This window comes from Odocoileus virginianus, chromosome X, assembly GCF_023699985.2.
Source record: "Odocoileus virginianus isolate 20LAN1187 ecotype Illinois chromosome X, Ovbor_1.2, whole genome shotgun sequence".
Taxonomy (NCBI): Eukaryota; Metazoa; Chordata; class Mammalia; order Artiodactyla; family Cervidae; genus Odocoileus; species Odocoileus virginianus.
The window spans coordinates 34,481,349-34,625,527 of record NC_069708.1 but is presented as its reverse complement, the minus strand read 5'-3'; the positions used below and the strand labels follow the sequence as shown (position 1 = coordinate 34,625,527).

Sequence of the window (144,179 nt, the reverse complement as noted above, 5' to 3'; positions counted from 1 at the left end):
TTTCAGTATTTTATCTTGCTTCCAATTTAGAGTAGTTCCTCTGTCTTTTCATTTTGCTTAATTTCTCTTTCTCTGTGAATTTAGGTCAAATGGTTACATATTGTATTCTTTAAGTCTGTTTTTACGTTGGAGTGCCTCAATAATTTTATACCATTAAAAGTTGTTCCTTTTCTATAGCATAATGGACAGGGAGAGTAAAACATTGAGATCAGTTTATCTCTTTCTTTCTATATCTTTGTCTATCTAGATGAAGCAGAAACAGGAGGAAGTGACCAGAATTTTATATACTTACAAAATAAAGTATGTATTAGTAGACATTTCTGTCAGTTTGAAAGTACTTCAAAAAATGAGGATGAAGATTTCCACCCTTAAGGCTCTACCAACTCAGATATTCAATGACCGAGAACATTGTGGAGTAAGAATAAATGTCCATGTTTGTTTTATTTTGGCTTCATATTTTAAGGTCATTTACATGAGGAAATAAAATATTCATGGGGTAAGAAGTGCAGGTATATCCATTTTTGGAATGACTTAATTATGTCCCTGGAGATAATGAAACCTGTATTTTATTATGAAAACATCATAAGAGGAAATTTTGTCATGCAGCATGTTTTGGGATACTTATCTGGTATTTTTCATCATACATTACAGTATGAAATGACTGACCCTCTGAGGATTTTTTTTCTCTAACTTAGCTGGCAGAAGTTTGTAAAGGCCTAGGTAAGATAATTAGCAAACTTACCTAGATACTTGTTTAACAACTTCATAATGGAAATTATCAGTATTGATATAATAAGTTAATTTTTTTTTTTAGGATTTTGAAATGATTCACAAGGCAAAGGAGAGCAAAGCAATTCTGAAATTTTTGAAGATAGAATGAATGGTCAGCAATAACACAAAATATATTTAGCAAGGTGGATCTACATATACTCCCATATACATCAGTTGCTTTTAATTTTAATGGAGTTAAACTTTCATTAAAGTTAATCACTACCTAGACTAAGTTGTAATCACTAACATATGGGACATTTTATTTCCATTATGCATTTAAATCTCTTTATTACACTGTAAACATTTTATTAATACAGAACTGTATAAAAATAAGAATATTGTTTAATATCACCAGACTCTTCTTTTAAATCATTAGTAGCTGTCAATTCATAGTCATGAAATAGACTTTTAGTGCAATTTTTAATTTACTTTTAGTAAACATTTCTCAATGCATTTAACAAAGGCCTACATACTGTACTGGGGCTGTTCAAGAGAATAAAAGTGAAAAAATCACTGGGCTCCATTTCAAATCCTCCCAGATGAAAATAGGGAGGAAATAAGAATTTGTATTTTTAACAAACCCCCCAGGTGACTTTTTTTTTTTTTTTTTTTTGGTATACTAAACTCTGGTAACCAATACCAAAGAATAACAAAAATGTTAGGTCATCCCTCCACCTCTGCTATAAAATGGAAGTCTTCCTCAAAATCTGTTTCTTCTCCTGTGGTTTCTATCTTGTTGAATGACACCTCCCTTCACTCAAACCATAACTCTAAATCCTGAGAGTCACTGTTAATATCACCCACTCCCTCACTTCTGTATGCAATCAATTACCAAACTCTAGATGTGCTAGTCTTAATATCTCAGCTACTCCTCCAGCTCTTCAGCTATTGCCCTTGTTCCTGTCCTCATCATTCTTGCAAATATTTTAACTGCTTGCTTCCAGTTTTACTATTCTAGATATCTAGTTTTTTCTTGTTGTTTTTTTTGTTTTGTTTTGTTTTGTTTTTTTTACAATATTGTAGTGGTTTTTGCCATACATTGACATGAATCAGCCATGGATTTACATGAGTTCCCCATCCCGATCCCCCCTCCCAGTTTTACTATTCTAATATTTGCCCTTTGCATTGCTGCTAAATCAAGACTCTTCAACCTTGACTGAATCTTGGAATAACCTGAGTAATTTTAAAAACTGGATACCATTTTTAATGACTTTAATATGCACCTCGAGTTGTGAACAATAGAATTAGATCTTTCAAAACATAAGTTTAATCAAGCATATGTAGCTGCAGCAAAATGTCTCTCACAGTGTAGTATAAGAAAACCACAGTCCTCAGAATCATCTGCATAATTTATTAAATATGTGGATTCCTGGACCTTTCCCCAGACCTCTAAAACTGAGCAAAGATATTTGAATTTTACATGAGCAGCTTCAGGTTATGTACTAATTTTTGAGAAGTGTTTATCTATTGGTTAAAATCTAAACCCCATATTCATTCTGTGAAGCAAACGTCTGTAGATCATTCTTTTCACACTTTTTAGTTACATCCAATAATCTTCCCCATTAACCCTCCTTACCTATTTGTAGTTTCCTAGATGTATCAGTTTATCAGGCATTATCTTGCCTTTTTTTACACACTTGCAAGCCCATATTGTCTCACCATCTGCTTGACAAATAATTACTGAAATTTTAAGGAAAATTCCTCTAAAAGCCTTTTGTGACCTCTTTCATCCTAACAGGATGAAACACCATTTTTCCTTAAACTTACATGGTACCTAATACCTATTTTTATCACAGCACTAGTAACAGTTTAGAACTATTGTCTCCTTTGAAAGAAAATTGTAAGTACTTCTTCAGTGTTCACTATGTTCCAGACACCGTTTTACAGTGCTGTATATGAGTTTACCTATATACAGTGTTTACAACCCTGTGAGATAGGTGCTATAATCATACTTATTTTATGAATAAGGAAAATGAATTGCCAAGTAGAAATTTTCAAAAAGCTACAGAGTTAATAAATGATAAATCTAGATTTTTGACCCATTACATAGGTGAGGTAAAAGGCCCTGTTTTAATGGAGAAGAAAAGGATCTAAAAGGAGAGAAAACAGCAAAAAGTGAGTCTGTGGTGTGTGTCCCTATAAAAGAAGTCTCACATATTGGCCCTCCTTATAGTCAAAATGCACAGAGAGATGGGAAATAGAGTCCTTAAAAATACCACCTAGGTTTAGGGGATCCAGAAAACAGAAAAGAGTGGTACCTCTTGTTTCTAAAGTCAAGCCAGAGCCTCTCATTGCATCACAACTGAGAAACTGAAATTCTTAAGCAAGGGTCTAGGATAATGGGGCTGAGAGCAGCCTGATAAAGCCTTAATCCTCTATTACAGTGAGTGAAATAACATCCCAAACTTTCCCATGCCTCTTATGGGAATAAACAAAGACCAACCAAGTGAAAACAATTAAAGCTTATTTAATCAAATATTGCTATAATAAGTAGTCACCATCACTTACATTTTTCAAAACCTCAAAGGCAGGCAAAGGAGTAGGAAATCTTTATAATGGAAAAAATGAAGGCTTCACATATGACCTGATTGGAAACTATTGGCAAGGGGAAGCTGAAAGCAGACTAACTAGAAGCAGGGCATATTAAGTTTAATCTGTTAGGGAAGCATATTTTGTTTCCGTCACTTAGTTCAAACTTGTAAGCAGAACCAAAAATTAGGGAAGCTGGCAGCTGTTGATCGTGTTCTGGCTGTTTTGAACTTATTGCTACAGGAGGTTGTTTGGTTTCCTGCGCAGTTTACTACAAAGGTTGTGGTTTGGCTTCCTGAGTTAGCTGTTGCAGGTTATTGGTTTGAGTTCTGTTTTCATATAAGAACTGGCCTTTGTCTATTTGTATATTCAGTCTCACATTCCACTCTAAGAGAGGATCAAAGGTGGTTGAGGGTGAGCCAGCATATTATAGAAACCTTCAAGTTCATGAAATGGATGATGGGAGACTTTTATGAACCTGGTGATCAGAGAATAGAGGAAGATAGATATATCATCGACAATTTAAAATCAGTTTTTCCTTTAAAACAGAGAAAATGCCTATCATATGCAAACATTTTGCCCCCTTTAACCCCTTATTCCCCCATCTTTCAGGCAGAGAATAAGAAAACTCAGGAGGATTGACATTCAGCATAACAATATTAACTTGAGCTGCCCAAATGACTATTAATCTGGGGAGTGTAAAAAGTTTACTGACTTTGCAGATGCAACACCCTGACAGTCAGCCACTGAGAAGGCATTTTTCTCATCTCCCCTTCAAAATTCCCTGTAATAGATTGAATGGTAGCCTCTGTAAAGATATGTATGCCTCCTAATCCTTAGAATTTATTAATACTAGCTTATTTGGAAAAGGGGTCTTTGCAAATGTAGGAATCTTAAGATGAGGAAATCACCCTGAATTATCCATTTGGGTCCTAAATGTAATGACAATAATCCTTATTAGAGTGATATTATAGAAAGAAGAGAAGGCACCATGACCTCTGAGATAGAGACTGGAGTGATATGACCTCTTGCCAAAGAATGTCTGGAAACAATTGAAGCTGAAGAGGCAAATAATGGTTTCTCCCCAAGAGACTCCAGAGGGAATGCAGACCTACTAACATGTTTATTTCAAACTTTTGACCTCAGGGTTGTGAGAACTTAAACATCTGCTATTTTAAGCCACTCATTTTGTGGTAATTTGTTATGGAAGTCAAAGGAAACTCATATTGTGCCCCATGTGCAATTTCCCAAAATTAAGACAAAAGAGAATAAAAACTTCTAGGGACATGAGTAAAGTCAAAAGAGGAAGAGGTTTCCCATTATACTATTAGAGGGTGAACACAGGGATGCCCCTAAATTCACAGTGTAAATGAGAAAGCTAGTAGAATAAAGCAAGAGTCACTCCAAAGTCCCAAATAACTTTTATAAATTCTGCAATGCTGATAGTTTGAAAAGGCAAGTGGCTACACAATGAAATTGTCATAGTCGTATGATACCAGCATTTCTGAAAAATGAAATAAAACACAAGAAAATGTGATAGCATATGGCATATATTTTTTAAAAGTTTTAAACTCAGAACTCACTCAGGATAGAAAAGCAGTGAGCACTGCTTCAAAACTTTGCAAGGTGAATTAACCAACAGTCACCTGGGGCAAAAATTATAATTAAGACATAGAATACATTGCCTAAAGCTTGGGAGGAATACCTGAAGAATGAGTTTCTTTGGGGAATTAGGGCATTCAAATGTACCCATGTATACTAGTGTATTTAGAAAGTCAAACAATGTCAAGGACAAACATAAAAAAATTATACTGTTCAGTGCTTGCTTCGGCAGCACATATACTAAAATTGGAATGATACAGAGAAGATTAGCATGGCCCCCGCACAAGGATGACACGCAAATTCATGAAGCGTTCCATGTTTTAAAAAAAGAAAAAAGAAAAAGAAAGATTATACTGTTCAGTGATTGGAAGAATTAATATTGTTAAAATTATCATACTACTAAAGGCAATCTACTGATTCAATGCAATCCCTAGCAAAATATGACAGGCAATTTTCATAGAACTAGAATAAAAAAATTCTAAAACATCTATTTGGGGAAAAGGCCCCAAATAGCTGAAACAATTTTGAGAAAGAGAAACAGCTGGAGGAATCACACTCTCTGACTTCAGACTAAAAATATAAAGCTTTAGTAATCAAAACATTATAGTACTGGCACAAAAAAAGACACATGCATCAACAGAACAGACAGCCCAAAATAAGCCCATACACTTATAGTCAATTGATCTACAACAAAGGAAGCAAATTATACAATGAAGAAAAAAAAGACAGACTCTTCAATAAGGGGTATTGTGAAAACTGGACAGCTACATGTAAAAGAATGAAATTAGAACATTTCTCATACTATATACAAAAATAAACTCAAATGCATTAAAGACATAAACATCATATCAGAAACCATAAAACTCCTAGAAGCAAACATATACAGAACACTCTTTGACATAAAACATAGTAATTTTTTTGGATCTACCTATCTAAAACTAAAGAAATGAAACCAGAAATAAACAAAGGAGACTTAATTAAACTTAAAATCTTTTGCCCAGCAAAGGAAGCCATTGATAAAATGAAAAGAAAATTTACTGAATAGGAGAAAATATTTATTAATGATACGACCAATAATGTATTAATGTCCAAAATATGTAAACAGCTCATACAAGTCAACTTAAAAAAAATAGCAATAACAAACAACTCAATCAAAACCCAGGCAGAAGATCTAAATAGACATTTTCCAAAGAAGCCATACAGATGGACAACAAGCACATGAAAAGAGGCTCAACATCATGAATTATAAGAGAAATGGAAGTAAAACCAAAATGAGATACTACCTCACATTGTCAGACTGGCTGTCACCAAAAAGACCACAAAATTTTTGGTGAGGATGTGGGGACAGGGAACTCTCATACATTGTTAATTTTTAACTGGTGCTGCCGCTATGGAAAATAGCATGGAGCTTCCTACAGAAACTAAAAAGGGAACTAACATATAACCCTTTGACTGTGTAGATCACGATGAACTACACCTTACCTGTCTCCTGAGAAACCTATATAAGGATCAACAAACAACAGTTAGAATTGGACATGGAAAACTGAGTGATTCAAAATTGGAAAAAGTACAAGGCTGTATATTGTCACCCTGCTTATTTAACTTATAAGTAGTGTGTGTGTGTGCTCGGTCGCTCAGTCATGTCCGACTTTTTGCAACTCCCTGGACTGTAGCCCACCAGGCTCCTCTCTCCATGGAATTTTCCAGTTAAGAATACTAGAGTGGACCCAGAGGGATCGGGTAGAGAGGGAGGGGGGAGGGGGGATCGGGATGGGGAATACATGTAAATACATAGCTGATTCATGTCAATGTATGACAAAAATCACTACAATATTGTAAAGTAATTAGCCTTCAACTAAAAAAAAAAAAAAAAAAAAAAAAAAAGAATACTAGAGTGGGCTGCCATTGTCTACTAAAAGGAATCTTTCCGACCCAGGGATTGTATCCATGTCTCTTGCATCTCCTGCATTGGCAGCTAGATTCTTTACCACTGTGCCACCTAGGGAAGCCCTATATGCAGAATATATCGTGCAAAATGCTGGGCTGGATGAATCACAAGCTGGAATCAAAATTGCCAAAGAAATACCAACAACCTCAGATATACAGATGATACCACTCTAATGGCAGAAAGTGAAGAGGAACTAAAGAGCCTCTTGATGAGGGTGAAAGTGGAGACTGAAAAAGTTGACTTGAAACTCCACAATAAAAATTAAGATTATGGCATCCGGTCCCACCACTTCATGGCAAACGGAAGAGGAAAAAGTGTAAGCAGGGACAGATTTTATTTTCTTGGGCTCCAAAATCACTGTGGATGGTGACTCCAGCCATGCAATTCAAAGACACTTGCTCTTTGGAAGGAAAGCTATTACAAACCTAGACAGTATATTGAAAAGCAGAGACATCACTTTGCCAACAAACGTCCATATAGTCAAAGCTATGTTTTTTCCAGTATTCACGTATGGATGTGAGAGCTGAACCCCAAAGAAGTCTGACTGCTGGAGAACTGACACTTTTAAATCATGGTGCAAGAGAAGACTCTTGAGAGTCCCTTGGGCTGCAATGAGTTCAAATCAGTCAATCCTAAATCAAATCAGTCCTGAATATACATTTGAAGGACTATTTGCTGAAGTTGAAGCCTCAATAGATTGGTTACCTGATGTGAAGAGCCAACTCATTGGAAAAGACCCTGATGCTGGGAAAGATTGAAGGCAAAAGGAGAAGGGGGTGGCAGAGGATGAGATGGTTATATATATATATAACTATTACTCAGTCACAGACTTTCTCCATAGCTCAGCTGGTAAAGAATCCACCTGCAGTGAAGGAATGCAGGAGACCCCAGTTCGATTCTAGGGTCAAGGTTCCTGGGTTGGGAAGGTGCACTGGAGAAGAGATAGGCTACCCACTCCAGTATTCTTGGGCTTCCCTAGTGGTTCAGATGATAAAAGATCCTCATGCAATGTGGTAGACCTGGGTTTGTTCCCTGGATTGGGAATATCCCCTGGAGAAGGGAAAGGCTACCCACTCCAGTATTCTGGCCTGGAGAATTCCGTGCACTGTATAGTCCATGGGGTTGCAAAGTGTTGGACATGGCTGAGCAACTTTCACTTTCACTTTTCATTACTCAGCCATAAAAATAATGGAATTTTTCCATTTGCAACAAACACCATGGGTGGATTTAGAGCACATTATGCTAAATGAAATGTCAGACAAAGAAAGACAGATACTGTATGACATCACTTATATATGGAGTATCACAAAAACAAAACAAACCAATGAACATAACAAAACAGAAACAGACTTATGGATAGAGAACAAATTAGTGGTTACCAGTGGGGATAGGGAAAATGAGAGGGGAATTTTTGGAGTAGGGGATTAAAAAGTACAGACTGTTATGTATAAAATAAAGTACAAAGATAAATTGTATAATGAGAAATATAACCAATATTTCATAATACCTATAAATGCAGTATAACCTTTAAAATTGGGAATCACTATATTCTACACCTGTAGCTTATACAGTTTTTGTTCATTAACTATATCTCAATTAAAAAAAAATTAAAAGAAGCCAGAAAATTATAAAAATGAAAACACCTTTGCCAGATAAACAAATGCTGAGGGCATTTGTTACCACTAGACCAAGTAGAGCTACCACACAAGAAATTTTAAAGAAGTGCATTTAAGATAAAATGAAAGGACACTAAACAATAATTCAAAGACATAAAAAGATGCATAGAATTAAAGAATTGGTAACTACACAAATAAATATAAATGCCAGTTTTAATTTTGTTTGTAACTCTTTTTTTAATTCCTATATGAATGAAAAGATAATGCATAAAAATAATAAATCTGCATTATTGGTTACATAATGTATAAAGATGGATTTGTGATAAAAAGAAAAGTTTTTTTGGAAAAATATGTATAAGTAAAATTTTTACATATTGTTTTAGACAAGGTTGTATCAATTAGAAATACAATATTATAATTTATAATATTAATTGCAATTTCTATGATAACCACAAAGAAAATATCTTTAAAATATACACAAAGAGAAATAAGAAGGGAATCGAAACTCCCTACAATAAGCTACAGAAAAAAAAAAAAAACTAAATACAAATGATTGCAGTAATGGGAGAGATGAAGGACAGAAACGGTACATCATATCAAAACAAATACCAAATAACGCTCCTACTTATTAGTAATTGCCTCAAATGTAACTTCAACTAAAAGGCATATTTTGAAAAATGGATTTAATAGGATGGTCTAGCTACATGCTGTCTATAAGAAACTCTAGATCCCAAAACACAAACAGGTTAAAACTGAAATGATGGGGGGGAGGTCCTAAGATGGTAGAGGAATAGGATGGGGAGACCACTTTCTCCCCCACAAATTCATTGAAAGAATATTTGAACGCTGAGCAAATTCCACAAAATGACTTCTGAATGCTGGCAGAGGACACCAGGCACCCAGAAAAGCAGCCCATTGTCTTTGAAAGGAGGTAGGACGAAATATAAAAGATTAAAAGAAAGACAAACGAGATAGGGGTGGGGATCCGTCCAGGGAATGGAGTCTTAAAAGAGGAGAAGTTTTACTGATGAAAGAAATCAAAAAGAACACAAACAGATGGAGAAATATACCGTGTTCATGGATTGGAAGAATCAATATGGTCAAAATGGTTATACTACCCAAAGCAATCTATAGATTCAATGCAATCCATATCAAACTACCAACAGTATTTTTCACAGAACTAGAACAAATAATTTCACAATTTGTATGGAAATACAAAAAACCTTGAATAGCCAAAGTAACCTTGAGAAAGAAGAATGGAACTGGAGGAATCAACTTGGCTGACTTCAGACTATACTACAAAGCCACAGTCATCAAGACAGTATGGTACTGGCACAAAGACAGAAATATAGATCAATGGAACAGAATAGAAAGCCCAGAGATAAATCCACGAACCTATGGTCACCGTATCTTCAACAAAGGAGGCAAGGATATACAATGGAAAAAAGACAACCTCTTTAAGAAGTGGTGTTGGGAAAACTGGTCAACCACCTGTAAAAGAATGAAACTAGAACACTTTCTAACACCATATACAAAAATAAGCTCAAAATGGATTAAAGATCTAAATGTAAGACCAGAAACTATAAAACTCCTAGAGGAGAACATAGGCAAAACACTCTCCGACATAAATCACAGCAGGATCCTCTATGACCCACATCCCAGAATATTAGAAACAAAAGCAAAAATAAACAAATGGGACCTAATGAAACTTAAAAGCTTTTGCACAACAAAGGAAACCATAAGCAAGGTGAAAAGACAGCCCTCAGATTGGGAGGAAATAATAGCAAATGAAGCAACAGACAAAGGATTAATCTCAAAAATATACAAGCAATCCTCCAGCTCAACTCCAGAAAAATAAATGACCCAATCAAAAAATGGGCCAAAGAACTAAACAGACATTTCTCCAAGGAAGACATACAGATGGCAAAAAAACACATGAAAAGATGCTCAACATCACTCATTATCAGAGAATTGCAAATCAAAACCACAATGAGGTACCATTACACGCCAGTCAGGATGGCTGCTATCCAAAAGTCTACAAGCAGTCAATGCTGGAGAGGGTGTGGAGAAAAGGTAACCCTCTTACACTGTTGGTGGGAATGCAAATTAGTACAGCCACTATGGAAAACAGTGTGGAGATTCCTTAAAAAGCTGGAAATAGAACTGCCATATGACCCAGCAATACCACTTCTAGGCATACACACTGAGGAAACCAGATCTGAAAGAGACACGTGCACCCCAATGTTCATCACAGCACAGTTTCTAATAGCCAGGTCATGGAAGCAACGTAGATGCCCATCAGGAGACGAATAGATGAGGAAGCTGTGGTACATATACACCATGGAGTATTACTCAGCCATTAAAAAGAATTCATTTGAATCACTTCTAATGAGATGGATGAAACTGGAGCCCATTATACAGAGCGAAGTAAGCCAGAAAGATAAAGACCATTACAGTATACTAACACATATATATGGAATTTAGAAAGATGGTAACGATAACCCTATATGCAAAATAGAAAAAGAGACTCAGATGTATAGAACAGACTTGTGGATTCTGTGGGAGAAGGCGAGGGTGGGATGTTTCAAGAGAACAGCATTGAAACATGTATATCTAGGGTGAAACAGATCACCAGCCCAGGTTGGATGCGTGAGACAAGTGCTTGGGCCTGGTGCACTGGGAAGACCCAGAGGGATCGGGTGGAGAGGGAGGTGGGAGGGGGGACCGGGATGGTGAATACATGTAAATCCATGGCTAATTCATGTCAATGTATGACAAAAACCACTGCAATGTTGTAAAGTAATTAGCCTCCAACTAATAAAAATAAATGGGAAAAAAAATAAAGAAAAAAAATAAAAATTTAAAAAATTTAAAAAAGAGAAGTTTCCAAACACCAGGAAACACTCTCACTGGCGGGTCTGTGGGGAGTTTTGGAATCTCAGAGGGCAACATAACCAGGAGGAAAAATAAATAAATAAATAAAACTCACAGGTTACATGCCTAACCGCAACTCCTAGCTCTCACATCTCCCACCAGTAACCGGGGGCTGAACAGGGAGGCACAGGCTGCATTGCTTAGGGTAAGGACCAGGCCTGAATGCCCTGAGGACAATCTGAGGGAACTAATGTGAGATAGCAACCCAAACTGTGGGATAGCCAGAGAGAGAGAGAGAGAGAAATAAGAGAGAGAGAGAGAAAAAACTATCCTGTAAAAAGCCCTAAACTAAGGCATTGTCAGACACGCTCACAGAACAAAGAACTGAGTGAATACCAGAGGAAAGCTAGCTGGCTGTGGACCGGCCCATCCCCTGACAGAGACAGGGAGGCAGGCGGGGGGCAACCAGAGCTAGAAAGGGACAATCTTGGCCCCAAAGAGGCATCCTCTATCAAACTGTAAGCAGACTCCCAGTCGCTAACCAAGACTTCTTGGGATTCTGGACAGTTGACATCCGCCGGGAGGGTCACAGAGATCAGCTCCCCAGAAGAGACACAAGGCACAGCTGAGATGGGCACGCCTGCTGCCACCCAGGAAACTGAGCCCCTGGGACCACGGAGGTGATAAGATGCACTCCCAACCTGGGGAGGCTGTGCTCACCAAAGCACCTGGTCGAATGAGATGCTCAGACCTGGAAAGGGCACAAAACTCAAGCCTTTGTGGAGTACCCAAGAACCTAAACCTGAGCAGCTTAGACCTAGGAAGTGCATGCAACCCAGGGCCCGCCTCAGACAGTTCCCCCGCAGACCAACCTAGATCCTGAGAAGTGTAGACTGGGACAGCGCACATGCCATGAGTGGGGGCAAACCCAGTGCAGCTGACACACTGCAAGCACTCCTCACACACTCCAGTGATATATGTTTGCAGTGTTCCTCTCTACCCACAGCATGACTGAACAAGTGAGCCTAAATAAAGGACTGCCTTCACCCACATGTGTCAGGGGGGGAATTAGACACTGAAGAACCAGCTAACAGAAGACGCTAAAATAAACAAAGGGAACCTCTTTAGAAGTGACAGGAGCAACAGATTAAAATCCTGTAGCTAACACTGACTACATTGGAAGGGGCATATATATCTTGAAAATTATAGGCCAGATCAAAAACTATCTGAAATTGAACTGACCCCACACTGCCCACAACAGCTCCAGAAAAATTACTCAGTTCAGTTCAGTCGCTCAGTCGTGTCCGACTTTTTGCGATCCCAGGAATCACAGCACACCAGGCCTACCTGTCCATCACAAACACCGGGAGTCCACTCAAACTCACACCCATCAAGTCGGTAATGCCAAAGAGCCATCTCATCCTCTGTCGTCCCCTTCTCCTCCTGGCCCCAGTCCCTCCCAGCATCAGGGTTGTTTCCAACGAGTCAACTCTTCGCATGAAGTGGCCAAAGTATTGGAGTTTCAACTTCAGCATCAATCCTTCCAATGAACACCCAGGACTTATCTCCTTCAGGATGGACTGGTTGGATCTCCTTGCAGTCCAAGGGACTCTCAAGGATCTTCTCCAACACCATAGTTCAAAAGCATCAATTTTTCGGTGCTCAGCTTTCTTCACAGTCCAACTCTCACATCCATACATGACCACTGGAAAAACCATAGCCTTGACCAGATGGATCTTTGTTGGCAAAGTAATGTCTCTGCTTTTTAATATAATATCTAGGTTGGTCATAACTTTCCTTCCAAGGAGTAAGTGTCTTTTAATTTCATGGCTGCAGTCAACATCTGCATTGATTTTGGAGCCCCAAAAAATAAAGTCTGACACTGCTTCCACTGTCTCCCCATCTATTTCCCATGAGGTGATGGGACCAGATGCCATGATCTTAGTTTTCTGACTGTTACACTTTAAGCAAACTTTTTCACTCTCCTCTTTCACTTTCATCAAGAGGCTTTTTAGTTCCTCTTCACTTTCTGCCATAAGGGTGGTGTCATCTGCATATCTCAGGTTATAGATATTTCTCTCGACAATCTTGATTCCAGCATGTGCTTCTTCCAGCCCAGCGTTTCTCATGATGTACTCTGCATATAAGTTAAATAAGCAGGGTGACAAGATACAGCCTTGACTACTCCTTTTCCTATTTGGAACCAGTCTGTTGTTCCATGTCCGGTTCTAACTGTTGAGAGGGTAACAGGCAGGAAGGCCAAGGGTCTCCAACTGGAGGAAAGAGGCTGCAAGTGCCAGACATTTTTATCTCTTTTAAGCGGCAGGAGGAAAAACCAGCGATATGTTTCTCCTTCTCTATACAAATTTAAAAGGAGGTTTCTCTTAACATGCTGTGTGGCCATGACACCTGGTCTCACCTAAAGCTAACTACTCTCAAACCTTGAGTTAACCAATATATTTCTTTTTCGTATGTAAATGTTGTCTTAAGCTATGTTAATGAACCCCAGACTCTATCTTCAAGTTGGTTCTGCCAAACGGCTGAGGCCGAACTTACTTACTCAGTTATTGTTCCCCTAATCTATGTTAACGGAACTATTTGTTGGTATTCTGCCCTTCTACAAGATTCAAGTAAATCGTTTTATGGCCAGTGATGAATTATCTGGTGCCATTCTAAATTTTATGACATTCCTTTCATTTTATTAACAGACTGTGAGTGATTATATAACATACAGCTAAAGACTAGCAGGGGGGTACTCTTTTGCCCCCTTCCGATGCCTATGTCAGAAACTTTCTCTATCTCCTTTATACTTTAATAAAACTTTATTACACAAAAGCTCTGAGTGATCCAGCCTCGTCTCTGGCCCCAGATTGAATTCGTCTCCTCCGGAGGCCAAGAATCCCGCATCTTATCGTTCAGCAACAACTTTTCACTGTTGCTCCAGACCGGCATATAGGTTTCTCAAGAGGCAGGTTAGGTGGTCTGGTATTCCCATCTCCTTCAGAATTTTCCACAGTTTATTGTGATCCACACAGTGGAAGGCTTTGGTGTAGTCAATAAAGCAGAAATAGATGTTTTTTATGGAACTCTCTTGCTTTTTCAATGATCCAGCGAACACTGGCAATTTGATCTCTGGCTCCTCTGCCTTTGCTAGAACCAGCTTGAACATCTGGAAGTTCTCGGTTCACATATTGCTGAAGCCTGGCTTGGAGAATTTTGGGCATTACCTTACTCACACTACCTCACTAGTGTGAGATGAGTGCAATTGTGCAGTAGTTTGAGCATTCTTTGGGATTGCCTTTCTTAGGGATTGGAATGAAAACTGACCTTTTCCAGTCCTGTGGCCACTGCTGAATTTTCCAAATTTGCTGACCTATTGAGTGCAGCACTTTCACAGCATCATCTTTCAGGATTTGAAATAGCTCAACTGGAATTCCATCACCTCCACTAGCTTTGTTGATAGTGATGCTTCCGAAGGCCCACTTGAATTCACATTCCAGGATGTCTGGCTCTAGGTGAGTGATCACACCTTTGTGATTATCTGGCTCATGAAGATCTTTTTTGTACAGTTCTTCTGTATATTCTTGCCACCTCATCTTAATATCTTCTGCTTCTGTTAGGTTCATACCACTTCTGTCCTTTATTGAGCCCATTTTTGCATGAAATGTTCCCTTGGTATCTCTAATTTTCTTGAAGAGATCTCTAGTCTTTCCCATTCTGTTGTTTTCCTCTATTTCTTTGCATTGATCACCGAGGAAAGGTTTCTTATCTCTCCTGGCTATTCTCTGGAACTATGCATTCAAATGGGAATATCTTTCATTTTCTCCTTTGCTTTTCGCTTCTCTTCATTTCACAGCTGTTTGTAAGGCCTCCTCAGACAACCATTTTGCCTTTTGCATTTCTTTTCTATGGGGATGGTCTTGATCCTTGTCTCCTGTACAATGTCAGGAACCTCTGTCCATAGTTCATCAGGCTCTCTGTCTATCAGATCTAGTCCCTTAAATCTACTTCTCACTTCCACTGTATAGCCATAAGGGATTTGATTTAGGTCATACCTGAATGGTCTAGTGGTTTTCCCTACTTTCTTCAATTTAAGTCTGAATTTGGCAATAAGGAGTTCATGATCTGAGCCACAATCAGCTCCCAGTCTTGTTTTTGCTGACTGTATAGAGCTTCTCCTTCTTTGGCTGCAAAGAATATAATCAATCTGATTTCAGTGTTGACCATCTGGTGATGTCCATGTGTAGAGTCTTCTCTTGTGTTGTTGGAAGAGGGTGTTTGCTATGACCAGTGCGTTCCTTTGGCAAAACTCTATTAGTCTTTGCCCTGTTTCATTCCATACTCCAAGGCCAAATTTGCCTGTTACTCCAGGTGTTTCTTGACTTCCTACTTATGCATTCCAGTCCCCTATAATGAAAAGGACATCTTTTTTTGCGTGTTAGTTCTAAAAGGTCTTGTAGGTATTCATAGAATTGTTCAACTTCATCTTCTTCAGTGTTACTGGTTGGAGCATAGGCCTGCATTACCGTGATATTGAATCATTTGCCTTGGAAATGAAGAGAGATCATTCTGTCATTTTTTAGATTGTATCCAAGTACTGCATTTTGGACTCTTTAAGATATATATTAACTATTATCAATTTTAAAATACTTTAAAAATGTTTTAAATTTTTACTTCCTCTACTACTCCTTCAATTTTCATTTTTTAAATTTATTTTTTAAATTTTTTCCATTTATTTTTATTAGTTGGAGGCTAATTACTTTACAATTTTCATTTTTATAACCTACTACTACCTTGCAAAAAAAAAAGACCCTATTTTTAAGCAAACTTCATATATATATATATATATATATATATATATAATTTTTTTACTTTGTTTTGTTTTATTAATATTGTATTTTTGATAGTTTAACCTCTACTCTAGATTTTTAATCTTTGCTTCTTGGTATTTGTTATCAATTTTGTACCTTTTAAAGCCCAGTCTTCAGTACTTATTTTTACTTGGGAGTGTGATTGCTGGCTTGATTGCTCTCTCCCCCTTTTGACTCTTTTCTCCACCAGGTCACTTCTATCTCCTCCCTCCCCAACTCTGTGAATCTCTTTGTGTGTTCCAGGCTGTGGAGAACACTTAGGGAATGGATTACTGGCTGGATTTATCTCTCTCCTTTTGATTCCCCACTTTCCTCTCATGGTCACCTCTGTCTCCTTCCTCCCTCTTCTCTTTTTCTGTGTAAATCTTTGAACATCTCTGAGAGTCCCAGACTGTGGAGAGCACATAGGGAAGTGATTACTGGCTAGCTTGTTCTCTCCCTTTTTGATTCCCCCTCTTTTCCTCCTGGTCACCTGTATATCCCTCCTTCCTCTTCTCTTCTCCATGTAGCTCTGTGAACCTCTCCGAGTGTCCCTCATTGTGGAGAATCTTTTCATCATTAACCTAGATATTTTATCATCTGTTCTGTATAGATGGAGAAGTCTTGAGGCTAATGTAAGAATAAGACTGAAAACCAAAGGAAGAATCTTAAGCCCAAAACCTGAGAACAGCAGAGAACTCCTGTCTTCAGGGAACATTAATCAATAAGAGCTCATCCAAAAGCCTCCATACCTACACTGAAACCAAGCTCCACCCAAATGCCAACAAGTTCCAGAGAAAGACACACCACAAAAATTCTCCATCAACACAGGAATATAGCCCTGAGCTTCAATACACAGGCTGCCCAAAGTCACACCAAACCCATAGACATCTCAAGACTCACTACTGGACACTTTATTGCACTCCAGAGAGAAGAAATACAGCTCCACCCACTAGAGCACTGACACAAGCTTCCCTAACCAGGAAACCTTGACAAGCCACCCATCCAACCCTACCAACAGTGAGGAACCTCTACAATAAAGAGGAACCACAAACTGCCAGAATACAGAAAGGCCACCACAAAGACAGCAATATAAACAAAATGAAAAAGCAGAGAAATACTCAGCACATAAAGGAGCATGATAAAGGCTACCAAAACAAACAAAAGAGGAGGAGATAAGGAGTCTACCTGAAAAAGAATTCAGAATAATGATAGTAAAAATGATCCAAAATCTGGAAAACAAAATGGAGTTACAGATAAATAGCCTAGAGACAAGGATTAAGAAGATGCAAGGCATGTTTAAGAAGAACCTAGAAGAAATAAATGAGTCAATCAATAATGAAAAATGCAATAAATGAGATCAAAAACACTCTGGAGGGAACCAAGAGTAGAATAATGGAGGCAGAAGATAGGATGAGTGAGGCTGAAGATAGAGTGATAGAAATAAATGAAGCAGAGAGGAAAAAAGAATTAAGAAAACAAAATGAAGACAACCTCAGAGACCTCTGGGACGATGTTAAATGCCCCAACATTCGAATCATAGGAGTCCCAGAGGAAGAAGACAAAAAGAAAGGCCATGAGAAAATACTTGAGGAGATAATAGTTGAAAACTTCCCTAAAATGGGGAAGGAAATAGTCACCCAATATCAAGAAATGCAGAGAGTCCCAAACAGGATGAATCCAAGGTGAAACACCCCAAGACACATATTAATCAAATTAACAAAGATCAAACACAAAGAACAAATATTAAGAGCAGCAAGGGAAAAACAACAAATAAAACACAAGGGAATTCTCATAAGACTAACAGCTGATCTTTCATTAGAAACTCTCAGGCCAGAAGTGAATGGCAAGACATATTTAAAGTGATGAAAGAGAAAAACCTACAACCCAGATTACTGTACCAAACAAGGATCTCATTCAAATATGAAGGAGACCTCAAAAGCTTTACAGACAAGCAAAAGCTGAGAGAATTCAGCACCACCAAACCAGCCCTCCAACAAATGCTAAAGGATCTTCTCTAGACAGAAACACAGAAAAGGTGTATGAACTCTAGCCCAAAATAATGAACTAAATGGCAACGGGGTCATACTTGTCAATATTTACCTTAAATGTAAATGGGTTGAATGTCCCAACCAAAAGAGAAAAACTGGCTGAATGGATACAAAAACAAGATCCCTATATATGCTGTGTACAAGAGACCCACCTCAAAACAAGGGACACATACAGACTGAAAGTGAAGGGCTGGAAAAAGATATTTCACACAAATGGAGACCAAAATAAAGCAGGAGCATCAATATTCATATCAGATAAAACAGACTTTAAAATAAAGGCTGTGAAAAGAGACAAATAAGGACATTACATAATGATCAAAGGATCAATACAAGAAGAAGATATAACAATTATATGCACCCAACATAGCACCACAATATGTAAGGCAAATGCTAATAAGTATGAAAAGGGGACATTAACAATAACACAATAATAGTGGGAGATTTAATACTGCACTCACACCTATGGATAGATCCACTAAAGAGAAAATTAACAAGGAAATACAAACAGAATCCAAAAACATATTAAAAAGATCATACATCATGACCAAGTGGGCTTTATCCCAGGGATACAAGATTCTTCAATATCCACAAATCAATCAACGTAGTATACCACATTAACAAATTGAAATATAAAAACCATATGATTATCTCAATAGATGCAGAGAAACCCTTTGACAAAATTCAACATTCATTTATTAAAAAAAAAAACCCTCCAGAAAGCAGGCACAGAAGGAACATACCTCAACATAATAAAAACTATATATGACAATCCCTTATAACACATTATCTTGAATGGTGAAAAATTGAAAGCATTTCCCCTAAAGTCAGGAACAAGACAAGAGTGCCCACTCTCACCACTACTATTCAACATAGCTTTGGAAGTTTTGGCCACAGTGATCAGAGCAGAAAAACAAATAAAAGGAATTCAGATTGAAAAGAAGAAGCAAAACTCTCACTGTTAGCACATGACATGATCCTCTACAGAGAAAACCCTAAAGACTCCACTGGAAAATTACTAGAGCTAATCAATGAATATAGTAAAATTGCAGGATATAAAATTAACACACATAAATTCCTTCCATTCCTATACACTCACAATGAGAAAACAGAAAGAGAAATTAAGGAAACAATTCCGTTCACCATTGCAATGAAAAGAATAACATAGTTAGGAATATATCTACCTAAAGAAACAAAAGAACTATATAAAGAAAACTATAAAACACTGGTGAAAGAAATCAAGGAGGACACAAATAGATGGAGAAATATACCATGTTCATGAATTGGAAAAATCAATATAGTGAAAACGAGTATACTACCCAAAGCAATCTACATATTCAATGCAATCCCTATCAAGCTACCAACGGTATTTTTCACAGAACTAGAACAAATAATTTCACAATTTGTATGGAAATACAGAAAACCTCGAATAGCCAAAGAAATCTTGAGAAAGAAGGATTGACCTGTTGGAATCAACAACCTGACTTCAGGATCTACTACAAAGTCACAGTCATCAAGACAGCGTGGTATTGGCACAAAGACAGAAATATAGATCAATGGAACAAAAGAGAAAGCCTAGAGATAAATTCATACACCTATGGACACCTTATCTTCGACAAAGGAGGCAAGAATATACAATCTAGAAAAGATAACCTCTTTAAGAAGTGGTGCTGGGAAAACTGGTCAACCACTTGTAAAAGAATAAAACTAGGACACTTTCTAACCCCATATACAAAAATAAACTCAAAATGGATTAAAGATCTAAACATAAGACCATAAATTGTAAAACTCCTTGAGGAAAACATAGGCAAAACACTCTCTCACATAAATCACAGCAGGATCCTCTATAACCCACCTCCCAGAGTAACAGAAATAAAAGCAAAAATAAACAAAGGTGATGTAATTAAACTTAAAAGCTTTTGCACAACAAAGGAAACTATAAGCAAGGTGAAAAGACAGCCTTCAGAATGGGAGAAAATAATAGCAAATGAAGCAACTGACAAAGAATTAATCTCAAAAGTATACAAGCAACTCCTGCAGCTCAATTCCAGAAAAATAAGCGACCCAGTCAAAAAGTGGGCCAAAGAACTAAATAGACATTTCTCCGAAAAGACTTACAGATGGCTAACAAGCACATGAAGAGATGCTCAACATCACTCATTATCAGATAAATGTAAATCAAAACCACAATGAGGTACCATCTCACGCCAGTCAGAATGGCTGCTATCCAAAAGTCTACAAATAATAAATGCTGGAGAGGGTGTGGAGAAAAGGGATCCTTCTTACATTGTTGGTGGAAATGCAAACTAGGACAGCCACTATAGAGAACAGTGTGGAGATTCCTTTAAAAACTAAAAACAGAACTGCCATATGACTCAGCAATCCCACTGCTGAGCATACACACTGAGGAAACCAGAATTGAAAGAGCCATGTGTACCCCAATGTTCATCGCAGCATTGATTATAATAGCCAGAACATGGAAGCAACCTAGATGTCCATCAGCAGACGAATAGATAAGTAAGCTGTGGTACATATACCCAATGAAATATTCAGTTCAGTTCAGTAGCTCAGTCATGTCTGACTCTTTGCAATTCCATGAATCACAGCATGCCAGGCCTTCCTGTCCTTCACCAACTTCCGGAGTTTACTCAAACTCATGTCCATCAAGTCAGTGATGCCATCCAGCCATCTCATCCTTTGTCGTCCCCTTCTCCTCCTGCCCCCAGTCCCTCCCAAGATCAGGGTCTTTTCCAATGAGTCAACTATTCACATGAAGTGGCCAAAGTATTGGAGTTTCAGCTTCAGCATCAGTCCTTCCAATGAACACCCAGGATGATCTCCTTTAGGATGGACTGGTTGGATCTCCTTGCATTTCAAAGGAATCTCAAGAGTCTTCTCCAACACCACAGTTCAAAAGCATCAATTTTTCGGTGCTCAGCTTTCTTCACAGTCCAACTCTCACATCCATACATGACCACTGGAAAAGCCATAGCCTTGACTAGATGGACCTTTGTTGGCAAAGTAATGTCTCTGCTTCTTAATATGCTATCTAGGTTGGTCATAAATTTCCTTCCAAGGAGTAAGCGTCTTTTAATTTCATGGCTGTAGTCACAGTCTGCAGTGATTTTGGAGCCCCCAAAAATAAAGTCTGACACTGTTTCCACTGTCTCCCCATCTATTTGCCATGAAGTGATGGGACCAGATGCCATGATCTTAGTTTTCTGAATGTTGAACTTTAAGCCAACTATTTAACTCTCCTCTTTCACTTTCATCAAGAGGCTTTTTAGTTTATCTTCACTTTCTGCCATAGGGTGGTATCATCTTCATATCTGAGGTTACTGATATTTCTCCTGGAAATCTTGATTTTAGCTTGTGCTTCTTCCAGCCCAGCGTTTCTCATGATGCACTCTGCCTAAAAGTTAAATAAGCAGGGTGACAATATACAGCCTTGACGTACTCCTTTTCCTATTTGGAACCAGTTTGTTGGTCCATGTCCCATTCTAACTGTTGCCTCCTGACCTGCATATAGGTTTCTCAAAAAGTGGGTCAGGTGGTCTGGTATTCCCATCTCTTTCAGAATTTCCAGTTAATTTTGATCCACACAGTCAAAGGCTTTGGCATAGTCAATAAAGCAGAAATAGATGTTTTTCTGGAACTCTCTTGCTTTTTCAATGATCCAGCGGATATTGGCAATTTGATCTCTGGTTCCTTTGCCTTTTCTAAAACCACCTTGAGCATCTGGAAGTTTACAGTTCATGTATTGCTGAAGCCTGGCTTGGAGAATTTTGAGCATTACTTTACTAGCGTATGAGATGAAATATTACTTAGCCATTAAAAAGAATACATTTGAATCAGTTCTAATGAGGTGGATGAAACTGGAGCCTATTATACAGTGTGAAATAAGCCAAAAAGAGAAACACCAATACAGTATACTAACGTATGTATGTGGAATTTAGAAAGATGGTAATGATAACACTATATGTGAGACAGCAGAAGAGACACAGATGTATTTAACAGTCTTTTGAACTCTGTGGGAGAAGGCAAGGGTGGGATAATTTGAGAGCATAGCATTGAAACATGTGTATTATCATATGTGAAACAGATAGTCAGCCCAGGTTCGATGCATGAGACAGGGTGTTCAGGGCTGGTGCACTGGGATGACCCAGAGGGATGGGATGGGGAAGGAAGTGGGAGTAGGATTCAGGATGGGGAACACATGTACACCCATGGCTGATTCATGTCAATATATGGCAAAACCACTTCAATATTGTAAAGTAATTAGCCTCCAATTAAAATAAATAAATTTATATTAAAAGAAATAAAAAACTTTTAATGGATACAATGGAATATTATCTAACCTTAAAGAGGAAGGAAGGACATTCTGACACATGCTGCAAGAATAACAAAACAAAGCAAAAAACTGAAATGATGTAAATAGTATCCCATGCAAATAATAATAAAATTAGAGCTGGATTATCTATAATAACATCAAATAAAATAAACTTTAAATCAAGTACTATTATAAGAAGCAAAAAAAGACATTAAACACGGGTAAAAGGGTGAATGTATCAAAAAGATTTGACCATATGCATACACAAGAAACAATGGAGCCTTAAAATACATAAAATAAATGTTGACACTGTAGGGAGATAGTTCTATGATAAGAGTTGGAGATATTAATGCTCCAGTTTCAAAACAGATGTAACATGTATTCAGAAAATCAATAATGAAATAGGGAACTTGAAAAACAATATAACCTAAGCATATAAATTATAGGACTCCACCCAACAGCAGCAGAATACACCTTCTTCTTGAGAGTGCATGGCCTATTCTCTTGGCCAGACCAGATAGGAAAAATGTAAAAGCAATAAAGGGCACCAGTGGAACTAAAGGTTGGTTCTTTGAAAAAACCAACAAAATTTATAAAACTGTAGCTATGCTGACAAAAAAGAAAAGAAAAAAAGTAGAAGGCTCAAAATATTAAAATAAGGAATGCAGACATTACTATTAATCTCAGAGAAGTTGAAAAAATGAGAATACTATCAACGATTTTAGATCAACAAATTAGGTAATCTAAATGAAGTGAAAAAAAATCTGAGAAACATACAAACAACTAAAACTGACTCAAGAAGAAATAGAAAATCTGGAAAGAACTAAGAGATTAAACCTGTCATCAAAATCCTCCAAGCAAAGAAAAGTCCAACACCAGACAATTTTAATGGTAAATTTTTACAAACATTTGGGGGAAAAAAAAAAAAAAAACCTTAACAGCAATCTTTCCCAAACTCCTCTGAAAAATAGAGAAAGATGAAATGTTTGCTAGCTCATTCTATGAAGCCAGCATACCCTCATACCAAAGCCAGATTATAATATTGCAAGAAAGGACAATTACTATTATCTTTTATGAATATCCATGTAAAAATATTCACGAAATTGTTTGTAAACTGAATGCAACAGCATATTAAAATGATTATATACCACAAACAAGCAAGACTTATCCTACAAATATGAGTGGTTCAATATAAAATCAATTATTTCAATATACTACATTAATGGAAGTAAAAGCACATAATCATCTCAATTGAATTTTTAAAAAATTACAAAATCAAATACTGTTTCATGGTAAAAAAAAAAATTCAGAAAACTAGGATTAGAAGGAAACTTATCCAACATGATAAAGGGAATTTATATAAACAACAACACAGCTAACATCAGTATAAATTGGTAGAGGACTGAGACCTTTCCCCCTAAGATCAGGAACAAGACAAAGATGGCTGCTTTCCCTACTGCTATTCAACACTTTTACTGGAAGTTCCAGTCATAAAAATTAGATAAGTTAAAGAAATAAAAGACATCCAATGTGTAAGGATGAAGCAAAACTATGTGAATGAAGCTAAACTATCACTATCCACAGATAATGTGATTTCATATATAGAAAATTTCAAAGAATCCATAAAGAAGCAACTAGAGCTTAAATTAATTCAGCAAAGTTTCAGGGTAAAAGATTAACCCAAAAAAGCAGTTTATCCCTCTACAAGAGTGATGAAAAATCTGAAAATAAAATTTAAGAAATCAATTCCATTTGAATTGAACCGGGGTCTCCTGCATTGCAGATGGATTCATTACCAGGTGAGCTACCAGAGAAGACAACCCAGAGATCAAACCCATGTCTCCATATTGCAGGTGGATTCTTTACCAGCTGAGCCACCAGGGAGGCCTAAGAATACTGGACTGGGTAGCCTATCCCTTCACGAGGGGATCTTCCCGACCCAAGAATCCCGACCCTAGAATTGAACCAGGATTTCCTGCATTACAGGTGGATTCTTTACCTAACATCCAAAAGAATAAAATAACTAAGCATAAGTGTTACCAAGGAGGTGAAATACTTACACACTGAAAACTGCCAATTATTCATGAAGGAAATTAAAGACCTAAATAAATGGAAAGACATCCTGTGTTCATGGGATGGAAGACTTGATAATGTTAAAATGACAATACTATACTCAGACAAATCTACAGATTCAATCTACAGATTCAATTTATCTACAGATAAATCTTCAAACTCAATTCTGTAGTAATCTATATCACTATTCCAACAGCCTTTTCTTGGAGAAATGGGCAAATAGATCCTCAAATTCATATGGAACCACAAGGAGTCCCACAAAGCCAAAACAATCTTGAAAAATAGCAAAATTGGAAACTCAAGGTCCTCAATTTCAAAACTTACTACAAAGTTACATTAATCAAAATGGTGTGATACTGGCTGAAAGGTAGACATACAGACCAATGTAATTAAATTGAAATCCAAGAAATAAACTTATATATCTATGATCAATTAATTTTTGATGATGGTACCATGACTATTCAATGGGGAAATAATAGTATCTCCAAGAAACTGTGAAGATACACTTGACTATCTACATGGAAAAATATTAATATGGACCCTTACTTAAAACCATACACAGAAAATAACTGAAAATTAATTAAATACATAAATGCAAGAGTAGACATTATGAACTTCTCAGAAATAAGCGTAGAGGTAAATCTTTGTATCTTGTGGATTAGGTAGTGGTTTCTTGCACTAAAAGTGCAAGCAATGAAAGATTAAAAATAGATAACTGGACTTCATCAAAATTAAAAATATTTCTGCCTCAAAGGTAACTAGCAAGAAAGTGAAGAGACAGCATACAGAATGGGAGAAAGTATCTGTAAATCATGTATCTGACAAGGGTGGAGTATCCAGAAAATATAAATAACTCACAACTCAAAAACAAAGAGACAGACAATCCATTTAAAATGGACAAGGACTTGACTAGACATTTCTCCGAAGAAAATAAACAAATGAACAACACACACACAAAGATGTGCAACATCATTAGTCATTTGGGAAATGGAAATCAAAACCATAATGAGATACCAGCCCACACCTCTTAGGATGGCTATTTTCAAAACAAAAAATCCAAACAGATATTAACAAGTGTTGAAGAGGATGTAGAAAAATTGGAACCAGGTGCACCACTGGTGGAAATGCAAAATTGTGTAGCCATGTTGGAAAATGGTTGAATAGTTCCTCAAAAAATTAAAGACAAAATTACCATATGACTCTACACATATACTCCTAGATATATATACATGTATGCAGGTGTTCATTGCAGCACTAATCATAATAGCCTAAGGTGACCACAGCCCAAATGTCCATTAACAGATGAGTAGTTGAATTGGTATATAATACATAATCATATTCAGCATAAATGATTAAAGTACTGATATCTGCTACATAATGAATAAACCTCCAAAATATTATGCTAAGTGAAAGAAGTCAGACACAAAATGTCATGAATAGGATGATTCCATTTATATGAAATATCAAGAATAGATAAATCCATAAAGACAGAATGCAGATTGTTGGTTGCCTAGTGCTTGAGGGAGTGGGAATGGGGAGAAATTGCCTAATGGACAAAGGGATTTCATTCAGTCACAAAAACAAATGAACAAAAAAATGCAGTGTTAACTCCTGTCTGAGCTTCTAGACACCAATCTGCTCTACAGATTCCAGACTTTCCAGTCATCATTACTGTGTGGATTAATTCTTTATAATAATTCGTGTACATTTATAATTCACATATAAAATATTTCCTATATATATATAGGAATTTGTAAAATTTGTCTTCTAGTTATAAAGATTTATGGAAAAATTGATTATATGTATATAAATGTGTATATAGACAGATAGGTGTAGACAGAGATGCATACACAAACAGATGCATATTCATTTATTTACTATCATAATGATGCATCTGTCACTGGAGATCATAACCAACAAAATTGGAAAGACATTATTATAATGGATTGAAATAGATGACTCAAACCTATATTATTGCTTTTTTATATTCTTATTTAAAAATTACATTCATTAAAAAAAATTCATTCATTCAGGCTCCAAGTGTGAAAGAGACTGGATTTTTCTGGGTCTCTTCCTTCTATAACAGAGTTGTAATATTGAGATTAGGATGTATTTCAAGTCAGTTTTTTAAAAAAACTGAACTACTGTGCACAATGTACTATAAGTAACCAAAATATATTTCAATAATTTTACCTTACTTATATAGAGATAGTCTTCTGTAGAAACACTGATATGATTTAATCATCTAATATGAAGTCTATTTATTAAGTCAAGTACATTATAAAGGTTAGTAATTAATAATCTGTTCTATACATTTAGTTCATGTGCATAATTTGTGAGATATTTGATGCATCAGTCTATGAGACTTTGTGTTAAAAGATGTATGATATCTGTGATGTGGAAATATATTTAAAGTATGAATACATAAAATTAATAATCCCTTGTTCCTCTAGTGCAATGGCTTTCAAAGTACTCTTGGTAGAGCCTGAGAAATTCCTTAGAATTATTTGATGTTTGGCAGAGTGCAGGGGTAGAAAACAGAGCCAGCCAGACTCATGCTCCCTCAAATACACATAATAAAAACACACACTCATTTTAATCAGAAAATCTCCATTTACATGTCTTCCATTTAGGTTATCTACTTCATGTTTTCCTTGAAGAAAAAGATGTACAGATCAGGTTTAAAAAGCCTTAAGTAGTGATTGCTTTGTAACCAGCAGAACTAATCAGCATTGGAAACTGAAATGCATGTTTTTGAAAAAATCTTGAAGTATGCACTTTATAATGGTATTTTTTTCATGTCACTTTTTTAAAGATGGCTCTAAGAGATGCATAGTAAAAACATAACTGGGTTGAGTAAGAAGTCCCAGACTCAACTTATTCGTGACTTGCAAGTTACCAGCTTTGCATCCTAGGGTAAATCAACTGATTTTTCTGGATTTCAGTTTCCTTTTCGGTAAATAAGGTTGACTTAGATTAAAGTATCAAACAGGTTTTAATCTTGTTGAAAATCTGGTGACTGTTGTTGCCTTTCTAAAGTAATGTGTTTAGAAGCATTCTGAGGCACAATAGGAAAGATCTCTGTAATCCTTTAACAGTACCTTCCATGGACAAGCAAATGGGTCAGGAAAGCTTTTGGGCAATTGAACACTCCTGGGCTAGGCGATCTCTTAAAATCTTTTCTAATCTTATGGAGTGTAACATCTAAAAAAACAAGTAAGAAGCACATCAACTAAAATGCAAAGCACATGAATAAATAACAAAATGCAAAAAAATTTCTATATATATAACTCTGCTGTACACATGAGACTAATGTGACATTGTAAATCAATTATAGTCCAATTTTTTTAAAAAAATAAATTTAAAATGGAATAAATTTCTGAGCAGATTGACAATCAAATGACATGAATGGGATAAAGAGGGAAGGATGAATATGTGGAACACAGGACTTTTAAGGCAGTGAAACTATTATGTTACTGTAATGTACTGTTATATTATAATGCTGTAATGGATATATTATGCATTTGTCAAAATCCATAGAACTGTAAAACACAAAGAATGAAGCCTAATGTAAACTATGAGCTTTAGTAGATAATAATTTATCAATATTGCTTCATCAATTATAACAAAATATATTCCATTAATGCACGATGTTAATAATACTGGAAATTGGGGGGTGAGGAAAAGTATATGAGAACTTTCCGTGCTATGTTCAATTTTTCTTGAAACTTCCTAAATAAAACTGCTCTAAAAGGTAATCTAATTAGTTAATTTTTAAAGTGAGAAAGATTACATTGAGCACTTATTATAAAAGCAGACTCCCAAATAATGACAATAGGGGAAGTTTCAAAGAAGAATAAAAATAAAGACTTGCCTACTTCTCCAGCTGCTTCTTCCCTAGCTTCTTTCCAAATCCTAGCTGGATTTAGAAAAGACAGAGGAACTAGAGATCAAATTGCCAAAATCTGTTGGATCATCCAAAAAGCAAGAGAGTTCCAGAAAAAAAACATCTACCTTTGCTTTACTGACTACGCCAAAGCCTTTGACTGGGTGGATCACAACAGACTGTGGAAAATTCTTAAAGAGATGGGAATGCCAGGCCACCATATCTGCCTCCTTAGAAATCTGTTTGCAGGTAAGAAGCAAAAGTTAAAACTGGACATGGAACAACAGACTGATTCAAGTCATGAAAGGAGTATGTCAAGGCTGTATATTGTCACCCTACTTATTTAACTTGTATGCAGAGTACATCATGCAAAATGCTGGGCTGGATGAAGCACAAGCTGGAATCAAAATTACTGGGAGAAATATCAATAACCTCAGATACACAGATGATACCACCCTTATGGCAGAAAGAGAAGAACTAAAGAGCCTCTTGATGAAAGTGAAAGAGAAGAGTGGGAAAGTTGACTTAAAACTTAACAGTCACAAATCTAAGATCATGGCATCCAATCCCATCACGTCATGGCAAATAGATGGGGAAACAATGGAAGCAATGACAGACTATTTTGAGGGGCTCCAAAATCACTGCAGATAGTGGTTGCGGCCATGAAATTAAAAGACGCTTGCTCCTTGGAAGAAAAGCTATGACCAACGTCGATGGCATATCAAAAAGCAGAGACATTACTTTGCCAACAAAGGTCCATCTAATCAAAGCTATGCTTTTTTTTCGAGTAATCATGTATGGATGTGAAAGTTGGACCATAAAGAAACCCGAGTGCCAAAGAATTGATGCTTTTGAACTGCGGTGTTGGAGAAGACTCTTGAGAGTCCCTTGGACTGCAAAGAGATCCAACCAGTTCATCCTAAAGGAAATCAGTCTGAATATTCATTGGAAGGACTGGTGCTGAAGCTTCAGACTCCAATACTTTGGCCAACTGATGTGAAGAACTGACTCATTGGAAAAGACTCTGAAGCTGGGAAGGATTGAAGGCAGGAGGAGAAGAGGATGACAGAGGATGAGACGGTTGGATGGCATCACCTACTCGATGGACATGAGTTTGAGTAAGCACCAGGAGTTGGTGTTGGACGGGGAAGACTGGTGTGCTGCAGTTCATTGGGTCGCAAAGAGTTGAACACAACTGAGTGACTGAACTGAACTAGCTTCTTATCACAAGAACTCTCACATAAGTAAAATGTGTGCTGACCACAGACAATCTCTACTCTAGCCATGCTGAAGTATTTGTAGTTTCTTTAATGTTCCATGATGGCAAGAGCCTCTAAGCCAGGGGCCATGCTGCTGCACTCTCCTTGCTTCTTCACCTGGCTAACTCCTTCTTAGCCTTTAAGTCATAGTTTATATATCACTTCCTATAGGAAAGTATGGACTTCTCTGGTGGCTCAGTGACAGAGAATTCATCTGCCAATGCAGGAAGCATGGGTCTGATCCCTGGGTTGGGAAGATTCTTTTAGAATGAAAGGGCAACCCACGCCAGTATTCTTGTTTGGGAAATTCCATGGATAGAGGAATCTGGCAGACTATAGTCCAGGGCGTCACAAAAGAGTTGGACATGACTTAGCGACTAAACAAGAAATCGGAAAGTATGCCTGATCACTTCTTATATTCATCAACACATAATAAGATGTCTCTCCTAAATTGTCTCTTAGCACCACTTACTTATCTTTCTATATTAGAAATGCCTAGTAATCTGTACATCATTCTACAGTAAATAATTAGTTTCTTAAAAGTAGAGATAATGTCGTATCCACGTTAGTATTTTTTCCCTTAAAATAAGTGCCTGAAAGTGAAAGACTCTTTGTAACCCCATGGACTACAAAGTCCATGGAATTCTCCAGGCGAGAATACTGGAATGGGTAGCCTATCCCTTCTCCAGCGGATTTTCCTGACCCAGGAATCAAACCGGGGTCTCCTGCATTGGAGGTGGATTCTTTACCAACTGAGCTATCAGGAAAGGCCCCCTCCCCCCCCCAAAAAAAATGCCTACTGTATATTAACTGCAAGAGTTGAACAGAGCTTATCGACTAAATAAAATAGTTTGTGATTAAAAATATGTGTTAAATGATTAATTATAACTATCACTCATAGCAGCACTTTAAAACTTAAATATTATAAAATATAGTAAGTAAGATTTTTAAAGAGTTTTTTGACTACTGAGAATGCTTTCTTCCTTTATTTTCTCAGAGAATATCAAATCCATTGTAGGAAACAACAAAAAATGTAGAACGGAGTTGAAAAGGCTACGTACCACTTGCTGAAGGGTCAGTCACTACAACAGATGCTTAATTTGTTGTTTTTCCCCCACCTTTACTTCAAGCTAGTTATTATAAATTTAATATACAGTCTTCTCCAATGCCTCCATTTGATATTTTACTAATGTTTAGAAATAGTTAAAACCATATGTGATTTGCATGTATTTCCTCTATTTATTATGAGAGAAAGTGAAAAGAAATGGAACTATCCATAATTTTTCCCAAGCTCCATCTATATGAACAAACCTGTTTGTTTGTTTTTACTGACTTAACTTGTTTGTTTTGACTGACTTAACCATTTCATAACTCAATGAAGCTATGAGCCAAGCATGCAAGGTCACCCAAAAATTTATGGGTCATAGTGAAGAGTTCTGACAAAAAGTGGTCCACTGGAGGAGGAAAGGGCAAACTACTCCAATATTCTTGACCTGAGAACACCATCAACACTATTAAAAGACAAAAAGATATGACACCAGATGGGCCAACCAGGTTGGGATGTGACCAATATGCTACTGGGGAAGAGCAGAGGGCAATTACTAATAGCTCCAGAAAGAATGAACAGGCCAGGCAAAGGGGGAAACAACACTCAATTGATGATGTTTCTGGTGGTGAGAGTAAAGTCTGGTGACTTTTCCCATTGCATAGGAAACTGAGATGTTAGGTCCATAAATCAAGGTAAATTGGACATGGTCAAGCAGGAGATGGCTAGAGTGAAATTCAACATCTTAGGAATAAGAGAATTAAAATGGATGGTAATGAGCAAATTTAATTCATTTAAGTTCAGTTCAGTTGCTCAGTCTTGTCTGACTCTTTGTGACCCCATGAATCACAGCAAACCAGGCCTCCCTGTCCAACACCAACTTCTGGAGCCTACACAAACTCATGTCCATTGAGTCGGTGATGCCATCGAACCATCTCATCCTCTGTCATCCTCTCTCCTCCTTCCTTCATTCTTTCTCAGCATCAGTGTCTTTTTAAATGAGTCAGCTCTTCACATCAGGTGACCAAAGTATTGGAGTTTCAGCTTCAACATCAGTCCTACCAATGAACACCCAGGACTGATCTCCTTTAGGATGGACTGGTTGGATCTCCTTGCAGTCCAAGGGACTTTCAAGAGTCTTCTCCAACACCACAGGTCAAAACCATCAATTCTTCGGTGCTCAGTTTTCTTCATAGTCCAGCTCTCACACTCATACATGACTACTGGAAAAACCATAGCCTTGACTAGATGGACCTTTGTTGGCAAAGTAATGTCTCTGCTTTTTAATATGCTGTCTAGTTTGGTCTTAACTTTCCTTCCAAGGAGTAAGCGTCTTTTAATTTCATGGCTGCAATCACCATCTGCAGTGATTTTGGAGCCCCCAAAATGAAGTCTCCCACTATTTCCCCACCTATTTGTCATGAAGTGATGGTATCGGATGCCATGATCTTAGTTTTCTGAATGTTGAGCTTTAAGCCAACTTTTTCACTCTCTTCTTTCATGTTCATGAAGAAGCTGTTTAGCTCTTCTTCACTTTCATCCATAAGGGTGGTATCATCTGCATATCTGAGGTTATTGAGATTTCTCCCAGCAATCTTGATTCCAGCTTATGCTTCTTCCAGCTCAGCATTTTTCATGATGTACTCTACATATACGTTAAATAAGCAGGGTGACAATATACAGCCTTGATGTACTCCTTTTCCTATTTGGAACCAGTCTGCTTTTCCATGTCCAGTTCTAACTGTTGCTTCCTGACCTGCATACAGGTTTCTCAAGAGGCAAGTCAGGTGGTCTGGTATGCCCATCTCTTTCAGAATTTTCCACAGTTTATTGTTATCCACACAGTCAAAGGCTTTGGCATAGTCAATAAAGCAGAAATAGATGTTTTTCTGGAACTCTCTTGCTTTTTTGATGATCCAGTGGATGTTGGCAACTTGATTTCTGGTTCCTCTGCCTTTTCTAGAACCAGCTTGAACATCTGGAAGTTCACAGTTCATGTAATGCTGAAGCCTGGCTTGAAGACGTTTGAGCATTACTTTGCTAGCATGTGAGATGAGTGCAATTGTGTGGTAGTTTGAGCATTCTTTGGCATTGCCTTTCTTTGGGATTGGAATGAAAAGTGATCTTTTCTAATGAGATGGATGAAACTGGAGCCCATTATACAGAGCGAAGTAAGCCAGAAAGATAAAGACCATTACAGTATACTAACACATATATATGGAATTTAGAAAGATGGTAACGATAACCCTATATGCAAAACAGAAAAAGAGACCCAGATGTATAGAACAGACTTGTGGACTCTGTGGGAGAAGGCGAGGGTGGGATGTTTCAAGAGAACAGCATCGAAACATGTATATTATCTAGGGTGAAACAGATCACCAGCCCAGGTTGGATGTATGAGACAAGTGCTCGGGCCTGGTGCACTGGGAAGACCCAGAGGGATGGGGTGGAGAGGGAGGTGGGAGGGGGGACCGGGATGGGGAATACATGTAAATCCATGGCTAATTCATTTCAATGTATGACAAAAACTACTGCAATGTTGTAAAGTAATTAGCCTCCAACTAATAAAAATAAATGGAAAAACAATTAAAAAATTTAAAAAAAAAAAGTGATCTTTTCCAGTCCTGTGGCCACTGCCGAGTTTTCCAAGTTTGCTGACATACTGAGTGCAGCACTTTCACAGCATCATCTTTTCGGATTTGAAATAGCCCAACTGGAATTCCATTACCTCCAGTAGCTTTGTTTGTAGTGATGCTTCCTAAGGCCCACTTGACTTCACACTCCAGGATGTCTGGCTCTATGTGAATGATCACAGCATCATAATTAACTGGGCTGTGAAGATCTTTTTTGTACAGTTCTTCTATGTATTCTTGCCACCACTTAATATCTTCTGCTTCTGTCAGATCCACACCATTTCTGTCCTTTACTGAGCCCATCTTTGCATGAAATCTTCCCTTGGTATCTCTAATTTTCTTGAAGAGATCTCTATCCTTTCCCATTCTATTGTTTTCCTCTATTTCTTTGCATTTATCATTGAGAAAGCCTTTCTTATCTCTCCTTGCTATTCTTAATTCAGATGACTGTATTTACTACTGTGTGTGAGCATCCCTTAGAAGAAATGGAATAGTCCTCATAGTCAATAAAAGAGTCTGCAATGCAGTATTTAAGTGCAATCTCAAAAACAAAATATTCTCAGTTCATTTCAAAGGCAAACCATTCCACATGACAACAATCCAAGACTATGCCCCAACCACTAATGCTGAAGAAGTTGAAGTTGATTGGTTCTGTGAAGATCTACAAGATATTCTAGAATTCACACACACACACACACACACACACACACACACACACAAACCCAATGATGTCCTTTTTATCATAGGGATTGGAATGCAAAAGTAAGAAGTCAAGAGATACCTGGAGAAATAAGCAAGTTTAGCCTTGGAGTACAAAATGAGGCAAGGCAAAGGCTAAGAATTTTGCCAAGAGAACACATTGGTTATAGGAAATACCCTCTTCCAACAACATAAGATATGGCTCCATACATGGACATTGCCAGATGGCCAATAGCGAAATCAGACTGATTGTATTCTTTGCAGCCAAAGAAGGAGAAGCTCTATACAGTTGGCAAAAACAAGACCTGGAACTGACTGTGGTTCAGATTATGAGCTCCTTATTGCAAAATTCTAACTTAAATTGAATAAAGTAGGGAAAAACCACTAGGCCATTCAGGTATGACCCAAATCAAAGCCCTTATACAGTGGAGGTGACAAATAGATTCAAGGGATTAGATCTGGTAGGCAGAGTGTCTGAGGAACTATGGACAAAGGTTCATAACATTGTACAGGGGGCAGTGACCAAAATCAGCATGGCCTTGAAGGCACTTCCTAATATTCAGAATTTCACTTGCTTTTTTTATATCTAAAGGACATATAGTACTCAGCTGACAAAAACAAAGATTTCAATTTGTGAAGACTCAGTTCAACATTTTACTTTACATATACATATATGTTAATTTTAAGGTGTAGTCTAGTAGATATAAACATCTCAAAACTGTCATCTATTTTTAAAGAATGTCTGTTTTTGACAGTATTGAGTATTTGAAAGTAAAGGAAAAGCAAAAATGCCCACAAAATACTGCAAGTATCATCATCTGCATTTAATAAAGCTCAGGGGAAAATATTGATGAAAAAATGTTTTAGCATTTTCCAGAATTTATTACAAAATACTCTGTTTACTCTAGAGCTCTCCATAGCATATTTTTATACACAAAACAATGCTTTGTTTGACTCCAGTGTATACTGCACAATTCAGAATCCTAAATAAGAAATTTAGAAAGTTTATTCAAAGTGTTTTCTTTCTGTTATTTTCTCTTTTCTCCTTTCCCACTACCTAAAAGGTGTATTACCCATCTAAAATTACTATGACCCTATTTAGAAACTATATGAACACAAAAATTATGTTTTTGAAAGTACTGAGTTTATTTTAAAACATTGCAGCAAGTTTGAATTTCAGTAAACAAAGTCATGTCTTCATTATATGCTGATTTTGGCAAAGAGCATAGACTTGCATACATCAAATGATATGATAACGTAATTTAAAGTAAAATGTGTTTGCTTTCAGTAATGTGGAACCAAAGTACAATAGTAGTGTGGAACTAAAGTACAATATACATGTCTTCTGGCTGATGTAGGCCATGATGCTTCTTGTCTCCTAAGAAGTTTTCAAAATTAATATTTAAAAAATTGATCCTTTTGTCTGATACTTATGGTATTCACGGGAATAGAGGCAGAGAAAAAATTCTCTCTGCTTAGATTAATGCACTCATACAATAAGCTGAAACAAAAATGTCAAATACATCAGAGATAGTGGCATTCATGATCATAAGTTGTTTTAAAAGGGGAAACATTTCCAATCTATTTTAAAAGTTAATTAAAAGTCTGAGTTCTTTGTAAAAGGATGCCATTTTAAACTTATTTGCCATCCCACTTCCATAACATACATATACATATTTCTCCAGGGCAAGCAGCTTAGCAACATGATTGCATGAAAGGTGTTTAGTTATGCAAGAAATTTTCAACTGAATACATCATTTTTTTGTGGGAGGTCATCTGTTCCGGTCACTGAAATATGCAATGAAAGGCTACACTTAGAAGCCTAGAAGACCTGTGATTCAGTACATATAATTCTTTTTTAAATTTTTAACTACAAAGGAATGGGAATGTTATAAATACCACAGGAAATTACAATGTATGACATATCATAAACATTATCTGCAACTACTTTTTAGTCACAATAATTCACACTAAAACGGTACAGACTTTTGCTCACTAAAATTAATGAGGCAATTTGGGAACAAGAGACAAATTCTCACTAGCCTTTTAAAATTACTCAATGTAGAGATACAGATATAATTAAACTGCAATAATAATACCGAAAAAGGGAATAGGCGCTTGCTTTTTAAAATCACTGAAGTACACAAAATGCCTTAGCAGACAATAGTATTCCATGGCAACTACTTAAAATTTTATGTTCATTTCCTATATTCCTCATCACGATGTTAACATTTTAATTATGAATTCATTTTGACTGTTTGCATGTGAAAGTACCAACTAATCTAGTATTTCAACATTAAGCCTATTTCTTTCGAAGCCATGATAATTTTGCTATTTTATAAAAAGCAATGGAGACTCCTTTTTCAGGATGCTTAAGGCACAATATTTAAGATTCATGCTTGCTGCTTTGCCTGAGCTTCTGCTTCCTGAAATGAAAAAAAAAAAAAAAAAAAAAGAACAGATTAAAATATCATAAAACATACATACATGTGTATTTTGAGTAAACTATATTATCTCAAATTACTAAGAATATTCAATATCAGAAAAATAGCCCCCAGAAAAAGATGGCTTAAAAATTCTTAATAGAAAAACTATAATATAGAAACTTCTGTCTAGAAACAGATGTAATAGAGAACTGTCTACAATTCCATAAAAGCGAGTGATTTACACTTGTGTCAATTATAGCTGACATTTTATTTAAAAGTAGCTAATTTACTTTTTGAGTGATTTTTCACAAAAATTGAGTGTTCAAAAACATTGTCATCTACAGTTTCCAGTCTGCTGAGTTTTGTTTAATTAAGGTTAAGTTACTTAGAAAATGTGTTATTTGCTAAAATGTTGTTTTTAAATTTCTTAGCAGTTCCTGTGAACAGTGAGTACTTCTACCATAGGAATTCTGACCTATAGGTGTGCTATGGCACTTAAGATAGTACTCAACACAAAATATAATTCAAGGAAAAATATATGGAAATAAAGATGGGTGGCATGAGTGAATTTGGTGAAAGAAACTTCAGATATGAGTTGTAGAAATCATATATACTAAAAAATCAGCACCTAAACACCTCTCTTGACAATATAAGGAGGAGTGAAGGCAACTGAATATTCCAAAATAAGCCTCTGATGCTAACACTGGAAGAAAGGAAAAGTAAAAGGTGCTACATTTTTACCTCCCCCCCCAAAAAAAGAAGCAAAACTCATAGAAGGAAACCAGAAGACAGTGTAATTCATTCTTAATACATCCTTAACAAAACAGATGTAATACACTATTGACTCACCTTCCAAAACCCTTAGTAAAAAAAAAATATATACATATATATATATATATACACACACATATACATATATATACACACACACATACATACATACAAATATATAGTCCCTAAACTCTTTTGAAATTTCTAAAGTAGTGTTTGGCTGTCAAAATGAGTCTGTCTTAGACCCACGGTGTGCATTTTGTTTCATTTTATTGTAGAAGATTCTAAATATTTCCTCACACAGCACAATGAATTTTATACCAAAGCCCTTCAATGGCCCAGCATATATAGATGGGGAAGCAGTGGTATAAAAATGTGAATATGTGGCTAATGTAACGTCTTTCTTCTTACGAGCATCTAATACCTGAGTAACTAGTATTTTGGAGACAGCCTAGTTCCCTAAAGTCACATTTATCAATCTTTACTGATCTGTCACAAACTGTGTAGCTTTCAGTTATCCTTTTTAGTGGAATAAGTTACTAGCACAAAAATCCAAAACAAAAGGCAATTAAAAATTCTTTGTAATTTGTCTTTAAGAACACATACTATTTAATATACTACATTTAAATATACTGTACTTATATTTACTCATAAGTATATTATATACACTTAAATATATACCTGTAAGTATAGTATATTAAATATACTATACTTATATTTAAATATAAAACATACTATATATTTAAATTATTTCCTTTTAAAAATATATTTTATTCATACAATATGTAAATTGTGCTGAAAGCTTTATTATTATGTAAAAGTAAGTGGCTAGTATTTATAAAATCACTAGTTATTTAATCAACCAGAGAGCTTTAGAAATAGGAATATGATGTGTTCTTTATCTCTACTCCCACTATAAACATCATTCTATAAATGCATTGGTTTTGAGTCATATAATCCTGGGTTCAAATTCCATATCTGCTACTGAATTATTATGTAGTCTTGGTCAAATTACTTAAATTATCTGAGTATCAGTTTCCTCCTCTGTACAATGGCATTGAGGATACCTGTCTCTTAAGGGTGGAATAAAGATAAAATGAGATAAATATGAAATGTGTAGCTCAGTACTTGGTTCATTGCAGGTATCCGTATTTTTTTTCCTACCTTTCTTCTTTCCACTTCCTGGATTAAGTAGAAAGTAACTAAGACCAACACCACAACTAAGTGTTGTTAACACACAGTTTCCCTTGGAGATGTAGTAAAATGGAATGGATTTAGTAGAAACGGGAATGCTTCAAATCCCACAGTAGAGGCAGATTTTCATGGCCTTTCCCTAGAGCCAGGTGGTTCAAAGTCAATGAGAATACTTCTTTAACCAGCGTGCTTTGTTCCTTCAACGTGTTGGTGAATATGGCTTTTCCACATCACTGGATTTTTATATTTTAGTAAAAATATATCAATTATTTTATTCCATATCAAAACTATCAACTCTACTGAAATGTAAGAAATGCTAATGATAAGAAATTATTTTTTGTATTAATAAAACAGTAAATAGCAAAAAAAGTAAATAGTAAATATCTTTATATACTATGTTTAAATGCATCCAATATTGAAAAGAATAAAAAAAAATTTTATTAAATAAGATTCCTTGCTTTATGGAACTATTTGCTATTGGGTACTTTTATTTATTTTTTTTTTTTTTGTAGCCCCCACCCACTGCAATTAGAGAAAAGCCTATGTGGCAATGAAGACCCAGCACAGGCAAATAATAAAAAATAAGGGGGCGGGAGGACCTCTCTCTTCGTCCCTGATCCCTGGTGGCTGATTGCTCCCCTCATCACCCCCCACCCCAGCTCCATCATCCTGCTTCCTTCTCCACTGAACCATTCTCATCAGCTGATGAGCAGACGTCTCTCCCACCAAGAAGGGGGTACTTTTAAATCACAAGTTTTCCAGTGCACTGGCTTTCAATAATTTTTAAATATAAAGAGAATGTATTTTAATTATTTGGAAAATAAAGGGAAAAATAGGTATATTATTAGTTATGATTCTAGTCTCTTTTGCCCTATAAATAGATTTTAAATGTAATTAGAATGTTCATTATGCAATAAAAGCGATTCTGTAGCTCATTATAATGTATCTTTTCACAAACTATCATTTTTTAATGAGAACATGAGTTCATTAAGTGGATAAACCATTTTTGTTGATCCTATTTTTAGACATTTAACTTGTTTACAAATTTCTTAAGATACAAATAGCATTTTTATTTTTTTATTCCTAAAGCCTTTTCTGTGTATAAAATTATTTCAATAGACTTTAATACCCAGTAAAATTACTGGATGAAGAATTGTAAACATTTTTTAGGTCCCTAATATATATTTGCCATTTTGGTTTTCAAACAGTAGTACTAATTTATACCATCATCAGTAATATATGAGAGAATATGTTCCAATGCACCCTTCTCAGCATTGAGCATTATCACTGTTTTATATTTGTTAACTTCACAGATGAATACTGTATCTACTTTTATCACGTTTCTTTTATTATGACTGCATTTTTCCAATGCGGGTTACTTAGCTGTATCTCTTTATTTTGTATACTTTCTTTTCAGCCAGTTCTTTCTGGAAGACTTATTGTCTTGTTAAATTAAAGGGGGAAACTCTTCTGATATAAAATTTATCACTTTTAATCTTGAGAAAAACCTATTAAATACTAACATTCAAAATCTTCCTATTACCAATCTACCCTCAACTCCACTGTCAATTCTGGATGTCTTTTTGTTATCCCAATTTATCAGCTCCCTCTAGTTCAGTCCTTGATAATATACGCTGTTCATTTACTCTATTCCTACTTCTAGGCTTAAACAAGGATGAAAAAAACACTATAAATAAGTTGACTGGCTTCATAATGGGCTCATCAACTCTAACTTCAACTGGGCCTTTCATCTTGCTAAGCCATCATTCCATCCATGATCTTAGCCTATTCTTTAGCTTATTATTATTATTTTCAACAAGTGAATACTTTCAATTCTCATTGAATTTCCCATCCTTTCTAGCAGATGATTTTTGTTCCTACCTCATACTAAAGATAAAACATTTTCAAATATGAACTTTCCTAAACTCCCATGCACATTAAAATTTCTATTTTCATCTTTCTCCCCTCATTCTTTCCAGTCTCAAAAAAAACTGCATACCCTCTCCTTTCCAAGGCTAACCCCTCCCTTGGATCACTCATTTTTCTGTTTCCTCCATGACTTTTGCTTTATTTCCCAATCACCCAGGTTAGAAGCCTTAGAGATTGCTTCAATCCTTTCCAAATCTTTTCATACACAAGAATCTAGTAAACTGCTAAATTCTATCACAAGTGATTTTTCTGTGCCTCTTAAATCCATCTTTTCCTTTCTATAGCTGCTGTCCCACTTTAGGTCATCTCTTCAGGACTTTTAAGGTACCCTCTAATGGGTCAGCCCAACTCTAATATTTCATTTATTCAATGTTTCACAATCCACAGATAAATCTGCTAAATTTATTTTCTTAACAAAAAGATCAAATCACATCTTAAAATACGGATATAATCACCTCATTGCCTTCCCTCATTCCACACCATGGCTTTTACTAGAAGATGAAGTTGAAAGTACAGTATTCATGTACACATACATTTATAGCACAGCATTCATAATCTGGCCCCAACCTACCGAGCCAATCTCACTTCCTAATGCATCTTCTTTTGTTTAATATGTCCTATTCTAGGTTCATGCTACACTGCACTACTGCTTCCCAGATATACCATCAGGTGCAGCTATCTCCAAATGTAGTGGTTCCCGTTGCAACCTCTGTGAAAGATGCTTAGTGTTACTTCAGTAGTTTGGAATCCCTAGTAGCCCAAATGTCAATTCCTCTCTGAAATCTTCCCCAAAGTCCTTAGTAGCAATTTATGATTATTTCTTCTGGATGCCTACTAAACTTTATTTATAGCAATCATATAGAATTTACCACTGTATATCATAATTATTTGTAGACATATTCATTGTATAATTACCTGCATACATGTCCCTCACTAGGTTATAAACACTTTGAAGATAGAGATTATGCCATATTCTCTGTATTTGCCCTACCATCAATATTAAGTCAATATTTGACACTCAGTAAATATTTACTGAATGAATAAATGAATGAATAACTTCCACTTCACTGAAAATCATCAGTCATAAAAAATAGATGATCTTTCCTTTCATACTTTCTCTAATACATGCCCTGAAATTAGTGACAATTTGGGTTTTACTAACTTCTTTAAGGGCTTCCCAAGGTGGCCCTAGTAGTAAAGAGCCCTCCCGCCAAGGCAGGAGATGTAAGAGATGCAGGTTTGATCCCTGGATTGAGAAGATCCCTTGGAGGACAGCATGGCAACCCACTCCAGTATTCCTGCCTGGAGAATCCCATGAACAGAGGAGTCTGGCAGCCTACAGTCCATAGGGTCACAAAAGAGCTGGACGTGACTGAAGAAACTTATGCACACAACTTGTTTAAAGGAAAATTCCTTACCTAAGATTTCCTACAATTTGAATTATATAAAGCCTAAAATAATACATCTTATCCATGGTAAAAGAAAGTTTGGCAAGAAAACAGAATTTCATAGTGACTCAAAAATTCCTGTAAATGGTCTCTAGTGAAAACATAGACAATAATACAGACTCAAAATTGGAGAAGGAGCTGGAGTTTGAAGAATCTGTTTAACATAAAATTAACTTCTAAGAGCAAAATGTAAAATGCCAGCAGGGCCACACACTTTGATTAAACTAGCCTTTGTCAAGAAGAAATGTGGTAAAAGGCAAAGGCATATTTAAAGTCCATAGCTTGAGACTTTTCTTCAAATTTGCAATTTAATTATTGATGTTTTTCTTTATATGGTCTCTTCTGGGAACTCTGCCACTCAAAAAATTTTGTCATTGGCAGGGGAAAATTTCCAAATTCAGCCAGCAATTTAGTGACCAGTTTTGAGACTCAGATGCTCTTAGTTAATTTGAATAGGTGACTATGGCAGTTGCTTCCAGACAAAAACAATAGATACTACCAAGAAGATTACTATGAACTAAAATGATTTCTGTCCATGTAGACCCATACATGACAACTGGAATAATGGATCCTTTAAAGTTGCTAACCACTTATTTGTGAATGGGTCAGTGAGAAATCTGCTGTCTTGGGCAGTTTGACAGGGATGTCACTCTGCCTACCTCTTATCCACATACATAATGTATTTGATTATACACATCTGTTTACCACACTAGGGATTAAGTGCATGCAGAGCAGGGACCTTTCCTTTTACCTATGCTGTACTGCCTCTAGCTTAATCTGTATACTTAATAAAGGAAATTTTACTGTGGAGAGGGAGGTGGGAGGGGTGATCGGGATGGGGAATACATGTAACTCCATGGCTGATTCATGTCAATGTATGACAAAACCCACTGAAATGCTGTGAAGTAATTAGCCTCCAACAAATAAAAATAAATGAAAAAATAAAATAAAATAAAATAAAATGCTGTAAAAAAAAAAAAAAAGAAGAAGCAATAAAGTGGCCTACAAAGAAAAGGAAAAATGAATCATACCTTTGAACCAGGTGGGGCTGTCAAACCTAAAAAGGCATACACTGCATTATTTTCTCTGGCTTCAAAGAAGGCATCATAATCCTTGATAAAAAGAAGGCAAGAAGAATTAGCAATATGCAACCTTTGTTGGTTGGAAAGAAAAGGGGAAATTAATTCAAAATGATTTGACTGCTCAACATCTTTGGGGGCAGACAGGTCAGTTAACTTCAATAATGCTAGAATTCTGTAAAGAGCAGTAAAGAGGCAAGGCTCTTTGGACCCCAGTTAATGTGGGTTAAAAGATATACTGTTCTTTGAGATACAGGAATTGGTCTCTTACTTCATGCTGTATAGAACTTAAATCTGCCTCAGGGGAAATAGCTTTCTTCACAGCCCAAAGTAGCCAACTCTAAGCCAGTAAGAGGTTGCTTAATTTTGGTTTGAAACTGTTGTGCCAGTTCACCATTATTTCTCCTGAATTATTAATGCAGATAAAAATAAAAATAAATAATTATAAAATAAATAAAATAATAAAAAATTAAAATAATTTAAAAGGTAGAGATGTCTTCAGAACCAATGGAAGACCAGATGTTAGCTAGGCATGCCCATGGCCATAAGAATAATAACTCTGTGTTGTGTTTGGAGGAAGGGTATGAGATTTTCATGAAAAAAGACTGAAAGGGCAGTTCAGTCCAGTTCAGCCACTCAGTTGTATCCAACTCTTTGCGACCCCATGAACCACAGCACTCCAGGCCTCCCTGTCCATCACCAACTACCGGAGTTCACCCAAACCCATGTCCATCGAGTCAGTGATGCCATCCAACTAACTCATCCTCTGTCGTCCCCTTCTCCTCGTGCCCTCAATCTTTCCCAGCATCAGGGTCTTTTCAAATGAGTTAGCTCTTCACATCAAGTGGCTAAAGTATTGGAGTTTCAACTTCAACATCAGTCCTACAAATGAACACCCAGGACTGATCTTCTTTAGGATGGACTGGTTGGATTCTCCTTGCAGGCCAAGGGACTCTCAAGAGTCTTCTCTAACACCACAGGTCAAAACCATCAATTCTTTGGCACTCAGCTTTCCTTATAGTCCAAATCTCACATCCATACATGACTACTGGAAAAACTATAGCCTTAACTAGAAGGACCTTTGTTGACAAAATAATGTCTCTGCTTTTTAATATGCTGTCTAGGTTGGTCATAGCTTTCCTTGTTGACTTCCCATCAAGAACCAAGATGGCATACTTGAAAACACCAGTCACAAAGTAAAAATTACTTTTGTTTCCCTAATCCATACATAAGTCAACAATTTAAAGAAAATTCACTAATGATACCAAAATAAAAGCTTTACTACTTTTAAGCAGAAAATAAGGTATTCCTCTTTTTAAACTAATTTCAAACTAAATAAGTAAAACAGCTCACCTCTTTTCAGCAGCTTCTTCATGAACATACTAAAACAATAAAATGCTCTGGTCTGTATTTATATATTCACCAATAACTTTTTGGTGAATGACTCATCCATTTGCCTCCCAGTAGAAGACAAAATAGGGAAAGGAGTACGTCAAGGCTATATATTGTCACCCTGTTTATTTAACTTACATGCAGAGTACATCATGAGAAACGCTGAGCTGGATGAAGCACAAGCTGGAATCAAGATTGCCGGGAGAAATATCAATAACCTCAGCTATACAGACGACACCACACTTATGGCAGAAAGCAAAGAATAACTAAAGAGCCTCTTGATGAAAGTGAAAGAGGAGAGTGAAAGTGTTGGCTTAAAACTCAACATTTCACAAAACTAAGATCATAGCACCCAGTCCCATCACTTCATGGCAAATAGATGGGGAAACAGTGGAAACAGTGACAGACTTTATTTCTTTTTTGGGGAGCGGGCTCCAAAATCACTGCAGATGGTTACTGCAGCCATGAAATTAAAAGACGCTTGCTCCTTGGAAGAAAAGCTACAAGCAACCTAGACAGCATATTAAAAAGCAGAGACATTACTTTGCCAACAAAGGTCCGTCTAGTCAAAGCAATAGTTTTTCCAGTAGTTATGTATGGATGTGAAAGGTGGACTATAAGGAAAGGTGAGCACTGAAGAATTGATGCTTTTGAACTGTGGTACTGGAGAAGACTCTTAAGAGTCCCTTGGACAGCAAGGAGAGCCAACCAGTCCATCCTAAAGGAAATCAGTCCTGAACATTCATTGGAAGGATGGATGGTAAAGCTGAAACTCCAACAATTTAGCCACCTGATGTGAAGAACTGATTCATTTGAAAAGATCCTGATGCTGGGAAAGATTGAAGGCAGGAAGAGAGGGGGCCGACAGAGGATGAGATGGCCAGATGGCATCACTGACTCAAGGGACATGAGTTTGAGTAAACTCCGGGAGTTGGCAATGGACAGGGAGGCCTGGCATGCTGCAGTTCTTGGGGTTGCAAAGAGTTGGACATTACTGAGTGACTGAACTGAACTGGAACTGAGAAGATAAAACACCCCAGATGTCTAGGATGGATGCAAAGGATAAGCAGGATGAATGACTGTATGGAGATTTGGAGTGGGAGTAAAAGAAAGAGAATGGGTTTGAGGCAATCCATTTGAAAAAAAAAAAAATAAGAATTTTAATTGGTTCCTTACCCCACGGTACTGGCTTTCATTGAAAATCTGAGGTGGCAGGGGATATCCTGTGGCTGGTCGATTGTTTTCAGGTACATTTTCTCTCATCCACTTCCGATTCTCTTCATTGGCTGCAATATCTTTTTCTTCAAATCCTATTTTGTTAGCTTCTAAGAAACCAAGCACATCTTGCTGTTTTTTCTTAATCTAGGACCCAAAGGACAAGAAATTATGTTGTTGAACAAACAGCTTTTGTTGTTTTTATTTTTCAAATTCAATAAGAGTGTTAACGAACTAGTAGAAATGAATTCATACATGGATCAATATTTGTGGCTTTCCAGAACATATGTGGTTTTTCCCTCTTTATTAGTGTGTTCTCAGTGATGTCTCATAAGAGGACTGAAGAGCTTTCAGTTAACAGATCCTTTTATCAACCTGACTTTTATTTTTCCTCTGAAATTACATCTAATCATGTAGAAGAAAAGCTAGCTGATGCATATCAATAATAAAAGGGGCAATTAACTGAAAAGTATCTACAAACCTCTCTTAATTTTAGCCCTTGTTGAAAGTCATCCCAAATGACCTGAGTCTAATTCCTGTCTTAATAAGCACCACACAGCTAACAGAAATGAATCTTACCTTGAGAATGTTTTAAGCCTCTATGCCTCAATTTTCATCATTTAGAATAGAAACTGAGGAAGATGTAAGAAGAGCTAAGCCTGCTTTTATAATAAGTTTGAAATATACCTGTACCATTCATTAGCCCTTAACATGTAATACTAAGGAATCTTGGAGATAATACACTTATTTTGTCTCCTAATAGTTCCTACAAGGCTTCAAAACAATAAAATTAATATTTTTGGGTTTCTTCCCTGATATGGATTTCTTTTAGAACCTTAATTCACACATCTATAGTAATTGACCCAAATTTAAAACTTAGTAAACATTTCTGAGCTGCAGAGCACAATCAATAAATATTTCTTCATGGAACTACACTAAAAAGACTCACGGAGCAGAAGCATCAAAAATACAAAATCTAAAGAAAAAGTCTTTTTAATGGAAATCAAAATGCAAAATAAAAAAAAATTCATATAGTCAAATCTTTATATTTATATCCCCACACACATATACACACATGCATAAACAGAGGTCATATTTTTGTTCTAACTTGTTTGTGACTAAAGGTAATTTTATCTCTCATCACACAACTCCAGAAAAAAAAAATTCTCAACTTCTCCCAAAAGGAACTGAAATCGCTACAAGATATTTAGATCAGAGCACAGAATGTCCTCCTTTTAAAGATCACTTGCAATCAACAAAATTTGAAGCCAGTTTTTCTAATAGGAATCATATTTCCTTATTAACTTATAAAATCAAACTTTAATTTATAAATGTAACAATACCACACCCTGGATCAGGAAGATACCCTGGAGAAGGGAATGGTTACCCACTCCAGTAGTCTTGTCTGGAGAATCCAATGGACAGAGGAGCCTGGTGGGCTACAATCCTCGGGATTGAAAAGAGTCAGACATGACTCAGCAACTAAACACATCACCTTTTGAATTTTGAGGATTGTTCTCGTTCAGTCACTCAGTTGTGTCTGACTCTTTGCGACCCCATGGACTTCAGCACTCCAGGCTTCCCCATCCCTCCCCATCTCCTGGAGCCTGCTGAAACTCATGTCCATTGAGTTGGTTATACCATCCAATCATCTTGTTCTCTGTTATCCCCTTCTTCTCCTGCCTTCAATCTTTCCCAGCATCAGGGTCTTTTTCAATGAGTCAGCTCTTCACAATAGGTGGCCGAAGTACTGGAGCTTCAGCATCAGTCCTTCAAATGAATATTCGGAACTGATTCCCTTTAGGATTGACTGCTTTGATCTCCTTGCAGTCCAAAGGAATCTCAAGAGTCTTCTCCAACACCACAGTTCAAAAGCATCAATTCTTCTGTGTTCAGCCTTCTTTATGGTCTATTTCTCACATCCATACATGACTAATGGGAAAACCATAACTTTGACTATATGGACCTTTGTCGGCAAAGTGATGTCTGCTTTTTAATACACTGTCTACGTTTGTCATAGCTTTCCTTTAAAGGAGCAAACATATTTTAATTTAATGGCTGTAGTCACTGTCTGCAGTGATTTTGGAGCCCAAGAAAATAAAGTCTGTCACTGTTTCCATTGAATTTTGAGGATAATCCATGTAAGAATCAGTAACAGGAGTGATAGAAGGCTCAATTAAATTAGTGGGTTTTAATCTCCATGATGCTAAAGGGGGTGTTCAGATTGCATGGAGTGTGTAAAATAATTTGTTCATCATTGCATATTTACAAATTTAAGTAGATATACAGATATCCCATAAATATGGTATACTTCGAGGCATTTGGCATTCCAACAGATATTTTTAGTGAATTAAGAGTTATTGTTATAGCTAACATGCTAAGAATTATACATGACTCTGGACGACTGTCATCTGTCATGCTTATGTGAGACAAAAAGCAGAGAACCCTTAAGATAAATGACTCTCTGAGGCCTTTCTCACATTATTGAATGCTTAATATGTTGGGAGAACTGTTCTCTATGTCCTGAGCTAAGGTGGTAGCCAGGCCTGGTATCAGTGGTAATTATAGTATATCTTCAGTGATGTCCTTACTCCCTAACCATTAGCTCTGGACCACAAGTATTTCTTCCATCTTCTGGAACTGCCTGACAAGCAAATACACATGCCTCCTAGAGTATTCTACATCTTTATAGGGCCAAAGAGAATGGGCTATAATACTTTTTAAAGTAGATTCTGCCCTAGCAAATATGAACATTTGTCCAGCTTTGAATCTTCAGGAAATGTAAAAAAATTGTTTCTTATCTTGATATATCTGTAAGTCCATTTTCAAATATCAATTTTACTTCCTACAAGGGATGATTAATATCTAAAGAATTAGTACCTATAGGTGCATGCTTGATACAATATATCCCCAAAAAGTGGATTTGGACAGATGTGACTGAAAACCATGCATTGCGAGAACAATTAGGAACAATTGTTCAGAACAATTAGGAATGGGTATCACAAAGTTTCCCTAAGGAATAAAATTTAAATTTTCTACAGGAAAAAAATACTTTGGAGTTAAAAGGTTACTGATATCCTTTTCAACACACAAATGTATTTGCAAGTAGACAGTGGCACTGTTCAGGAAGTTAAATCAATTTTTACAAAGAGCAAACCACACCCCCCACTTCCACCCAAAGAATTCCCACCTGTTAGGGTTTGAGATTCAGGGTATCCACCCCACCAAAGACACAGAGCAGGGCTGCTAAAAAACTGCTGCCTACACAAAAAATGTGTCTCCAGTTAGCCTCAGTAAGTTTCCTGTCTGTCAGCCAAAGGTCAAGTTTTTTTTTTTTTTTTTTAAGAGGTTAATTGATAAGGTTTCTACTTTAGAAGGTGTCAGAGTGAATGTTCAAATTCCAAAGGAAGGTGCTTACTTCAGCAGCACATATACTAAAATCGGAATGATACAGCGAAGATTAGCATGGCCCCTGTTCAAGGATGACATGCAAATTCGTGAAGTGTTCCATATTTTTAAGACAGCCTTCAGAATGGGAGAAAATAGTAGCAAATGAAGAAATAGACAAAGGATTAATCTCAAAAATATACAAGCAACTCCTGCAGCTCAATTCCAGAAAAATAAATGACCCAATCAAAAAATGGGCCAAAGATCTAAACAGACATTTCTCCAAAGAAGACATACAGATGGCTAACAAACACATGAAAAGATGCTCAACATCACTCATTATCAGAGAAATGCAAATCAAAACCTCAATGAGGTACCATGACATGCCAGTCAGAATGGCTGCTATCCAAAAGTCTACAAGCAATAAATGCTGGAGAGGGTGTGGAGAAAAGGGAACCCTCTTACACTGTTGGTGGGAATGCAAACTAGTACAGCCACTATGGAAAACAATGTGGAGATTTCTTAAAAAGCTGGAAATAGAACTGCCATATGACCCAGCAATCCCACTCCTGGGCATACACACCGAGGAAACCAGATCTGAAAGAGACACATGTACCCCAATGTTCATCGCAACACTGTTTATTATAGCCAGGACATGGAAGCAACCTAGATGCCCATCAGCAGACGAATGGATAAGGAAGCTGTGGTACATATACACCATGGAATATTACTCAGCCATTAAAAAGAATTCATTTGAATCAGTTCTGATGAGATAGATGAAACTGGAGCCCATTATACAGAGTGAAGTAAGCCAGAGAGATAAAGACCAATACAGTATACTAACACATATATATGGAATTTAGAAAGATGGTAACGATAACCCTATATGCAAAACAGAAAAAGGGACACAGATGTAAAGAACAGACTTTTAGACTCTGTGGGAGAAGGCGAAGGTGGGATGTTCACAGAGAACAGCATTGAAACAAGTATACTATCAAGGGTGAAACAGATCACCAGCCCAGGTTGGATGCATGAGACGGGTGCTCAGGTCTGGTGCACTGGGAAGACCCAGAGGGATGGGATAGAGAGGGAGGCGGGAGAGGGGATCGGGATGGGGAACACATATAAATCCATGGCTGATTCATGTCAATGTATGGTAAAAACCACTACAATATTGTAATTAGCCTCCAACAAATAAAAATAAATTGGAAAAAAATTTAAAAAATAAAATTAAATGAATCTATTTTTTTTTAAAAAAAAGAGTCATGAAGGAACTTTTAATTAATGGAGATGTTTTTATGCCATGATTATTATGGTCATTGCATAAATGGATTTGGATTTGTCAAAATTCATCTAGTTGTATATATAAAATTGTTGACTTCTTAAATGTAAAAAAAAAAAAAAAGAAAGAAAGAAAAAAATTCCAAAGGAAGAACAAAGCTTCAATAATCATGCTTCTAATGGGAAAACAAGAGTATTTTTTCATGACAGTGCTGACCTGCAACAAAGTATTTAATCAAGAAGAGATTTTGTCTTGTTTTATAAATAACCTGACATTTTCTCAGCTAACACTTTAAAATGAAGATCGACAGAGGTTCCAACTGTGATGCACCAAAATTTAAAATGATTGTCTGACACTGTATTTCATAGCTGTTCAATAATATTTCTTGGGTGCCTTTTAAGTGTGTAAGAAATTTATGAGTTTCCTCAAATGTCTAAAGAAAAATAGAAGATTTCCTCCTAAAACTACAATCTAATGGGAAGGATTACACATAAATATGTTAAAAAATTTTAATTACTACAATGGTATTTAAGTATGAAACTTAAACAACCATACAAGGTGTTTAGGTGAGAGGAGTCAAATGAATCACAAAGCAAATGAGTGGACGGAACTTAGAAGAGAAAGCAAGTGTTTATTGCTATGAATGATGCCATTTAGATTAAGCTTAATAATGACTTCACAAATGCTACATACATATCCATCTATACTGAATGCAGACTCATGCTTACTGAAAGCATGGTGTATTTCAGTTCAGTTCAGTTCAGTCGCTCAGTCGTGTCCGACTCTTTGCGACCCTATGAATCGCAGCATTTAGTAAAGCTTAATATAAACAACCAACTGTGAAAAATGAGCTCACAACTATTATAGCATATTGCACTAGAACAATGAAGGTACAGTATTATAAAATAAACCTGTAAACTTTCTAAATGGATGCTCACAATTTCTATGACTAAATTCTTAATGAATAAACACTTGTGTAGGTATGCATTTTGACTTTTTATACAAGTTAAAATTTTTGACCCAGTCAACTTATGCAAAAACAAATTCAGATATATAGGCTTTTCCCAATTGGTTCTATTTGTTTTGAATCTGCCATGAGAGAAGCTGCTTTAATTTGTAGAGAAATAACAAGCTTATCTTTGCTTGCTACTGCTAAGTCACTTCAGTCGTGTCTGACTCTGTGCGACCCCATCCCTGGGATTCTCCAGGGAAGAACACTGGAGTGGGTTGCCGTTTCCTTCTCCAATGCACAAAAGTGAAAAGTGAAAGTGAAGTCGCTCAGTGATGTCTGACTCTTCGAGACCCCATGGACTGCAGCCTACCAGGATCCTCCGTCCACGGGATTTTCCAGGCAAGAGTACTGGAGTGGGGTGCCATTGCCTTCTCCGCTTAGCCAGTGCCTAATAAGCATTTAGGTGTGGGGTGAAGGAAGCATGAACAAATAGAATTTAAAGTTTTTTTTTTAATCTTTTACTATTCTACTTACTAAATATACCTGGAAGGAAAATCAAATCTGAATCCCCAGTCTGTTTGACTATAGACCACAGCAGCATTGCCACTGTGTAGTCATTTGGTAACCAAAGAGATCTGCATGCATTTTTTTTTTTTTTTTTTTTTTTTATAGCTAAACCCATTTTTATTTTTTTATTTTTTTTTTTTTTAATTTTTATTAGTTGGAGGCTAATTACTTTACATCATTACAGTAGTTTTTGTTATACATTGATATGAATTAGCCATGGATTTACATGTATTCCCCATCCCAGTCCCCCCTCCCACCTCCCTCTCCACCCAATCCCTCTGGGTCTGCCACTAGCTTCTTACTGCTTAATCTAATGGTACAACCACAGCAAGAGACATTTGTTTTCAGCTTATCTGGTTTGCAATGCTTTAAAAAATGCTTTGGTCACAATCAGCCATGAAAAACTTGTAATTCATATCTCTTTACCAACAGGTCTGCAACAAATCTAGGTTAAGACTATTAAGAATTTCCGTGTTGATCTCCCACCTCTACCCCTAGCTCTCTGGAGTTCTCCTGAGAGATATTCTATGATGTGGCAGCATAAGGGCACAGTGCAAGGTTTGCTATTTTACTGCTGCCTACCATCCCAAAATACTGTTACTATTTTCTCTTTTAGTTGCACTTCTACCACATTATGTCTAAAGAGATGTTAAGGCCCAAGTAATTCAGGAGATCCAACCAGTTCCTCCTAAAGGAGATCAGTCCTGTGTGTGCATTGGAAGGACTGATGCTGAAGCTGAAACTCCAGTACTTTGGCCACCTCATGAGAAGAGTTGACTCATTGGAAAAGACCCTGATGCTGGAAGGGATTGGGGGCAGGAGGAGAAGGGGACGACAGAGGGTGAGATGGCTGAATGGCATCACCGACTCGATGGGCATGAGTTTGAGTAAATTCTGGGAGTTGGTGATGGACAGGGAGGCCTGGCGTGTTGCGATTCATGGAGTCGCAAAAAGTCGGGCAGGACTGAGTAACTGAACTGAACTGAACTGAATTTCAGAATTAGAGCCTTGTATGAAAAAAGGAAAAGGTAGATATTTAAAGGTATTTTCTCAAAAATAGGAATTACTATGTCTTAATGTGGTCACAGTAAAGAAAGTGCACTCACGCCTAATTTTCCGGGTTAAGAAGACTTTTCTTGATCAGTTCTGAATAATCTCATCTATCCAGCCCTTTCTTATCTGAAGTTATTTTTTTTTCCCCAGAGTCAAAAGGAACTGTGGTCTCTCTCCAGTTCCTTCAGACACTGCTCTATGTGTAGATCCAGGAAGTTGTGAAATAAGGAGCACCAATTCAATTCAATTTGATTCAGTTCAATCTTCTGATGCCTGAAACTCTATCATTACTGATTTAGAATGGGCAGGAAGTGTGCATGTTTGGAGTGGAAGGAGGGACTGCCTGGAGATAAGCAGGTAAGGAAACAGTGAAGTTTCTTTGTGTGCCTTAGAATTTTGCCCAGAGTCATCCCTACTGAAACTCTAACAGAAGGTTACACAAAAGTGTGTTGGGAATGCCCTCCCAAGACAATCTGAAAACAAAATCCCCAAGCATTACTGTATGTTATTATTGAGTTAAGTTTTGTACCAGATAAAGACCTTTAAGGAGAAAGGAAGACTAAGGCTTGTTGAGTGTTTGCTGAGTATCAAATTCTTTGTGAGGCTATGTATGCATAGCTCTTGAAATCCTCACAATTCTGAAAGGTTAGTATGATTATCCTCAGTTTACAACAATGGAAACTGAAATTTACAAAGGGTAACAGACCTGCCTGAGAAGAATGGCTATTAATTGCCTGTACCAAATTACAAAGCTAAAGCTATCTGGCTGCAAAGCCCTGTTCTTTCTCACTACATGCAGTACATATTAGAATTCACAATCTTGCTGGGGAAATAAGACTGATACATATGGGAGAGTTCCTTCTAAACTTTGTGATACAGAATAGAAAGACAACAAAGCTGAGATATCTTATGTTCTCTTCCAAATAGCCTCATTTAGTGTATTTGATTTCCCAGGTAGTATAGCCTCTTTTCCCTTGACCAGTCTAAACTGACCCCACTGAATTCCCAAGCCCACCAATCTGTGGGCTTGCTTGTACATAGGCAGTATGAACAGAAGAGAACTGAATGGAATGTCATGAGGCCTCTGATTTCTTGTTGACTGCACTGAGAACAATGTAGCCAATGTCTCCCTTTTGCCAAGCATTTCATCACTTAATAGTTCTGAGTGGGCAAAGTTGGTATGCAGAGCATATTTCTGTGCTTTAAATTTACAAAGAAGCAGATAAGAAAGTGCAAGGGCATCAGGTGCTTCCTGTTCTTTATTATTTTTTTTAGATAAGCAATGTACCCATCACTTTTAAAAAGTCCAACAATCATTTCACACAGCAAAATGATCTGAATACAATAAACTACTCACTTGAAAGTTTAAAAAAAAAAAAAAAAGCTTTAACTGAGTCAGTAAGAGACAGAGGGACTAAAGGAAAGAGTATCTACAGAGAAAAGTGCCAGATAAGAAAGGACTTATAAAGATGAGATTATTTAGAACTGAAACTTAATTTAGTCAAGAAAAACTCTTTTAATTCAGAATATGTGGGTGACTACACTTTCACCTCTTGCAGGTGAACTTCAAACCCACATAGTCTTATCAAATGTACTTGCCAAGAGAAGTGTCTGTTGTTGTTTGGTTGCTAAGTCGTGTCCAACTCTTTGTGACCCCATGGACTATAGCTCACCAGGCTCCTCTGTCTAGAAAAGTATTAGCAGGTTAATAAATAATAGACTAATTTGACCAAAGGCTGAAAGCCACAGAATCAAAATGCATACTGCAATCCAACTGCTGCTACACTGGTTCCCTGTGGCCAATTTCAACCTTACCCCCTACTGCTTAACTTTAAAATTTCTGCATAATGTTTTATTTATCACTCTAAAAATATGCATTCCTCAGCCACCCTACAACATATCAAGCTGCCTTTATTCTTGCCTGAGTATTGTGCCAAAGACCTGGAAAAGGTCAGTTTTCATTCCAATCCCAAAGAAAGGCAATGCCAAAGTATGCACAAATTACACTTCAACTGTGTTCATTATGCATTCTAGCAAGGTAATGCTCAAAATCCTTCTAGATAAGCTTCAGAAGTACATGAACCAAGAACTTTCAGATGTACAAGTTGGATTTAGAAAAGGCAGAGGAAGCATAGATCAAATTGCCAACATCCATTAGATCAGAGGAAAACCAAGAGAATTCCATAAAAAACATCAATTTCTGCTACACTGACTAAGCTAAAGCCTTTGACTGTGTGGATCAAAAGAAATGATGGGAAATTCTTCAAAAGATGGGAATACCAGAAAGGGAAAACCACCAAAAGAAAGAGAAGACCACCTTTCCTGCCTCTTAGAAACTTGTATGCAGGTCAAGAAGCAACAGCTGGAACCAGACATGGAACAATGGACTGATCCAAAGTTAGGAATGGAGTACGTCAAGGCTGTAAACTGTCACACTGCTTATTTAATTTATATGCAGAGTCCATCATGTGAAGCTCAAGCAGGAATCAAGATAGCTGGGAAAAATATCAACAACCCCAGATATGCAGATGGCATCTCCCTTATGGCAGAAAGCAAAAAGGAACAAAATCTTGATAAAGGTGAAAGAAGAAAGTGGAAAAGTTAGTTTAAAACTCAATATTTGGGGAACAAGATGGTGGAAGAGTAGGTGGACTTGGATTTATTTCTCCATGGATACATCATGAATACACCTTCAGACACAGAAGTGCATGCAGAACACCAGCTGAAAATGGACAGGAGTACCTGAGCAGCAGAAAAGAATATATACAATCAGGCAAAACTTGGTAGAACGAAGGAACTAGGGGGGAAAGCAAGAGTGTTAGTAGGACTGGACCTACCCTTAGCAGGTGGGGGGGAACTGAAGCAGGAATCCGATCCCCACATAGGGGCAATTGTCTGCATCAGAGAAGAAACATTTAAGGCTGAGAGTGAAACACCTGATCTGTGGCAGCCTAAGTGGAATTAAAATCAGACACTCCTTGCTGTAGCCATATATACCCTAGACAGGGACATGAGTCCTCTAGAAGGCACAGCAGCTAAGAGCTAGAGGTTAGGGATTGTGGAGCAATCCCAGGGCGAGGGCTGATGTTGACTGTGGAGAGATGGATCGATGGGATGTGAAGGAGGAGATTGGGTGGAAAATGCCTGTGGAGGAGAGCCAGGAAGCCATAGAATCAAGGCAATACCGTTGAGTCACTTGTTGGGGGTGGAGCCATCGCCATAGCCTCTCTCTCCCCACACTCCAGCATTGGCAGCTGAACAATAGAGAGGCTGGCCCATCAAATGCCTTAGGCACTGAACTACAGAGTAGGACTCCACCAAGGATGCCCCTTTAATCTCATTCAAAATTGATGGAGAAATAAAAAGCTTTTCAGACAAGCAAAAGTAAAGTGAATTTAAGATGACCAACAAATGTTAAAGGGATTACAACAAATGCTTTAAAAAATGTTGAAGTGATTATATAGTCAAGAAATACAAGAGAAGAAAATAGATTTGCAAAATCAATCCCAAACAATTAAGAAAATGGCAATAGGAACATATATATCAATAATTACTTTAAATGTAAATGGATTACATGCTCCAATCAAAAGTCACAGACTTCTGGCTGAATGGATACAAAAACAAGACCCATATATTTGCTGCCTACAAAAAACCCACTTCAGACCTAAAGACACATATAGACTGAAAGTGAGAGGATGGAAAAATATATTTCATGCAAATGGGAAGCAAAAGAAAGCTGGAGCAGCAATCCTCATATCAGACAAAAAGAGACCCTAAAATGAAGAAGTTTACAAGAGATAAGGAAGGATATTACATAATGATCAAGGGATTGATCCAAGAGGAAGACATAACAATTGTAAATATCTATGCATTGAACACAGGAGCACCTCAATACATAAGAGAATCACTAGCAGATATCAAAGGAGAAATTGACAGTAACACAATGATAGTAGGAGACTTTAAAACCCCATTCATACCAATGGACAGATCATCAAAACAGAAAATTAATAAGGAACCGCAAGTCTTAAATGATGCATAAGCTGAGATGGATCTCATTGATGTCTTTAGGACATTCCATACAAATGCAGAATACACAACTTCTTCTCAAGTGCACATGGGACATTCTCCAGGATAGACCACACCATGAGTAACAAATCAAAGCTCAGTAAATTTCAGAAAGTTGAAATCGTATCAAGCATCTTCGTTAACCACAATGCTATGAGACTAGATATCAACTACAAGAAAAAAAAAAACCCATAAGTAACTCAAACACATGGAGATTAAAGAACACATTTCTAAATAACAAACAGGTTAGTGAAGAAATCAAAAGGGAAATTAAAAATTGTCTAGGAACAAATGACAATGAAAGTATGACAGCTCAAAACCTATGGGACACAACAAAAGCAGTCTTAAGAGGGAAGCTTATAGAAATACATTCCTACCTAAAGAAACAAGAAAAATATCAAATAGACAATGTAACTTTACACCTAACTGGAAAAAGAAGAACAAGAAAACCCCGAAGTTAGTAGAAGGAAATAAATCACAAAGGTCTGAGCAGAAATAAGTGAAAAAGAAATGAAAGAAACAATACTAAAGATTAATAAAACTAAAAATTGGTTCTTTGAGAAGATAAAATTGGCAAACCATTAGCCAGACTCATCAAGCAAAAGAGAAGGATCAAATCAACAAAATTAGAAATGGAAAAGGAGAGGTTACAACAGATGATGCAGAAATACAAAACATTATGAGACTATTGTGAACAACTATATGGCAATAAAATGGATAACCTGGAAGAAATGGACAAATTCTTAGAGAAGCTCAATCTTACATGACTGAACAAGGAAGAAATGGAAATTATGAACAACCAAATTACAAGCACTGAAATTGAAGCTGTGATCAAAATTTTCACACACAAAAGAAGTCCAGGATCAGATGGCTTCACAGGAGAATCCTATCAAACACTTAGAGAACAGCTAATGACCATCCTTCTAAAACTCTTTCAAAAAATTGCAGAGGAAGGAACACTTCCAAACTAATTCTATGAAGCCACCATCACCCTGATACCAAAACCAAAGACAACACACACAAAAAAGAAAACTACAGGCCAATTTCACTGATGAACATAGCTGCCAAGAATGCCCAACAAAACTTTAGCAAACATAATTCAGCAACACATCATAAAGCTCATACACCATGATTGAATCGGGTTTATTTCAGGGATGCAAGGATTCTTCAATATACACAAATCAATCAATGTGATACACCATGTAAACAAACTGAAAGATAAAAACCATATGATAATCTTAATAGATGCAGAAAAAGGCTTTGACAGAATTGAGCACCCATTTATGATTAAAATTCTTGAAAAAATGGGCATAGAAGGAACCTATGTCAACATAGTAATGGCCATATATGATAAGCTTACAGCAAACATTATTCTCAACGTTGAAAAACTGAAAGCATTCCCCCTAAGAAGAGGAAAAAGAAAAACGTTCCCACTTTCACCACTATTATTCAACATAGTTCTAGAAATCCTAGCTATAGCATTTGGAGAAGAAAAAGAAATAAAAGGAATCCAGAATGGAAACAAAGTAAAGTTATCACTGTTTTCAGATGATATGATACTGTACATGGAAAGCCCTAAAGATAGTATCAGAAAATTACTAGAGGTAACTAGTGAATTTAGCAAAGTTGCAGGATACAAAATCAATACACAGAAGTCACTTGCATTTCTATATACGAACAATGAAAAATCAGAAAGAGAAATTAAGGAATCGATCCTATTCATCATTGCAACAAAAAGAATTAAATATCTAGGAATAAACTTACCTAAGGAAACAAAAGAACTGTACACAGAAAATTATAAGACACAAAGGAAAGAAATCAAAGAAGACATAAACAGATGGAGAGGTAGGAATAATCAATATCGTCAAAATGACTATACTACCAAATGCAATCTACACATTCAATGTGATCCCTATCAAATTACCAATGACATTTTTCACAGAACTAGGACAAAAAAAAATTCACAATTCATATGAAAACACAAAAGACCCCATATAGCCAAAGCAGTCTTGAGAAAGAAGAATCGAGCTGGAGGAATCAACCTTGCTGACTTAAGATTATACTACAAAGCTACAGTCATCAAGACAGTATGGTACTGGCACAAAAACATAAATATAGACCAATGGAACAAGATAGAAAGCCCAGAAATAAACCCATGCACCTATGGGTACCTTATTTTTGACAGAGAAGGCAAGAATATACAATGGGGCAAAGACAGTCTCTTCAATAAATGGTGCTGGGAAAACTGTACAACTATATGTAAAAGAATGAAATTAGAACACTTCCTAACACCATACAAAATGATAAACTCAAAATGGATTAAAAACCCAAATGTAAGATCAGAAACTATAAAACTCCTAGAGGAAAACATAGGCAGAACATTTCATGACATAAAGCAAGAGCCTCTATGACCCACTTCCTAGAGTAATGGAAACAAAAACAAAAGTAAACAAGTGAAACCTGATGAAACTTAAAAGCTTTTGTACAGCAAAAGAAACTATAATAAGTAAGGTGAAAAGACAACCCTCAGAATGGGAGAAAGTAATAGCAAATGAAACAACTGACAAAGGAATAATTTACAAAATATACAGCAGCTCATACAACACTATGTCAGAAAAACAAACAGCCTAACCAAAAAATGGGGAAAAGACCTAAACAGACATTTCTCCAAAGAAGACATACAGATGGCTAACAAACACATGAAAATATGGTCAACATCACTCATTATTAGAGAAATGCAAATCAAAACTACAAATGTCACGTCAGTCTGATCAGAATAGCCATCATCAAAAAGTCTACAAACAATAAATGCTGCAGAGGGTGTGAAGAAAAGGAAATGTTCTTCCACTGTTGGTGGGAGTGTAAATTGATACAGCCACTATGGAAGACGGTATGGAGATTCCTTAAAAACTAGGAATAAAACCACCATAAATAAATAAAACCAGCAATTCCACTCCTAGGCATATACCCTGAAGAAACAAAAATTGAAAGACACATGTATTCCATTGTTCATTGTAGTACTATTTACAATAGCTAGAACATGGAAGCAACCTAGATGTCCACTGACAGATGAATGGATAAAGAAGTTCTGGTACATATACACTGTGGAATATTACTAAGCCATAAAAGGAACATATTTAAGTCAGCTTTACTAAGGTGGATGAAGCAAGAACCTATTATAGAGTGAAGTGAGTCAGAAAGAGAAAGATAAATAGTATATTTTAACACATACATACAAAAACTAGAAAAATGGTTCTGGAGAATTTACTTACAGAACAGCAATGGAGAAACAGATATAGAGAATAGATAATAGAGAATGTACAAGGGGAGAGGGGAGGAGAGGTTGAGATGTATGGAAATTAACCCAGAAACTTACATTACCATATTAAAATAGACAGCCAACAGGAATTTGCTGTATGGCTCAGAAAATTCAAACAGGAACTTTGTATCAACCTAGAGGGGTGGGATAGGGAGGGAGATAAGGGGAGGTTCAAAACGGAGGGGGTATATGTACACGTATGGCTGGTTCATGTTGAGGTTTGACAGAAAACAACAAAATTCTGTACAGCAACCATCCTTCAATAAAAAAGTAAAAAAAAAAAAAACCCTCAATATTCAAAAAACTAAGAAAAATGGCATCTGGTCCCACCATTTCATGTCAAATAGATGGGGAAACAATGGAAACAGTTACATACTTTATTTGCTTGGGCAGCAAAATCACTGCAGATAGTGAGTGCAGCCATGAAATTAAAAAAAAAAAAAAAAATGCTTGCTCCTTGGAAGAAAAGCTATGACCAACCTAGACTGTGCATTAAAAAGCAAAGACATTACTTTCTTGACAAAGGTCCATATTGCCAAAGGTATCGTTTTTCCAGTAGTCATGTATGGATGTGAGATTTGGACCACAAAGAAGGCTGAACACCAAAGAATTGATCCTTTTGAACTGTGGTGTTGGAGAAGACTATTGAGAGTCCCTTGGACAGAAAGGATATCAAACAAGTCAATCTTAAAGGAAATCAACCCTGAATACTCATTGGAGGGACTGATGCTGAAACTGAAACTCCAGTACTTTGGTCACCTGATGTGAAGAGTCAAATAATTGGAAAGGACCCTGATGCTGGGAAAGACTGAGTGCAGGAGGGGAAATGGATGACAGAGGACGGGATGGTTGGATGGCATCCCTGACTCAACGGACAGGAGTTGAGCAAGATCTTCGACATGGTAAAGGACAGGGAAACCTGGCATGCTGAAGTCCATAGGGTTGCAAAATAGTGGGACATGGCTGAGCAACTGAAAAACAAGAAATCAAGAAAAAGGAGAAGGCCCAAATCAAAGTCAGAAATAACTGAGGAAAAGTTACAAACAATACCACAGAAATTTAAGGATCATAAAAGATTCCTATGAATAAGTATAAGCTAATAAAATGGACAGCTTAGAATAAATGAACATGTTCTAAAAATGTAGAATCTCTGAGGACTGAATCAGGAAATATGAACACAGAGAAAAGCAGTAATGAAATTTAATCAATAATTTAAAATACTATCAACAACAACAAATCCAGGACTAGATGACTTTATATGTGAATTCTACCAAACCTATGTACAATAGATAAAATCTATCCTTTTCAAATTATTCCAAAGAAGGAACTTCCAAACTCATTATATGGGGCCAGTCTCACATGGTTACCAAAAACCAAGCAAATGTATCACACAGAATAAAAGCAAAATTACAGGTGCCAATCACTGGTGAACATAGACACAGAAATCTTCATCATGTTAGTAAACAGAACCCAACAACACATTAAAAGGATCATATACCATGATCAAGTAGGATTTATCCCAGTGATGCAAGTACTCTTCAACACATGAAATCAATTAATGTGATACATCATGTTAACAAATTGAAGAATAAAAACAATATGACAGTCTTAATAGATGCAAAAAGCCTTTTGATAAAATTCAGCATCCATTTTAATAGAAACTCTCCAGCAAGTCGGCATCGAGGGAACTTGGCATGGCCTGTGTGCTCAGTCATGTCAAACCCTTTGTGCCCCCATGGACTATAGCCTGCCAGGCTCCTTTGACCATGGAATTTTCCAGGCAAGAATACTTGAGTGGGTTTCATCAAGGTAATTTCCTACTTCAAGGGATCTTCTCGACCCAGGGATTGAACTCTGTCTGTTACATTTCCAGCAATGAGAGGTGGATTCTTTACCACTGTGCCACCTGTGAAGACCCCAGAGGGAACCTACTTCAATAAAATAAAGTCCATATATAACATGCCTACATATGACATTATATTCAATGGAGAAAAGTTGAAAGCACTTCCTCCTAGATCAGGAACAAGACAGACATGCCCATTCTCACCACTATTATTCAACATACTATTAGCAATCCTAGTGACAGCAATAAGACAAAAAAAAAAAAAAAAGAAGAAGAAGAAGAAGCAAAAATAATCCACACTGGAGGTGGGATGGGGTCCCAAGATGGTGGCACAACAGGACAGGGAGACCACTTTTTCCCTAAAAATTCATCAAAAGGTCATTTGAATGCTGAGAAACTTCCACAAAACAACTTCTGAATGCTGGAGAAGGACACCAGGCACCCAGAAAGGCAGCCCAATCTCTTTGAAAGGAGGTATGGCAAAATACAAAATATGCAAAGAGAGACAAACGATTTAGGGACAAGAGACCAATCCTGGGGAGAGGGTTGTGAAGGAGAAGCTTCCACACAGTAGGAAACTCTCCAGCTGTGTCTGTGGGGAGTTTTGGAATCTCAGAGGGCAACATAACGGGGGAGGAGGGGGGAGAAAAAAACAGAATTTGCACCTAACCACAAATGCCAGCAGAGAAGCGGCCCAGAGGTTCACATCCACCACCAGCAAGTGGGGGCTGGGCAGGGAGGCGTAGGTTGCATCATCAGTCCTTAGGGGAAGGACTGGGTTTGAATGCCCTGAGAACAATCTGAGGGACCTAATGTGACATAGCAACCCAAACTGTGGGATCGACAGAGAGACCAAAAAAAGAAAGGACCTTTCCTGGGAAAGTTTCCAAAGCTGCATGGTGACCCCAGCACACTCAGAGAACAAAGGATTATGCCCTAGTGAATTCCAAAGGAAAGCAAGCTGGCTGTCATTTAGGGCGCTCCTTCTCTGGAGGCAGAGAGGCAGGTGTGCCACAACCAGAGATGAAAGGCAAGGGGCTGTTGCAATCTCAGCCCCAGAGACCCAATCTCCCACCAAACTCTGAGCAGGCTGCCAGTTGCTAATCATGCCTTCCTGGAATCCTAGACAGTTCATATCCACAAGGAGTGTCACGACCTGAGATCAGCTCCCCAGAGGAGATATACAGCACACATGGGATTGTGTGCTCATTGTGTACCCAGGAAACTGAGCTGCTGAGATCAAGGAGGTGGGTAAGATGCATGGCCCACCTGGGACAGTGAGCTCACCAAGCACCTGGTCACCTGAGCAGCTTGGACCTGGAAAGGGCACAAAACTCAGAGCCCATCTGGGTCTGTGCCCTTGGGTAGCACCCAAGAACCTGAGCAGCTTGGACCTGGGAAGTGCACAAAACACAGGGCCCACTAGGGACAGTGCCCTCGCAGAGCACCCTGGAGCCTGAGCAGTGTGGACCCAAGAAATACACACCGCCTCAGGCTGTGGCAAACCAAGTGTAGTCCACCACTGCAAGCACTCCCCACACATGCCAGTGGTAAGCGTCCCTCCCTCTCCACAGCACAACTGAACAACTAAGCTTAAATAAGTGGCCACATTGGACCCATTGCACCAGGGTGGGGGAAAAAAAAAAACTGAAGAGACTTACAAAGAGAGGAAACCAAAATAAACAAAGAAGGGTACACTGCCCTGGAGGTGACAGGTGCAACATATTAAAACCCTGCAGTTAATGCTGAGACTGTGCATTTAAGGGGGCAATTCAAGACCTTGAGAACAAGTACAAACAGGAAGAAGGGAATATCTGAAACTGAATTGACACCAAACTGCCCACAACTGCTCTAGAGAAATTCCTAGGTATATCTGGACTATTATCACTTTTTAAATTCTTAAAAATTTTAGTTCTTTATTACTCCTTTAACTTTCAATCTTACAGCCTATTATTACCTTTCTATAAAAAGCCCTATTTTTGTAGAACAAATTTGATACATACATATATATTTTAATTTTAGTGATCGAATTTGTTTTGAATTTTTTATATTTTATTTTTGAGAGTCTAACATTTATTTTAGGCTTTAACTCTTTAATTTTGATATTTGTTATCAATTTTGTACCTTTAATAAGCTAATCTTCAATATCCATTTTCACTTAGTGATTTGATTACTGGGTTCATTGCTCTCTCCCCTTTTCACTCTCCATTTTCTGCTCCTGGTCGCCTCTATCTCCCTCCGCCCTCTGCTCTTCTCTATATAACTCTGCAAATCTCTCTGGGTGTTTCTGGCAGTGGAGAGTTGGTTCACCATTGACCTAGGGGGGTTATCTTCTGTGCTGTATTGATGAAGAAGTCTTGAGGCTACTGTAAGAGGAGGACCAAAACCCAGAGGTATGAGGCTCAACTTCAGAACTTAAGAACTTTGGAGAACTCCTGATGCCAGGGAACATAAACAGACAAGAGCTTACCCAAAAGTCTACAACTTCACTGAAATCAAGCTCCAAGCATGAGTCAACAAGTCCCAATGCAAAGACACAGCATGTTAATTCTCTAGCAAAACGGGAACACAACCCTGAACATTAAAAGACAGGCTGTCCAAAGCCATACCAAACCCACAGACACTCCAATACTCACTACTGAACATTTCATTGCACTAAAGAAAGAAGAGATCCACTCCACCCCACCAGAATATAGACACAAGATCCCCCAATGAGGAAACCTTTACAAGTCACTGGTCCAACTCTACCCACAGAAATCAGACTCCACAATTCAGAGGAATCATGACCTTAGAGCCTGAAGAAAGGGCACAATAATACAAGATGAAAAGGCAGAGAGATATTCAGCAAGTGAACAAACATGATGAAATCCTACAAAACCAAGCAAAAGAGCAGGAGAAAAGAAGACTACCTGAAAGAGAATTCAGAATAATGATAGTAAAGATGATCTGAAATCTTGAAAACAAAATGGAGTAACAGATAAATAGACTAGAGATAAGGATTGAGAAGATGCAAGAAATGTTTAACAAAGACTTAGAAGGAGTAAAGAAAAGTCAATCAATAATAAACAATGCAATAACTGAGATTAAAAGCACTCTGGAGGGAAACAACAGTAGAATAACTGAGGCAGAAGAGAGGATAAGTGAGATGGAAGACAGAATGATGGAAATAAATGAAGCACAGCAGATAAAAATAAAAAAGAATTAAAAGAAATGAGAACAACCTCAGAGACCTCTGGGACACCGTTAAGTGCCCCAACATTCAAATCATGGTGGTGGTGGTTTAGTCACTAAGACATGTCTGACTCTTGTGAACACATGAACTGTAGCCCGCCAGGCTCCTCTGTCCATGGGGTTTTCCAGGCAAGAATACTTGAGTGGATTGCCATTTCCTTCTCCAGGGGATCTTCCCAACCCAGGAAACAAACTCAGGTCTCCAGCATTGCAAACAGATTCTCTACCGACTGGAGATATGAGGTAAGCCAAGTTCAAATCATAGGTGTCCCAAAAGTAGAACACAAAAAGAAAGGGCATGAGAAAACTCTTGAGGAGGTAATAGTTGAAAATTCCCTAAAATGGGGAAGGAAATAGCCACCCAAGTTCAAGAAATCCAGAGAGTCCCAAACAGGATAAACCTAAGTCAAAACACCCCAATACATATATTAATCAAACTAACAAAAATTAAACAGAAAGAGCAAATATTAAAAGCAGCAAGGGAAATCAACCAATAATACACAAGGGGATTCCCATAAGGAACACAGTTGATCTTATAATAAAAACCCTTCAGGCCAGAAGGGAATGGCAGGACATACTTAAAGTAATAAAAGAGAAAAAATTAGAAAAATGATTATTCTACCCAGCAAGGATCCCATTCAGATAAGGAGAAATCAAAAGCTTTATAGACAACAAAATCTGAGAGACTATAGCACCACCACACCAGATCTTCAACAACAATCTAAAGGATTTTCACTAGACAGGAAAAATAGAAAAGGTTTATAAAAACAAACACAAAACAACAAAGTAAATGGTACTGGGATCATACTTATCAATAACTGCCTTAAATGCAAATGGGTTAAATATCCCAACCAAGAGACAAAACTGGCCAAATGGATACAAAAACAAGACCCCTATGTACGCTGTCTACAAGAATCTCACCTCAAACCTAGGGCCACTTAGAGACTGAAAGTGAGGGATGTATAACCATATTTCATGCAAATGGAGACCAAAAGAAAGCAAGAGTAGCAATAATCATATCAGATAAAATACACCTTAAATAAAGACCATGATAAGAGACAAAGAAGGACAGTACATAATGACTAAAGAATCAATCCAAGAAGATATAACAATTATAAATATATACGCACCCAATATAGGAGCACCTCAAAATGTAAGGCAAATGCTAACAAGTATGAAAGAGGAAATAAACAGTAACACAGTAGTTGGGGATTTTAATAGACCACTCACATCTATGGATACATCAACCAAACAAAAATTTAGCAAGGAAACACAAGCTTTAAGTGATACAATGGACCAGGTAGACCAAATTGATATCTACAGGACATATCGCACCAAAACAATGAATTGGATGTTTTCTCAAGTGCACACGGAGCATTCTCTAGGACAGATTACATCCTGAGACATAAACCTAGCCTTGGTAAATTTAAAAAACTGAAGCATTGCAAGCAATTTGTTTTTTAATCACAAAGTGGTAAGACTAGAAGTCAATTATAGGAAGAAAACTATCAATGCATGGAGGCTAAACAAAACGCTTCTGAATAAGCAATATATAAGAGAAGAAATCAGAAAAGAAATGAAAATATGCATAGAAACAAATGAAAATGAAAACACGACAACCCAAAACCTATGGGAATTAGTTAAAGCAATGCTAAGAGGGAGGTTCAATATAATACAAATCTTGTATAATACAAGAGAAACATAAAATAAACAACTTAACTTGACACTTAAAGTAACTAGAAAAAGAAGAAATAAAGAATCCCAAAGTTAGTAGAAGGAAATAAATCATAAAAATCAGAGCAGAAATAATGAAAAAAGAAACGAAGCAGTTACAACAAAGATCAACAAAACTAAAAGCTGGTTCTTTGAGAAGATAAATAAAAGAGACAAATCATTATCCAGACTCATCAAGAAAAAAAGGGAGAAGAATCAAATCAACAAAATTAGAAATGAAAATGGAGAAATAACAACAAACAACACAGAAATACAAAGGATCATAAGAGATTGCTATCAACAACTATATGCCAAAAAAAAAAAAAAAAAGGACAACTTGGAAGAAATAGACAAATTCTTAGAAAAGAATAAACTTCCAAATCTGAACCAGGAAGAAATAGAAAATCTGAACAGACAAGTCACAAGCATGGAAAACCAAACTGCACTCAAAAACCTTTCAAGAAAAAAAAAAACAGGACCAGATGGCTTCACAGGCGAATTCTACCAAAAACTTTAGAGAAGATCTAACACCTATCCTACTCAAACTCTTCTAGTAAATTGCAGAGGAAGGTAAACTTCCAAACTCACTCTTTGAGGCCACCATCAACCTGATACCCAAACCAGACAAAGATGCCACAAAAAACAAAACAAAACAAAACTACAGGCCAATAGCACTTATGAACACAGATGCAAAAATCCTCTACAAAATTCTAGCAAACAGAATCCAACAACATATTAAAAAGATCATACATAATTACCAGGTGGACTTTATCCCAGGGGTGCAAGGAATCTTCAATATTCACAAATCAATCAATGTAATATATCATATTAACAAATTAAAAGATAAAAACCATATAATTACTTCAATAGAGGCAGAGAAAGCCTCTGACAAAATTCAACATCCGTTTATGATAAAAACTCTACAGAAAGAAGGCATACAAGGAAAAACCTCAACATAATAAAAGCTGTATAACAACAAAGGAAACAGCAAACATTATCCTGAATGGTAAAAATTTGAAAGCATGCCCTGTAAAATCAGGAAGAAGATAAGGGTGCCCATTCTAAGCACTACTAATCAACATAGTATTGGAAGCCCTAGTCACACAATCACGGAAAAAAAAGAAATAGAAGAATCCAGATTGGAAAAGAAAAACTCACTGTTTGCAGATGACATGATCCTCTACATAAAATACCCTAAAGATACCACCAGAAAACTATGAGAGTTAATCAAAGAATACAGTAAATTTGCAAGATATGAAATTAATACACAGAAATCCCACACATTCTTATACACTAATAATAAAAAAAAATAGAAAGATAAATAAAGCAAACAATGTCATTCTCCATTGCCACAAAAAGAATAAAATTCTTAGGAACAAATTTACCTAAAGGAAAAAAAAGACCCATATAAAGAAAACTATAAAACACTGATGAAAGAATCAAAGATGACACAAATACATTGAGAAAATATATCATGTTCATGGATTGGAAGAATCAATAATGTGAAAATGAGTATACTACCAAAGCAGTCTATAGATACAATGAAATATCTATCAAGCTAACAATTTTTCAGAAAACTAGAACAAGAAATTTCACAATTTGCTTGGAAACAGGAAACCTCATATAGCCAAACCAGTCTTGAGAAAGAAGAATGGAACTGGAAGAATCAACCTGCCTGATTTCAGACTATATGACAAGGCTATAGTCATCAAGACAGTATGGTACTGGAAGAAAGACAGAAATATAGATCAATGAAACAAAATGGAAAGCCCAGAGATAAACCCACGCACCTATGAATACCTTATTTTTGACAAAGGAGGCAAAAATATACAATGGAGAAAAGACAATCTCTTTAACAAGTGGTGTTGGGAAAAGTGGTCAACCATCTGTAGAAGAATGAAACTAGAACACTTTCTAACACCATACACAAAAATAAACTCAAAATGGATTAAAGATTTAAATGTAAAACCAGAAACTATTAACCTCTTAGAGGAAAACATAGGCAAAACATTCTGACATAAATCACAGCAAGATCCTCTAATACCCTCCTTCCAGAGTAATGGACATAAAAATAAACAAATAGGACTTAATTAAACTTAAAAGGTTTTGCACAATGAAGGAAACTATAAGCAAGGTGAAAAGACAGGCTTCAGAATGGGAGAAAATAATAGCAAATGAAACAAAAAAGAATTAATCTCAAATATATACAAGAAACTCATGCAGCCCAATACCAGAAAAGCAAACAACCCAATCAAAAAATGGGCCAAAGAACTAAACAGACATTTTTCCAAAGAAGACATACAGATGGCTAACAAACACATGAAAAGATGCTCATCATCACTCATTATCAGAGAAATGCAAATCAAAACCACAATGAGAAGGGAGGAGCCAAGATGGCGGAGGAAGAGGATGGGGAGACCACTTTCTCCCCTACAAATTCATCGAAAGAACAATTGAACGCTGAGCAAACTTCACAAAACAACTTCTGATCGCTAGCAGAGGACATCATGTACCCAGAAAAGCAGCCCATTGTCTTCGAAGGGAGGGAAAAACAAAAATTTTTTTCTTTTTCTTGTTTTTCTCTCCTTTTTCCTTTTAAAGTCCTCTAATACTCCTCTATTATTCCTTAATTTTCATTTTCATTTCACTATAACCTTGCAAAAAAAAAAAAAGAGAGAGAGAGAAAAGCCCTATTTTTAAACCGAACTTCATATATATTTCTAAATTGTCTGTGTGTTTTTGTTTTTGTTTTTAAATATTGTATTTCAAAGAGTCTAACCTCCACGCTAGATTTTTAATCTTTGTTTTTCAGTATGTGATATAAATTTTGGACATTTAAGAATCCAATATTCAGTTCCCATTTCTATTCAGGAGTGTGGAGATTACTCTCTCCCACTTTTGACTCTCTGTTTTCTACCTCAGAACACCTCTATTTCCTCCTTTCATCTTCTCTTCCCAATCCAATTCTGTGAATCTTTGTGGGTATCTGGGCTATGGAGAACACTTTGGGAACAGACAACTGCATAGATCTGTCTGTCTCCTCGAGTTCCCCTTTCTCTCCTCCTGCTCACCTCTATCCCCTTCCTCCCTCTCCTGTTCTTCAGGTAACTCTGTGAACCTCTCTGGTTGTCTCTCACAGTGGAGAACCTTTTCACCATTAACCTAGAAGTTTTATTATCAGTGCTGCATAGTTGGAGAAGACTTGAGACTATTGGAAGAATAAAACTGAAATCCAGAGGCAGGAGACTTAAGCTCAAAACCTGAGAAAACCAGAAAACTCCTGACTACACGGGACATTAAGGAATAAGAGACCATCCAAAAGCCTCCATACCTACACCAAAACCAACCACTACCCAAGAGCCAATAAGCTCCAGAACAAGACATACCATGCAAATTCTTTAGCAACGCAGGAACATAGACCTGAGTGTCAACATACAGGCTCTCCAAAGTCACACCTAACACAAAGACCCATTGCAAAACTCATTACTGGACACTCCATTGCACTCCAGAGAGAAGAAATCCAATTCCACGCACCAGAAAACTGACACAAGCTTCCCTAACCAGGAAACATTGACAAACCAATCGTCCAACCCCACCCACTGGGTAAAACATTCACAATAAAAAGGAACGACAGACCACCAGAATACAGAAAGCTCACTCCAGACACAGCAATCGAAACAAGATGAAAAGGCAGAGAAATACCCAACAGGTAAAGGAACATGAAAAATGCCCACCAAGTCAAACAAAAGAGGAGGAGATAGGGAATCTACCTGAAAAAGAATTTAGAATAATGATAATAAAAATGATCCAAAATCTTGAAAACAAAATGGAGTTACAAATAAATAACCTGGAGACAAAGATTCAGAAGATGCAAGAAATGTTTAACGAGGACCTAGAAGAAATAAAAAAGAGTCAATTAAAAATTAATAATGCAATAAATGAGATCAAAAACACTCTGGAGGGAAACATGAGTAGAATAACAGAGACAGAAGATAGGATAAGTGAGGTAGAAGATAAAATGGTGGAAATAAATGAAGCAGAGAGGAAAAAAGAAAAAAAGAATCAAAAGAAATGAGGACAACCTCAGGGACCTCTGGGACAATGTGAAACGCCCCAACATTCAAATCATAGGAGTCCCAGAAGAAGAAGACAAAAAGAAAGGCCATGAGAAGTTACTCGAGGAGATAATAGCTGAAAACTTCCCTAAAATGGGGAAGGAAATAGCCACCCAAGTCCAAGAAACCCAGAGAGGCCCAAACAGGATAGAACCAAGGCAAAACACCTCAAGACACAGATTAATCAAATTAACAAAGATCAAACACAAAGAACAAATATTAAAAGCAGCAAGGGAGAAACAACAAATAACCCACAAAGGGATTCCCATAAGGATAACAGCTGATCTATCAATAGAAACCCTTCAGGCCAGAAGGGAATGGCAGGACATACTTAGAGTAATGAAAGAGAATAACCTACAACCTAGATTACTCTACCCAGCAAGGATCTCATTCAGATATGAAGGAGAACTCAAAAGCTTTACAGACAAGCAAAAGCTGAGAGAATTCAGCACCACCAAACCAGCTCTTCAATAAATACTAAAGGATCTTCTCTAGACAGGAAACACAGAAAGGTGGTATAAACATGAACCCCAAACAACAAAATAAATGGCAACGGGACCATACCTATCAATAATTACCTTAAATGTAAATGGGTTGAATGCCCCAACCAAAAGACAAAGACTGGCTGAATGGATACAAAAGCAAGACCCCTATATATGCTGTCTACAAGAGACCCACCTCAAAGCAAGGGACACATACAGACTAAAAGTGAAAGGCTGGAAAAAAATATTCCAAGCAAACGGAGACCAAAAGAAAGCAGAAGTCGCAATACACATATCAGATAAAATAGACTTTCAAATAAAGGCTGTGAAAAGAGACAAAGATGGACACTACATAATGATCAAAGGATCAATCCAAGAAGAAGATATTACAATTATAAACATATATGCACTCAACATAGGAGCACCGCAATATGTAAGGCAAATGGTAACGAGTATGAAAGAGGAAATTAATAGTAACACAATAAGAGTAGGAGACCTTAATACCCCACTCACAACTATGGATAGATCAACTAAACAGAAAATGAACAAGGAAACACAAACTTTAAAGGACACACTGGACCAGCTAGACCTTATTGACATCTATAGGACGTTTCACCCCAAAACAATCAACTTCACCTTTTTCTCAAGGGCACACGGAACCTTCTCCAGAATAGATCACATCCTGGGCCATAAATCTAGTCTTGGTAAATTCAAAAAGATTGAAATCATTCCAGTCATCTTTACTTACCATAGTGCAATATGATTATATCTCAATCACAGGAAAAAAATTATTAAAAATTCAAACATATGGAGGCTAAAAAACATGCTTCAGAAAAACCAACAAATCATAGAAGAAATCAAAAAAGAAATAAAAATATGCATAGAAATGAATGAAAATGAAAACACAACAACCCAAAACCTATGGGACACTGTAAACGCAGTGTTAAGGGGAAGATTCATAGCACTACAGGCCTACCTCAAGAAACAAGAAAAAAGTCAATTAAATAACCTATTGCTACACCTAAAGCAACTAGAGAAGGAAGAAATGAAGAACCCCAGGGTTAGTAGAAGGAAAGAAATCTTAAAAATGAGGGCAGAAATAAATGCAAAATAAACTAAAGAGACCATAGCAAAAATCAACAAAGCTAAAAGCGGGTTTTTTGAAAAAATAAACAAAATTGACAAACCACTAGTAAGAATCATTAAGAAACAAAGGGAGAAGAACCAAATTAACAAAATTAGAAACGAAAATGGAGAGATCACAACAGACAACACTGAAATACAAAGGATCATAAGAGACTACTACCAGCAGCTCTATGCCAATAAAATGGACAACTTGGATGAAATAGAAAATTCTTAGAAAAGTATAACTTTCCAAAACTGAACCAGGAAGAAATAGAAGATCTTAACAAACCCATCACAAGCAAGGAAATCGAAACTGTAATCAGAAATCTTCCAGCAAACAAAAGCCCAGGACCAGATGGCTTGACAGCTGAATTCTACCAAAAATTTAGAGAAGAGGTAACACCTATCTTACTGAAACTCTTCCAGAAAATTGCAGAAGAAGGTAAAATTCCAAACTCATTCTATGCGGCCATCATCACCTTAATTTCAAAACCAGACAAAGATGCCACAAAAAAAGAAAACTACAGGCCAATATCACTGATGAACATAGATGCAAAAATCCTTAACAAAATTCTAGCAAACAGAATCCAACAACATATTTAAAAAAATCATACACCATGACCAAGTGGACTTTATCCCAGGAATGCAAGGATTCTTTAATATCCACAAATCAATCAATGTAATACACCATATTAACAAATTGAAAGATAAAAACCATATGATTATCTCAATAGATGCAGAAAAAGGCTTTGACAAAATTCAACATCTATTTATGATTAAAACTCTCCAGAAAGCAGGAACAGAAGGAACATACCTCAACATAATAAAAGCTATATATGACAAACCCACAGCAAGCATCTCCCTCAATGGTAAAAAATTGAAAGCATTTCCCCTGAAATTAGGAACAAGACAAGGATGCCCACTCTCACCACTACTATTCAACATAGTTTTGGAAGTGTTGGCCACAGCAATCAGAGCAGAAAAATAAGTAAAAGGAATCCAGACAGGAAAAGAAGAAGTGAAACTCTCTCTGTTTGCAGATGACATGATCCTCTACATAGAAAACCCTAAAGGCTCTACCAGAAAATTAATAGAGCTAATCAACAAATACAGTAAAGTTACAGGATATAAAATTAACACACAGAAATCTCTCGCATTCCTATACACTAACAATGAAAAAACAGAAAGAGAATTTAAGGAAACAATACCATTCACCATTGCAACAAAAAGAATAAAATACTTAGGAGTATATCTAACTAAAGAAACAAAAGACCTATAGATAGAAAACTATAAAACACTGATGAAAGAAATCAAAGAGGACACAAACAGATGGAGAAATATACAGTGTTCAGGGATTGGAAGAATCAATATTGCCAAAATGGCTATACTACCCAAAGCAATCTATAGATTCAATGCAATCCTGATCAAGCTACCAACGGTATTTTTCACAGAACTAGAACAAATAATTTCACAATTTGTATGGAAATACAAAAAAGCTCGAATACAAAAGTAACCTTGAGAAAGAAAATGGAACTGAAGGAATCAACCTGCCTGACTTCAGACTATACTACAAAGCCACAGTCATCAAGACAGTATGGTACTGGCACAAAGACAGAAATATAGATCAATGGAACAGAATAGAAAGTCCAGAGATAAATCCACGAACCTATGGTCACCTTATCTTTGACAAAGGAGGCAAGGATATACAATGGAAACAAGACAACCTCTTTAGCAAGTAGTGCTAGGAAAACTGGTCAACCACTTGTAAAAGAATGGAACTAGAACACTTTGTAACACCACACATAAAAAAAAACTAAAAATGGATTAAAGATCTCAATGTAAGACCAGAAACTATAAAACTCCTAGAGGAGAACATAGGCAAAACACTCTCTGACATAAATCACAGCAGGATCCTCTATGACCCACATCCCAGAATATTAGAAACAAAAGCAAAAATAAACAAATGGGACCTAATGAAACTTAAAAGCTTTTGCACAACAGAGGAAACTATAAGCAAAGTGAAAAGACAGCCCTCAGATTGGGAGAAAATAATAGCAAACGAAGCAAGAGACAAAGGATTAATCTCAAAAATGTACAAGCAACTCCTGCAGCTCAACTCCAGAAAAATAAATGACCCAATCAAAAAATGGGCCAAAGAACTAAACAGACATTTCTCCAAGGAAGACATACAGATGGCAAAAAAAACCACATGAAAAGATGCTCAACATCACTCATTATCAGAGAAATGCAAATCAAAACCACAATCAGGTACCATTACACACCAGTCGGGATGGCTGCTATCCAAAAGTCTACAAGTGATAAGTGCTGGAGAGGGTGTGGAGAAAAGGGAACCCTCTTACACTGTTGGTGGGAATGCAAACTAGTACAGCCACTATGGAAAACAGTGTGGAGATTTCTTAAAAAGCTGGAAATAGAACTGCCATATGACCCAGCAATCCCACTTCTGGGCATACACACCGAGGAAACCAGATCTGAAAGAGACACATGCACCCCAATGTTCATCGCAGCACTGTTTCTAATAGCCAGGACATGGAAGCAACCCAGATGCCCATCAGCAGATGAATGGATAAGGAAGCTGTGGTACATATACATCATGGAATATTACTCAGCCATTAAAAAGAATATGTTTGAATCAGTTCTAATGAGATGGATGAAACTGGAGCCCATTATACAGAGTGAAGTAAGCCAGAAAGATAAAGACCATTACAGTATACTAACACATATATATGGAATTTAGAAAGTTGGTAATGATAACCCTATATGCAAAACAGAAAAAAAGACTCAGATGTATAGAACAGACTTGTGGACTCTGTGGGAGAAGGCGAGAGTGGGATGTTTCCAGAGAACAGCATGTACATTATCTGCAGTGAAACAGATCACCAGCCCAGGTTGGATGCATGAGACAAGTGCTCGGGCCTGGTGCACTGGGAAGACCCAGAAGGATCGGGTAGAGAGGGAGGTGGGAGGGGGGACCAGGATGGGGAATACATGTAACTCCATGGCTGATTCATGTCAATTTATGATAAAACCCACTACAATATTGTAAAGTAATTAGCTTCCAACTAATAAAAATAAATGGAAAAAAAAAATTAGCAGATGACCTGAGTAGACAATTTTTCCCAAGAAGAAACATACACATAGACAGACACATGAAAGGATGCTCAACATCACTAGTCATCAGGGAAATCAAAACCAGATATTTTTTCAAAAGAAGAAACATACACATAGACAGGTATATGAAAAGATGCTCAACATCACTAACCATCAGGGAAATCAAAACCAACACCTCACACATATCTGAATGGCTATTATCCAAAAGACCATAAATAATAAGTGTTGGCAAGGATGTGCAGAAAGGGAAATTTCATGCAAATAACTTTAGGAATGTAAATTGGTGCTTTTACTACTCAAAATAACAGTGACTATTCTTAAAATATTAAAAATATAACTACCATGGCTTCCCTGGTAACTCAGATAGTAAAGAATCTGCCTGCAATGCTGGAGACCTGGGTTTGATTCCTCAGTTGGGAAGATCCTCTGGACGAGGGCATGGCAATCCACTTCAGTATTCTTGCCTGGAGAATTGCATGGACAGAGGAGCCTGGCGTGACTCCATGGAATCACAAAGAGTTGGACACGACTAAGAGACTATGCACAGCACAGCACATATAATCCAGCAACTTCATTCCTGGATGCTTAGCCGAAGAAAATGAAGACACTAATTTGAAAAGATATACACACACCCCCATACTCACTGAAGCATTATTTATAATAGTCAGGAGGTGAAAGCAACCTAAGTGTCCATCAATAGATGAATGGATAAAAAATGATGTGACATATATACACGCTGCAATAGTACTCAGCCATAAGAAAAATGAAATCTTGCCATATGTAACAACATGAATGAACCCAGAAAGTATTACGCTAAATGAAATAAGTCAGACAGAAAAACTCAAATCCTATAAGATTTCATCTAAATATCCAATCTAGAAAAAAAAACTGAACAGAATGAAAGAGAAATAAAGTCACAGATAAAGAGAACAAACAGAAAGAGAGGAGGGAAAGCTGGGGGAGGGGAGAGAAATAGGTGTGGGAGATTAAGAGGTAGGAAAATTCAGTTACAAAATAAATGAATTAAGGGTATGAAAAGTACAGTGTGTGGAATATAGTCAATTACTATGTAATATATTTGTGTGGTGACAGGGGGTATCTAGACTATCATCATGGTGATCATTTTGAAACATATAGAAATGCTGAATTACTGTGTTGCATACTAGGAACTAACATAGTGTCATAGGTCAATTATACTTCAAAACTAAACAAACTAACACAGAAAATGAGATCAGATCTGTGTTTACCAGAGGCAGAGGTTGGAAGGAGAAAGAAATGGATAAAGGTAGTCAAAAAGTAGAAACCTCCAGTTGTAAGATAAATGAGTACTAAGAACAAAATGTAGTACAACTAAGAAATATGAATAACACAGCTATATATTATGTATGAAAGTTGTTAAGACATTAAATTCAAAGAGTTCTTTTCTCAGAGAAATGATTTTTTTTTCCTATTTTGTTAATTTTGATTCCATATGAGATTACAGATATTCACTGAACTTATTGTAGTAATCAGTTCAATTAAGTCACTCAGTCCTGTCTGCCTCTTTGTGACCCCATGGACTTCAGCATGCCAGTCTTCCCTGTCCATCATCAACTCCTGGAGCTTGCTCAGACTCCTGTCTATCAAGTCAATGATCCACTATTTCATCCTCTGTGGCCCCCTTCTCCTCCTATCTTCAATCTTTCACAGCATCAGGGTCTTTTCTAATGAGTCAGTTCTTCACATCAGGTGGACAAAATATTGGAGTTTCAGCTTCAGCATCAGTCCTTCCAATGAATATTCAGGACTGGTTTCCTTTAGGATGGACTGGTTGGGTCTCCTTGCAGTCCAAGGGACTCTCAAGAGTCTTCTCCAACACCACAGTTCAAAGGCAACAATTCTTCAGTGCTCAGCTTTCTTTACAGTTTAACTCTCATATCCATACATGATTACCAGAAAAACAATAGATTTGACTAGATAGACATTTTTTGGCAAAGTGATGTCTTTACTTTTTAATATGCTGTCTAAGTTTGTCATAGCTTTTCTTCCAAGGAGCAAGCGTTGTTTAATTTCATGACTGCAGTCACCATCTGCAGTGATTTTGGAGCCTCCCCCCGCCAAAAAATAAAGTCTGTCACTGTTTCCATTGTTTCCCCATCTATTTGCCATGAAGTGATGGGATCAGTTGCCATGATCTTAGTTTTCTGAATGTTGAGTTTTAAGCCAACTTTTTCACTCTCCTCTTTTAATTTCATCAAGAGGCTCTTTAGTTCTTCGCTTTCTGCCATAGGTGTGGTGTCATCTGCGTATCTGAGGTTATTGATATTTCTCCCAGCAATCTTGATTCCAGCTTGTGCTTCATCCAGCCTGGCATTTCACAAGATGTACTCTGCATGTAAGTTAAATAAGCAGAGTGACAATATACAGCCTTAATGTACTCCTTTCCCAATTTGGAATCAGTCTGTTATTCCATGTCCAGTTCTAACTGTTGCTTCTTGACCTGCATACAAATTTCTCAGGAGGCAGGCAAGGTGATCCGGTATTCCCATCTCTAAGATTTTTCCAGTTTGTTGTGATCCATACAGTCAAAGGCTTTGGCATAGTCAATAAAGCAGAAGTAGATGTTTCTCTGGAACTCTTCCTTTTTTGCTGATCCAACGGATATTGGAAATTTGATCTCTGGTTCCTCTAAATTTTCTAAATCTGGCTTGAACATCTGGAAGTTCATGGTTCATGTACTATTGAAGCCTGGCTTGGAGAATTTGAGCATTACTTTGTTAGTGTTTGAGATGCATGCAATTGTGCAGTAGTTTGAACATTCTTTGGCATTGTCTTTTTTGGGAGTTGGAATGAAAACTGACGTTTTCCTGTCCTGTGGCCACTGCTGAGTTTTCCAAATTTGCTGGCATATTGAGTGCAGCACTTTCACAGCATCATCTTTTAGGATTTGAAAGATCTCAACTGGAATTCCATCACTGCCACTAGCTTTGCTCATAGTGATGCTTCCTAAGGCACACTTGACTTCACATTCCGGGATGTCTGGCTCTAGGTGAGTGATCACACCATTGTGGTTATCTGGGGTCATGAATATCTTTTTTGTATATTGTAGTAATAACTTCATGATTCTGTGAGTTAAACATTATGCTGTATACCTTAAAGTTATACAGTGTTGTATATGAATTGTTTTTCAGTTATAATGGATAAATAAAGTTGTATCTTTCTGTGCCAAAAAAAAAAAAAAAATACAGTTCCTAAGTACCCACTGAACCTTAAGGCCATTGTTCTTACCTTAATACCAGTAAAAATAAAATACAAATATTACTTATGGTCTCAAGGAACTTATGAACTATAATTAAAAGATTGTAAATTCCATACTAGCAGAAAATTTAAGCCATGGAATCTAGCCAACCCTTAATCAAAATCTGGCCTCCTTTCTGCTGCAGAGAAATAGGAGAATTAGGTGTGTGCTTATAAAGGGGAATAAAGGGACACAGATCTTGCTTTAGGGTGTGCTAACAATAGACTGTAAAATTTTATATGTAGAAAGTCCCTTTCTGCTTTACACCAAATTTAATCTTACTCTCAATGATAATACAATAATTATTATTTACTAAGTGTTTTTTTAAGGACCAAGCACTATACATGCTTACATTATTTATCATAAAAAGTTACGAGCTGCTATTATTTTCATTTCAGATTAACAAATGAAGAAACTAATATTCAATGGATTAGAAACTTTTTCCTAAACAGATACTTGCCCAAGATCTGTCAAAGTAAAAGGCACAGGTTAAACACTGAGCATAAGAATAACAAAATAATACTTTACCACACTTGTTATCTCATGTTAATTAGGCTGTCTATCTACTTAATGACATCCCCATGAGTACAGAAATGGCTCATAATTCTTTTCTATCCTTCTTAATTTCAAAGTAAGAGCAAGAAAACCTGTTGATTATTTTAAGGGTTCATACACAGGGTAGATTTTTCTAGATAACCCCTTCAGTCCTTCCCCATTCTGAAGTTCTGTGATAGTGAAACAAAGAAACATGCCACGAGCAATAAAAGCCTCCTGGAACTTTAAGACTTGGTAAGAAAAAGTTATAGTGAAGAATCAATGATTCATATCAATTCCATAGCCTATACCAAAAGAAAAAAGATTAATTTAAAATGTCCATACAAATAAAATATGAAGTTGAGAACAGTACAAAGTGTTTCCAACAAAAGTATCAGTCAGTGTCCTGTGACCAAAGCCGCCTATAGGAAATGAGTGCTGAAGGGAAAATAGGGTAACAGGTACTTTAGGTTGTTCTGGCAGCTTTGCTACTGCTAGGTCACTTCAGTCATGTCCGACTCTGTGTGAACCCGTAGATAGCAGCCCACCAGGCTCCTCCGTCCCTGGGATTCTCCAGGCAAGAATACTGGAGTGGGTTGCCATTTCCTTCTCCAATGCATGAAAGTGAAAAATGAAAGTGAAGTTGTTCAGTCGTGTCTGACTCTTAGCGACCTCATGGATGGCAGCAAACCAGGCTCCGCCGTCCATGGGATTTTCCAGCAAGAGTACTGGAGTGGGGTGCCATTGCCTTCTCCATCTGGCAGCTTTAGGCAGGTCTTAGAGAAAAAGCCTTCCTTGAAACAAATCACATTGTTACAACACAATCAAATATCAAAGCTAAATGTTTGTGACAAGTACTAGTCTAATATAGGTGGGTTTTTGTGTTCCATAAAATTTCAGATTAAGTTTGTACTAAGTATTTAAAAGTACACAGACTGATTTATTACAGTTTGCACTTCCCTGCCTTAATCACTATCATTATTAACTCAGTACAGTGAGTTACTATACAGATTTCATTCCTTTTTAAGACAACTCTGTCATAACAGAAGGAAAGGAATTTGGTATATGAAGAGATATACAATGAAGATATATAAAATGCTGGTGATTTTATAGTCAACAAAGATTGTTCTCCAAATCACCACCTTTCTATGAAACAAATTCTGGCAGTGAGAAAACCTAATTACACAAACCACAGCTTTCTCCTAAGGCCACACTTCCTGCAAATGCTACAGGGGTTCTAATTCCAGCCAGACAGATTTTCCAAGTAGCCATATAAGGATAAGCAAAAATACACAAACCCTCCAACAGGCTGATGTAAGGTCATAGGGCAGGCATATGAGAACCAAATATGGTAGTTAAATTCTCCAGCTCAAAACAGATACTTAAAAAAAAAAAAAAAAACCTGCAACCACCAACTCCAAAACATCAGTTATTGAACCACAAGAAAACTAATAAGCAATTAATCTATTTTTATTAGCATTGACTGAATGACAAACATGAACCAGTCAATCATGTATTGCACCATTTCTGTCTTTTTCTTTTTTCCTTTTCTACTGCAGGAAAAGGTTACTGTGAAATGTACAGCTGAATTAGATAACAGGGTATTGCACCTAAATAAATAAATTAGTCCAACTGCCTACAGAAAGAAATATGCAAGAGAATGCTGTCTGCCCTATTGTAGGGAAGGCACTGTCCTACACTATGACTAAGAAAACTACCCATATATAAGACATCATTTGATAGTATAAGTCCTGAGGGAGTCCTTATCCTTATTTAAATCACAGAATAGAACATAAAGAGAAGACAATTTCCCTTACTTCTCACTACCAAAACCCCATGAAGGGCAGTAATAATCATAGAGTTCTAACTAGCATCATTAATATACCTTCATAATTTTGAAAGCTGTTAATTCAGTCAAGGTCAAATAAAACCAAAATCATTTTGAGAGTGTGTGTCAACAGATATAAGCATTCATGTTCTTTGATTCAGAAACTTCACTTCTAGATTCCTATTTTAAGTAAATAATACAAAAGACAGTAGAATTGTGTGCCTGAAGAGATTATGCATTGTTTTGATGTGTTTTTGTTGTTGTAATTTATTTGTTTGTTCTTAATGGTGGAGAATTGAAAGTTGCCCGCATATCCAATCATTCATACCCAGTTAAGCAATCAATGGTGTAATCACTTGAAAGACTGCTATGAACACATCAAAACTGACCACCAGCAATTATGTAGCAGCAAAGAAAAATAGCTATGATGTAAAGAGTAAAAGAGGTCTAGAGAATTATGTTTTTACTATGATTCCAACTGTGAAAAGGAGAACTATATATGCAGTTTAAAAACTAGACAGCAATCCAAACACAATTATTATGACCACTTAGAGCAGGAGTGAGTGTGTATCTCCCTGCTCATGTGACTAATTATACTGTGCTGGAATTATGAGATTATGTGAATTCCCCCTGCTAAACTTTTCTAGTGGTGTTCCACAGCTTTACAATTTTTTTAATATTTCAAAAAAAGCCAATTCATGTATACTGAACTCATAGTAGAATCAACACAACATAGCAGAAAGACCATTGACTATGGAACTTACGGCCCTGATGATCCTCACCTCCTGGCATTTACTTCTTTATAGAAGTCCTTCCTGTATAGTGTGGGCAGGGACTGTTACTTTCTTCCAGTCAATAGAATATGCCAAAGATGACAGGACACCACTCTAGTGATGATGTTATAACACTGCTACACAGGGCTTTATTTTTCTAGCTGACTTAGAAGAGTTTCTCTACCCTTTGTTGGCTACGAAGAAGCTGTCATGAGTACTAACAGCTTCAAGGAAATAAATTTTGCCAACTAACACAGGCTGAAATTGAAGAACATAGGGAAAACCACTAGGCCATTCAGGCATGATTTAAATCAAATCCCTTACGATTACACAGTGGAAGTGACAAGTAGATTCAAAGGATTATATCTGATTAACAAAGTGCCTGAAGAAATACAGATGGAAGTTAGGAAAACTGTACAGGAGGTGGTGATCAAACTCATCCCAAAGAAAAAGAAATGAGAAAAGGCAAAGTGGCTGTCTGAGGAGGCTTTGCAAATTACTAAGGAAAAAACAGCACCAAAAGGCAAAGGAGAAAAGGAAAGACATACCATCTGATTGCAGACTTCCAGATAATAGCAAGGAGAGATAAGAAAGCCTTTATGAGTAAACAATGCAAAGAAATAGAGGAAAACAATAGAATAGAAAAGACAGAGATCTCTTCAAGAAAATTAGAGATACCAAGGGAAAAATTCATGCAAACACAGGCACAATAAAGGACAGAAATGGTATGGATCTAACAGAAGCAGAAGATACTAAGAAGAGGTGGCAAGAATATACAGAAGAACTGTACAAAAAAGATCTTCATGACCCAGATAACCACGATGGTGGGATCACTCACCTAGAGCCAGACATCCCAGAATGCAAAGTCAAGAGGGCCTTAGGAAGCATCATTATGAACAAAGCTAGTGGAGGTGATGGAACTCCAGTTGAACTATTTCAGATCCTAAAAGATGATGCTGTGAAAGTGCTGCACTCAATATGTCAGCAAATTTGGAAAACTCAGCAGTGGCCACAGGACAGGAAAAGGTTAGTTTTCATTCCAATCCCAAAGAAGTGAAATGCCAAAGAATGTTCAAACCACTGCACAATAGCACTCATTTCACATGCTAGCAAAGTAATGCTCAATATCCTTCAAGCTAGGTTTAAATAGTATGTGAACTGAGAAGTTACATATGTACAAGCTGGATTTAGAAAAGGAATAGGAACCAGGGATCAAATTGCAAACATCCAATGGATCATAGAAAAAGCTAGAGAATTCCAGAAAAACATCTACTTCTGCTTCATTGACTATACTAAAACCTTTGACTTTGTAGATCACAACAAACTGTGGAAAAATTTTAAAGAGAGGGGAATAACAGACCACCTTACCTGCCTCATTTGAAACCTGTATGCAGGTCAAAAAGCAACAGTTAGAACTGGACATGGAACAACAGACTGGTACCAAATAGGGAAAGGAGTAGGTCAAGGCTGTATATTGTCACCCTGCTTATTTAACTTACATGCAGAACACATCATGTGAAATGCCAGGTTGGATGAAGCACCCGCTACAATTAAGATTGCTGAAAGAAATACCAAAACCTCAGGTATGCAGATGAAACCACCCGTATGGCAGAAAGCAAAGAGCAACTAAAGAGGCTCTTGATGAAGGTGAAATAGGAAAATGAAAAAGCTGGCTTAAAATTCAACACGCAAAAAACTAAGATCATGGCATATGCTCCCATCACCTCATGGCAAATATATGGGGAAACAATGGAAACAGTAAAAGACTTTATTTGGGGGGGCTCCAAAATCACTATGGACAGTGACTGCAACCATAAAAATAAAAGACGCTTGCTCCTTGGAAGAAAAGCAATGACAAACCTAAACAGCATATTAAAAAGCAGAGACATTACTTTGCCTACAATGGTTTGTATAGTCAAAGCTATAGTTTTTCCAGTAGTCATGTATAGATGTGAGAGCTGGACAATAAAAAAGGCTCAGCACCACAGATTGATGCCTTCGAACTATAGTGCTGGAAAAGTCTCTTGAGAGTCCCTTGAACAGCAAGGAGATCAAACGTGTCAATTCTAAAGGAAATCAGTCCTGAATATTCATTGAAAGTACTGATGCTGAAGCTGAATCTCCAATACTTTGGCCACCTGATGCGACGAGCAGACTCATTGAAAAAGACCCTGCTGCTGGGAAAGATTGAAGGCAGGAGGAGAAAGGGACAACAGAGGATAAGTTGGTTGGATGGCATCGCCACTCAGTGGACATGAGTTTGAGCAAACTCCGGAAGATGGTTAAGGACAGGGAGGCCTGGAGTGCTGTATTCCACGGATTTGCAAAGAGTCAGACTGAATGAGCGACTGAGCAACAGTAACCACATTTGTTTGAAGATGGATTCTTTTACAGTGGAGTCTCCAGATGAGAAACCTTTCCTGCTTGATACATTGATGTAGCCTTTTAGGATCTATTTAAGGTATACCAGGAGTCCTGACCTTTAGGCACTGTGATATAATAAATGTGTATTAAGTCACTATATTCACAGTAATTTGTTAAACAACATAGAAAATTAATACATAACCCAAATGACTTGGATTTGAATCTCAGATCCTCCACTTATTATCTGTGTGATGGAGCAAGTTGATTCATCTCTGGCTCTTAAATTCCTCATTTATTAGTTGAGAGTAATAATACTCACCTCCCAGAACAATTGCACAGAAAATTATACACAATAGAAGCAATGTGCACCTAACACTGACTGCTATATTGTAAATTGTCTCTCAAGGTTGAAATTTTATGTATCTTGTCCATCATTCTATGTACCTTCTTTAATTATATCTGACCCATAGCAGGTGTTCTATAAATATGTGCCAAGTTAATAAATGTAAATAAGCTCTCAAAGAAATGTAGGTACTTTAAATATATATAAGGAACTTTAACTGTATATAATTGAGAGAGAACCCCTGCATTCAAGGTATTAAAAACAATGACTTACACCACAGTACAACAACAATATAGGACATTCTTTCTGGAGTAGTATGCTAGTGAGGGCATGCAGATAAGGACTCTGGGATCAAACATAAGAAAATTGTATCTGCACAATTCAGTGTAACCTTTTGATAAATTGCCATCAGTAAAAAATGTACATATATGAAGATGATAAAGATGTATTTAAATCAAGCAGTGTAGTCACTAGGCAGACATGATAAGGTTAGTGGTTTATAAAGTGTTAGACTGAAGTTTGAACATTCATAAAGTCTAGTGATTTTTTTTTCACTCACTTTATGAAGGGTCTCTACGAAGCAAGATGGGCTATTTAGCACATCCAGGAAAGGTTTTAGGGACTACTCAGAGACTGTGAAAGTCATTCAGTCATGTCCGACTATTTGCAACCTCATGGACTATTCAGCCCATGGAATTCTTCAGGCCAGAATACTGGAGTGGGTAGCCTATCCTTTCTCCAGTGGATCTTCTCGAGCCCAGGAATCGAATCGGGGTCTCCTACACTGGAGGCGGATTCTTTACCAACTGAGCTATTCTTTACCAACTACATATTTCAAATCCTAAAAGATGATCCTGTTAAAGTGCTGAACTCAATATGCCAGCAAATTTGAAAAACTCAGCAGTGGCCTCAGGGCAGGAAAAGGTCAGTTTTCATTCCAATCACAAAGAAAGGCAATGTCAAGGAATGTTCAAACTACTGCACAATTGCACTCATCTCACATGCTAGCAAAGTAATGCTCAAAATTCTCCAAGCCAGATTTCAACAGTATGTAAACCGTCACTTCCAGATGTCATTGGAAGAAAAGCTATGGCCATCCTCGACAGCATATTAAAAAGCAGAGGCATTACTTTACCAACAAAGGAACATCTAGTCAAACCTATGTTTTTTCCAGTAGTCATGTATGGATGGGAGAGACTATAATGAAAGGTAAGTGCTGAAGAACTGATGCTTTTGAACTGTGGTGTTGGAAAAGACTCTTGAGAGTCTTTTATCTGACGTTAGTGATATTTCTCCCGGCAATCTTGATTCCAGCTTGTGCTTCTTCCAGCCCAGCGTTTCTCATGATGTACTCTGCATGTATCTTAAATAAGCAGGTGACAATATACAGCTTGAGCTCTAGAGGGATTCTATTTTCCTTGCCTCTTTTAATTTCTAGAGGCTACCTGCATTTCTTGACTCATGACCTCTTCCTTGCTTCACTCCCAACCTATTTCCATCATTAAATCTACTTCCTCTTCTGCCATTGAATCTTCCTCTGCCATTCTCTTATAAAGACCCTTGCAATTATTAGGTTGACATAAAACTAATTGCAGCTTTGCATTGCTGAACTTTCCCATTTGATATTAGAACACATTATTAACTGTGGTTATGGTATACATCAATTTATGCACATTTCTTCTTTTATGCTTTTTGGCTAACAACTTATTGCCTGCTGTTTATTTTATATTTATTTTAGGTTATAGAAATGATTTTAGACTAAAAGCAAATTTGAGCAAGCTTTTCATTTGAGTTAAAAATGGGTTGTAAAACAGCAGACACAACTCACAACATCAACAATGCCTTTGACCCAGGAACTGCTAATGAATGTACAGTGCAGTGGTGGTTCAAGAAATTGTGCAAAGGAGATGAAAAAAGCTTTAAAGATGAGGAGTGCAGTGGCCAGGAATTGGAAGTTAACAATAAGCAATTGAGAGGATCATCAAAGATGATCACTACGTGAGAAAATGCTAAAGAACTCAACGTCAACCATTCGATGGTTGTTCAGCATTGGAAGTAAATTGGAAAGTAAGAAAGTCAGATAAGTGAGTGCCTCACAAGCTGACTGCAAATCGAAAAACTAAAAATAAACATCATCATTTTGAAGTATTGTCTTCTCCTATTCTGTGCAAGAACAATGAACCGTTTCTTTTTTTTCTCTTTCTTTTTCTTTATTTTTTCTTTTCTTTTCTTTTTTTTTTTTTTTTGATCTTCATAGGAGATTTATTTATGGCCGTGGAGAGGATCTGGTAACTCTTGCTTTGAAAAGCAGCCAGACTCAAGAATGAACCGTTTCTTGATCTGATTGTGACATGCGACAAAAAGTGGATTCTATACAACAACCAGTGACAACCAGCTCAGTGGTTGGACCAAGAAACTCCATAGCACTTCCCAAAGCCAAACTTGCACCAAAAAAAGTCATGATCACTGTTTGGTGGCCTGTTGCTGGTCTGATCCACTACAGCTGTCTGAACTATCACATTACATCTAAGAAGTATGATCAGAAAATTGATAACAACAAAATTTGCAACACTTGCAGCCAGCATTGGTCAGCAGAATGGGCCCAGTTCTTTTTTTTCCATGACAATGCCTGACTGCACATCATATAACCAATGCTTCAAAAGTTGAACAGATCGGGCTATTAAATTTTACCTCATCTGCCATATCCACCTGAATTCTTGCCAAACAACTACCATTTTTTCAAGCATCTCGAAAACTTTTTGCAAGAAAACTGCTTCCACAACCAGCAGGAGGCAGAAAATGCTTTCTAAGAGTTCATGAAATCCTGAAGCACAGATTTTTATGCTACAGGAATAAACAAACTTATTTCTTGCTAGCAAAAATGTGTTAATTGTAATGATTCCTATTTTTATTAATAAAGATGTGCTTGAGCCCAGTTATGATCATTTGAAATTCAGTCTATACTACCAGCAGCTCTATGCCAATAAAATGGACAACTTGGAAGAAATGGACAAGTTCTTAGAGAAGTATAACTTTCCAAAACTGAACCAGGAAGAAATAGAAGATCTTAACAAACCCATCACAAGCAAGGAAATCGAAACTGTAATCAGAAATCTTCCAGCAAACAAAAGCCCAGGACCAGATGGCTTCACAGCTGAATTCTACCAAAAATTTAGAGAAGAGCTAACACCTATCTTACTCAAACTCTTCAAGAAAATTGCAGAAGAAGGTAAACTTCCAAACTCATTCTATGAGGCCACCATCACCCTAATTCCAAAACCAGAAAAAGATGCCACAAAAAAAGAAAACTACAGGCCAATATCACTGACGAACATAGATACAAAAATCCTTAACAAAATTCTAGTAAACAGAATCCAACAACATATTAAAAAAATCATACACCATGACCAAGTGGGCTTTATCCCAGGAATGCAAGGATTCTTTAATATCCACAAATCAATCAATGTAATACACCATATTAACAAATTGAAAGATAAAAAACATATGATTTTCTTAATAGATGCAGAAAAAGCCTTTGACAAAATTCAACATCCATTTATGATTAAAACTCTCCTGAAAGCAGGAACAAAAGGAACATACCTCAACATAATAAAAGCTATATATGACAAACCCACAGCAAGCATCACCCTCAATGGTGAAAAATTGAAAGCATTTCCCCTGAAATCAGGAACAAGACAAGAGTGCCCACGCTCACCACTACTATTCAACATAGTTTTGGAAGTGTTGGCCACAGCAATCAGAGCAGAAAAATAAGTAAAAGGAATCCAGACAGGAAAAGAAGAAGTGAAACTCTCTCTGTTTGCAGATGACATGATCCTCTACATAGAAAACCCTAAAGACTCTACCAGAAAATTACTAGAGCTAATCAATGAATATACTAAAGTTGCAGGATATAAAATTAACACACAGAAATCTCTTTCATTCCTATACACTAACAATGAGAAAACAGAAAGAGAAATTAAGGAAACAATACCATTCACCATTGCAACAAAAAGAATAAAATATTTAGGAGTATATCTACCTAAAGAAACAAAAGACCTATAGATAGAAAACTATAAAACACTGATGAAAGAAATCAAAGAGGACACAAACAGATGGAGAAATATACCGTGTTCATGGATTGGAAGAATCAATATTGTCAAAATGGCTATACTACCCAAAGCAATCTATAGATTCAATGCAATCCCTATCAAATTACCAACGGTATTTTTCACAGAACTAGAACAAATAATTTCACAAATTGTATGGAAATACAAAAAACCTCGAATAGCCAAAGCAACCTTGAGAAAGAAGAATGGAACTGGAGGAATCAACCTGCCTGACTTCGGACTATACTACAAAGCCACAGTCATCAAGACAGTATGGTACTGGCACAAAGACAGAAATATAGATCAATGGAACAGAATAGAAAGCCCAGAGATAAATGCATGAACCTATGGACACCTTATCTTCGACAAAGGAGGCAAGGATATACAATGGAAAAAAGACAACCTCTTTAGCAAGTGGTGCTGGGAAAACTGGTCAACCATCTGTAAAAGAATGAAACTAGAACACTTTCTAACACCATACACAAAAATAAACTCAAAATGAATTAAAGATCTCAATGTAAGACCAGAAACTATAAAACTCCTAGAGGAGAATATATGCAAAACACTCTCCGACATAAATCACAGCAGGATCCTCTATGACCCACATCCCAGAATTTTAGAAACAAAAGCAAAAATAAACAAATGGGACCTAATGAAACTTAAAAGCTTTTGCACAACAGAGGAAACTATAAGCAAAGTGAAAAGACAGCCCTCAGATTGGGAGAAAATAATAGCAAACGAAGCAAGAGACAAAGGATTAATCTCAAAAATATACAAGCAACTCCTGCAGCTCAACTCCAGAAAAATAAATGACCCAATCAAAAAATGGGCCAAAGAACTAAACAGACATTTCTCCAAGGAAGACATACAGATGGCAAAAAAAACCACATGAAAAGATGCTCAACATCACTCATTATCAGAGAAATGCAAATCAAAACCACAATCAGGTACCATTACACACCAGTCGGGATGGCTGCTATCCAAAAGTCTACAAGTGATAAGTGCTGGAGAGGGTGTGGAGAAAAGGGAACCCTCTTACACTGTTGGTGGGAATGCAAACTAGTACAGCCACTATGGAAAACAGTGTGGAGATTTCTTAAAAAGCTGGAAATAGAACTGCCATATGACCCACCAATCCCACTTCTGGGCATACACACCGAGGAAACCAGATCTGAAAGAGACACATGCACCCCAATGTTCATCGCAGCACTGTTTCTAATAGCCAGGACATGGAAGCAACCCAGATGCCCATCAGCAGATGAATGGATAAGGAAGCTGTGGTACATATACACCATGGAATATTACTCAGCCATTAAAAAGAATATGTTTGAATCAGTTCTAATGAGATGGATGAAACTGGAGCCCATTATACAGAGCGAAGTAAGCCAGAAAGATAAAGACCATTACAGTATACTAACACATATATATGGAATTTAGAAAGATGGTAACGATAACCCTATATGCAAAACAGAAAAAGAGACTCAGATGTATAGAACAGACTTATGGACTCTGTGGGAGAAGGCGAGGGTGGGATGTTTCAAGACAACAGCATCGAAACATGTATATTATCTAGGGTGAAACAGATCACCAGCCCAGGTTGGATGCATGAGACAAGTGCTCGGGCCTGGTGCACTGGGAAGACCCAGAGGGATCAGGTAGAGAGGGAGGTGGGAGGCGGGACCGGGATGGGGAATACATGTAAATCCATGGCTAATTCATTTCAATGTATGACAAAAACCACTGCAATGTTGTAAAGTAATTAGCCTCCAACTAATAAAAATAAATGGAAAAAAAGATTAAAAAAATAAAAATAAAAATAAATAAAATGAAAAAAATAAAATAAAATAAATTCACAGTCTAAAACCACAATTACTTTTGTACCACCCTAATGCATTTAGTGCCCACCTAGATAAACCAGGGTAACCTCTCCATCTCGAGATCCTTAACTAAATCTTAGAGGCAAAGTCCCTCTTCCCATATAAAGCATCATTTACAGGTTCCAAAAATTAGGATTTGGAAATCTCTAGAAGCTGTATTTACTAACTTAGGAGTTAGTATTAGTAGCTATTAGTATACATTAACAAGAGTTTTCTGACAATGAAACAATCTATTTGAAGAATTTTAATAGAATCATCAATGGAGAAGGTCAATATGTAAAAAGCTGTTTAAAAAAAAAGATTGTTTGCAGTGAATAAACTGTTGGACAGACTGGGCTATACAGACTGGGCTATAAGTCTAGTTCATCTAAAAAATTCTATAGATCTTGAATTAGATTTCACGAATAGATACAATTCCTTCCACATAAAATCTTACACTAATGTTACTTGTTTTATTGAGGCAACAACATCACTAAGAAAAGTAATTGATCAACAAACATTTACAAAACATCTCTTCTGAGCTAAGGATTGAAGACATATATGATAGAGTTTCTATCCTCAGAGAGTTTAATGAAGTACTTAAAATATAACTAACAATATGATGAGTATCCCTTATGAAATAAATAGACAATAAATGCTAAAGGAGTTTAGTGATAGAGAGAACTGCCTTACTTTAAGTAGCCAGAAAAGACTTCATTAGGGTAAGATGGGTAGATGGGTATGACCATGGCCTGTGGAATAGGAAAAGAATAATTCAGGTGGAGGAAACACTGGGACTAAAGGCACAGAGGTGAGGCTATAAACCTGGCATATGCAGGAAGTAGTAACTAGTATCTAGACCAGACAGTGCCTCTAGTACAGAGCTTTCCATTGATGGCACATAAGATGACTTTAAGTACATGATTAAAGATGTCTCTTTAATTGTATGCATTTATGCTAATGTGTAATAGAAAAATAGGCAATTAGAACATTAAATCCATGATTTCACAGATATTGTTTGGGATAAATCAAGAGATTTATTCAAGCATATATTCATTCATGCATCCTCTAAGTCCATAAGCATGTATTCATTACACAGTTCTGGGGACTGGGCACTGTGCAACAGCCTGAGAACACAATAGAGGTGCACAAAACAAAGACCCCAAGTCCAAGGAGTTCACAGTCTAGTAAGAAAGATAAAAACAGAAAATTATAATAAAATATGCAATGACATAAAAATATGCACCAGGTTGGATGCATGAGACAAGTGTTCGGGGCTGGTGCACTAGGAAGACCCAGAGGGATCAGGTTGAGAGGGAGGTGGGAGGGGGGATCAGGATGGGGAATACATGTAAATCCATGGCTGATTCATGCCAATGTATGGCAAAAACCACTACAATATTATAAAGTAATTAGCCTCCAACTAATAAAAATAAATGGACATGACTGAGTTATTTAGCACACACTCATGCAACCTAGGTTGAGGGTATCTTCTGGAGAAGATTAAAATATATTTAACAAGGTTAATATGAGGATCTTCAGTGGAATGGATTGCAGAGGGAGAAACAGTTGAGACAATAATTCTTCTTTCAGTAAAAGAATGTCAATTTAAGTCAGCTGGGGTTTACCCTGTAGTTCTCAGAAATATATAATTAACAAATGGATGCTAAGATTCCTAAGTCATGCCCTTCTATTTCTCAAGATTAATATCATCATCATAACCTCATTCATTATGGAGAAAAAACTTGATAGGAGAAAAAGTTGAGCTGTTTATAAATACATAGGTTTCACCAAAGAATATGCAAAAGAACCTTGGGCTGAATGCAGGTGCCTAAAAATGTGACAAAGGCCTAATTTTAAAAAGAAATTTCATTTTTTCAAAAGAAAAACTAAGTTACTGTCATACTTAGGTAAGGTACTTATTTCAATGGCCTTGATTTTATTTACAATTAGTCTGTTAGTCTCTCAGTCGTGTCCAACTCTTTGCAACCCCATGAACTGTAGCCCACCAGGCTCCTCTGTTCATGGGAGTCTCCAGACAAGAATACTAGAGTGGGTTGCCGTTTCCTTATCCAGGGGATCTGCCCGACCCAGGAATCGAAACTGCGTCTCCTGCATTGCAGTGAATTCTTTACCATCCGAGTCACCAGGGAAACACCAGTCAGTTGGTAATGACCCACATTTTGGTTAACAGTCCAACTAGGATCATTGCAATTTCTTACTCTTTTTAAAAATTATTTATTTACTTATTAAAACCCTTTTTATCTTGTATTGGGGTATAGCCAATTAACAAACAATGTTGTTATAGTTTCAGGTGAACAGAGAAGGGACCCAGCCACACATATACATGTATCCATTCTCTCCCAAACTCCCCTCTCATCCAGGGGGCTACATAACATTGAGCATAGAGCATAGTTCCATGTGCTATGCAGTAGGTCTCTGGTGGTTATCTATTCTTAATATACCAATGTGTACATGCCCACAGCAAACTCCCTAATTATCCCTTCCCCCATCCTTCCCCCAAGCAACCATAAGCTCGTTCTTAAAGTCTATGAGTGTATTTATGTTTTATAAGTTCATTTATATCATTCCTTTTTAGATTCCACATATAAGGGAAGTCATATGATATTTCTCCTTCTCTGTCTCACTTACTTCACTCAGTAGAAGACTCTCCAGGTCCATCCAAGTTGCTGCAAATGGCATAATTTCATTCTTTTTATGGCTCAGTAGTATTCATTGTATATATGCACCACATCTTTTTTATCCATTCCTCTGTCAATAGACATTTAGACTGCTACCAAGTCATGGTTACTGTAAACAGTGTTGCAATGAACACTGGAGTGCATGCATCTATTTGTATCATTTTCTTTTTCCAGATATATGGCCAGGAGTGGGATTGCAGGGTCATATGGTAGCTCTATTTTTAGGTTTCTAAGGAATTTCCATGCATATTGGCTATACCAACTTACATTCCTACCAACAAAATAGAAGGGCCCCCTTCTCTCCACACCCTCTCCAGCATTTATTGTAGATTTATGTATTGTAGATTTTCTGATGATAGCTATTCTGCCTGCTGTGAGGTGATAGCTCATTGTAGTTTTGATTTGCATTTCTCTAATAATTAGCAACGTTGAACATATTTTCATGTGCCTATAGGCCATCTGGAGGTCTTCTTTGGAGAAATGTCTGTCTAGGTCTTCTGCCCATTTTTTAGGTGGGTTGTTCGATTTGACACTGTTAAGCATCATAAGATGCCTGTAAATTTTGGAGACCAATCTTTTATTGGTCACTCACATCATTTGCAAATATTCTCTCCCAATCTGTGGGTTGTCTTTTTGTTTTATTTATTGTTTCCTTTGCTGTGCAAAAGCTTTTGAGATTAAGTAGGTCCCACTTGTTTGTTTTTTATTTCTATTATTCTGAGAAATGGATTGAAAAATTTATTGCTGTGATTCTTGTCACAGAGTGTTCTGCCTATGGTTTACTCTAGGAGTTTTACAGTGTCTGGGCTCACATTAAGGTCTTTAATCTATTTCAAGCTTATTTTTATGTATGGAATTAAATAGTAATCTAATTTATTTTTTCTTACATGTAGCTGTTCAGTTTTCCCAGCACCATTTGTTAAAGACACTCTTTCCAACATTGTATAGTCATGCCTTCTTTGCCATATATGAATTGATCATAGGTACATGGGCTTATTTATGAGTTTTCTATCCTGTTCCATTGATCTATATGTCTATTTTTTGCCAGTACCACATTGTTTTGATGACTGTAGATCTGTAGTACACTGTGATATCAGCCTGATTCCTCCAGCTCTGTTTTCTTTCTCAAGATTGCTTTGGTTATGCCAGGTCATTTGTGTCTCCATACAAATTTTTAGGGTTTTTGTTCTAGTTCTATGAAAAATTCCATTGGTAATTTGATAGGGATTTCATTGTCTTTGTAGGTTGCCTTGTGTAGTATAGTCATTTTGACAGTATCGGTTCTTCCAACCCATGGACATGGTAATCTACAAAAAGCACTTCTAAGAGGGAAGTTTACAGCACTAAAATCTTACCTCACAAATTAAGAAAAGAAGAGAGGACAAGATGGTGGAAGAGTAGGTTGATATGGAGTACATCTGTCTCCACAGATGCATTAGGAATACATCTTCAGACACAGAAGGTCTCACAGAATACCAGCTCCAAGTGGGTAGGAGTCCCTGACCACTTGAAAGGAATATACAGATCCACGAAAAACTCAGTAGGACAAAGGAAGGAGATGAAAAAGAGGAGAGTGAGCTAGTCAAGACTAGACCTGCACCCAGGGCATGAGGAAATTAAAGCAGGGGTCAGATCCCCACATTGGGGCAATTGTCTGGGAACCTGGAGAAGCATTTGAAGCTGCTGGAGAGTGCATCAGTTGATCTGTGACAGTCTGAATGGAATGAGAACCACACAGGCAATCCTTGCCACAGCTCTATGAACCCTGGACAGGGATGTAAATACCCTGGAATGTGTGGGGGCTGGGAGCTCAAGCATAGGGATTGGAGAGCAATCCCAGGGTGAGGTCTGCTGTTGACTTTGGGAAGAAGGCCCTAGGGGATGTGAGGGAGGAGATCATGGTGGGGAATGAGTTGGAAGAAATCAGAGCATCCATAGACATTAGGCAATAATGCTGAATCATGCACAGGGGGTGGAGCCATCACTGTAGCCTCTATCACTCCACATGTCAGCACTGACCAATAGAGAAAGACCCCAGAGAGGGTGGCCCTTCAAGTGTCTAACATGCTGAGCAATAGAGAAGTTCCCAAACCTGGGGGGTGGGGGGTGGGAGGGTGTTAATTGCCTGATGCTCCAAGCAACAGAGAAGGACCTGAGCCAGGTGGGCCTTTTAAGTGCTTGACATACCAGGTAACTGAAAAGGACCAGCCACAAAGGCCTTTTGAATGCCAACTGCCAGAGGCTAGAAACCATAGCTCCTGAAATTGGCTGAGATGGGCAGCATCCCTACACACTTGGTTCCACCCAGGGTCCCTGCAATAGAAGCAAATGCACCACTTCCACACTCAATTTTCACTGGGCAAGAGTTGCCAGAAGCTAGAAAAAAAAAACCCAAGAGCACCATATCTCCTGCATATCTGGTATTGTGAGGGTCCCTGTGATCTAAGCAGCTGCACCACCTCCACACCCAGTTCTCATCAGGGCAGACCAAGTCCTCCAGGGCAGCCTCAAGAGCAAACTCCTATGGATGACCCACATTCAGAGGTGGAAATAAAACCACAATTGAACCCCAGGGGCAGTGTAGCTGAGGAATAGGATCCAAAACCTTCTCATCAGTTATACAAGCTACAGGTTAAATTCACACGAGAAACTAGGCAGACTCTGTGTCGATGGAATATATAAAAGGACAATGAGAGCTCCCACAAAAGATAACTCACTAGCTCTGGTAGCTGTGGACACTGGAGGCAACAATATGCAGGGGAACGGTCAGATTAGAGTCTGAGCTGTCCCCGTAGCAGGTCAAGAGACCAGCCCAGTATTGGAGAGCATCCGAGGGAGGCAAAGGTGGACTGTGACTCACAATGAGGGACACAATGTTGACAGCTGAAATCTAAGAAAAACATATATAATCATTCTTTTTTGAATTTTTCTGTACTTGGTTCTGTTATTATTATTATTATTATTTTCCTCTGTTGCTGAGGCTGTTGATTTCATTATTACTATTAACTATTTAATCTTTTGGAACTTTACTTTTTTAACCAACCTTTTTACTTCCTTTATTTACTGCTACCTCTACGTTGGCCTTTTGCAGTTCTGTGGGGTTTTTTCTTTCGTTTTTTTGTTTGTTTGTTTTTTCTTGTTATTCTTTTCCTGCTATAGTTATTCTTTAACATATATAAATCTTTCTATACACTTCTATTTAACATTGCTTTTCTAAATTCTTTTACTTTTATTTTCTTACTTTTATTTCTCTTTTACAACATGTTAGTTTGTTTTCTTTGCTTAATCCCCCAGTTGGCACTCTGCTTTTTGTTTTGTTTCTTGGTTTGCATTTTAGTTAGTTCTGTTTTTAATTGGTTGATAAAATTTTTGCTTTCCTTTGCTTCTCAAGTCACATTCTTGTACTTTCTTTTCTTTGGAATGTTGTGGTTTTGTTTGTGTGTGTGTATGTCTGTGTCAGCTGGCGCAGAATCCACCTGCAATGCAGGAGACCTTGGTTCAATTCCTGGGTCAGGAAAGATCCTGGAGAAGGGGTAGGCTACCCACTCCTGTATTCTTGGGCTTCCCTGGAGGCTCAGAAGGTAAAGAATCTGCCTACAATATGGGAGACATCAGTTTGATCCCGGGTTTGGGAAGATCCCCTGGAGAAGGGAAAGGCTACCCATTCCAGTATTCTGGCCTGAAGAATCTCCATGGAAGAGGAGCCTGGCAGGCTACACACCATGGGGTCACAAGGTATCAGACACGACTGAGAAACTAAGCACAGCACAGCATGTGTGTTAGTGTATTCCACTGTTTCTGTTAGTACTAGATTTTAAATTTACCATTTGCTTTGGTTCATCTTTTGCTTTTTGTTATTTTGTTTATGTGTGTTGCATGTCTGTTTAATTGACTTTAATTCTATAACAAACAATTTGTGGAATCTCAGTCCCCAGAGAGAGATATGACCTGAGCCTTTGGAGTGGGAGCACTGAGTTCAGGACCCTAGACTGCCAGAGAACTTCTAACCTCAGGGAGTATTAATTAGTGAGAACTCCCACAAAGGTCTCCACCTATATACAAGACCTGGCATCACCAACTGCCAGCAGCATCCAGTGCAGGACGCCTCACCCAAACAACAAGCAAAACAAAAACATAAACCTAATCATCAGCAGACAGTATACTGACAAACACTCCAAAACCAACCACCTGACAGAACCCTGCCCAACAGAGAGAAAAAAAAAAACAAAAACAAAAACTTGCCTCCTCCCACCAGAATGCAGGCACAAATCACTCCCAACAAGAAGCCTACATAAACCATGGACCAACTTTACCCACTGAGAGCAGAAACTGAAAGGATGAAGCCATATAACCATAAAGCCTAGAAGAAAAAGATCTCAAACACACTTAGTTGGAAAAAAATGAAAAGACAGAGAAATATTAAACAAATATTACATAAAAGAAAAATTAAACAAGATAGAAATTCACAAGATCTTATGAAGAAGAGGAAACAGCCAAACTATGTGAAAAATAATTCTGAATAATGATAGTAAAAAATGATCCAAAACTTTGAAAATAAAATGGAGGAAATATAATAATCAATTAAGACATTTAACAAGAATCTAGAAAAAAGAATAAACAAATAGACAAAACAATTACTAAAAGTTGAAAATACTCTAGAAGGAATCAACAGCAGAAAAACTGACGCAGAAGAACAGATAAGTGAGATGGAAGATAGAATGATGGAAATAATTGCTGAAGAGTGAATAAAGGAAAATGAATGAAAAGAATTGAAGATAGTCTCAGAGATCTCTGAAACAATACTAAACACAACAATATTTGAATTATAGAGGGCCCAGAAGAAGAAGAGAAAAAGAAAGGGTCTGAGAAAATTTTTGAAGAGATTATATTTGAAAATTTCCCCAACATGGGAAAGGAAAGAGTCAACCAAGTCCAAGAAGCACAGAGCATCCCATACAGGATAAACATAAGGATAAACATGCTGAGACACATACTAATAAAACTAAAAAGATTAAATACAAAGAGAGCATATCAAATGCAGCAAGGGAAAAACAACAAATAACATATAGGGAAAACTCCATACGCTTAACAGCTGATCTTTCAGCAGAAACTCTGCAGGCCAGTAGGGAATGGCACGATGTATTTAACGTACTGAAAGGGGAAAATCTACAACCAAGATTACTCGGCAAGGATCCTATTCAAAAATCGATGGAGAACTCAAAAGCTTTACAGACAAGCAAAAATTAAGAAAAATTAGCACGAACAAATGAGCTTTGCAAGAAACGTGAATGGGACAAGAGAAGGAAAAGACCTAAAAAACAAAACCAAAATAATTAAGAAGATGCCAAATCGAATAGGTATAGATATAGATATATAGATATAGATAGATATAAATAAAGATATAGATATAGATACTGCTGCTACCACTGCTAAGTCGCTTCAGTTGTGTCTGAGTCTGTGTGACCCCATAGATGGCAGCCCACCAGGCTCTGTCATCCCTGGTATTCTCCAGGCAAGAACACTGGAGTGGGTTGCCATCCCCTTCTCCAATGCATGAAAGTGAAAAGTGAAAGTGAAGTCACTCAGTCGTGTCCAACTCTCTGCGACCCCATGGACTGCAACCTGCCAGGCTCCTCTGTCCATGGGATTTTCCAGGCAAGAGTACTGGAGTGGGTTGCCATTGTATATATATATATATATATATATATATATATATATATATATACACATACAATTACCTTAAATGTAAATGGATTACACACTCTTACCAAAAGACACAGACTGGTTGAATGGATTAAAAAACAAGACTCATATATATGCTGTCTACAAAAGACCCACTTTAGACCTAGAGACATATACAGACTGAAAGTAAAAGGATGGAAAAAGACATTCATCCAAATGGAAGTCAAAAAGAAGCCAGAATGAAAATTCTCATATCAGGCAATGTAGATCTTACAATAAAGAATATTGTAATAAATAAAGACAGATGGTACACAATGATCAAGAGATCCAAGAAGAGGATATAACAATTGTAAATATTTATGTATCCTACATGCAAGCACCTCAATACATAAAGCAAAAATTAATAGACAGAAAAGGGAAAATTGACAGCAACACAAAAATATTAGGGGATTTTAACACCTCACTTGCATCAATGGACAGATCATCAAAACAAAATTAATAAGAAAGCATAAGCCTTAAATGATACGTTAGAGCAGATGGATCTAATTGATATCTTCATGACATTCCATCCAAATGCAGATGAATACACTTTCTTCTCAAGTGTACATGCAACATTCTCCAAAACAGACCACATTCTGGGCCACAAATTAAGCCTCAGTAAATGTAAGAAAATTGAAATCATCTCAAGTTATCTTTTCTGACCATGATGCTGTGACTAGGTATCAATTACAGGGAAAAAAAAAAAAAAAAAAAAACTTTTAAAAACAGTCACATGGAGATTAAACAATACGTTTCTAAATAATGAACAGGATACTGAAGAAATAAAAAGGAATTGGAAAACATTCTTAGAAACAAGTGACAACAAAAACACGATGACCCAAAACCTTTAGGATGCAGCAAAGCAGTTCTAAGAGGGACATTCATAGCAAGACAATCCTACCTCAAGAAACAAGAAAAACATCGAATAGAAAACCTACCTTTACATTTAAAGCAACTGGAAAAAGAACAACAACAATAACAGCAAAAATCCAAAGTTAGTAGGAAGAAAGAAATCATGAAGATCAGATCAGTAATAAATGAAAAAGAAATGAAGGAAACAATAGTAAAGATTAATAAAACTAAAAGCTGATTCTTTGAGAAGATAAAATTGACAAACCATTAGCCAGACTCATCAAGAAAAAAATGGAAGAAGAAACAAATGAACCAAAAAAAAAAAAAAAGAAAGAAAGAAAGAAATGAAAATGGAGTGGTTACAACAGACAACACAGACATACAAAGAATCACAAAAGACTATCATGAGTAACTAAATGCAAAATGGACAACCTGGAAAAAATGGACAGATTCCTAGAAAAATTCAACCTTCCAAGACTGAACTAGGAAGAAACAGAAGTCACGAACAAGCCAAATACAAGCAATGGAATAAGAATTGTGATAAAAAAATCTCCCAAATACAAAAGCCCAGGGCCAGATGGCTTCACAGCTGAATTCTATCATTTAGAGAAGAGCTAATGCATATTCTTCTGAAACTATTTTTTAAAATTGCAGATGAAGAAACATTTCCAAACTCACTCTACAAGGCCACTGTCACCCTGATACCAAAACCAAAGACATCACACAAAAAGGAAAATTACAAGCCAATATCTCTGATGAACACATATACAATAATCCTCAACAAAATTCTAGCTAACAAAATTAAACAGCACATTAAGAAGACCATATATCATGATCAAGTCAAGCTTATCCCTGGGATAAAAGGATTCTGCAATATACACAAATCAATCAATGTTTCCTTGGAAGAAAAGCTATGACCAACCTAGACAGCATGTTAAAAAACAGAGACATTACTTTACCAACAAAGGTCCCTCTAGTCAAAGCTATGATTTTTCCAGTAGTCATATATGGATGTGAGAGCTGGACTATAAAGAAAGCGGAGCACTGAAGAATTGATGGTTTTGAACTGTGGTATTGGAGAAGACTCTTGAGGGTCCCTTGGACTGCAAGAAAATTCAACCAGTAAATCCTAAAGGAAATCAACCCTGAATATTCATTGGAACGACTGATGCTGAAGCTGAAACTCCAATACTTTGGCCACCTGGTGCGAAGAACCAACTCATTGGAAAAGACCCTGATACTGGGAAAGATTGAAGGCAGAAGGAGAAGGGGATGACAGAGAATGAGATGGTTAGATGACATCACTGACGTGATGGACATGAGTTTGAGTAGACTCTGGGAATTGGTGATGGACAGGGAAGCCTGGCATGCTGCAGTCCATGGGGTCTCAAAGAGTCGGACATGACTGAATGTGATACACCGTATTAACAAATTGAAAGATAAAAACCATATGATCATCTCAACAGATGCAGAAAAAGTTTTTGACAAAATTCAGCACCCATTTATGATGAAAACTCCTCAAAAAATTGGCACAGAAGGAACCTACCTCAACATAATAAAGGCCCTATATAAAACCCAGAGCCAGCATTTTTCTCAATGGTGAAAAAGTGAAAGCATGCCCTTAAAATCAGGAAGAAGATAAAAGCACCCACTCTTCCTACTATTATTCAACATAGCTTTGGAGGGGCTAGCTATGGCAATCAGAGAAGAAAAAGTAATGAAAGGATTCTAGAATGGAAAAGAAGAAATAAAACTCTCACTTGTTTGCAGATGACATGAAACAATACATAGAAAACCCTAATGATACTATCAGAGAATTACTAGAGCTAGTGAGTGAATTTAGTAAAGCCACAGGATACAAAATAAATACACAGAAATAACTTGCATTCTTATATTCTAACAAAAGAAATCAGAAAGAGAAATTAAGGAATCAATACCATTGCAACAAAAAGAATAAAATACCTAGGAATAAACCTACCTAAGGAGACAAAAGAGTTGTATACAGAAAACTATAAGACGCTCATGAAAGAAATCAAAGACAACATAAACAGATGGAGAGATAATCCATGTTTCTGGGTTGGAAGAATTAATATTGTGAAAATGACTACTACCAAATATAAACTACAGATTCAATGCAATGCCTTTCAAATAACCAATGGCATTTTTCACAGAACTAGAACAAAAAAATTCACAATTCGAATGGAAACACAAAAGACCCCGAATACACAAACAATCTTGAAAAGGAAGAATGAAGCTGGAGGAATCCACCATCTCGACCTCAGACTATACTACAAAGCTACAATTATCAAGACAGTACAGTACTGGCACAAACACAGAAATATAGACCAATGGAACAAGATAGAAAGACCAGAGATTTCTATCCACACACCTATGGGCACCTATATGACAAAGGAGGCAAGAATATACAATAAGGGAAAGACAGTCTCTTCAGTAAGTGGCACTGTGGACAGCTATGTGCAAAAGAATGAAATTAGAACACTTCCTAACGGTATACACAAAGACAAACTCAAAATGGATCAAAGACCTAAATGTAAGACCAAAAACTATACAACTGGTAGAGGAAAACAAAGGCAGAACAGTGTATGACATAAATCACAGCAAGATTCTTTATGACCCACCTCTGAGAATAATGGAAATAAAGATAAAAATAAACAAGTGGGACCTAATTAAACTTAAAAGCTCTTGTACAGCAGAGGAAAGTATAAACAAGGTGAAAAAGACAAATCTCAGAATGTGAGAAAATAAGAGCAAATGAAACAACTGACAAAGGATTTACTTCCAAAATATAAAAGCCACTCTTACAACTCAATGCCAGAAAAACAAAGAACTCAATCAAAAAGTGGGCAAAAGATCTAAGAAGATGTAGATATGGCTAATAAACACATGAAAAGATGCTCAAATCACTCGTTATTAAATAAATGCAAATGAAAACTACAATAAAATATCAGCACACACTGGTCAGAATGGCCATCATGAAAAAAATCAACAAAAAAATAAATGCTAGAGGGTATGGAGAAATGGGAACCTCTTTCATTGTTGGTGGGAATGTGAACTGATATAGCTACTATAGAAGACAGAATGGAGATTCGATAAAAAACTAAGAGTAAAACTACCAAATAACCCAGCAATCCCCCTACTAGGCATATACCTTGAGGAAACCAAAATTGAAAAAGTCACATGTATCCCAATGTTCACTGCAGCACTATTTACAACAGTTAGGACATAAAGCAACTTAGATGTCTATCAACAGATGAATGGGTAAAGATGCTGCAGTACATATATACAATGGAATATATACCCCTCAGCCATAAAAGGGAACATATTTGAGTCAGTTCTAATAAAGTGGATGAACCTAGAGCCTATTATACAGAGTGAAGTAAGTCAGAAAGAGGAAAACAAATATCATATATTTAAGTGTATATGTGGAATCTAGATAAATGGTACTGATGAACCTATTTGTAGGCCAGCACTGGAGACACAGACATAGAGAACAGACTTATAGTCATGGGGGTGGGGGAGGAAGGAGAGGGTGGGACAAATGGAGAGAGTAACATGGAAACATATACACTACCATATGTAAAATAGATAGCCAATGGGAATTTGCTGTATGACTCAGGGAACTCAAACCAGGGCTCTGTAACAACCTAGAGGGGTGGGATGGGGTGGGAGGTGAATGGGAGATCCAAGAGGGAGGGGCCATATGTATACCTATGGCTGATTCATCTTGATGTATGGCAGAAACCAAAACAATATTGTAAAGCAATTATAAAAAATAAATTAATTTTTAAAAAAGAATAAACAAGAAACCTCAGACAAACAACCTAACTTACACCTAAAACAACTAGAGAAAGAAGAACAAATGAAACCTAAAGTTAGTAGAAGGAAAGAAATCATAAAGATCAGAGCAGAAATAAATGAAATAGAGACAAAGAAAACAGTTGCAAAGATCAATGAAACTAAAAGCCAGTTCTTTGGAAAGATAAACAAAATTGATAAGCCTTCAGCCAGACTTATCAAGAAAAAAAAAAAAAAAAAGATGACACAAATTAATAAAATTAGAAATGAAAAAAGTTACAACTGACTCCACAGAAATACCAAGGATTATAAGAGTCTACTACGAGCAACTGTCTTACATTAGCCATGCCATATTTTTTCATTAATAACACCATAAACTTTTATAAATGAACAATGTCCAATACTTGGACTTTAGGAATTACTCACCTTAATTAGTTTATTTTTTTCATGAAATGTTTTACTCTGATGCTGTTTAGAGTTTAGCATAAATTCAATAAATCATAAGTCTCACAAAATAACCAATATGTGGGAATATTCTTTTATAGCATGATCTTAAGAGTGTACTAATCTATATGCATGAACAATGCCCAAAGGGCTTCCTAAAAAAGAGGGACTGAAGAGAAGAGGGGGAAGAAAAGCCACTAGACCTATTTTAAGTTTTCTAAAACAAGGCAGGCTGTAAATTCTTTCAGAACAAACACCTTTTCCCTCACAGAGCTGAATGTTTTATCAGCAGGTATTCAGGAAATATGTGTTGAATTGATAACAAGTGTATCTCTATGTATTATACAGAGCTTTTCTTTTTTTGCTTCCACGACTTCAAGAAACTAATCTTTCTCTTCACTGCACAAAAAGAGGTAAAAAATAACCATCAGTTACCCAGATTTCCACAATCTTACTCCCAAAGTCTAGGACAACAAGGAATAGCATTTTTTTTTTTAGAAATAGCATTTTATCAAGGGAGGTTATATATTCCCTCTTTGGAGACTTTACTAAGGGAAAATTGATTATGATCCTTCTGGGACAATTCACAGGCAGTCCTTATGTGTATGGACTGGATGACTTCTTATGATCCCTCTACACAGATGTTTTTAATATTTTATTTTTAGTATGTTTGATGCTGAGAAAAATGGGAAAGACTGAAAGCCATTTATTTCCACAATGAAGAAGGAATTTTCAGTGTTCTACTCTAGGTTTCTTAATAACAAGTGATATCAGTCAAAAAAAATAGATTAACTTTTATTATGCCCTTTCTATCAAGATATAGTTGTTTTAGTACACTAAAGCGTTGTTACAAAAATTTGAAAGTCATAATACTATTTTTTATATGACATATGGCCTGCAGGATCCTTGTTCCCTGACCAGGAACCAAACCCATGCACCCTGTGGTAGAAGCGTGAAGTCCTAACCACTAGGAAACCAGGTAATTTCCCATAATGCTATTTTAAGACCAATCTTGTACTAAGAGAAAATTTATCCACAAGAACAACAAGGCCCAACTGGATTTTGATGCTTATTAATTTTGGTAATTGGTGCAACCATTTTTGATGGGGTTCAAATGTTTGTGGTTGGGAAGAGTTAAAAATATGTTGGAAGGGGGAAGGAGGAGCTAAAATTCTCTTTATCTAATGAGTTGGTGGAAGCAAAAGAGAAATATTGATCATTTCAGCATTGAGCCTTTTTGCTATAAGCTTGACCAATGGCAAGCACTGGATAGCCCCCTCCCTAGGCAGTCTGGCTCAAGAGACGATCCTTATCAAATTTAACATAGCAGTTGGCATGAACTAAACCCTATCTAAATACAGGACATTGATACGTAGAACCCTGAACCAAACATTAAACCATACTGCTGGAAGTTCTATAACCCTTTAGAAAGAAAAAAAAAAAAAAAGAAAGGACCAAGGAGAACAGGAAGGGAGAGCAAATGTAAGATGATTGGGGTTTTATAAATACATATAAATACACCTCAGATTTTTGTAAGACACGATTGTTTACACAAAAGATCAAGGCCAGGATCCCAAAGTGAAGGGATTATTAAGAACTCTAAAAGGTATTTTTCAGATAATAAAAAGGGGGCTTAGCATGATTTGTTCCAGTATTCCAAGGTAACTGATAGGCAGTTCTACCACAAATCTTTAACTTTTCATCACTACTACATCTGGCTTTAAACAGAACTGTATAATAATCATGAAAATCATGCCTGTGAAAAAACGTTCAAATATAAGAAGAAAGTGCAAACTATACCTAAGATCTACTTTCCACACCCTTCTCTAATGTAACAACAGGAAAATTGAGTAAAGCTTGAATTGAGCTAATAAACTATTGTTGTTTTCAGAATACTTATTCAAGAAGATCAAGACAGGGTCACTAGAAAGGGTAGACAAAGTATTTAGGGACATTTGTTGGGAAGTAGAATGTTGATTCCTGTGAGATAGCATGCCAACTTTCAGGCAAGGACTTCTGCCTTTGAGTCCTCACATCACATACAACTCCTTATTTGCAGACCATATTATGTAGTCTCAAAAATCGACATCTCCAGACTGCCTCACTTATTTTGGCTCATGTGACTTTAAAACAATTACTATGGTAGATGCAATTTCTATATAGTTTGGGAAAATGTTTTTTTTTTTAAAGTTTAATGCTATTATATACAACAACAAGCATCTGTCTTTATTATTATATGCTTTTACATATAATAAGAGCTCATGACTAATCATATGAAATGAAAATTGCTATACATTTTTATTAAAACAACACAGACATATAAATTAACGTCTACCATTCCAACTTCAAATATTTTCATGAAGTCGTATAAGGACATTAAAAGGTGGTACTTTTTGCAAACGTGGGTATGGAATTAGGTCATAATTATCTCGCTCACTGGACTTCCCTGGTGTCACAGATGGTAAAGAATCTACCTGCAATGCAGGAGACCCGGGTTCAGTCCCTGGGTTGGGAAGATCCCCTGGAGAATGGAATGGCTATGCACTCCAGTATTCTTGCCTGCAGAATTCCATGGACAGAGGAGGCTGTTGGACTACAGTCCATGGCGTCACAAAAAGTCAGAAATGACTTGGTGACTAACACACTATCTCACTCATTAGGAGATTGTGTACTTTTCCTTATAATTGCTTATTGGAGAAATATGTGGACAACCCAAAAGTTCAGGTTTTGCACTTTTCTTCCCCCAGAATCTCTTAACATGAGCTGTTGCACAATATGGTATCTAATTGTTGTAGCAGTAGCCCATTTTAGATGTTCTCTATATAGTCCAAGAAATAAGATGTTTATGCACTGTATCTCTAGATCTATATATTAGCCTGAAAGTATAATTCCAATAGTCCTCTATCCCACTACTTTATACAATGAAAAAATAAAATATATGTCTGTAGCAAATGATTTTCAAAAAGTAATTAGATATTGATTTATAGTTACTCTACTTAAGTATCCAGACATAAATTATTTAGATAATATTGTGCTAGATGTTTTGTATTTCAAAACATCAACTTTTCATGAAATCTAGAGTCACTGAATTTTAAAATTATATACATGCTATATGACTAATGGGACTTCCCCTACACAGACCCTGATATTTGGGTAGTGTAAGGATTCCCTGGAATGTATAGCTTTAGTTCTAAGGTCATCTTTTTGGTAGAGTCAGACTAAATATCAAGGGAGATATATATACATACTCCTCTCTTAAGACTCCACACAGAGACTGATCATAACCATAAAATAAAAGGGATACAAACATATACCAAACAAAAATTATTCTTCAATTTCAACTTCAGAATGTAATAATAAGTCCTAATGCAACTGGATAAAAAATGTTTAGTCACATTCTCCTATAATATTTTTAGATTTTCCTTCCAACAACTTTTTTTTTTAAATCACATAAATTCCAAAGTCTGGTATAGAATCAGCCTTATTATGGATCTTGCCACACTTCCTACATATCCCCCCCCCTTTTTTCATTGTTACACTTTAATTTTTTTTTACTTTATTTTTATTAGTTGGAGGCTAATTACTTTAAAATATTGCGGTGGTTTTTGCCATACATTGACATGAATCAGCCATGGATTTACATGTGTTCCCCATCCCAATCCCACCCTCCCACCTCCCTCCCCATCCCATTCCCTTTAAAACTCACCAGATATTTGTCTCGTTGCCTGACCAATTTGCTGTATCACCACCACCATCCCAAGTGTTCTCTCAATATTGCTCAGAGTATTTAAATTCAAGACCTTTATTTCTAAAAATTTAAGCAGAAACTCATTGAAACATTTTCACCACAACCACAGCTTTTTGAGTTCAAAATATTTAGTTGATGAGCAAGACCAATTATGCTTAAGATTCTGAAAGTGTGAGATCAGATTACACAATATTAGTAACAGATTTCCAATGACAATTACTTGCAGAAGTTTTCTTCCATAATACTCTTAATTTTATATTATTTATATTCCACTTGTGAGGGTGATGAGAAGCAAAGGAAGGTTTAGTGACCTAATCAAATTACCCAGGCATCAGGCATACCTCACCCTAAAGCTACATTCTCTAGCTAAAAGCTTAAAATTCTTTCCCCAAAACAATATGTTTTAATCTACTTTTAGTTAGACTGTCTTACACAAGTTAATTTTCTTATATTGGGATAAAAGTACATGTTCTGCATTCTAACTAATCATACACAAATAAGCTTTTATTATTTATTATTTTAAATTTCTACTCTAAAGAATTCTAAGTTTTTAACATGATGTAACAGGCAACTAGTATTATTGGTACTGCTATAGATCAATTAATTAAGAAGTATTTTTCGTGATTTTCCAAGTTCAGAAGAAAAGCATTTTTACAATGACTTTTAAACTAGTTTCAGAGCTATATTCATACTGGATAATTAATAAATAACAATCATTAGGCAGAATAACATAAGCATTAAAATTATGAGCTCTGGAATCAGACAGATCTGAAGGGTGTTTGCTAGTTCTCTAACATTGTTAGCTCTCTAAGTCTGTTTCCTCTTCTTAAAAAAGTCATAATAATAGAGGATTAAGAGGTACCAACTACTACTACTACGTATAAAATATATAAGCTACAAGTATATATTGTACAGCACAAGGAATATATACAATATTTTGCATTAAATATAAATGGAGCACAACCTTTAAAAAATGTGAATCACTAGTTGTATACCCGATATTTATAATATTGTAAATCAACTCTATCTCAATAAAAAAAGGGGAAAAGGGAAGAAAAAAATGAGCATAATGGGAGTACTGATTCCACTGAATCGTCATAAGAATTAAATGACACAATGCATCTAAAGTTCTTACCACTATGCCTGGCATATTTTAAGTGCCAAATGAGTGATAGTTCTTACTATTAACAACTAAAGCTGATAAATTATTTACATGAAAAATTAAAATTAAAAATGAGATGAGTTATCATATTTGTAACATATCATCTTCCTTCTAAATCACACTGGATAGAATTTTCTTAAATAATAAAGCCACTATTATATATATACTGTTATAATTTCAGTGTTGAGAAATATGCTGCACTTATGGTGAAACAATTGGCTGAGTGGTAGTGAAATAAAATTTCCTCATGTCGTAGCTCAACTAGGAAGACTATTCTCTGGTTTTAAAAAGGTGAAGTTCTTTTTGTCTTGAGTCACTGCTGGAAATCCCCTCAGCAAAAATGTTTTGCTGTACTCCAACTCTGTGACAGGGTCTCATCTCCAGAAAAGACTAAGCCAAAGGGACAGAACTCAAAGACTAGAGTTCAGAACCAGAGTTTACAAGTCACAGAAGTACTGCTTTCTTGATGAATTTAGATTTATAGAATCATTACAAGCCACATTTTAATTATATTAAAAAGAATCAAAAGTCATAAAAGTTCAATACATGTCACAAATGCTATTTTAAAAATGTCCTTAGTTAAGCAATTTTATTCAAGAAAAAAAAAGAACTAAATTATATATGAAAATGTTGCTACTAACCTATCTTCCTCACTCGCACCTGACTCTCATATGCAGATTATAGATGACACATTTGCCTAGTTAGGCATCATCTGGTCTTTTTCCTACTTTTCAGGCATCTTATGGTTATTAAATGGCAGTTACATATTCCCAATCACATGACAAGATTTTAATGTACTTTGACATAATTTCTGTTCAGTATCTATCCAGCAAGAGAGAGTACAAATAACACAGTGTTTAGGAGTGTTTAGTCACAACAACCTGAGTTCTAATCCTAGTTCTACCATTTGTAACTCTTTGATCTTGACCAATGTACCTAGTTTCCGGGTCTTAGAAATATCCCCTTCAATCACATGAAATAGATCTAATACTAGTACTTACCTCACAATGTTATCACAAGGATTAAACTAATTGAAATGAAGTATATAAAACACTGGGCACTGTACCTGACATACACAATGCATAAATAAATGTTAGGCTTTACTATTACTAGAGTCAAATCCTGATTAGCCAGGTTAATGAAAAGTAATGAAACAAAAATCTAGCAGCACTACTGAATACTTTTAAACATACAGTTTATAAATTTGTGATGATATTTTTAATCTTATATTTAAATTTTGCCTGATGTTCTGGCAATCGGAAACACTTCCAACAAACCAATAAAGCTAAAATGTGAAGGACTGAGCCAGAAAACAATCCCTTTGCTTAGAATTCTTCTCTATTGGCCAAGTGTGAAAAGTCAGCTTTGCTCTCATATTAATAAAAATAGTCATCATAAATGAGTTGTGTCCTCTTTCTAAATGTATGTTTGTTTAATCTTGGTCTGTATTGAAGGAAGTAATTAAATACTGGGTTTAGAAGGCTTCCTGGTAGGCTGCAAAGTACAACAGAACTGAAAGCAAACAGATGGTCATATAGTCATCAACAGATTCTGTTTAATTTTATCATTAAGAAATGAAACACATTTATCCTTGATAATTCACCTAACACAGAAAATATTCCTGTAAAATATATGCTTCACAGCACAATATATATTTTGGAAAATAATTTAAAGATTAACTACAGAAAATTAGAACATTTGACTTGATTATGTCTAGGGCTTCAATTTATTTTTCTTTTCCAGCACAACCCACGGGGTGCCATGCTATGCTCAGTCACTTTAGTCCTGTCTGACTCTTAGAGACCTCATAGACTGTAGCCTTCCAAGCTCCTCTGTCCATAGGATTTTTCAGGCAAGAATACTGGAGTGGGCTACCATGCCCTCCTCCAGGGGATCTCTCCTGACCCAGGGATCAAACCCATGTCTCCTGTATCTCCTGCATTGCAGGTGGATTCTTTACCACTGAGCCACTGGGAGGAGGGTCGACCTTAAGGTTTATTAATCAAAGACCTTTCCTTGACAGAATAGTATTTGAGCTAAAAATAAATTTATTTTATCCTTTTCTCCTACCATATTATGAAATTTTTACTAAACTTCTGCAATGCATTCTTTCTTACTAGCATTTGAATTTCAAAAATCCAAGAGTCATGATCATTGGTAAGTGTGTTTCCCAAGCCTCTTTAAATTGGACAAAATTATTCCAAAGGTTTTGCCATTGCTGCTGTGATGTTAAGGAAATCAGCCACTAAATATAGGACATCAATCTAAAGGCACTGATCTTTAGATTGTTCCTGCATTTGCCTCATGAGAGCTGCCATTTCCCATGGTTCAGGGTATCCAAAAAGCATGTCCAAATGGCCATGTCATGAAATTTCTAATTTTGCTCTTGCAAATAGCTTATGAATATCTTTACACAGCATTCAAACAAACCTTGGCAGCTATGACAAAGACCACAGCATATTTCAAATTAATGTTCTATTTATAAATACAAAGAGCAGTGGCCATATATGACAAATCCACAGCTACCATCATACTCAATAGTGGAAAGCTGAAAGCATTTCCTCTAAGATAAAAAACAAGACAAGGATGCCCACTCTTGTCATTTTTATTCAACAGAGTTTTGGAAGTCCTACCCATGGTTACCAGAGAAGAAAAAGAAATAAAAGGAATCCAAATTGGAAAAACAGAAATAAAGCTGTCACTGCTTGCATGTGACATGATACTATATGTAGAAAATCCTAACGATGCTACCAGAAAACTACTAGAACTCATGAATGAATTCAGTAAAGTTGCAGGATACAAAATTAATACACAGAAATCTGTTGCATTTCTATACACTAACAATGAAAGATCAGAAAGAGAAATTAAGCAAACAAACCTATTTACCATTGCATCAAAAGAATAATATACCAGGAATATACTAATACAACTGAGTGACTGAACTGAACTGACACTTACCTAAGGAGACAAAAGACCTGCTCTCTGAAAACTATAAGATGAAAGAAATTGAAGACTACACAGCAAGATGGAAAGATATATCATGTTTTTGTACTGGAAGGATCATATTTTCAAAATGACTATACTACCCAAGGTGATCTACAGATTCAATGCAATCCCTATCAAAGTATGAATGACATTTTTCACAGAACTAGAACAGACAATCTTAAAACTTGTATGAAGAGACAGAAGATCCAAAATTTAAAAAAAAAAATCTTGAAAAAGACAACAGAGCTGGAGAATCAGGTTTCCTAGCTTTAGGTTATACTAGAAAGCTACAGTCATCAGAACAGTATGGTAATGGCACAAAACAGAAATGTACATCAATGGAACAAAATAGAAAGCCCAGAAATGAACTCATGCACCTATGTCCAATGTTTCTATGACAAAGAAGACAAGACTATAAAATGGATAAAAGATGCTTTCTTCAATAAATAGTGCTAGGAAAACTGAACAGTTACATGTTAAAAAAATGAAATGAGAACATTCTTTAATACCATAAACAAAAATAAACTCAAAATGAATTAAAGACCCAAATATAAGACTAGATACTATAAAATTCTTAGAGGAAAACATAGGCAGAACACTGACAAATCACAGCAAGATCATTTTTTGATCTATCTTTCAGAGTAATAGAAATAAAAACAAAAATAAACAGATGGGACCTAATAAAGATTTTCACAGCAAAGTAAACCACAAACAAAATGAAAAGACAACCTTCAGAATGGTAGAAAATATTTGTAAACAATGCAACTGACAAGGGATTAGTCTCCAAAATTTACAAACAGTTCATGCAGCTCAGTATCAAAAAAAAAAAAAAAAAACACAATCAAAAATGAGCAGAAGACCTAAAGAGACATTTCTCCAAAGAAGACATACAGATGGCCAAGAGTCACATGAAAATTATAATCAACAACCTTCTAACTATGGTCCAATGAAGAGTGGAAATTTTGGTGGTAGCAGGAACATGGGGGGACCATATGGTGGAGGAAATTATGGTCCAGGAGGCAGTGGAGGAAGTGGGGGTTATGGAGGGAGAAGCAGATAACTGAGCTTCTTCCTATTTGCCATGGGCTTCACTGTATAAATAGGAGAGGATGAGAGCCCAGAGGTAACAGAACAGCTTCAGGTTATCGAAATAACAATGTTAAGGAAAATCTTATCTCAGTCATGCATAAATATGCAGTGACATGGAAGACACCAGAGCAGATGCAGAGAGCCATTTTGTGAATGGATTGGATTATTTAATAACATTACCTTACTGTGGAGGAAGAATTGTAAAAAAAAAAAAAAAAAATGCCTTTGAGACAGTTTCTTAGCTTTTTAATTGTTGTTTCTTTCTAGTGGTCTTTGTAAGAGTATAGAAGCATTCCTTCTTTGATAATGTTAAATTTGTAAGTTTCAGGTGACATGTGAAACCTTTTTTAAGATTTTTCTCAAAGTTTTGAAAAGCTATTAGCCAGGATCTTGGTGTAATAAGACATAACGTTTTTCCTTTAAAAAAATTTAAGTGCGTGTGTAGAGTTAAGAAGCTGTTGTACATTTATGATTTAATAAAATAATTCTACAGGAAAAAAGAAAAGATACTCAAATCACTAACTATTAGAGAAATGCAAATCAAAACTACAGTGAGGTATCACCTCACACCCGTCAGAATGGCCATCATTAAAAAGTCTACAAATAATAAATGTTGGAGAAGCTGTCGAGAGAAGGGAACCCTCCTACACTGGTGGTGGGAATGTAAATTGATACAGTCACTATGGAGAACAGCACAGCAGTTCCTTAAAAAACTAAAAATAGAGCCACTATATGATACAGCAATCCCACTCTTGGGTATATATCCAGAGCAAACCATAGCTCAAAAGGATACATGCACCTCAGTGTTCTTTGCAGCGCTGTTTACAACAGCCAAGAAATGGAGGCAACCTAAATATCCATCAAAAGATTAATGGATAAAGAAGATGTGGTATATATATATGATTGACTATTACTCAGCCATTAAAAAGAATGAAATAATGCCATTTGCAGCAATATGGATGGACTTGGGGATTATACTAAGTGAAGTAAGTCAGAGAGAGATAAATATCATCACTTATACATGGAATCTTAAAAAAAAGTGATACAAATGAACTTATTTGCAAAATAGAAACAGACTTAGAGAATGAACTTATGGTTACAGTGAGGAAGTTTGTGTGGTGGGGGGTAAACTGGAAGTTTAGGATTGACATATACACACTGCTATACTTCAAATGCCTTTCCATGAAAAAAAGAGCAGCAAATACTCTTTCACATAATGCAATTATTATTGAGAATACTTGAGAATCATAAAGATGAAGAACCGACCGTGGCTTGTTGTTTTATGTCCATATTATCCAAATGAAGAAAATACTGCCTAGTGACTAATGCTTTGGCAATCACTAGCTTTTATAACTCAAACACAGAATAATGCCACAGAGGAAAATTATGTAGATTTCATTTACTATATGGACAATCTAAGCTACAACTAGTTTGTTTTAACAGTAAAACAAAAGAGATTTTACAAAAGTTAGTCCATAAATAATACCCTCAGAAATTTACCACAATCTATCTACTCAATCTTAAAATTTCTGTACTAATTACATCTAAAATGCATAGATGCCCCTCTGGGGCTTCAAAAAATAATAATAAAATAAAATAAAACACATAGAGACCCTGAAATGGAGATAATTATGGACCTGAGGAAAAGTATGGGAAGAAAACTCTAAGTCAGTTATAATTCTCCATGCTTTTATCACTCTAGAGATCCTGATCAAAGGCCAAGGTTGATTTTTGTTATAAGTTATTGAAAGTCATTAAGTTTATTATAGGCCCTGTGCTTACTATTCCTCTTCCATTAAATGCAAATTTATAGGACATTACAATTTCAAGGAAAAAAAAACATGGCATGGCATATACTATTGTGTTACAGTAAGTCAAAACATGCATGAGCAGTTCTGAGCAGGCAGAAATCACTTCCTATAGACAAACAACTTGGGAGTTGAATTCTTGCTAAATGGTTTTTACTTAAAAAACTTTAAAAACAGTATTAAGACCTGAATTTCATCCTTTTCCTATATGAGACCAATTCCAAATGTGCATCTTCTCTATATCTCTGGCCTTAAGTAAATTTAGCACACTTATTGACATTCACTTTTAGACATACTACCCCTCCTCTATACTAGATCTTCATTTTTCTATCCCACTGATTGTATATGCCCAAGCAATTCCACTTACAGACTTACTCCCTTCTGTTCACATTTATATCTGCATGCCTCCTAGATGTCATGCATCACTTGGAGGATGTATTTCTTTAAACATATATCATTTGGATTCAAACAGCTTGTATTGGATTCAAGCTCTGTGGCTTACTAGTTGTATGATCTTGAGAAAGTTGTTTAACCTCTCTGAACCTATATTTCCTTACCCTAAAAATACAGATAATCGTAGGATGTAATTTATAAGACTAGAAACTGCCAAGAAAAAATGAGATAGTATCTGACACACTTAAGTGTTCCTACTTACTATCACTATTATGGCTATTATCAAGAAACTTTATATCATTTTATAATGGTATAAAAACCAACATACTCACTTTCATTTCTAAACTTTAGAGAAGCAAGTTCTACACCTCTGTAATTGGGGCAGAGTTGAATACAAGTTTGAAACCTTTTTTTAATTGGACTGTGAAGGATAGGTACTCTTGAGTTAAGGTCACACTAAGTTGTAATTATCATAGATCCTCCCTTACCTGATAAAACATCTAGTGTTGGTAATTTTATTAAAATCACCAACAGGAGTAAGAGAACAAAGATTTCACAATCCAAAACCAAAAGCTTTCCTTTAAATGTTCTTCAGAGAACTATAGTCACTTATAGAAGCATCTCACTTTGTGCAATTGCTGGGCTCCTGTTAGGATGTTTGCCTCAAAATTTCTAAATCATATGTTAAAATACAACATGACAGCATTCTTAAAGGAAAGACCTTAGTATTGCAAACTGAAGAGTCCCCATTTATGTTATAAAATAACTCTTCTGAAGCTTACTAATTTTACACTGTTTTAATATTAGGTAAAAGTACTATAAGATTATAATAAAACAAAAATTTATTTTGGCAATATGCAGTAGACTTTTGATAACAGGTTTACAAGAACTATAATTACTGCAACAACATACAAATCTATAATTATCCATAAGAAAAGTAATTGAAACAAAACACAAAAAGCATAAATACTTCTTATTTGCATAGTCTTCAACAATGGAATCTGGAAAAGGACATAGTAGGAGACAGTAGTCATTTTTAAGGCCATAAGAAACTTAAGTATTAACAAAGAAAGAGGTACAGTTGTTTCTACTTGAACAGAAATTCTTAAAGAAGTTTCTTGTCGAATCTGCCTTTTAGTAAGGGATAGAAGAGCAAGAAAGCAAAGAATAAATGAGCAGTATTGAAACTGCATGTTATCCAGTGAAATCATCAAAACTAACTTCCTGATCTGTTCAACCTAATTTGGGATTTAACTAAAGGTATTAAGCTGATCGTCTAAATTTTACAATTATTGTATTGGACTTGAGACTCTGAGCAACTCAAACATTATTTCAAATATCACAATTAATATATATGGAAAATAATAAGGCAAGAAGCTCATAAAATGAAGTTCAAAGACAATATAAGAAGTTTTATTTTTGTTTTCAACCTAAACTTAGTCCAAAATGTAAGCTTAGGTATTCTATTTCAAAACTGTCTAAATACACCCACATATAGTTGCCAGACAAGTTGAAGGTTCAAAGTTCTTGTGATTTCACACAACTTTCAGTTCTATTGCAAATCCTCTTGGGGGTAAACAAAACAAAAATACATAACAACAAAAAACATGGACTTTTTTTGTTGTTGCTGCTGCTCTAAAGCTCAGAAGAGAGAGGGGGTTTGTATATTCTACATCCCGAACCCATATCCTGAGCCCAAAAAGCAAAAAAAAAAAAAAATCTGCTTTTTGCGAATTGTGAAAGAGACACTTTTATTTACCATGCATATACACTCAGCTTTCCCCTGGTTTAGCCTATTGCTCCTCACAACTGTTGAAAATTGTAATTCTAAATTAAGAGCACATGAATGAGAGGGGGATGTCCTATCAATTGAAGAAGCAGTCACTGGGGTCTGCAACAACAAAAGAAGCCACTTGTTAGTTCTCTTTCCAGTTCTCAATATATTTGAAGCATTTAGAAACTATTCGAAGTAATATCTTTTGAAAGAAAAGAAAAAGTCAAAATAAGGGAACATATGGAAGGAAAAAACACATCCCTTGTCACATTGTTTAAAAAAAAAAAATTATCATTGTTCCTGATGTCTCCCATCCTGCCTAGTTCTAACAGAGTCTTTAGGCCGAAGTTAAATAAGTCTCTCTTACACATTGGCAAAATATAACTCTTTGATTATAGGGGTCTCCGTGAAATATAATCACAGTGCCTTAGTAGGCCTCCACTTCATCATCATCAGTAAGACCATGTTTTACATTCCTTACAGATGTGCACCCTTGTCCCTTGCCTCCATACTAAGAACACTATGTGAAACGTCCCATTCTTACAAGTGTGTGACTTGATTTCTTCACCTAACCCTAAAAACCCTATACCACCATCTCCCATTTACCAAAACTCCGAAGCTTTCTTTTTCCTTCAAAGAAATGTGGCCCTAACGTCGTAAGGCAAATAAAGTTAAATTCCATGGAAAAATGAAACCGATGCAACAAAGAGAAGAAAAAGGAAGACAGGGGGTTGGGTGGGAAGTGCCTGTGTCTACCGAAGGAGAAGCTGCCAGACTAACTTCTGCAATTCAAGGGTTCTGGGGCAGCAGGAGACTGATGTGTAGAAAAATAACAAAGGTGGGCTTCCCACCTTCCTTACCGCCATGGAGCCAGAGGAAGATGCAATATACACACGGATCACCATCTTGGGAACAGCTTCTGTAGTTTGAATCCTGCAAACGGCTGGAAAGCAGCTGCAGCAAAGGCTGGAATCAAGCTAAGGGCAGTACAGAGGTTGGAAAAAAAGGGTGGGGGAAGGTGGAAGGGGAACTTGCCAGAGCCCCGCCCTTGGCTGCTTTCACTAAGCTTCGACCGCTGCAATCCCAGCCCCAAAGCCCAGAAGGCACAGGCTCGTTTGCATCATTTCTTTTTTTTTTTTTTAATTGAGAATCTCGAATAGCACCGCGAGATCTGTTGAAACATTTATTTTTGACTGTTCACTCCCGGAAAATAAAGAAAAGAGAAAGAAAAAGAAAGGAGCATTGAGTTACGTTTGATTGCAATGAAGGACCTTTCCTCACGGAGACTCAAAGTTCTGCGCCTTCCTGCTCAGCAATGTATACAAATAAGATGCTTTCTTTGAAAGAGGAAGTTCTCCTTTGGAAGAGGAAGTTCTACGTTGAAACCAGACATTAGTAAGAAAGCCCAAGTTCTCAAAGCCTTGTGCATTTTAAGATTGCTATTTTGTAGTGATTGTTTTCGTGTTAGCTGGCGGCAGGAATTGGATACTGAAGGACTGAGTGCTGCGGCTTAGGAAAAGTATCAGGTTTCCACAAGTCCGGAAACAGCAGGATTGGTTTTCTTCTTGAGTTTTGCTTTTTGTTAAATTAGGGAATCCTGCTTCCGTGAGAATTCTCAAGAAGCCTGATTGACAGGCAAACTCAAGAATGCAGGAAGAAATTGCAAATAAAAAATTGAAAATACACTGTAAGAAAGTGGATGATTTTTGTTTTGTTTGCTTTGTGACTGGTTATGGAAAGGGAACTTGGATCATATGTTGCAGGAGATGTGGAAATGGGGAACAGAGAGCAAACGGTTATTTGTAGCTCTAGGGAAATGAGCAAATAATTGATAATGCCCAGAGTGGTTTCCATTGATTATCAAAACATACATAAATTGGGTTTCTAAGGAGCTCCCACCATAATAATTATATTTCCCATATTATGTCAAATGAACAGAAATAAGGAACTTGCAACATGAATGTGAGTGGAGAGAGTCAGTCACCTGTTCTACTTCTTTACTTTTACTTTGTCCTCCCTTTCCATTCTAATGCTTTATCATATTTGCATAGGTACAATAATTGTAATAGCTTCCTAATAGATTCTCCCTTCTCCAATCTATGTGATCAGTACAACAAACTTGAGAGGTAGATATAATTATGTCAGTTTTTTCAGATGAAGGCTCAAGGAAATGCATGAAAATGAGTAATTTTCCTAAAGTCATTTACCTAATAAATTCCAGAGTTAAGATCAGACTTCGAGTTCAACCAGCTCCAAAGGTTACCTTCTTAAATATCATTTTTAATACATTGTGTGGGACAGGGAAACTACTCAATAACTGTTGCCTATTTTTCTTCCAAAAACATAATTTTCATGTGTCACTAAGAACAGTGTAGCCTGAAATACTTAAGACAGGTTTCCATTGACTATCAAAACAAACATAAAGTGTGTTTGTTTCTAAGGAGCTCGCACCATAATCTGGCCCTAAACAATCCATACAGTCTCACTCATTGCTCCCCAAACCAACTTCCTTGAATAACCATTGTTTACTACCACTACAATAACCATACTTATTCCTATTTCCATGCCTTTGCTCTTCTTGTCCCTTTCCTCACCTTTCCCCCACATAGTCTGTCTTTTCTGTGCTCTCCATCTGTCCCACTCTGATATTTAATAAATATAAATAAAAACCTTTATACACATGATCAGGCTGAAGTAAGTAAGGGTAAACTAGTCACCCTCATCATGGTCAACATCAGGGTGACTGTGACTGTGCTTCCCACCCACAGGACAGGAAAATGTTCCTTCAGGTTTTGATTTGGCATGATGGACATAATTTGCAATATAATAACATAATTAACCCCTCAACTCTTAGTGGTCAACATATATTCTACTTGAATCTATAATCTATTTTGAATTGATGAAAAAAGTAGAAAGAAAGAAAAACTCTTCTATTGATTCTACATACCCATATGAAAAAATTAATAACTCCAGAGAACTGAGTGATAGGCAGTATTAGCAAAGACCAGTTAGTCTTATCAGGAACTTTCAGAAATGCGAAGACAATTGCTAGTATTTAATTTCTTTTAAATACAGATGTATTCAGTTCAGTTCAGTTCAGTCACTCAGTCGTGTCCGACTCTTTGCGACCCCATGAATCGCAGCATGCCAGGCCTCCCTGTCCATCACCAACACGCAGAGTTTACTAAAACTCATACCCATCGAGTCAGTGATGCCATCCAGCCATCTCATGCATCCTCTGCCGTCCCTTTCTCCTCCTACCCCAATCCCTCCCAGTATCAGGGTCTTTTCCAATGAGTCAATTCTTCGCCTGATGTGGCCAAAGTATTGGAGTTTCAGCTTCAGCATCAGTCCTTCCAAAGAACACCCAGGACTGATCTCCTTTAGGATGGACTGGTTGGATCTCCGTGCAGTCCAAGGGACTCTCAACAGTCTTCTCCAACACCACAGTTCAAAAGCATCAATTCTTCAGCGCTCAGCTTTCTTTATGGTCCAAATCTCACATCCATACATGACTACTGGAAAAACCATAGCCTTGACCAGATGGACCTTTGTTGGCAAAGTAATGTCTCTGCTTTTTAATATGCTATCTAGGTTGGTCATAACTTTCCTTCCAAGGAGTAAGCGTCTTTTAATTTCATGGCTGCAGTCACCATCTGCCATGATTTTGGAGCCCCCCAAAAATAAAGTCTAACACTGTTTCCACTGTCTCCCCATCTATTTTCCCATGAGGTGATGGGACAAGATGCCATGATCTTAGTTTTCTGAATGCTAAGCTTTATGCCAAATTTTTCACTCTCCTCTTTCACTTTCATCAAGAGGCTTTTTAGTGCCTCTTCACTTTCTGCCATAAGGGTGGTGTCATTTGCATATCTGAGGTTGTTGAGATTTCTCCTGGCAATCTTGATTCCACCTTGTGCTTCTTCCAGCCCAGCATTTCTCATAATGTACTCTGCATACAAGTTAAATAAGCAGGGTGATAATATACAGCCTTGACATACTCCTTTTCCTATTTGGAACCAGTCTGCTTTTCCATGTCCAGTTCTAACTGTTGCTTCCTGACCTGCATACAGGTTTCTCAACAGGCAGGTCAGGTGGTCTGGTATTCCCATCTCTTTCAGAATTTTCCGCAGTTTATTGTGATCCACAGAGTCAAAGGCTTTGGTGTAGTCAATAAAGCAAAAATAGGTGTTTTTCTGGAACTCTCTTGCTTTTTCGATGATCCAGTGGATATTGGCAATTTGATCTCTGTTCCTCTGCCTTTTCTAAAACCAGCTTGAACATCTAGAAATTTATGGTTCATGTATTGCGGAAGTCAGACTTGGAGAATTTTGAGCATTACTAGCGTGTGAGATGAGTGCAATTGTGCGATAGTTTGAGCATTCTTTGGGATTGCCTTTCTTAGGGATTGAAATGAAAACTGACCTTTTCCAGCCCTGTGGCCACTGCTGCGTTTTCCAAATTTGCTGGCATATTGAGTGCAGCACTTTAACAGCATCATCTTTAAGGATTTGAAATAGCTCAACTGAAATTCCATCACATCCACTAGCTTTGTCCATAGTGATGCTTTCTAAGGCCCACTTGACTTCACATTCCAGTATGTCTGGCTCTAGGTGAGTGATCACACCATCGTGATTATCTGGGTCATGAAGATCTTTTTTGTGCAGTTCTTCTGTGTATTCTTGCCACCTCTTCTTAATATCTTCTGCTTCTGTTAGGCCCATACACTTTCTGTCCTTTATCAAACCCATCTTTGCCTGAAATGTTCCCTTGGTATCTCTACTTTTCTTGAAGAGATCTCTAGTCTTTCTCATTCTGTTGTTTTCCTCTATTTCTTTGCATTGATCGCTGAGGAAGGCTTTCTTTTTTTTTTTTTTCTTTTTTTTTTTTTAGGAAGGCTTTCTTATCTCTCCTGGCTATTCAACGGAACTCTGCATTCAAATGGGAATTGATGTATTAACCTAAGTGAAAACGTTCCCAATGAATTGGTATATAAACAAAATCTATAGGTCCTTATTAAGAAATTAATAATGTTAAGAATGTTCAAACTACCAGGCAATTGCACTCATCTAACATGCTAGTAAAGTAATGCTCAAAATCCTCCAAGCCAGGCTTCAGCAATACATGAACCATGAACTTCCAGATGTTCAAGCTGGCTTTAGAAAAGGCAGAGGAACCAGAGATCAAATTGCCAACATCCGCTGGATCATTAAAAAAGCAAGAGAGTTCCAGAAAAACATCTATTTCTGCTTTATTGACTATGCCAAAGCCTTTGACTGTGTGGATCACAATAAACTGTGGAAAATTCTTCAAGAGCTCAGAATACCAGACCACCTGACCTGCCTCTTGAGAAACCTATATGCAGGTCAGGAAGCAAAAGTTAGACCTGGATATGGAAGAACAGACTAGTTCCAAATAGGAAAAGGAGTATGTCAAGGCTGTATATTATCACCCTGCTTATTTAACTTGTATGCAGAGTACATCATGAGAAATGCTGGGCTCGAGGAAGCACAAGCTGGAATCAAGATTGCTGGGAGAAATATCAATAACCTCAGACGTGCAGATGACACCACCCTTATAGCAGAAAGTGAAGAAGAACTAAAGAGCCTCTTGATGAAAGTGAAAGAGGAGAGTGCAAAAGTTGGCTTAAAGTTCAACATTCAGAAAATTAAGATCATGGCATCTGGTCCCATCACCTCATGGGAAATAGATGGGGAGACAGTGGAAACAGTGTTAGACTTTATTTTGGGGGGGGGGGCGGGGGCTCCAAAATCATGGCAGATGGTGATTGCAGCCATGAAATTAAAAGACATTTATTCCTTGGAAGGAAAGTTATGACCAACCTAGACAGCATATTAAAAAGTGAGTCATTTTTTGTCAACAAAGGTCCATCTGGTCAAGGCTATGGTTTTTCCAGTAGTCATGTATGGATGTGAGAGTTGGACTATAAAGAAAGCTGAGCGCCACAGAATTGATGCTTTTGAACTGTGGTGTTGAAGAAGACTCTTGAGAGTCCTTTGGACCAAAAGGAGATCCAACCAGTCCATCCTAAAACAGATCAGCCCTGGGTGTTCTTTGGAAGGACTGATGTTGAAGCTGAAACTCCAATACTTTGGCCACCTGATGCAAAGAGCTGACTCATTTGAGAAGACCCTGATGCTGGGAAAGATTGAGGGCAGGAGGAGAAGGGGATGACAGAGGATGAGATGGTTGGATGTATCACAGACTCAATGGATATGGGTTTGGGTGGACTCCAGGAGTTGGTGATGAACAGGGAGGGCTGGCATGCTGCGGTTCATGGGGTTACAAATTGTCGGACACGACTTAGTGACTGAACTGAACTGACCCTTATTATTTCAACCATCTCTTGACTGCATATTCTAGAATAATCATTTTTGCTTCATTTTCAGTTCAGTCAGTTCAGTCACTGAGTCGTGTCTGGTGATGTGTATCAGCAGGACACAACTTTGTTTTTAATTTATTTATTTGGAGGATAATTACTTTACAATATTGTGATAGTTTTCTGCCATACATTGACATGAATCACACACAGGTATACATGTGTCCCCCCATCCTGAAACCCTCACCCACCTCTTTCCCTATCCCATCCCTCTGGGTTGTCCCAGAGCACTGGCAGTGGGTACCCTGCTTCATGTACTGAACTTTCCCTGGTCATCTATTTTATGTATGGTAATGTACAAGCTTCAATGCTAGTCTCTCAAATCATCCTATCCTTGCCTTCTCCCACTGAGTCCAAAAATCTGTTATTTATATCTATGTCTCCTTTGCTGCCCTGCATGTAGGATTATCAATACCATTTTTCTAAATTCCTAAGGTAAAAGAAACAGGGTCACTCGTAAAATGGAATCCTGAGAGGAAAGAATAGGTAACAGAATGTACTTAAGTAGGAAATCTTCCCAGCTGAGAGTATCTGAGTAAAATTCTTTCTTTTCCCCTGGATCAAGAAGAATTTTGGACGTAGGCTGCTTCAATGACAAAACAATCTTCCAGCTTCAAAGTATTGACCTGACAGATTTCTTCTTCTCTTTTTGCCACTCCATGCACAGATTTCAGAAACACAGCATAGATTTGTGTTGCAGTTACCTTTTACTGCTCAACAAATCACCATAAGAGGTAGTGCTCAAAAAAACTGATGATGTGTATTTTGCAATTTTGGCAGAGCTTGGCAGAAAAACGCCCTTTCTGGGGGTTTCCTTGGTGGCTCAGTGGTAAAGAACCTTCCTGCCAGTGCAGGAGACACAGATTCGATGCTGATCTAGGAAGATCTCACATGCTACAGAGCAACTAAACCTGTGCATCACAACTACTGAGCCAGTGCTCTAGAGACTGCTCCGCAACAAGAGAAGCCACCACAATAAGAAGCCTGCACACCACAACTGGAGAGTATTCCTTGCTCATTGACACTAGAGAATACCCTGCACTATATTATACCTGTTAATGTACAGTATTTATCTTTCTCTTTCTGACTTACTTCACTCTGTATAATGGGTTCCAGTTTCATCCACCTCATTAGAACTGACTCAAATATGCTCCTTTCTATAGCTGAGTAATGGTCCATTGTGTATACGTACCACAGCTTCCTTATCCATTCATCTGCTGATGGACGTTTAGGCTGCTTCCATGTCCTAGCTGTTGTAAATAGTGCTGCAATGAATATTGGGGTACATGAGGACACAACTTTAGAATTGGAGCCAGTTTCCTCGGTTGGGTCTAGAATTCTGATTTCACTAGATATTCTGTCTATTGTAGCCGCTAGAGGGCGCCACATATTCATGGGAAAAAATGTTCTGTGCTTGGAAAACCAAGACAAAATTTTATCAGCACTGTACAGAATTCCAACAGAGAGCTAGAATAATTGTCCCTGAACATTTACAAGAAAATGTCTCAGGTTACAATGGGACTTCACGAAAAAGAAATAACTGTTTCTAAAAATTTTTCGATACCTGCAGTAAGGGCCACTGGCCCCTTATTGTTCATTAGTTATCACTGATTCCAGAAGAGTAGTGAGTCAACGTTGAAGATAACTCATTTATTTAGAAGAAATGTAATGCAAGGAGATCAAATCAGTCAGTCCAAAAGGAAATCAACCCTGGATATTCATCAGAAGGACTAACGCTGAACCTGATATGAAAAGTCAACTGATTGGAAAAGACCCTGATGCTGGGAAAGATTGAAGGTGGGAGGAGAAGAGGATGACAGAGGATGAGATGGTTGGATGGCATCATTGACTCAATGGACATGACTTTGAGCAAACTCCAGGAGATTGTGAAGGACAGGGAAACCTGGCGTACTACAGTCCATGGGGTCACAAAGAGTCAGACACAACTGAACAACGAACAACAATGAGGTTATGGTGCAGGGTGATTTCCCAGGTATTATTTCTTCCAAAGAGAGATCTGCTCTGAGGTCCCATTCTCTCTCTTTCTCCCACTCTCTCTCTCTCTCACACACACACACACATAAACCAAGATTTATGGAATTACAAATCTGAAAAGGACTTCAGAAGTCAGTCTAAACCCCTAGCTCCCTCTACACCTTAATATTAATAACCCCATCAAATGGCTGCCCCGGCATTGCTTGTGAATACCTCCAGTTACAGTGAATTCACAACTCCTGAGGCATTCCCGGCTACATTTTTGGGTCAGCTCAAAACTTTAGACAAAAATTTATGAGGTTGAGATGAGAATCATTTCCTTTTATGTCTCTTTGATACAAATAACTTCCAGTTATAAAATCATCTCTATTCTTGTGAACTCCTTTGTAACAGAAGGACTTCTCCACTCCAAGTTAATATTTCCACTTTTTCTAAACCATTCTTCATATGCTGTGATAGATATCTAGAGGTCTTTCCTCTAAATATGCTTTGGCTTCTCAACTTCTTTTTTCTGCATAGCATGGTCCCCAGAATTGAATATCATGCTCCAAGTATGATATGACTAGCATCATGTAGAGTAGTTTGGGGTTCTCATTCTGAACCTTCTATTTCTCTTCTAGCCCTTTTAGTGGAAAAGGTTTATTTAATTGGTCATTTTCCTAATTACTAAGAAGTCATGCCCCTTTTCATATATTTGTCACCATTTTGATACTTTATTTTGTGTAGTATCTGTTCAAAACGTTTGCCCTTTCTAAAATTTGTGTTTCTTTTGTCTCTATCCCAACTAACAGCCTCATGTCTCTTATATGTGTTATGAATAATGTCTTCCAGCCTGATTTAACAGTGTCATTTTACAAACAATGTCTCTTAATTTTGAGTTATTTAAATATATCAATATTTTCCTCTCTAGTTAGCTGGCTTTTTGCCATTAATTTAAAAAGCCTTTCCAAACCCTGAGGGTATGAAGATGTTTTCCTATTTATTAGACTTTTTTTTTTTACTTTTAGAGCTATAATCCACCTGGAATTAATTTGCAGGTAAGGTTTGAGATATAGATCTAATTTAATTTTTTTTACAAATAGGTATCAAATTATTCTAGCACTAGAAATTGAAAAAACATTTTTTCACTGCTTTACAATTCCACTTTTGTCAAAGATCAGGTGATCATACATGCATGGGTCTATTTTTGGTATCCCTACTCTGTTCCACTTGTCTATTTGTCTATCTTGTGCCAATACCACACTATCTAGATTACTATCAATTTTAATATCTTGAAAACTTGTACTGCAAGTTCTGCTACTTTGTTCTTCTTCATTGTGTCCTGTTTGTGGTCCTTTCTATTTCCTCTTAAAAAGTTAGAATGTTTGTAACTGCAATATGAAAACACAATAGATTTTTGTGTACAGGCTTTGTATACAGAAACTTTGTTCAACTCAAATGTTAGCATTAATAATTATCTGTGTGTTCTATTTACACAGTTATATCACCAAGGAAAAAAGACAGCTCTTTTTTCTTTCCAATATCATATGTTGTTGTTACTTAGTCACTCAGTCGTGTCTGACTCTGCAATGCCATAGACTGCAGCACGCCAGGCTTCCCTATCCTTCATCATCTCCCAGAGCTTGCTCAAACTCATGTCCATCTTATCTTCTGTTATCCCCTTCTCCTGCCTTCAATCTTTTCCAGCATCAGGGTCTTTTCCAATGAGTTGGCTCTTCGCATCAGTGGCCAAAGTATTGGAGCTTCAGGTTCAGCATTAGTCCTTCATCAGCAGAAAACTGGATTAAAGATTCCAATCTTCTACTTTAAAAAATTATTTTCATTTTCACATTGCACTGAAACCTCCAAAACACTCATTCTTTTACTATTGTTGTGTAATAAACAACTCCAAAATATGAAACAACAGTTTTATCATGCTCAAAGTTTCCATGGCTCATGATCTCAGCCAGGGCATAAAAATTACTATTTGCCTCTTCTCTACTGTATCTTAGGCCTCAGCTGGGAAGTCTTGAAGGGTGAGAGTCACTGATTGGTTGGAGGCTGAAACCATCTAGAGATTTCTCTATTAATGTATCCACTGCCTATGTTGAGATTATTCAAACCTTAAGCTCAGCTGCAAATGTTGGCTATAGTATTTCCATGTGGTTTCAACATTTGACAATGTGTTTTTCATGACATGACAGCTTCAGGGAGTGAATCTTCTTACAGTGCAACTCAGAGCTCCAGAAAATAAGGCAGAATCTATATCACCTTTCATGACCTTAACTCAGAAGTCATTACTTCAAAGAGTTTTACGACAGAAATAAGGGAAACAAAGCTTGACTGGACCCTAAAGGGACCTCGATTATGTTAAGGTAATCTGAAATTCCTCCAAAAGTAGAAGCAACTCCTCTTTGGGATAAGACAACATCATTGAGAGCCTCATTATTACTACACTTTTTTCATCTATAATGTCTAGCACTTAAAAACAATCCTGTTTAAAAGGGAAAAGATTCAACTGAAATCCAAAGACAAAGAGAAAATTGTAAAAGTAACCAAAGAATAAAGAGACATATTACCATTGAAGAAATGATAATAGTATCTATTGCTGACTGCTCATCAGAGGGAAAAAAAAGAGACCAAAGGCAGTGGAAATATATCTCCAATGTGCTGAAAGAATGCACTATAAACATAGAAGTCAAAGTCAACATAAATATTTTGAAATATATATTCAGATAAATAAAACAGAATTTTTCAGCAAGAGTCCCATACTAAATAAAATACTAAAAGATGTATTTCAGGAAAAATAGAAACATTGTGCATGGAAGCTGAGAGATGCAGCATGGAATGACTAGTCATGGAGATTAGTAAATATCTAAGAAGATCTGAAATGAATGACTATGGAGTTTAAAATATTTGTGGAGTTTAAAATATTTGAAGGACTTAAAAATGTGGGAAAATTTGAATATAAATTGGATAAATGTAGTTCAAAGATTCAAAGGTAGTTATATTATCAAGAAAGGTGTTTTATATAGATACATACATACATAGATAAGCCAAGAACATTGTGGTAATCTCTAGGATAGGCAATAAAAGTAACAGAATACATTATAATAAGTTTAACAAGGGCTTCACCGGTGACACAAGTGGTAAAGAATTTGCCTTCCAATTCAAGAAACATAAGAGCTGTGGGTTCTATCCCTGGGTCATAAAAATCCCCTGGAGAAGGACAAGGCAACCCCTTCCAGTATTCTTGCCTGAAGAGTCCCATGGACAGAGGATCCTGAGAGTCTACAGCCCATGATGTCACACAGAATCGGACACAACTGAAGCTAATTAGCACAGCACACAAGCTTAACAAGCTAATAGAGGATTAAAATAGAATAACTAAAATCAATTTAAAAGAAGGAAAGACTGGAGAGAAAAACAGAGCAGAAACAGGAGGCACAGCTAGCAGTGATAAGCTATGTATGTAAAAAATATATTTATACACACATACATATGTGGGCTTCCCTGGTAGCTCAGCTGGTAAAGAATCCGCCTGCAATGCAGGACACCCTGGTTTGATTCCTGGGTCTGGAAGATACCCAGGAGAAGAAATAGGCTACCCACTCCAGTATTCATGGGCTTCCCTGGTGGCTCCAATGGTAAAGAATCTGTCTGCAATGTGGGAAATCTGGGTTTGATCCCTGAGTTGGGAAGATCCCCTGGAGGAGGGCATGGCAACCCATTCCAGTATTCTTGCCTGGAGAATCCCAATGGACAGAGAAACCTAGAGGGCTATAGTCCATGGGGTTGCAAAGCATCGGACATGACTGAGCAATTAAGCACACACACACACACACACATATATATACAAATATATATATATAAAACAAATATTAAATACATTACAGGCAGAGTAACTGATCTAATTAAATGATAAAAATTGTCTGACTAGATAAGCATAAAACTCAGCTGCATTCTTCCTATAGGAATAAAGTTAAAAGATACAGAAATTAAGTCAAAAAATACTGGAAGATTGAAAATAAAGATGGAAAAATATACGATGCAAAAGCTGCCACAAGAAAGTTGGCATAGCTATATTAATACCAGGCAAAGTAGGCTTTAAGGAAAAATTTGCTAGAGTTAAAAGAATATTTAATGATAAGCCTTAATTTAGCAATGAAAATAGAACTATTCTAAATTTGCATGTACCTAGTTATATAGCACTAAAAACAAAAATTATAAGGAGAAATGGACAAATCCTCAATTATAGTGGAGTATTTTCATAGACTTCTTGCCATAACTGATATAGTAGACCAAATCAGTATAAAGATATAAATGATTTGAAAAATATAATCTAGAAACTTGACCTAATAGCCATAAATAAAACATTGTACTCAACTGCTGCAGAATATATGTTCTTTTCAAGTGCACGTGAGGTATTACAAAAAGTGACACATACTGTACTATTAAGTCTCAATCAATTTCCAGGGATTCAAGTTATACAGAATATGTTAAACTAGAAGTTAATAACAAAAAGAAACATAAAAAATCCTCATATATTTGAAGAAACTAAGCAATATGCTTCTAAACAAAATCCACCATTGAAATTAGAAATTTTTGAACTGGGTGATAATGAAAATACAACATATTAAAACTTGCGATGTGCAATTAAAGCCATGTTTATAAGGGAATGTATAGCTAAGAAGAAAAAAGTTGAATGTCTGTGATCTAAGCACACATCTCAAGAAAGCATATGAAATTAAACCCAGAGAAAAGGAGAAGAAAAAGGAAAGATATAATAAAGATAAGAGCAGAAATTGCTGAAAATAAAATAGACAAGAGTCAGCAAAGCCAAAAGTTGGCTTTTATAAGAACTAAATATTTCTTAAACTGTTAGACTGAAATAAGAAAGAGAGAGAGAGAAATAGAGAATGAATGAGAGAACCCGCAATGTCCTACCTATCTCAGGAATGAAAAAAAGACATCACCACATATCCAATAGATTTTGAGAACATTATGAATAATTCAATGTCAGTAAATGACATGAGATGGTCAAATTCTGGGGAAAACACCACTTACTAAAATGTACACAGAATGGACTAAAAACAATTAAGAAAATTACATATGTAATTGCAAAACTTCCCACAAAGTAAACTTCAGGCCCAAATGATTTCATTGACATATTCTACAATAATTGAAGGAATTTTTCAAATGCCAAATTTATTAATATTTCTCCAGATGATAGGAGAGAGGGTATTTTCCAATCACTTCAAGGCCATCTTTGTACTCATTCCAAAGCTTAATCAGTACATTACAAAAAACTCACATGCCAATCTCACTGTTGAAAAATAGAAGCAAAATTGCTTTAAAAAAAAGTACCAAGCCAAGTCCTTGTTGTCACTATTCTAAGAAATTGTTCCCTCATGCCTCTTGGAGTGCAAGAATTAGGATAAGAATACCATGTATGAATACCAAATCTATATTTGGAATGGGGTCATAAACTATAATAAAGAAGATGAATCTAATGTTATGAAAAGGTTGACTACAGAAAAGAATGCTTCTATTTTTAGATGATAAGACTGAAAAACACTTTTGGCTTGGTTATTATATGCTAGTTCAGTTCAGTTCAGTCGCTCAGTCATGTCCGACTGTTTGTGACCCCATGAATCGCAGCACGCCAGGCCTCCCTGTCCATTACCAACTCCCAGAATTTACTCAAACTCATGTCCATCGAGTCGGTGATGCCATCCAGCCATCTCATCCTCTGTTGTCCCTTTCTCCTCCTGCCCTCAATCCCTCCCAGCATCAGGGTCTTTTTCAATGAGTCAACTCTTTGCATGAGGTGGCCAAAGTATTGGAGTTTCAGCTTCAGCATCAGTCCTTCCAATGAACACCCAGGGCTGATCTCCTTTAAGATGGACTGGTTGGACCTCCTTTTGGTCCAAGGGCCTCAAGGGTCTTCTCCAACACCACAGTTCAAAAGCATCAATTCTTCAGCTAAGCACTGTGTAAAGCACTGTATGTCCATTATTTCACTTAAGCCTTTATAAAAATCCTGTGAAAAAGCTACTATTGTCCCTTTTTGACAGGAAAGTAAGCATAGTGTTTAAGTAACTTGATGAAGGTCATGTAACTAGTAAAGAGAGAAGCAATATTTCAATTATTATAAAAATTATAGGTTTATTTGATTTCATGTGTTTCTAACCACTATGCCATACTGCCTGCCTGAGGACAAAGATCATATTTTATTTCTATTGTAATACTTCTTAGTGTCTAGCATGGTAGATATTCAAAGAATATTTGCTGAATTAATGCATTTTTAAATAAGTACATTTCAGCTAGGCCAAAGGATTTTCATGCATTCAAGTAATTTACGTTCTCTAGGGTAATATCTCTGTCATTCTTGGAATTTCAATCCCAATTTATTAGTGCTGTTCTACATAGTGTTGTTCTTCCATAAAGTTTGAATGAATAAATACCATGAATGGATTTTAAAATTAATTATTGAAATTCTGGAAACCAAACCAAAAGGAGATTCTAAAAACAGCTTAAGAGATTTCTGCATACCCTTGAATAAAGGACTTTAGAATGTGTAAGGTCTCCATGGATAAAGACGTCAGTGTAACAAAGATTTTTTTAAGTAATTTTTATTGGACTATCCTCCTCCTCTCTCCTTTCCCTCTACCATGAACAAAGATCTTTTGAAGTTTAGATTTTTGTTTTCCACTACTGAGACTCTATTATTGGAGAATGGGCATCTTAGATATCACTAAGTATTATGATAGTATTGGTATCATTTGTTAACTTATTTTAAAAAAAAATTCTAATTTTTCAGTCTCTCAGTTCATCACTCCAATTGAAAACCTACTATAACTTCAGGGATTCACAATCTCATAAAGACAAACACATCTAAATAAATAATTATACTACAAGAGAGTGACAAATACAATAAAAATAAAAAGTAAGATGCTGTATGAAAAAAATCATTAAGACAGATGTAGTTGAAAAGGTTATATTCATCCAAAAGACAATTTGTTGGGCAGCTATCACTAGCCAGGCACTGTGCACATCATGAAAAAGACATGCATTAAAAAATTTCTACACTTAGGTTCATACCTTTGTAGGATTAACTAAAAAGAAACAAAAATTATTGTACTAACTGTGAAGTGTTATAAAAAATTGCATATAAACAGTGTGGGTTCTGTTTGCTAGAATTCTGTTGAGGATTTTTGCATCTAAGTTCATCAGTGATAGTAGCGGCCTGTAGTTTTCTTTTCTTGTGGCACCTTTGTCTGGTTTTGGTATTAGGGTGAATGGTGGCTTCACAGAATGAGTTTGACAGTTTAGCTTCCTCTGCTATTATCTGGGAGAGTTTGAGTAGGATAGGTGCTAGTTCCTCTCTAAATTTTTGGTAAAATTCACCTGTGAAGCCATCTGATCCTGGGCTTTTGTTTGTTGGAAGATTTTTAAATTAAAGTTTTGATTTCTGTGCTTGTGATGTGTCTGTGATACACCATCAATACACAATCAATGTGATATACCACATTAACATTTAAGATTTTCTATTTCTTCCTGGTTCAGCTTTGGAAGGTTATGCTTTTCTAAGAATTCATCCATTTATTCCAAGTTGTCCATTTTATTGTCATATAGTTGCTGATAGCAATCTCTCATGATTCTTTGCATTTCTGTGTTGTCTGTTGGAATTTATCCATTTTCATTTCTAATTCTGCTGATTTGATTATTCTCTGTTTTTTTTTTCTGTTTATCTTCCCAAAGAACCAGGTTTTAGTTTTTTTGATTTTTGTTATAATCTCCTTTGTTTCTTTTTCATTTTTTTCTGCCATAATTTTTATGATTTCTTTCCTTCTACTAAGCCTGCTAACCCTAACCCTTTCCCTTTCCTTCTACTAAGCCTACTAACCCTAACCCTCATTTCTTCTTCTTCTAGTTGCTTTAGGTATAAAGTTAACATATTAAAATGATCATACACCGTGACCAAGTGGGCTCTAGCCCAGGGATGCAAGGATTCTTCAGTATTAGTAAATCAATCAATGTATATACACCACATTATCAAATTGAAAGATAAAAACCATATGATTATTTCAATAGATGCCAAAAAAGCCTTTGACAAAATTTAACATCCACTTATGATAAAAACCCTCCAGAAGGCAGCCATAGAAGGAACATACATCAACATAATAAAAGCTGTATATAATAAACCCACAGCAAACATTATCCTCAGTGGTGAAAAATTGAAAGAATTTCCCCTAAAGTCAGGAATAAGACAAGGGTGCCCACTCTCACCACTACTATTCAACATAGTTTTGAAAGTTTTAGCCACAGCAATCAGAGAAGGAAAAGGAATAAAAGGAATCCAGATTGGAAAAGAAGAAATTAAAGTCTCACAATTTGCTGCATGACATGATCCATCACATAGAAAACCCTAAAGACACCACCAGAAAATAACTATAGCTAAGCAATGAATATAGTTGCAGGATATAAAATTAACACACAGAAATCCATTGCATTCCTATACACTAACAATGAGAAAACAGAAAGAGAAATAAAAGAAAAATGTCCATTCACCATCACAATGAAAAGAATAAAATGCTTAGGAATAAATCTACCTAAAGAAACAAAAGACCTATACATAGAAAACTATAAAATACTGATGAAAGAAATCAAAGATTACACAAATAGATGGAGAAATATACCGTGTTCATGGATCAGAAGAATCAATATAGTGAGAATGAGTATACCACCCAAAGCAATCTATAGATTCAATGCAATCCCTTTCAAGCTACCAGCAGTATTTTTCACAGAACTAGAACAAATAATTTCACAATTTATTTGGAAATAAAAAAACCTCGAATAGCCAAAGCAATCTTTAGGAAGAAGAATGGAACAAGAGGAATCAACCTTCCTGACTTCAGACTATACTACAAAGCTACAGTCATCAATACAGTGTGGTACTGACACAAAGACAGAAATATAGATCAATGGAACAAAACAGAAAGCCCAGAGATAAATCCATGCACCTATGGGCACTTAATCTTTGACAAAGAGGGTAAGAATATACAATGGAGAAAAGACAATCTCTTTAACAAGTGGTGCTGGGAAAACTTGGAGAAGGAAATAGCAGCCCACTCCAGTATTCTTGCCTGGAGAATCCCAGGGACGGTGGAGCCTGGTGGGCTGCCATCTAAGGGGTCACACAGAGTCAGACATGACAGAAGCGACTTAGCAGCAGCTGGGAAAACTGATCAACCACATGTAGAAGAATGAAATTCAAACAGTTTCTAACACCATACACAAAAATAAACTCAATGTGGATTAAAGATCTAAATGTATGTCAAGAAACTATAAAACTCCTAGAGGAGAACATAGGCAAAACACTTTGCGACATAAACCACAGCAGGATCCTCTATGACCCACCTCCCAGATTAACGGAAATAGAAGTAAAAATAAACACATGGAACCTAACTAAAAGCTTTTGCACAACAAAGGGAACTATAAGCAAGGTGAAAAGACAGCCTTCAGAATGGGAGGAAATAATAGCATGTGAAGCAACTGACAAAGAATTAACCTCAAAAGTACACGAGCAACACCTGCAGCTCAATTCCAGAAAAATAAACAACCCAATCAAAAAATGGACCAAAGAACTAAACAAACTTTTCTCCAAAGAAGATATACAGATGGATAACAAACACATGAAAAATGCTCAGCATTGTTCATTATCAGAGAAATGCAAATCAAAACCACAATGAGGTACCATCTCACGCTGGTCAGAATGGCTGCTATTCAGAAGTCTACAAACAATAAATGCTGGAGAGGGTGTGGAGAAATGGGAACCCTCTCACACTGTTGGTGGGAATGCAAACTAGTACAGCCACTATGGAGAACAATGTGGAGATTCCTTAAAAACTGGAAATAGAACTGTCATATGACACAGCAATCCCACTGCTGGGCATACACACTGATGAAACCAGAACTGAAAGAGACACATGTACCCCAATGTTCATCGCAGTACTGTTTACAATATCCTGTCCATGGAAGCAACCTAGATGTCCATCAGCAGATGAATGGATAAGAAAGCTGTGGTAAATATACATAACGGAATACTACTCAGCTATTAAAAGTAATGCATTTGAATCAGTTCTAAAGAGGTGGATGAAACTGGAGCCTGTTATACAAAGTGAAGTAAGTCAGAAAGAAAAACACCAATACAGTATATTGATGCATATATATATGGGATTTAGAAAGTTGGTAACGATGACCCTATATGTGAGACAGTGAAAGAGGCACAGAGATAAAGAACAGACTTTTGGACTGTGTGGAAGAAGGCGAGGGTGGGATGATTTGAGAGAATAGCATTGAAACATGTATATTACCATATGTGAAATAGATTGCCAGTTCAGGTTTGATGCATGAGACAGGGTGCTCAGGGCCAGTGCACTGGGATGACCCTGAGGGATGGGATGGGGATGGAGATGGGAGGGGTTTCAGGATGGGGAACACATGTACACCCATGGCTGATTCATGTCAATGTATGGCAAAAACCACTACAATATTGTAAAGTAACTAGCCTCCAATTAAAATAAATTAATTAATTATAAAAAATAGTGTGGGAACACAGCAAAGGAGAAGACAAAATCTTTAAAATGAGTAAGGCTTGCCAAGGAGATAATGTCTTCTTTTAAAATGTTATTTATTTATATTGCTTTGAATATGCAATATACTCAAATGGTTCAAAAACAAAGCAATAAATAAAGGTTTATATTGAGAAGTCCCATTCTTATCCCCTCACCACCTATGCCACTCTTCCCTATCCTCTATAAGTTCAATTCAGTTCAGTCACTCAGTCGTGCCCAACTTTTTGTGACCCCATGGACTGTAGCCTACCAGGCTCCTCCATCCATGGGGTTTTCCAGGCAAGATTACTGGAGTGGGTTGCCATTGCCTTCTCCTCAATAAAGCAGAAATAGATGTCTTTCTGGAACTCTCTTGCTTTTTCTATGATACAATGGATGTTGTCAATTTGATCTCTGGTTCCTCTGCCTTTTCTAAAACCAGCTTAAACATCTGGAATTTCATGGTTCATGTACTGTTGAAGCCTGGCTTGAAGAATTTTCAGCATTACTTTACTTGCACGTGAAATGAGTGCAATTGTACAGTAGTATGAGCATTCTTTGCCAGTGCCTTTCTTTGGGATTGGAATGAAAACTGACCATTTCCAGTCCTATGGCCACTGCTGAGTCTTCCAAATTTGCTGGCATATTGAGTGTATCACTTCCACAGCATCATCTTTTAGATTTGAAATAGCTCAACTGGAAATCCATCATCACCTCGAGCTTTGTTCGTAGTGATGCTTCCTAAGGCCCACTTGACTTCGCATTCCAGGATGACTTGCTCTAGGTGAATGATCACACCATCGTGATTATCTGGGTCATGAAGATCTTTTTTGTGCAGTTCTTCTGTGTATTCTTGCCACCTCTTCTTAATATCTTCTGCTTCTGTTAGGTTCATAATATTTCTGTCCTTTATTGTGCCCATCTTTCATGAAATGTTCCCTTGGGATCTCTAATTTTCTTGAAGTGACCTTTAGTCATTCCCATTCTGTTGTCTTCCTCTATTTCTTTGCATTGATCACTGAGGAAGACTTTCTTATCTCTCCTTGCTATTCTTTGGAACTCTGCATTCAAATGGGTATATCTTTCCTTTTCTCCTTTGCTTTTCACTTCTCTTTTTTTCACAGCTGTTTGTAAGGCCTCCTCAGACTTTTTTTTTTTTTGCCTGTTTGCACGTCTTTTTCTTCAGGATGGTCTTGATCACTGCCTCCTGTGTCATGAACCTCCATCCATATTTCTTCAGGCACTCTGTCTATCAGATCCAATGCCTTGAATCTATTTCTCACTTCCACTGTATAATTGTAGGGATTTGATTTAGGTCATACCTGAATAGTCTAGTGGTTTTCCCTACTTTCATCAAGATGGTAGGCACTGGAGTTGTGGCTGCATGGCACTGAAATGGCAACAAGGAGATACCCCATGTCCAAGGGCAGAAAATCCCCAGCAAGACGGTAGGTGTTGAAGTAGTGGCTGAGTGCCATTGTATTGACTTTGAGGAGATATACCACATCCAAGAGCAAAGGAGAAGCCCAGCAAGATGGCAGGAGGGGCGAAATCTCATTTAGAATCAACCCCATTCTCACCAGAGATGCTTAGAGGGCTGAAACATACCTTGTGTGCACCAGGTCCCGGAGACCCCACAGAGAATGAGACCAAACTGTGTTTGAGTGTCTCCTGTGGAGGTACAGGTCAGCAGTGGACTGCCACAGGGGCAGGGACTCTGGGTACAGAAGACCTGGATATGGCATAAGACCTCTTGGAGGAGGTCTCCATTAACCCCAGCATAGGGCCGCCAGAACTTACCCAGGACTGGGGAAACAGACTTTTGGGGGTACAGACAGAACCGTGGGTGCACCAGGACCCAGGAGAAAGAAGCAATGACCCCACAAGAGACTGACCTAGACTTGCCCGTGAGTGTCTAGGAGGCTCCAATGGAGGCGTGGGTTGGAGGTGGTGTGCTGCAGGGTTGGGGGCATTGAGTGTAGCAGGGATACATGGGACCTATTGAAGGAGTCACCATTATCTTCATTACCTCCACCATAGTTTGGCCTCAGGTAAATAACAGAGGGAACACAGACCCGCCCATCAACAGAAAAGTGTATTAAAGATTTACTGAGCATGGCCCCAACTATCAGAACAAGACCCAGTTTCTCCTCAGTCAGTCTCTCCCATTAGGAAGCTTCCATAAGCCTCTTATCCTTCTCCATCAGAGGGCAGACACATCACAATCACAGAAAACTAACCCATCTGATCAAATGGAACACAGCTTTGTCTAACTCAATGAATCTATGAGCCATGTCACATCATGGTGGAGAGTTCTGACAAACCGTGGTCCCCTGGAGAAGGGAATGGCAAACCACTTCAGTATTCTTGCCTTGAAAACCCCATGAACACTATGAAAAGGCAAAAAGCTAGGACATTGAAATATGAATTCACCAGCTCAATGGGTGCCCCAATATGCTACTGGACATTGGTGGAGAAACAACTCCAAAAAGAATGAAGAGACAGAGCCAATGAAAAAATGTCACCAAGCTGTGGATGTGGCTGGTGATGGAAATAAAGTCCGATGCTATAAAGAGCAATACTGCATAGGAACTTGGAATGTTAGGTCCATGAATCAAGGCTGAGTTCTTTGCCTGGAAAAGTTCCTTTAGCAATTGTTAAAAAGCTCGTTTCGGTGGTGCTAAACTCTGTTTTTGCATGTCTATAAAGCTTTTGATTTCTCTGTTGAATCTGAGTGAGAGTATTACTGGTTAGAGTATTCTTGGTTGAAAGTTTTTCTCTTACACCTCTTGAAATATATCCTGCCACTCCCTTCTGGCCTGCAGAGTTTTTGCTGAAAAGTCAGCTGAAACCTTATGGGGTTTCCCTTGTAGGTTTTTTTGTTGCTGTTTTCTTGTTGCTTTTAAATATTTTTTCTTTGTATTTAATTTTTATTAATTTGATTAATATATTTCTCAGCATGTTCCTCCTGGGTTTTCTTTTATGGGACTCTCAGCACTTCCCAGACTTGAATGATTTTTTCCTCTCCTATGTTAGGAAAGTTTTCAAAATGATCTCATCAAATATTTTCTCAGGCCCTTTCCTTTTGTCTTCTTCTGAGACCCTTATAATTCAAATGTTGAGGTGTTTACTGTTGTCCCAAAGGTCTCTGGGACTATTCTCATTTATTTTCTTTATTTTTTTTTTCTGTTCCACAGCAGAGATTTCCACCACTATGTCTTCTGGGTCACTTGAGGAGGGCATGGCAACCCATTCCAGTATTCTTGCCTGGAGAATTTCATGGACAGAGGAGCCTGGCAGGCTACAGTCTGTGGGGTCGCAAAGAGTTGGACACAACTTAAGCAACTTGGCATGCACATGCATTGCCTCAGTTATTCTGCTATTGATTCCTTCTTGTGTATTTTTCATCTCAGTTATTGTCTTTTCCATCTCTGTTTTCTTGTTCTTTCGTTCTTCTAGGTCTTTGCTAAATTTTTGGTACCTTCTCAATTTGTGTCTTCTTTTATTACTGAGATCTTGAATTATCTTTATTATCATTAGTCTGAATACTTTTTCAGATAGATTGGCTATTTCCTCTTCATTTAATTGTTCTTGTAGGTTTTTATCTTGCTCCTTTGTCTGCAACATATTTCTATATTGTCTCATTTGTCACATTTACTGTATTCATGATCTCCTTTCCATAGACTGTAGTTTCTCATGCTTCCGTTGTTTGCCTCCTGGTGGATGAAGTTGGTCCAGAGGCTTGTTCTGTTCCCCCCTTGATAGGGCATTTGATAGATATTGTGTTGGTCGGAGCCTGCCCTAGGTATTGAGCGGGACCTCCGCTTTGCTTTGCGGTTGTCACTGCCCTGTCAGGGATTGGATAGTTTCTTAGCTATTGGAGCAGAGGCCCCCAGATTTGTTCCTTAGCTGTGATTCTGATCTGGGTGCCAGGTAGGTGGGATTTGAACACTTCTGCTAGGGCAGCAACCAGTGAGTTTTCCTTTTCTGGAGCTGTTCACCTGTGATTGTACTCTGTTGTGTCCCCTTTCACCTGTTGTGTGGGCTCATAAAGTATACTGTTGTTGGAACTGGTCTCAGTCACACCTTAACTGTGGGAATGCCTGCATTTGGCCACAGTGACTCTCAAATGTTGTTTTCACCCAGCCACCACTGAAGATCCACTGACATTAGATCCTAGTACTGCAGTAGTCACACACTTGGACCCACCATGGGAGCTATGTAGGCAACTCAAATTCTGGTCTGGCCCTACCTCAACATGAACATGACTATAGGTCCTAAAGCCAGACCCATGATACCGGGCTTGACTATTGCTGTGGTGACCAGAGCCTGCCCTGGATATTGAGCAGGGACTCCCCTTTGCACCATAGTTGTCACCCCCCTGTCATGTCACTTAGAAAAATAATTCTAGTGTGAAAATTTTATTATATATGTTGCATATGTATGCATATATGGTTGTGGATATAGTCATTGAATCTATTTCAGGTCACAGAAAGGACTTTTGTTTGGAGAGGCCTTTTCTCTTAGCTCATCATCCTCTGTATCTATCCTCTACCCCATAAATTGAGTCAGAAAAGATATATGTAGGACCCTGTTGCTGGAAAGATTGAGGGCAGTAGGAGAAAGGGACAACAGAGGATGAGATGGTTGGATGGCATCATCGGCTCAGTGGACATGAGTTTGAGCAAACTCCAGGAGATAGTGAAAGATAGGGAAGTCAGGCACACTGCAGTCCATGGGGTTGCAAACAGTTGGACATGACTGAGCAACTGAACAACAACAACAAGGACAACATAGCTGACAGGGACTATAGATACTCTCTGGAGGCAAGAACAACTTTTCTGACATGTTTGCTAAAACAGACTACCAGGTACTCTGGGAATTCCAAAAAGGCCTAATGGGGGATAAATAGTTCCCATTTCCCTTAACTTGAGTACCTGAGATGGCGTGTCTTGTTTTGCAAATCTTGGCCCTGTAGCATAGATTGAAAGGAAAACCACTATGTACTTACACCCAGTAACATCTAATCTAATCTAAAAGTGTTATTGAACCCCTTCTCCAAAATAAGCAAGAGATTGAAGACAGTGAAGACCAAGGAATGATATGGTATCTTAGAAATTAGTGCCACCAATGATTCAGGAATAACCATTTGGGATCTTGTTGCTCATGAAGCTGGGCTAAGGACAGGAGTATATGAGCCCTTGCCTGGAATTCTCTGAGATTCTTCTTTTCATGTTTCCCTCTTGAATAGAATTATCATAGAATTAATACCTGGGCTTCTCTGGTGGCTCAGATGGTAAAGAATCCACTTGCAATTCAGAAGACCTGGATTTGATCCCTGGGTTGGGAAGATCCTCTGGAGAAGGGTATGGCAACACACACCAGTATTCTTGCCTGGAGAATGCCCATGGACAGAGGAGCCTGACAGGCTACAGTCCATGGGGTCGTAAAGAATCGGAAATGACTGATCGACTAAGTGCAGAGATTTTTTCAAATTTATTCTATGGTGGCTTGATTCTTTAAATAGCCAGTGTCTATGTTCTTCCAGTACCTTATAAAAGCAGCGCTGTCATTTAGAATTACAATACTTCTTTTTAGTTCATGTAATCAACTGCCTTTCCATTAGGTGCTGAGAGGAGAGGTGTCAGAAACTGGCTTTTCTCTGAAGTAGTCTTTTAAACTGATAAAGATATTTCCCTTTATCAATTATTGAAATTCCGTGATTTTTGTTTCACAAATATAACAGAGTAATTTACTGGCTTCCCAACAAGCCATAATGTAATCTGGTATTTAGTCATAGTAATTGTGTGATAATCCATGCCTTTTCAAAATATTTCTCAGATCATTAATATCTGATAAAGCAATTCTCCTAGATCAATGATCATCAACTCGGGGAAATTTTTGCCACTCAGGGGACCTTTAGCAACATATGAAGAAATTTTGGGTTGTTAAAATTGTGGGGGTGGTGTTACTGTTGTCTAATAAATAGAGGCCAGAGATGCGAGTAAGCATACACAGGGAGGAGCTCTCCCCATTTACCCACCCAGAATTATTTGGCCCAAAATGTCAGTAGTGCTGATACTAATGTTCAGAAATCCTGTACTAACCCTAATATTTGATCTAACATTTCCTGTGTCATTCAAAGTTACAATGATCTATTCCTTTTACATACACCTTCATTCACATGGGGAGTGCAACACGGCTCTAATCCTGATCTTCCTTCTCAACCTCTTATTCTATGTCTCAGAGCTTGAATAGATCTCAAACTCTAAATTAACTCAAGTCTTACACTTGAAATTTTCTAGGAAAATAGGCAGAAGGAAGAGCAACTGAGTTGTTTATGTTTCTATTTCTCTCTAATTCTGGTGAGCTGGTGCATGTAAGATAAGTAAGGGGAATTTTATTAAGGATGTACCATCAGTCTGCTGCTGAAAATAATATGCTGGAACTTATTAAAGACTAAAATTGGGCTCAATTGATGCCATGTGCACCACCGCAGGATTGATTCAACTCATTTCAATAGCTTATGTGGGGAAAAATAATGAGTTCAAGTTTAAATATAGTGAGTTTGAGATGTCTGTGGGTCAGTGAAGCAGAGATGTCAAGTTGGAAGAGATAGAAATAGAAATGTGGGCATCATCAGGTTATAGTAATTGAAGTGGTACTTGAAGTCACAGGAATAGATGATAACAGCTAAGGAAAAAATATAGATTTAGAAGAGAAAGTAGTCTGTAACTGAATTCTTAGGTAAATCCAACATTGTATGTTAGATAAAGGATAAATCTAGAGCCAGTGATCTTTTCAATGTATCAGGCTGTTTCCCAGACAGAAGGGGAGTTGCATTTAATCATTCAATAAATGTCTATATTAAGCACCTATTATGTGCCAGGAGCTAATGGAGGCACTTGGATACATCAATAAACAAAACTGAAGAAACACCATACCTTAAGGGAGCTTATTGTATAATGTCTCTCAGAAACAGGGATTCTGGATGTCTCTCCTGATTTAAAATCTTTGTTTCTCCGAGAACTTCAATCCCCACTTTTAGAATTAAAAGGAAATCTAGATGCCCCCCAATCTCTCCCTTTCCCTACTCCAGCATCTTTGTTCAGTGTTTCATGTGACTTTAGTTTTCCTACAAATATGCTGTTTGCTTTGAACAAGTGAAATAGATAACAGAGCGATATGGAAATTATAGAGACATCGACCTTGGGGAAAAGGAAAGAGAAAAAATGTCACATCAAAAAGAATGAGACACATTCACAATGAAATAAATAACATTACAGAACCAGGTTAAGATAAGTGGACAAAGAAATCTCAGTTCCTCAACTGACAAAATATAACAAATATGGGACAACACAGCTACACAGTATTGGGAGTAAGTGTAAAGTAACGGGCTCTGTTTCAAAATGCCAGGGAAGAGAAATCAACTCAAACAATTGTCTTTCTGTTCAGTGTCTTTGCTCTTGTTATCTTGGACTGAGTTTGACTCCCATCAGGCAACAAATTGATGTGAGCCAGACCATATAATAGATTCACTGAATTAAAATTTGATGATACAATTTTAGACTTTCTTAGCATTTTTGAAATAACCCTGTTATCATAGGGGGAGAGGACCCACTGACAGTGCCCAGTAACACTTAATGACAGGTTTTCTGCTTCTCTTTAAAATAGCATTAGTTGTATGGAGACACTATCTGTAGCTCTGAAATTTTATACCAACAA

General features: G+C 37.0%; 1 protein-coding gene and 2 non-coding genes across 4 annotated transcripts; 2 read left to right on the top strand and 1 right to left on the bottom strand.

Annotated features, from left to right (window-relative positions):
• Positions 1-5,118: 5,118 nt before the first annotated feature.
• Positions 5,119-5,225, top strand: LOC139033218 (U6 spliceosomal RNA). The gene has a single exon (XR_011485841.1). It is a non-coding gene; the product is annotated as a U6 spliceosomal RNA (small nuclear RNA).
• Positions 5,226-35,285: 30,060 nt separating this feature from the next.
• On the bottom strand, positions 35,286-118,766 carry SH3BGRL (SH3 domain binding glutamate rich protein like). 2 transcript variants are annotated; one of them, XM_070462086.1, is made up of 5 exons: positions 118,713-118,766; positions 118,313-118,438; positions 45,579-45,764; positions 42,963-43,043; positions 35,286-36,589 (listed from the first exon to the last, which is right to left on the bottom strand). In XM_070462086.1, exons 2-5 carry the CDS (start codon positions 118,364-118,366, stop codon positions 36,557-36,559), a joined length of 354 nt encoding a protein of 117 aa, XP_070318187.1. In that variant the 5' UTR covers positions 118,367-118,438; positions 118,713-118,766; the 3' UTR covers positions 35,286-36,556. The 2 variants fall into 2 exon arrangements, with proteins under 2 accessions (XP_070318187.1, XP_020759185.1); XM_020903526.2 differs by lacking the exon at positions 118,713-118,766 and having other exon boundaries at positions 118,322-118,604.
• On the top strand, positions 49,028-49,134 carry LOC139033223 (U6 spliceosomal RNA). The gene has a single exon (XR_011485846.1). It is a non-coding gene; the product is annotated as a U6 spliceosomal RNA (small nuclear RNA).
• Positions 118,767-144,179: the final 25,413 nt, after the last annotated feature.

Coding starts and splice junctions, on each gene's coding strand:
- SH3BGRL (XM_070462086.1), bottom strand. CDS start 118,366: ATGGTGATCCGTGTGTATATTGCATCTTCCTCTGGCTCCATGGCGGTA. Junction 43,044..45,578: donor ATGAAAGCCAGTACCGTGGG/GTAAGGAACCAA, acceptor CTTTTTATCAAG/GATTATGATGCCTTCTTTGA. Junction 36,590..42,962: donor CAGCCCCACCTGGTTCAAAG/GTATGATTCATT, acceptor TTTTCATTTCAG/GAAGCAGAAGCTCAGGCAAA.